At 41.2% G+C, this 131,492-nt stretch overlaps 6 protein-coding genes across 18 annotated transcripts in view; 3 read left to right on the top strand and 3 right to left on the bottom strand.

Moving 5' to 3' along the window:
• The first annotated feature begins 5,331 nt into the window (after nt 1-5,331).
• LOC110471058 (C-C chemokine receptor type 1-like) lies at nt 5,332-9,146 on the top strand. Its single transcript, XM_021531288.4, has 2 exons — nt 5,332-5,472; nt 6,111-9,146. The coding sequence occupies exon 2, from the start codon at nt 6,122-6,124 to the stop codon at nt 7,190-7,192; it is 1,071 nt and encodes a 356-aa protein (XP_021386963.3). The 5' UTR covers nt 5,332-5,472; nt 6,111-6,121; the 3' UTR covers nt 7,193-9,146.
• A 5,790-nt stretch (nt 9,147-14,936) lies between these two features.
• LOC110471057 (C-C chemokine receptor type 5-like) lies at nt 14,937-22,762 on the top strand. The gene is made up of 3 exons (XM_021531286.3): nt 14,937-15,127; nt 15,520-15,618; nt 19,156-22,762. Exon 3 carries the CDS (start codon nt 19,167-19,169, stop codon nt 20,235-20,237), a length of 1,071 nt encoding a protein of 356 aa, XP_021386961.2. The 5' UTR covers nt 14,937-15,127; nt 15,520-15,618; nt 19,156-19,166; the 3' UTR covers nt 20,238-22,762.
• A 1,639-nt stretch (nt 22,763-24,401) lies between these two features.
• TOPBP1 (DNA topoisomerase II binding protein 1) lies at nt 24,402-47,663 on the top strand. Of its 2 annotated transcripts, XM_085573248.1 has the most exons (28): nt 24,402-24,450; nt 24,776-24,863; nt 25,399-25,533; nt 26,069-26,212; nt 26,720-26,901; nt 27,024-27,217; nt 28,014-28,193; nt 29,126-29,295; nt 29,827-29,990; nt 30,901-31,148; nt 31,437-31,756; nt 32,522-32,694; nt 33,721-33,932; nt 34,492-34,781; nt 36,148-36,321; nt 37,233-37,342; nt 38,393-38,516; nt 38,894-39,046; nt 39,536-39,644; nt 40,247-40,439; nt 41,224-41,450; nt 42,494-42,657; nt 43,607-43,721; nt 44,232-44,395; nt 45,289-45,429; nt 46,357-46,446; nt 46,888-47,049; nt 47,390-47,663. In XM_085573248.1, the coding sequence occupies exons 2-28, from the start codon at nt 24,783-24,785 to the stop codon at nt 47,531-47,533; spliced, it is 4,563 nt and encodes a 1,520-aa protein (XP_085429374.1). In that variant the 5' UTR covers nt 24,402-24,450; nt 24,776-24,782; the 3' UTR covers nt 47,534-47,663. The 2 variants fall into 2 exon arrangements, with proteins under 2 accessions (XP_085429374.1, XP_085429375.1); XM_085573249.1 differs by lacking the exons at nt 24,402-24,450; nt 46,357-46,446; nt 46,888-47,049; nt 47,390-47,663 and having other exon boundaries at nt 24,466-24,863; nt 44,232-44,399; nt 45,293-45,424.
• Nucleotides 47,664-49,618: 1,955 nt separating this feature from the next.
• CDV3 (CDV3 homolog) lies at nt 49,619-66,525 on the bottom strand. Of its 3 annotated transcripts, none has more exons than XM_021531255.3 (5): nt 66,080-66,491; nt 63,668-63,747; nt 61,308-61,450; nt 60,101-60,263; nt 49,619-52,322 (listed from the first exon to the last, which is right to left on the bottom strand). In XM_021531255.3, exons 1-5 carry the CDS (start codon nt 66,311-66,313, stop codon nt 52,298-52,300), a joined length of 645 nt encoding a protein of 214 aa, XP_021386930.2. In that variant the 5' UTR covers nt 66,314-66,491; the 3' UTR covers nt 49,619-52,297. The 3 variants fall into 3 exon arrangements, with proteins under 3 accessions (XP_021386930.2, XP_021386929.2, XP_021386931.2); XM_021531254.3 differs by lacking the exon at nt 49,619-52,322 and adding an exon at nt 53,447-59,067 and having other exon boundaries at nt 66,080-66,525; XM_021531256.3 differs by lacking the exon at nt 49,619-52,322 and adding an exon at nt 53,447-58,634.
• Nucleotides 66,526-73,991: 7,466 nt separating this feature from the next.
• On the bottom strand, nt 73,992-94,503 carry BFSP2 (beaded filament structural protein 2). 4 transcript variants are annotated; one of them, XM_021531285.4, is made up of 7 exons: nt 93,991-94,503; nt 86,604-86,686; nt 84,598-84,754; nt 80,965-81,126; nt 75,706-75,837; nt 75,023-75,243; nt 73,992-74,230 (listed from the first exon to the last, which is right to left on the bottom strand). In XM_021531285.4, exons 1-7 carry the CDS (start codon nt 94,444-94,446, stop codon nt 74,227-74,229), a joined length of 1,215 nt encoding a protein of 404 aa, XP_021386960.3. In that variant the 5' UTR covers nt 94,447-94,503; the 3' UTR covers nt 73,992-74,226. The 4 variants fall into 4 exon arrangements, with proteins under 4 accessions (XP_021386960.3, XP_085429394.1, XP_077642971.1 ...); XM_085573268.1 differs by having other exon boundaries at nt 73,992-75,243; XM_077786845.2 differs by lacking the exon at nt 80,965-81,126.
• Nucleotides 94,504-97,517: 3,014 nt separating this feature from the next.
• TMEM108 (transmembrane protein 108) overlaps nt 97,518-131,492 on the bottom strand; it is a 162,709-nt gene continuing 128,734 nt past the window's right edge. For 5 of the 7 annotated variants that reach the window (XM_021531249.3, XM_021531248.4, XM_085573271.1 and 2 more), the window contains 3 exons: nt 107,723-108,835; nt 99,271-99,425; nt 97,518-97,861 (listed from right to left, as the gene is read on the bottom strand). In XM_021531249.3, coding sequence (XP_021386924.3) covers nt 97,739-97,861; nt 99,271-99,425; nt 107,723-108,835 — 1,391 coding nt within the window. In that variant the 3' untranslated portion in view covers nt 97,518-97,738. Of the gene's footprint in view, nt 97,862-99,270; nt 99,426-107,722; nt 108,836-114,812; nt 127,681-131,492 lie in introns of those variants that run through there. The other 2 variants (XM_021531252.3, XM_085573272.1) reach the window with 2 other exon arrangements.

Raw genomic sequence — 131,492 nt, 5'->3', positions numbered from 1 at the left:
TCAAGGGGATGTTGGGACTGGGTCCTCTTTTTAATGTGATGTCTCTGAGTCACCACATTAGAAAATCTTTGCTCCATACCTCAGCTACATCTCAATGAGATATCACTTTTACACACAGATTGCAATTTTTGTTAATGAAGTTTTACATGAATAAAAATCATCAGTACTTCACTGGAATTTTTCTACTCACACACAAGAAAAGGTGAGCTCCTCTGCTTGGATAAATGAGATTTGCCACTTGTATGTTAGCAAAAAAGCTACAATAGTCTACAAATTCCTTTTCATTTTTTTTTACATTCCTGGGAGAATCGCAGTGTCATTTGCCTGCAACAGCAGACAGCAACAGAAAAGGGGGCTTGAATCTCCCAGGGTAGAGACCCTTGGAGCAATAACAGGACATCATATCATCCTGTGGCATATGGTGGCAACCTCCATTCCAAGCTATTAACTTTCCATTTTGTACTTGACTCATCCTCAGAACGGTTGTGACTACAACTGCTGCTTGAACTACTCTGAATGCAATGTTTTATCAGATACTGAAAAAAAAAACCCAAACCAAATCAAAGCAAAAAACCCTTAACAGATGTACTAGCCCAGAAGTTAACTTACACAAGAGCCCATGTGTACATGTACTCATGATTTGGAGGAAGATACTTAACACATATCTCCAATTTCTCTTTCTCACAATGCTAATTTTCAGTGCTTATGATATTCCTTTACTTTGCTTAGGTAAGGACACATCCTACTTCTTTTGTCTTGAGGCCCATAAACTGACTCTATTTAACTGCAGAAAAGCTCAGAATTTTTGCCAGACTTTCTTTCTGGTTTTGTTGGGGAATGTAAACAATCAGGGCTCACAGAGAATTAAGCCTGCTCTTTTCAGCCCCAAATATATTTTACTTTCAAAGTTTTGCAGAGTTGAAAAAAAACCATAATTTAGGAGGCAAGTAATTCTGAATATTTCTAATGCTCAACTGTTAGAAAAGAGGAAGAGGTTTCCCAGGCAAGGTTTAATTTTGGAAGGGGCTCTTTACCCAGTCAAATCCTAGAAAGAAATCCTGTGGTCACTACCACATGAAAAGTTGTGTTTGAGGGAAACTATTAGTTCAGAGTCTTACACAGAGTATTTAGTTTACACTTCCATCCTTTCCTTCATCTTTCCTGGTAACTCAGGAAAAGTTCTTCCTTTTATGCTTTCTCTCCAATCAAGTGCAGGTGTTTGTGCACAGATTTCTCTGCAGTTTTGCTTCTCCTTGAAAGTCAAAGGCAGAGTTAAAGAGGTAGAGCTGTTAGTGGAAAACACTGGGTACCTCTCTTGCAGAGCCTGCTATCAGAATATGTGGTATTCTTTTTTTTGTTATTTAAGTTTCAGTATTACTCAGTGCTATGTTGCACTTCTTTCTCTTCATAGAGTATCCCAGATGCTGCTGACACATACTTTTATGCTGACTACAAATCATTAAGCAATTTTTTTTCTGTGTGCCAAATACTGGCATTTGTGAAAGAAGGACAGTGAGGGTGGGGGCAGTAGCGCTGTGTTACCCATTCATACATATTAAAAGAAAAATCTTGTCTTAAATTGAAAAAAGGTGAAGGGAACTTTGGGAAGGTCATTCAGTTTTGAGATAAGTAACACCATGCATGCACAGATGCTCTTGTGACTTGTAGTTATTACAAGTTCTGGTTTCTGAGGGGAAATTTTGTCCAAACCCCTCCACAGCAGACTCATTGGGCTGTGACAAATGTCATCACTAAATAAGTCACTGCAGCAACTCAGGAGCTGCTTTGCTTGAATGACATGACAATATCATGTCTGATAGTCCTACCAGCACCTAGAAATCTTCTAGCTTAAAGTGACACTGTAGATAGCAGCAAATGCTCAAGAGCTAGTGAGGCTTCTCTCAAAGCAGCCAAAATACAGAAATCTGGGAAGGCATGTTTGAGGGCTATACCCTCATTACAAGAATCTCTGATGATACCACAAGCACAGCTTTGTTAAAATTTAGAGAAATGAAATTACATTTATTTGGTTTCACAAAGTTACAAGTATTCAGCAGACCAAATTTTCCCCCATCTAAGACGTAACTCAATGTTCTTTGCAAGAAATTTTTTCCAGGGTCCTGGTATTTGGCCCATTGCTTGGCCAAATCTCTCTGAATCTGGCTTCTTTGGCAACTCAGAACTAACCAGTCCTCCAAGGGGAAACAACAGTAACCTCTTATTGGACTGTTCATGTATTTAGATACTCTTACATTGTTAAACACAGGATAAATTAGTAAGTTCTCCTCTTACATGTCTACCTTAGGCTTGACATGTTGCCTACTTTTGCAAAGATCATTCAGAATTTCTGTTAGAACCCAAAACTACATACAGAAACAGTGGGATTGTGGTTAGCACAGTGGGCACTGTGGTTAGGACAGTGGGCACTGATGGCCATATGCAGTACAGAAAATGAAAATAATTAAGATTTTCTGAATATTCATGTATAATTTTGGACAAAAAAAAGGGAAGCAATATACCAAATAATTAAATACAAGCTCTCAAATCAGAGTTGCTCCAATTATGTTTAAACAGCACAAAAGCAGAGATAAACCTGGAGATCTCTTTGCTGTAACACACTTATTTCTGAAGGTTCACACCTAGATAATTCAAGAGCCAAAACCAGACATCGTGTCCAGGGCTACAACTTCTGGAGAAGATGCTCCTTTCTACACAAAAATGAATATGGGAAATATGGTTAGAGATAAATATAAAAAAGCTAAAATCAAGTGCAACCAGTAAAAATTCCAGTAGAATTTTTTATTCAAGTCAGTTTTCTAGAGTTCCTTGTGATTAACACTGCCTGTGTGCAAAGGAGAAGCATTTTTTTAAAAACCCTCTCAGAAAATATTTTTAATATTTCTTTTGAAAAGGAGGACCATGCCAATACTGTGAGATTTCCCACCAGATCAGAGCCAGTAAACAAAACAACCACAGCACATGTCTTTCTAGCCAGGTCCAGCGTAAATTGTACAGGGCAAGAGCTAAATTGTGGTGGTGAATTGAAGGTGAACTGGGTCTGACTGGGATGGACTGACTTTTCTTCCCAGCAGCCCTTATGGCGATGTCTTTTAGGTTTGTGAGCACAGCTGAGACAGATGGCCCAAACTGATCAAAAGGATATTCTGTGCCATATAACATCACACTCAGGAATAAAACTAGGGACAGAGGGAAGTTTTTCCAGAGTAGGCATTGCTTGAGGACTGCATCTGTCTGCTTGCTGAACATGGCAAGCATTTGTCCTTGTATTACCTCTTGTGGGTTTTTTGAGTTTCATTCTCTTTTTCAGCTGTCTTTTTCTCAGCCTGCAAGTTTTTCTTTCTTCAGCACTTCTGATTCTCTCCCTGATCCTGCTGTGTGGAAGTGAGTGGGTTGACCAGATGGGGCCTTAGCTACTAGCTGGGGTCAGCCCTTCACAGGACACAAGGCTTGGATGGAAAAGGAGACAAATCTGTAGGGAACCAGTTATCTTAAGTTTTGTTACTCCCACACTTTTCTGCCAGTGTTACAACTCAAAATAAGTTCCATATTTTGAAAAAAAAAAAAGTTATTTTCTTTTTATACAAAGATTCTACAAGGCTAAGTGGACTAAGGCAGGTTTAGATTAAATATTAGGAAATATTTCTTCACTGAAAGGGATATCAGGCCCTGGAACAGGCTGCCTAGGGAAATGTCTGGGTCACCATCCCTGGAGGAATTTAAAAGATGTGTAGGTGTGATGCTTAGGGACATGATTTAGGGACATGATTTAATACTTAACACTATTAAATTAATGGTTGGACTCAATGATCCTGGAGGGCTTTTCTAATCTAAATGATTCTACAATTCTACAGTACTATGATTCTATATCTAAGTGTATGTATATGTATATTTACTTGTGCATATATACACACAAAAAATTGTTTTACTACCATGTAACCCACAAATTTTGTTATATGTATTATACACATATCCATCAAGATAAAAATCCAAATCAAAACTATGTCCTCTGGATCCTGAATGCTCTGTAATTACATATCAGGAAAACAGTCTTCTCTCAAACAGCTGAATAAGCTGACATGAGCTTAAGACCCTTAACAAATTTCATCAGCTACAGCTCAGAATAGCCCAACACGTAATTAAATTTACTATCTACTAAAAAGCAGAGCAGGGCCTGTCTCTCAGTCACTCCAACTATGGGCTGAGTTTCTTCAGTGACATTTAGACTCGTACAGCTCAAGTACAGGCAGAATGAAATAGTGGTGGTTTTGAGACTGTGGTCTCTGCAAAAGATGCCTGCAATCACACAGGGCAGAGCACACCACTGAAAAAAGTGCATTCAGGAAAGGAGAGAGCACTGGTGCACCACATGGGCATTCAAATATCACACAGCAGCCTGGGCCAGATGCACTGCCTGAACTCCTCTGCATCAGGAGAGCTCTGTTGCCTTTGTCTAAGCAGGCATGACATTTCCAGGAACAGCCTTATTTCAAAACTAACCCCATGCCATGGGCAGCCACCTGCCTGCCATGAAGTGTCTGATAAAAGCAGTCATGATGGCACAGGAAGACAGAGCAGCCTTTTAAGCAGACAGCGAGTAGCTCTCCCTACGTGGCCACCAAAGGCATCGATTGCATTTCTTCCCTAAGCGACCAGGGAGCACTTTTGGTCCCTCTGACACTTCACAAAATCCTCTGCCCAGCTTCTCATGGGACACACAGGAACTCATCTGTGTACTCTGGGGGTTTGTGAGAAGACAGTTGTCCTGAGCTTTTCAGAGATCAGCTTAAACAAATCTAAGCTTCTGCATCTGGCTCACAGTTCTACCAGGCACATGGGAAAAGGGGAGTATTTGGAAGCCAGAGGGGCTGACACCCAGTCCTGTTCTTGCAGGGGAAGTTCAGTCCCTCCAACAGTCCCTAAACCAAAACAGAAGGGACAGAGAGTTTGCACAACCCTTGCACTTCCTCATGGTTGCCTTACTGGAAACACTGACTGGCAAAGGGTGAAGTAGAATATCACATGAAGAACTCTAGTGCACACTCAGCTACAGCCATATCAGTGCCTTTTGCCTTTGTGCTCCCTCCAAGACACTATCAATCTGAACTTTGCAGCTCCTGAATAAAGGCTGTAAACAACTACTGAAACAAGGAATCAAAACTCCTTACATCCCTAAACATAAGTGGAGAGGCCTTTCAGCTAACACGAAGATGCCACAACAGAAACAGGTATTAGAGGCCACTCCAATAGCAACTCTTTTTCATAATTTGCTAAGGTCTTTGTCTGTCTGTTCTCTCTACAGGACCATGCAGCAATTTCATTCCAGAGCAATCTGAAACCAGCACACTTTCAGTGCCTACACCTGCCCTAGACTCTGAAAAGCCCCAGCATTTGGCATTTTAACCCTGACCAACACTGCTGACTTTCCACTCTTCAACACCCACAATAGCACAGGTGGGTATATTTAGTACTGTCCTAATTCCCATAGAAATTAAGCTTCCCAGAATGTCACTTGAAGTAACCTGAAGAAGTGCTTGAAGTCAGCTGTTTTTCACACATTTCACAGTGCCTTTACAGACACCATTTACACCGGACCAGTGCCTGGTCCTCTGTGGGCAAGGGCTACAAGATGGACCAGCACGATGAGCAGGTGGCCCAATCCCAAGGAGAAGCAAGACCATGCTCTGCATGCCAGACACTGTGGTTTCCTGAAGCTGCCTTCCTGGCTTTCTACGCTTCTCTGGAAAGCCACTGATGAGCATAAGAGCCCCAAACTGCCCACAACTCATTAAATTCATCTGTCCTTCCCCCTGGGTTAGGCAACTGACAGGCTCTACTGAGGAGGAAGAATGCACATGGCAATGTACATGTGGGAAATGACACACTTCCAACATGCACCAGTGTGACTCCCCAGATGGACAGATGGGTTTCCTGGTAGCTCTGCAATTTCATTCTCTTTCATACCTTGACATTGCAATGCTTGTGTGCTCATCAGCAAAACTCATTTCAGATGAGGACATCAGCATGTTTCATTCCCTTCACTGAAAATCTTGGAGATTCCTCTAGTTCAATGTTTTTTTATTCCCTTCCAGACCAATACACCATGGGAAATGAAACAACAGACTACACCAACCAACCAGTGACAACAGAATTTGATTATGGCGATTCGACACCATGCATGGGAAGAGAGGAAAAGCACTTTGCAGCAAATTTTTTGCCACCTCTTTATTCTTTAGTGGTGATATTTGGCCTGACAGGCAACATGCTTGTTGTCCTTATCCTGGTAAAATACAAGAGGCTGAAGAGCATGACTGACATCTACCTGCTCAACTTGGCAATTTCTGATCTGCTGTTTGTATTTTCTCTCCCCTTTTGGGCTTATTATGCAGTCCATGACTGGATTTTTGGGGAGGCACTCTGTCGAATTCTGTCAGGTGTCTACTTCCTTGGCTTCTACAGTGGCATCTTTTTCATAATCCTGCTGACCCTGGACAGGTACCTGGCCATAGTGCATGCGGTGTTTGCTTTGAAAGCCAGGACAGTCACCTACGGTGTCCTCACCAGTGTTGTCACTTGGGCTCTTGCTGTTCTCATTTCTGTTCCTGGGGTAGTATTTCACAAAACTCAGAAGGAAAGTTCAGGCTATACTTGCAGTACTCATTATCCAAGTGATTCCACAATAAATTGGAAGTACTCTTTTATTTTAAAGATGAACATTCTGGGACTTATTGTTCCAATGCTCATTATGATTTTCAGTTACTCACAAATTCTAAAAATATTATTGAGATCTAAGAATGAAAAAAAACAGAAGGCAGTCAGACTTATTTTTGTAATCATGATTTTTTACTTCATCTTCTGGACACCATTCCATATTTCTTCTTTTTTGCATACATTTCAAGATTCATTTTTCATCACGGATTGTGAACTTAAAGGTCAACTGGAGAAGGCAATCCAAGTGACAGAAACAATCTCAATGATCCATTGTTGTATCAACCCTGTGATTTATGTATTTGTTGGAGAAAAATTCAGGGCATATCTTCGCAGCTTTTTCCGAAAGCATGTCGCACCTCACCTTTGCAAAAAATGTCCAAGTCTGTATCATGAAAAGTTGGAAAGAGCCAGTTCCACATTCACACAATCCACTGCAGAGCATGATATCTCTACTGGACTGTAAAAATACATCAGAACATTAGTTAGCAAATTTTGCATTGCTTGCTTTGCTTTATGGAGTGCTTGACATTATTTAAGATCCTTATGTCAACCACTACGGAAAACTGTATGACCCCCTATTCTTGTGGTCAACTGCTCCCTGGGATTACAGCATTTTCCATTGCTAAACTAAGAGAATCAATGAGCTCTCCAAGAAACATTAACTGTATATCAGGGTCACATCAAGATTTAAACAGGGTCCAGACAAATATGATTGTGCATTTTTACAAAAATCTGTCCACTGAGATTTACTGAGGGAGGAAAACAATATTGAAAAGTCTAATGCAGTCAATTTTAAATAAAATCCTTTAGCAGCTGTAACTAAGTTATAGCATTTTTATTTCTGCTTTTTAATTTTATGCCTGCCATATCACCATTTAGTTGCTGACTTTTTTCAAAGTGTGGTTTTAATCAGCAACATTGTGATTTTTGTGGTTGTAATTCTTCAAGCAACTGCACACACCAAGTTTACTGACTTCACAACAAGACAAAAACTCCTAAAAAGTGTGAGCTTGTTTCTGACAAGTCACATCCCTCCAAGAAAACAAACAAACAAACAAACAAACAAAAAAACCAAAAAAACAAAAACCAAAAAACCCTTAACCAATAAAGGCCCTTCAGCAAAGATCTGCAAGACCAGAATGAAAATTACCGTGGTATGTGCCATGCAAGTTTCTGTATGAGCAAAATATCAGGACTCTCTGAAGGATGTAAACACAGTACTGAAATCAGGACTCTCCAGTTCTGGACAGGTAAATCATGAGCAGAAGAAGAGTTTACACAGCAACATGTGACACTGGTGTGCCAGGTTAGGCTCCTGCACGGGAAAAAACATGCTCTTCACACACACAGAAAGTCTGACTTTTGGGATACACTTCTTGGAAAACAATGGCCTTGGAACTGCAAAATCAGCCAATTCCAGACAAGGATACCTTCCTGCCTTCCCAAGAGAGGAGTGCCTCTATCCCACTGTTGCCTCAATGAGAACTGCATGCTGATTGAAAACTCGAGACCATTGGACTACTGGTGTATGATGGCCATATAGTTATTCCACTATTGAGAGTTTCCCTGTAAAAGAAAGGAATTTCAGGGACATGGGGTTAGCAAAGGAGAGGAAGAAGGAGCATAGCAGACAATTTCCTACTACAGACTGTAAAGAAGTGCGGGTGAGCTCTCCTTATGCAAGCAAGCTGCCTTTCCGCATTTTCCCCATTTCCTGGGGCCCTGGAGTGAAAGGGCACTGCTCATGCATGCAAGGACTTGATCACAGAAATCTGGAGGGGCAGGTTCAACTAACCTCCAGCAAGGACACCAGAGGGAATTCCACTTAAGGTCAGGCATGTGATACAGATGCCTGAATTAACAGCAAATCTCTTCAAGGTCCCTCAGTGGTCACTAGAATAAGTGCCTGAGCCAGAAGCAGTCATGGGATTTAGTCTCAGAGCAAGATTAACTGGCTAGCTGTGGAGGGAAACCCAAAAATGTCAGCCTCTTAATTTATGTATCAGATGCCTTAATCTAGATGGCATATTATAAAATATTCTTCTTCCTCTTGCCTTAAAATGCCTGGGCACTACTTCTGTTTGTTATCTCTTACCCCATCAGCTATTGTAACATTGTGAGGTTAATAGCCACAGATAGACTACACAAAAGACCAAAAACTATCCTCACAGTAAACTTTCTGGCTTAAAAAGAATAGTTTTCCTTTCTTTTCTACTTTCTTTACTGAAATAATGTGAAAGCATCTTTATGATTTTCAAGCAAAAATTAGTTCAGTGCAATACAAATCCTGCTGTAATGGTAATATTTCTATTGCCGTGTTTAACTGTAAATCTTTATTTTGTTGTAATTAAATTTCTTCCTTTTTTCATGTTAATATAGTGAAATTAATAAAATCAGCATCTGGAAATCTGTGTATACCCTGTAGCCCATGTTCTTTTCTGAAAGCAAAAAGGCATTGGCTCTGTTCTCAGAGTGGAGATGGGAAAAATACAAATGGGCACTTGCAATACAACACTTCAAACTAAGGGAACACAGAATTTTTGGCCCAGTCTGGAAGCTTCTGCAGCTGGCACAGCTTTTATCCATCAGCAAACTTGAGAAGAGTGACCTACAATAGCTTTGGAAAAAGTCTGGGGCCACAGATTTTAAATGAGTGAGATTTGGAGAAATATGGTTGCGTATATTATAAATAGGGAAAGAGTGGGAATAAAAAAGGGCAATAAAAGATGTCACTATATTAATATTGGGATAAACCCAGGATTCTCTGTAGACTCTCTGCAGCAAATTTTAGATCTCTTTGCACCATATAAAGTCCTCTCAGACAAGCAGTGTGCCCATTTTCCCAAGTTTTATGTGTAAGGAACTTAAGCCCTCAAATTCAATATGGAAATATGCTTCTGCTTCACCCTGCCATTCTCCCTGCTTCATTGTGCTGTTCCTTTTTTTCAGCCTATGATCCACACCTCCTTCTCTTCCTCTACTTATCCATCCACCATGGGCTAAGGTAAATTCTATAACCACATCTGATTTTTTTTCTTTTTTTGGTCTGATTTCAATCTTCTATTTTCTGCTGCAGGAACACAAATAAACTAAACTCAAACATTAAGCTATTGTTATGTGCCCATGCAAGATAATTCTTGATTCTGCATTGCAGCTTTGCACTGCGACATATACCTGCATCATAAGAAAGACTTACAGTTATGAAGCTCCAAAATAAACATCTCTCCTTCCAGTGAAAATTACAGCAAGGATAAATACAAAGAATATAAGGACAAAATTTACATGGCATCTTGCTGCAGTTAATTAGAAACAAAGAAAGTGCCAGCCAGGAGAATAACTTGACACTGACCAGGTTAAACAGCAAAACAGGCATATACCGCTCATTTTGAAATTTAATTTTGCTGCTGTTTTCAACTGCGGATGCCTACTGACTAGGAAGTATTTAGTGTGATCACTGGGGCCTCAGAACCATTACTCCATAATAAAGTAATAAAAAATTTTAAGATAACAGAGGAAAAAGACCAAACTGGAAAATTCTGGTACATTTAACATATCTAGGGCAACCAGGCCAGAACAAAGGGGTACAGGCATTGTTTTGTGCTCATACTCTGGTGACACTTGCCTACTAGGAGCTGTACTTTATTCAAAAAATTGAACAGAAGGACTTTTAAGAAAAGGTTGTCAAAGTTTGTGTCACTGCCAAGATCTTTTGTACATCTGATGACAACGAGAGCAATTTTGGTTTGAATGTTTGAAGTCTGGAATGACTGATGCTGGGAAGGTGGGACTCCAACACTGAAACAGAGGAGGGCAGCATTTTTAGAAACACAGGCCAATATGCAAAACTGCACAAACCTCCTAGTGACACTCAGCTCTCCAGAACTATCTACAGGGTTGTGCCAGTAGGATGCTACCCATACAACTTGGCCTATCCTGATACAAAACTTTTTGAATGGAATGCAAACCAAATTGATGGAAGTAAAAGAGCCATCTGGACATACCTTGCAGGAACACTAATATAAGGTATGGACAATTACAGACTATATCTAACCTTTGACTCTCAAAAGGACTTACTGGTTTCTAGGGGCTGGTGTCCTCAGTATGGATTCTTTCACCTGATGTGCAAGAAGCTGATTCACACATGCAGTTGAGCTATTTTTTCTTTCTTTTACATCTGGGCAGAGATGGGTGCTAGGTCATAAATCTGCAAAGCTAGCACACCTCCAAAATGCCAGATGCCCATTCTTACATGCTTTGAACAATAAAAGATTGGCATTTCCCACATATGTACCAACCTAAAGCTGAAGTCCTTGGCTTTGCATTTTATGATCTCCATTTAAGGGAGTGCACACTTCCTTTACCCTGCATGCTCTTTGAAGAAGGTGGTTTTGTGAGTAAAAGCCTATAGGCAAGTATTTAACTCTGTTAATGACTAAACAAACTTCTTTGGCTTTATCAATAGTTTCATTTTCTTTGTAGCTTAAATTATAGTGTCCTTCTGTTCTTACTTCTCGGGTTATAGATTTTGGTTCTTGCATGTTTGGTTTTTCCTTCATTTTTCCTAAGTTCTTTTATTTATCCTGTACTATACTTCAGTGAATTTTAACTCTTTCAAGCTACTTTATTGCCTTACTGGCATACACTTTGTCATCAAACAGACTCTGTTCACCCTTTGTGTAACCTAGTTTTCACTGGGAAGAAATTTGGTTTGTGATTTCCCCAGTCTACTTTATAAAAGGTCCAGTAGTTACAGGTACACAGGAGGAGCATATCCAATGCACAGGCAAGATAGCCTTAAAACATCAAACTCTAGACTTAGAATTTACATACTATAAATGTACCCCAAAAAACCCAAAGTGTGTGAATTAAAGGTGTATGTAAAAATGAGATTTTGAGAGAACAAATTTTGTGAAATGCATAACTGTGGCCCAACAGTAAAAGCTATTGAATAATGACAACCCTTTATCTACAAATTGGGAGAGCATACACCAGAAACCTGGATAAAAATGAAAAAGGAAGCAATGTTCTCTTCCTTGCTACATAAGGAAACATAGTTCAGTAAGAGAAGCTTGGAGAAAGCCAAAACAAAAAATCATACTATGACAAAGAGATAGGATGTGCTGCAATGTATAATGACATGTGGCATTTACACGGAAGAAACAAACAGCCTAAGAATAATAGGTGAGAAAGCCCCCAACCTTTGATGCTATTGACAATAAAAAACAATGTGAAGGAATGTTCATTGGCTTTAGAAATGCTTGTGTCTTCCAGAATTTGGTTTTGTAACCCATCTTCTTTTACACCTATGTGTGAAAATTTTGGTTTTTTCACTAGTCTCTACGATAGAAATCTGAGGGTGTGGTACATTGTGCCTGCTCTCCCAAAAAGAATACACCTCACAGATGTTAAGATTGGGTGTGATTGCGATGGTGGCTCAAATTATGAGTCACCAGAACCTGAGAGCCTGAAAGAAGGCTGATAAGAAAAAATAGCCTAAGCAATAAAGTAGTTTGAGCTGGATGTCTTTATTCAGCCTCTTCAAGACAAAGACACTTGTTACTGATGAAATAAAATACATGCTAATACTAACTTAATTTGGACGCAGATGTTGTGAATAGAGCAAGTAACAAGATTAATCTAGTTCATGTTCACTTGTCTTCATTTGACTTCTTCTCCAGATGAAAAGGATTAATCATTGCTGTAGTGATAGAATTTTAATAAGACTATTCGCTCTATCACACTATGGATACCTAAGAAAGGTGTTTGTCATTCTGTCCCAGGATTCCATCTTCCCCCCAGTCTTTCTTCTCCAGGTGGTGCAAATTTGCAATAACTTGAATGGAAACCATAAGTTGAATTTTCAAGTCTCTGTACTCATAATTAGATTTGATGACACTTGTGTATCACAGTGGTACGTGAATTTTTTGGTATGTGTCCTAGCAACCAGTTTGGTACCGGTGTAAAACTCACATAAATGACAGCCTCTCCTCTGGGAGTGCCATACCACTCAGACACCAGACACTTCAGTGTGATGGGCTGATTGCTGTAAAGATTAATCATCTAATCAAACTTTGGATAGGAGAGATTGACAAATGCAGCTTGGCTTGACAGTGTACATGGCTGCAGACTTGCCGAGTACATCAACTTGAGCACCAGAGATGGGGAATGTAGCTCAATTCCATTCCAGGAATATCTTTATGGAGGGAAGGAGCATCACACCACTAAACATAGGACTCAGTAATGAATGAAAACCACGACAGGTAAAATTCAAAGCCATATCAACCCACTGAATCATTACTTTTGTTATTGAACAATAGCTTCATTTTCTTGGTAAAATGATAAGGTTCATCTTAGGTAAAGAGTCTTAAAATCCACTGGCATTCATGACAAGCAGCAATGCACTTATTCAAAGAAATGCTTGGCAAGGGATTGAGAAAAGCTGAGAAAAATCTGACTTGCAATGATGGATGTGTTGCTTGCATCTGTGTTCACAAGCACAAGATGGAGGCAGCAAGGAAGAGGAGGTGAGACAGCATTAAGATGGTCAGTCCCAGATTAGTGTGTTGAAATTTCAGACTGGATGGGAGACCAATTTCTGCAGGAAAGTTCTTGTCCTAACAGCATTGATGAACAGCACCCAATGCCCCACAAACAGCACAAGGGGATTGGGCTTTTCTAGTGTCATGCGAGACCTGACCAAATCTGGCCTCCAAAGCAGCTCTGCTCATCTGCAGCTGGGGTAGAGCTAATTGTAGATATCCTGCAGGTGCTGACAATAAAGTCACACAACCCAGTACTTGGGCTGCCAAGTTCCACAGCTATTCATGCTCTCTCTGGGGAGTCTCTCATCCAGCTGTAAGATGCAGCTGGTGAGTAGACCAAGTGCATTCCCCTTATTCAGTTGTTAAAACCGTGAGTGGCAGAGGCCCTCTGTTGGTGTGCAATACTCTTCATCAGTAAATAACTTGCCACACTGTGCTTGCTGACCAGACTGAGCTATGGGAACTAAAAGCTATAATGAACAAAATCAAACACATTAATAAAGCCAATGAATATGTGGGAACAAGGGACTGTTTTTGAAGACCAGCCTACCACAGGTCTTAGTTTTAAGTAGTAGTGGTAGTTATTGTTATTGTTAGTCAAAATGTTGTGGGCAAGTTTTGCAGGAGCATATTTCAGAATTAAAAAGCTTGATGAAAAAGAGGCAAGTCCAGCAACATGTTTGAGACTGTTTACCCTGTTCCTGTAGTGTGAAATTATGAAAGGGTTTAGAGTCTCCAGGGGGACAGGTAACATGTAACATACAGCAATCAATGCAGTCTCCATGAAGAGATACTTAAAATATCTATTAATTTTAGTATGGATTATTTAGAAATTACATATTGAAAAAGTAATTTGACAGGATACCTTGTTTCAGAATGATAAAAATTCAGTATGAAAGCAGAATTCATTATCCAGGAAAATTAGGCAGTAATTAGGGACTTGTTTTAAGTGTAGTGAAAATAGAATTAGAAGCAGCTATTTCCACTGACTGTGTAGGGGGTCTAATATAATCAGTCCACCAAGCATCGTGGGATGAACATGACCTTAAGAATACCCTTCGGGGGCCATTAATTTTGATCCTGAGCCTCCCATCTTTAAAGAGCTCATTGAAACAGCTGATTAGGAAAGGAAGAGAAAAAACCATTTGTACTATGGAATAAAAATTAGTCCCTCATGCAAAGAACATTGACAAGGAAAAGAGAGTGAGCTTTTCACTCTTTACTGTCTCCCCACAGATCTGAGGGATAACTCAGCGGTTGTGATTCCCTTGACTTCCGTTTAGGAATGGCAGCATCCAAAGAAAGACATCATTGTGCTTTTGTTTTAAAATCTTTCAAGGATACCAAGGAGTGAATGCAGAAAAGGCATCCCTTCGGTGCCTTCACTGATGGGATGAGATCCTTCAGAACCCTGCCAAGAGATGTCAAGTTGAGGCAGGGAGTGGTAGTTCACCAGGTATCTTCTCAGGGGTTCTCTCTAAGGGGTTCTCTGTCATTTGTTAAGGCACCATTCCCTATCTTACTTTCTGTATTTTTCCTAACTCCTTTGTAATTTCTTTGATGTCTAGGAAGGATCTAGAAATCTGCTCACAGTGCAGCTTCAGTTTAAAACTAAGAAGAATCAGCTATGAGAAAGGAAATTGATAAGAGATCAGATTTTATCAGGGTTTTCTAAAGCTTAATTCCAAAACATAAGTAACAGTGCTCTTTTAAAAGATCAGACTCACTACACAGTCTTATAACAGGGATTAAAATAAAAAACACAGTCCAGAAGACAAGGTGAAAGAAAAATAGGATTGATCAACTATCCTGAAATATAAGGACTGCAACTCAGAGCAAGACAACAGAAAGTGCAGGTAATTCTGAACAGAAGCATAAACTTTATTCAAAGGCTCTGCATGTTTTTAAAGGACAGAAAAACATAAAAGAAATTTAATGACTTAAAAATGTAAAGGGATGAACCACATGTAAATTGTTCTTTATTCAAATGGGTTAGCTAAAAGAAAGAGATAAAATAATTATATGAACCTTTTTTCTAAAACTATAGTGGTGGGTTGTGAAACTTCAACTCCTAGGAGGATCCTCTAGAATTTCAACATATCTGCACGTCTCAAGAGTTAGAGAAATAACATCTGATGACCCATTTTTGGAAAAAAGAGAACCAGAGAACTGCTCCTTCATTTTTTTTTAATGAAAATAGTTTTTTTTTGCTTGAAGTTTTCAAACTAATACATCCTTCTTCACACAGGAAGACGTGTTTTTGACCTTCTTTTTGTGACAGACAAGTCATTTTAGCATTACTCATGTTGTAATAATATAAGGCATCACCTCCATCATAAGATACATGGTAAGTCATCTTTCCACTTTTATTTTCTTTTACATTTAGTAGTTACATAGGTAGTATGATGTCTGAATTGAAACATACTAATGTAATCCTGACAGTGTACTCATCTTTAAAAATTATGCTGGCAAAATGCATAATATATGTTAAATGGAATACAGTAGTTTTAAAGGACAAAATCACTAGAAGACTTGAGCAGAGCATCCAGGCAGAGAAAGAAACAAATCTCTAGTGATTGATCTGAGTAAGAAACATAATGGAGTATGCTTCCCTGATTTTGTCTCTGAAAATGATGTGCAATGATGGAAATGTGGATTTTAAAACTCTTCCTTCAAAACAGTTGCTTGAATGTTCAGTTATTTAAGAGTACTTATGCTTTTCATAGGATGACTACAGAAAAACTAGCACTGTATTTTAGACACTGCCTGATTGGATCCTGTTTACGCGTAGCATAACTTAGCACTTTACCTCCATGTGCCACAACTTTATAATTATTACTATTTTATGGGACTATGCAAATGAACTGAAACTCACTTTAATGAAATCTTTGTCTCTTAAAACACCAAAAGGTGTGACCTGAAACTCAGCATGAAACAGGGACACAGGTTTACTCATCTTTTCTATGATGAGCCTTTCTTTTAAAAAATGCATGACTGCTAGTTTCAAGGAGATCAACAGAATTTGTATAACAGATTGCAGGTTTCTGGAAATATGAACTGTACTCAAAATTATATAGAACTTTTTTTAAAAATGTAGTTTCTTCAGAGATCTTTGTTTACTGCTTTTCAGGTTTTCTTAAATTATCAGAAAACATAAGCCCAGTCAGTCCTTCTAGTTAGGTGAACAACCTACTCTAGTTAGGTAAACAACCTACTCTAGTTAGGTGAACTGATTAACCCAGTGAAATATTCCAGCCAGTCTCCAACTGTGTCTCCTAAAACATCAAGATTATAGGATAAAGCACAAATGTACTTATAGTTATTTTTTCTGGTTTCCAAACTATTAGCAAAGGCTGGGCTAGAGGAATGGGGCTTGGTTAGCAGAAGCGACTGCTCAAAGGGGGAGCCGTAACTTAAGCATGCAAAAAGGGTTGTAAGGAAGAAGATAATGCAGGGAAGGTGTGGTAGTCATTCCAGGAAGGTAGAGGAAAAAGAGAGAAAGCATTGAGATAGCAGTTAATGGCAAGAAAGGTCTGCCAAAAAAGAATTATCACAGTAATATCAAGGCAGCATTTTGCTATGAATCCTATCAATTACCTACTCATAAAATCCCACTCTGAGTTTATTACTTAGTTGTTTTTCATACCCATATTTTTGCATGACTATCCCACAGGTGCCAAATAAGCAAAACTGGGAGTGCGGGGTCTGGCACTCATCCCATAGTCCCAGCATATAGCCTGGCTGACTGACATGTTGTAAATAAGGATACTCAGCTATGTGCAGGGATGTACTGTCAGGGCATGCAACATGGATCTAGCAAGTCTAGCTGAAGGAAATCTTAAATATTTACTTGGGTAATGCTCAAGTCTCATCATCTTTTGACATAAAGAATTTAATATTTTAGGCCAAACTCACTTTTTAAAAAAGTCTTGCTGAAAGAACTTTAGAAATCTAAACCCTTAGCTACTTTAAAATCAAGTTTATTTACTGAAAACAGAGAGAGCTACAGACACTTCCTTTACCAACAAAACCACAACTGCTGCATTTTAATAACTACATAGTTAGTATGACTATGGAAAAAAACCTGTTTCACAGAGATTGCCAGAGTTTCCTAAAAGACAGCCTATGAAGAGGTTGACAGCACTTATTTGTCATCAAGAAATTGTATCTGTGCAAAGCTGAGACCCAAACAACTACAATTTGTTAATGTTCTCTTACTCCTCATTCTCCAAAAAGAAAACTTTACACTGTATGCAACATACCAAAGTAACGTCTGAACAGAGATGTTATTCTTAGGAGCAGAGCTGGTAGTCAGACTCAAAATCTAGAGGAAAGAGCAAAAGCAGCAAAAGAAGCATTTATTTTTGTACAAGGTGCAGATTGTGCTCCAACAAAACTTCCTCTTTTGGAGCAGATGCATATCTGCACTGTGCAGCATAAGAATCTCCATCCGGAGCTGGCAGCAGAACCTAATTTTTAAGGTCACAGAACTAGCAAATAGCCCCTTCCCTACGACTTCAGCTTAGGTTTAGCTAAGTCAATGACTTTGACACAGATTAAGGACACTGACATTTTGAGCAATCTGTCTTTACAGCAGAAAAGAGTCCTTTCTCCTGAGAGGTTTTATTTGCAGGCACAAAGAGATGCTTTGGGGATTTCACAAACTCTAAGTCAGAGTGGGTCACTATGAGCTTGAACCAAAAAGCAGAGCAGGGGCCTGTCTCTCAGTCACTCCAACTATGGGCTGAGTTTCTTCAGTGACATTTAGACTCGTACAGCTCAAGTACAGGCAGAATGAAATAGTGGTGGTTTTGAGACTGCGGTCTCTGCAAAAGATGCCTGCAATCACACAGGGCAGAGCACACCACTGAAAAAAGTGCATTCAGGAAAGGAGAGAGCACTGGGGCACCACATGGGCATTCAAATATCACACAGCAGCCTGGGCCAGACGCACTGCCTGAACTCCTCTGCATCAGGAGAGCTCTGTTGCCTTTGTCTAAGCAGGCACGGCCTTTCCAGGAACAGCCTTATTTCAAAACTAACCCCATGCCATGGGCAGCCACCTGCCTGCCATGAAGTGTCTGATAAAAGCAGTCATGATGGCACAGGAAGACAGAGCAGCCTTTTAAGCAGACAGCGAGTAGCTCTCCCTGCGTGGCCACCAAAGGCATCGATTGCATTTCTTCCCTAAGCGACCAGGGAGCACTTTTGGTCCCTCTGACACTTCACAAAATCCTCTGCCCAGCTTCTCATGGGACACACAGGAACTCGTCTGTGTACTCTGGGGGTCTGTGAGAAGACAGTTGTCCTGAGCTTTTCAGAGATCAATTTAAACAAATCTAAGCTTCTGCATCTGGCTCACAGTCCTATCAGGGACTTGGGAAAAGGGGAGCATTTGGAGACTGTAGGGATTGACATCACAGTCACAGCCTTTCTCTGCTCTCAGTGTGTAGCAGAACTTGCCTGATGGCTTCCACAGCTCTGCTGCACAATCACCTCCCAGGTCCTGACTCTTAGCAAGGGAAGGCCAGTCCCTCACAGACTGCCTAAATCAAAAATAGCCATGGCTCAGATTCAATCCACCATTCCTCTGTTTCTGGTTTAGGCAGGCAGCTGACGTTTGTTACTGAGGAGGAAAAATGCACATGACAATGTTCATGTGGGAAATGACACACGGCACACTTCCAACATGAAGCAGTGTCACTGCACAACTGTATGGATGAGTTTTTCCTGGGAGCTCTGCAATTTCATTCTCTTGACATTGTAATGCTTGTGTGCTCATCAGCAAAACTCATTTCAGATGAGGACATCAGCATGTTTCATTCCCTTCACTGAAAATCTTGGAGATTCCTCTAGTTTAATAGCTTTTTTTTCTCCTTTCCAGACCAATACACCATGGGAAATGAAACAACAGACTACACCGACTGGCCACTGACAACAGAATTTGACTACAGTGATTCGACGCCTTGCCCTGCAACTGAGGAAAAGCACTTTGCAGCAAATTTTTTGCCACCTCTTTATTCTTTAGTGGTGATATTTGGCCTGACAGGCAACATGCTTGTTGTCCTTATCCTGGTAAAATACAAGAGGCTGAAGAGCATGACTGACATCTACCTGCTCAACTTGGCAATTTCTGATCTGCTGTTTGTATTTTCTCTCCCCTTTTGGGCTTATTATGCAGTCCATGACTGGATTTTTGGGGAGGCACTCTGTCGAATTCTGTCAGGTGTCTATCTCCTTGGCTTCTACAGTGGCATCTTTTTCATAATCCTGCTGACCCTGGACAGGTACCTGGCCATAGTGCATGCGGTGTTTGCTTTGAAAGCCAGGACAGTCACCTATGGTGTCCTCACCAGTGTTGTCACTTGGGCTCTTGCTGTTCTTATTTCTGTTCCTGGGGTAGTATTTCACAAAACTCAGAAGGAAAGTTCAGGCTATTCTTGCAGTGCTCATTATCCATCAGAGCAGAGAAATACATGGAAGCAATTCCTCACCTTAAATATGAACATCCTGGGACTTCTTATTCCAATGTTAATCATGATCTGCAGCTACACACAAATTATAAAGACGTTGCTGCAATGTAGGAATGAGAAGAAACATAAAGCAGTCAGGCTTATTTTCATCATCATGATTATCTACTTTTTTTTCTGGGCACCATACAACATTTGCATTCTCTTGCGTGATTTTCAAGGTGCATTTTCCATCTCTACTTGTGAAGGAAATGGTCAACTGCATAAAGCGATACAAGTGACAGAAACAATCTCAATGATCCATTGTTGTATCAACCCTGTAATTTATGCCTTCGCTGGAGAAAAATTTAGGAAATATCTTCGCAGCTTTTTCCGAAAGCAGATTGCAGCCCACTTGTCTAAATGCTGTCCTGTTCTCTATGCTGACACAGCTGAACGAGCAAGCTCCACCTACACCCAATCTACTGGAGAACAAGAAGTTTCTGCTGCATTATAAGTTGTGTAAAGTAAAAAAATTGGATTGACTCTTGTGAGATCAACTCTTTGATGAAAGCCTGCTGAATCTCTTTTGGATATTGTCTCTAAGGCAGCTGAAAAAAAAAATCACAGAACACATACTTACCAAAGTTTGCATTTACTCACAGACTTGGGTATTTTAAAATACATGAAAAGAAGGTAGAAAATTACCTGACTGGGGTCCTGAGCTAGCAGGCTAACAGATTTTTTGAAGTGAACTAGAGGTTTTAAAGTTACACTGGTTACTTAGAAACATCTCTTGACTTTGTACATTACACAAGATACCTCACTCATTTAAACTTAGTCTCAGACATATTTTTTACTGGTCTGGTTGTGTATCTCTATAAATAATGCTAAGTTACTAAGGTCCATCATACAGCATGAAATGGAAAATTTTATATACTTAGAATGGACTCTGATATTTTATGGTATATTTTCTTTTGTGTATGGTTGAGTCCTAACCACTTAGATCTTTCTCACAATAGTTCTAAATGCTAGGGGCTAATACCTAGTGATTTTTGAGTTTGATACATCTGAAGAGTCTCTTTTACTCATCTGCTTTTTTATATGCTTCTCATGCTAAAAAGATAATATTACTGAGCTATCATTTAAAAACTAATGTCCTATAGCTGATCAGAAAATAAGTGTGGTAACAGTATTTTAAAAATAAAGTATTTCACATGGAGCTTTAACCAGGTTGGATCAAATGTGAAGAATGACTCAAGACTGTTTTAGTTCTTTAGTGCAGTGATTTTGCTTGCCTTTTTTGTAATCTGCACAAGAGAAAGACTTTAAAAAAAAAATGAATGCAGGCATAATGGCTATCAAACCACAGCAGTGGTGAAACAGATGTGAAAATTATTTCTGAACTGGATTGACACAGATGTTTTTAGAGACAAGTGTATGTTATAAACATTTAAGTTAACAAAACATCTGAATAAGTAAAAATACTCCCTGTTCTACAGAGTCAATGGCACAGACCATTTATCTTTTGTTTTAGAAACTGGTATCATTTGGGGGGCTATGACAATGGGGGTTTTTTTGCCATTTAGGAGTCTTACAGAGAGCAAAATTCCATAATTAGTAAGACTGGTGGTTAAATATGGCTGATTCTCCATAAAGCTCAGAACCTGTAAAACATCGGAACACATAGAAAACACAAAATAAATACTGGGCCACTCAGGTGCTTAAGAATGTACCACAAGCAGAGTATTAATTAATTTGGACAAATTTTTACTTCTAACAGTTATTATATTTCCCCTAAGACATATGGTATTGTACAGCTTTGGAGACAGCAAATTAAAAGTGACTATTTTGTTTGCTGTTACTATCCAGAAGGGGAATTTCTGTTTCCCAGCTTCTCTAGACAGCCTTTTAAATAATATTTTCAAAGAAGCAAATGTTTCAAGAAGTCTCAAAGAAATTTTACAGTGGAAAGTGCTTGTGAAAGCAGGAAGTAAAATAGGGAAATCTTTACTTATCAAACCACTTGTTCTGTGTTATTTATTTTGTCATATTAAGCACCACTTTGGAACTACATCCACATGGAAAGTGTAACAGAAGAATACCACTCCTCATTTTCAGCTGCATACTCTTCTTTAAGGCTCTGTGCATCAATTACTTTCTGGACGTTGTACATGCTTTTAAAATGTGTAAATATATCAGTGTAATGACAAATACACACCTTCTAGTCAGGCTTTTTTGGGTTTTTTACTTACAGAATACATTTATAGAAAAATTTTATATTTTATTCTGCTCTTGATAAGAACTTTCGCTTGGTCTTGAAAACACTTTGCAGTTAGGAAACTACTTTCTCTGGAGGGCTTTGATGCCAGACACAGTAATGCCTCTTTGTCAACCTTTCAGGAGCAAAGCACAACAACCAAGCGTGCATGGGCACACTGATAAGCTTTCTGAGAGGCATGTAAAAACTGCCCTGATTCTCCTACAACATGGACTTCTAATCATGGATTTTTCTAAGCAACAAGCAGCTTCTGGAGGAAAGAGGTGGAACTGAGGTTGATGGCCCAGTGGTTTGGCAGCTTATCAAGAGTTTCCATCACTTCACTGGAAAGGGATCACACTTCAGCACATGAAAACAAGTAATATTTCAGTGACGGCAATGAACCGTGATCCACATTCAAGCAGAAAATTGAAAACTCAGTATTTGGTTGCACTGCTGGTACATTCAGTTAAGGACTCTGCCAACAACTGTAACAATAGTTTGTATTATACTATCCATTAAAGTTGGTTAACATTTTGTTAGACTTCTTGATCTTTTCCCACCTCCATCCCCTTATTTTTTACAACAGCCCAGAAGAATGAAAAAGGAAAATAAATTCCTCTTCGTAACACTGAAAGAACAGGCAGGACAAAATTGGGGTTTTACAAGTGGACCAAGAACCAGCATAATCAAATAACACAGCATCATCAAGATAAATCCAGTGCTCTTAACTACTTGTCACTCATAATTTAATAATAAATACGCTATTTTGGTTGTCATGACATTTGATTTTGTTTACATTTACCAATGGGAAAAGCAGTATCTCAGGCCATTCATACTGATCCTAGATGATTTATATTAGTGGTTTTAAAAATAAATAAGCGTATAAAGGAATTCCAGTGTATTTAGTGACCTAAGTATTAGGTCATCTAGATAAAATCTAACAATTGCAGCGGACTTGTGCACAGTTCTTCAGTTCTTAAGATCACAGTGCCACCATGTGGTCTCACTGTAAAGTTTGATGCCAGCAAACATGCACTACTCCAGGCAGGCTTTTGGTGCTTTTCTCGTTCAAAACATATTCTAGGATGAATTTCTTCACACAAAGGGTGATTAGGCATTGGAATGGGCTTTCCAATGGGTGGTGTCACTGTCTTTGGAGGTGTTTAAGGAGAGACTGTATGTAGCTCTCGGTGTGGTACCACATCTGCCATCTGGTTGACAGGATGGTGTTGGGTCATGGAATGGACGCGATGATCTCAGAGGTCTTTTCTAACCTAATTAATAGTGTGATCTCTTTCCCTAAGAAAATCTCCTAATGGAATGACTCCCCCACTAAAGGCATTATCAGTATTATGCAAACACTGTGGTCACTAAGAGTGGAATGAAGATCCATCGGATGTGTAGGCAGGGTCCCCCTGTCATCATGTAGGCAGATGCCAAGAGTGTGGTTTGGGATTCCAGAATTTGCTCTGGAAAGAGAGCATTTGATGTTCTTGCCCACAGCTTGGACGCTGCAACCTACAAGAATGAAAGTGAAGTGCAAGGTCCTACACCTGGGTCAGGGCAATGCCAGACACAGCTCCAGGTTGGGTGTAGAAGCGATGGAATGCAGCCCTGTGGAGAACAACCTGGGGGTGATGGTTGATGAAAAATGCAACTCACGCCACTCTTCTCCGGCCACAATTACCATTTCCCAACTATTTTTTGGTTTTCCCTCTTCTTAAATATATTACCACAGAGACGTTATCGCCATTTCTAATTGGCCCAATCCACCTTTGGATCGTCCAGGGCTTGGCTCTGCTGGACATGGAGGAAGCTTCCAGAGGCTGCTCAAAGCAGCCACCCCGGCTACCCTGGTTTTTAACCAGGCTGTGCAAACCCAATGCAGAGCATCTGAAGGGGGCCTGCAGGGAAGCCAGAGGGGGACTCACAGTCAGGAACTGCCCTGATAGGAATAAGGAGTAATGTATATATAGGGCAAAAATTGAATAATATGGGGCACAAATTGAAAGAAGGGACAGACATTTAGGTCAGATATCAGGAAGAATTTTTTTCCTGTGACAGTGGTGAGGAGCGGGTTGCCCAAGAAGGTTGTAGATGCCCCATCCCTGGTAGTGGTCAATGCCAGGATAGGGTATAGCGTATTCAGCGGGGGCCATGCAGGGGAGGCTGGGGCCAGACGCTCGCTCAGCACCCTCCCAAGGCGTTATCCCTCGGTGATTCCCTAAGTTCCGCTCCCGTCTCCCCCAGCGGCCCCGCGCGCCCTCAGCGAGCCGCCCGCCCCGCCCGCTCCCCACGCGCGCGCCCAGCGCCCCCTGCGGGCGGAGCGCGGGCACGCCCCGCGCACATCCGCCCAGGCCCCGCCCCCTCTGCCCGCCCCGGCAGCGGTAGCGAATCAAAAACCCCGGCCCCAGCCCGGCCCCGCCCCGCGCCTGCGCAGTGCCGGCAGCGCCGCTTTCCCGCGCGGGTGAGGGGCCGGGCCGGGTCCGTCGGGGCTGGGAGCGCCGCGCACCGGGAGCCCCGCGCACCCGCTGCCCGGCAGGGACCCGTCCGTGCGGGCCTTGGCCCTGTGGGGAACGGGCCTCCCGGTGGGGAACGGGCCTCCCGGTGGGGAGGGGGCTTCTCGGTTGGGGTCGGCCAGTCCCCGCCCCTCCGGGCGCATTTGAAGCCGGTGCCGCCGAGGCCGGGCGGCGTGTGCTGGGCCCCTGGCCCGGCGCGGACAGCGCCAGGGGCGAGAGGGCTTCCGGGCTGCGGCGGGAATGTCAGCGCGCTCACTGGGTTTTGCTTCGTAGTTGAAGGATGAGAAGTAGTAAGGACCCGTTTTTTGTCAAGTTCATAAAGTCTGCCAGGAGCTCGGAGTATTTTTCTAAAGCTCTTGAGGTAAGTGGGTTTGGTGACCTGGGTGAACTTGGTGAACTGGAGTGTGATTTCTGTGTCGGAGTTCGGCTGTATATGCCATACAATAAACTAACTTACGTCTGTACTCCTGGAAATAAATCTCTTTCTATAGCAGGGGTGTTAGTGTGTAGTAAAGCTTGGTGAACAAGAACAGTTTTGTTGGAGAGCCTCATGAAGTAGCTTCAGTTTCAAAACCTGGTGACATATAGGGAAGGGACATGTAAGGCCTGGATGGTGGTCGCTCATCTGAGCACTCTGCATTGTTTTACACCTTAGGAGGTTAGTGGGAGCCAAAGGCACCATATGGCAGGATCAGGTCCTGAAGGCTTCTTTGCGAAATATTTAAGTTAGAATATTGTGAAGAGGTGTTTTAGCCCTTCTGCCAATACCTGTTTGCATAGTAGCTTTGTTGTGAGCTGTTGCAAAGACGTGCACTTGTGTAGTTTGCACAGGATTGCTTCTTTATTAATTATTTGCTAATTAAATAAATGTTGTTGTACACATCATTTACCTGCAGGCTATAAAAGAATTCCAGTCAGAAGAACATCTCCAGATCCTTGAAGAAGAAACAGTACTCAATATAAAAGAAAATGATAAGTCACTTTACATTTGTGATCCTTTCAGTGGCATGGGTTTCAGTCATCTCAAAAAGGTATGGCATCCAGCAACTTACTTTGAGCTCTGTTCTTTCCTTTTTAGAAGCACTCATGTCCATATTTATATCCCATGTTCTCTTCTGCACTGAGTGTAGCAGTGTATGATTATTATTATTATTTATTATTAATCATTATGCAAAGCATAATGATTATTTTTAAACATTTGGAAAAGTAAATGGCATGTTCTCTGCTGGAGTCCCTGAGCTCCTGATAAAGTTGATTTGGTTTCATCTGCAAGGTATTGTCTAATGGACACAGGCTAGCTGGAGTCCTTTGGCCTTAGCCATAGCATCAGCTGTTTTTACTGAGTCAGAAAATCTACAAGGATTGTACAGAAAAACCAGAACTGAAAGTAAAACCAGAACTGAAAGTAAAACCAGAACTGTCAACTACCTGGAGGTTGTAGAGAAGAAGGCGGAGGACAGACCAAGAGCCCTGCCTTCTTCAGAATTCAGGGACAAGAGAAGCCTTCCTGATGCAAATGAACACCCTGCTTATTTTCTTTGTGCTTTCCCTGTTATTTTATTGCAGCTTGGCTGTAGAATTGTTGGACCACAGGTAGTTCTGTACTGCATGCAGTCGCAGCGCTGTGTCCCAAGAGCTGAGTATCCCGTGTACAACATGACCATGGCTGATGTCACAGTGTCCTGTACCAGCATGGAGAAGGACGTGAGGGTAAGGCCTTCCCAAGGATGGATTGTTTAGCTGGTTATCATTGATACTTGCTTTGCATTGTTCATGAGTAAGGCAGCAGTCAGAGCATATATGTCTCATTGTGCCTGTGTCTAGATCCATTAAGTCTTCTGTACCTTGTGGACTATGTGTGGTATATTAATGTATTAATACACCTCAAATATGATTATATATGTTTACTTTATATTTATTCTGATATTTTTTTCTAGTACTTCCTGAAATGGTAACCATCTGCAAAGTTTTGCTCATAGACCACAATTGTCATGTTTTTATTTAGGGTACATATTTAGGGTATATATTATGTTCATCATAAGTGCAAATAAAATGGAAATTACAGTTTCCTTTTTATGGCTTCCATATATATCTAGTTGGTATTTTTAGGGGAAATCGTGGACAATTGAAATCCATGTTTTTGGTGCGAAGTGAACATGACTGCCACATAGGTTCTTTTTTCTCCTGACTATTTTCTCTATTTTTTTCCCCATCCAGGAAGAAGTTCATAAATATGTGCAAATGATGGGTGGATGTGTATACAGAGATCTCAACGTGTCAGTAACTCATCTTATAGCTGGAGAAGTTGGCAGCAAGAAATACTTGGTAGCTGCTTCCCTGAAGAAACCTATTTTGCTTCCCTCTTGGGTTAAGACATTGTGGGATAAATCTCAGCAAGGGTATGAAAAAAACAAAACTGATTTTGTTTTGGATAACGGTAATTCTTATGTACAGACTTAATTTCTTTTTCATAGTTGATTTTACTTGCAAAATGACTGTTTTCTCTCATTCATTCCTGTAGCATGGTGAGGTACACTGATGTTAACATGGAAGACTACGTCTGTCCTGTGTTCCTTGGCTGCACAATTTGTGTCACTGGCTTAAGCAGCTCCGACAGGAAAGAAGTGCAGCGCCTCACTACTGAGCATGGTGGGCAGTACACGGGCCAGCTGAAGATGAATGAATGCACTCACCTCATAGTTCAAGAGCCAAAAGGTAAAACTGACAGAATTAATGCTGTTTTCACGTCTGGAGTTGAAGTAGTGTGAAGGTGTGTAAGCACAGGAGCTTGAACTGCCTCTGTGTCTGCTTCAGTGTTGCTCTTACTGCTTCTCTGTTGATGGAAAGAGTAACACAGGGCACCTTTGTTTTGGTGTAAAGTCATGAGAAAGAACAAAAGAGGAAAAAAAGCCAGATAGATAGATGGCATTCAAAGAAAGGAAAAGGGAGAATCCTAGAGGGGATAAAGAAAATAATTTTTTTGGGGAGAGCAGGATAGGACTTAATTTGTACTGTGATTGAAATTGGATTGTGGCCTGATGTTTTTTAACTGATTATTCTTTGTGCCTTCCAAATTCCCTACTAAGGTAAAATGAAAGCTCCTTTTCCTCTCTCTTGGGAAGATTGAAAGGGTTTTAGTTTTATTGTGAGAAGAAAGGAAGGGTTTGGGTTTTTTTTCCCTTGATTTCCCTCTCTTTGCCTACAGTGAAATATGCTGGGACTTTTTTTCCCCTTTTTTTGTGTGTGCTTGAAAGCTTTAAAGCTTTTTTTCCTTTTTTGTTTCTTTAATGCCTTGTCATACCATAGGTTAGCCATCCATGAGATTTTTCTTCTCTAACTTTAATTACAGCATAATTTGCTTATCAACTGTTTAGTATAACACCATTTGTCCATTAAAATCAGTTATTTGAATTTCTACATTTTCTTAATGTGCAACCATCTTTCAGTAATCACTGTTTGATGCTTTAATCTTTGTGACTATGTTTTAAAAAATTTTGTTTTCATCTGGAAGGTCAGAAGTATGAATGTGCCAAAAAGTGGAATGTGCACTGTGTGTCTATGCAGTGGTTTTCTGACAGCATCAAGAAGGGCTTCTGTCAGGATGAGACAATGTATAAAATAGAGGCTGGATCAAAACTGAGTAATGCACCCAGCACATCAACACCTACAAATGACACCAGCAAGCCTCCCAGTACGTAAGATATTTTAAAACGTGTTTCAATAATGTAGGAAATATTTGTGTTAAAGAGGAAGGACTATTTTGAGATGAGTAAGTTGCTTGCTTTTTTATATAAATAGTGATTTGATAGTTTGGGTTCTAGATTCAGCTTAAGCTTAAAACGTAACAGATAGCTTTTATGCATGTTGAATATTCCAACATGTGTCTAGACTTAAAATGTGTGGATGATTGTTAAAAAAGTAAACTTTAATTAGGTGTACGATTGTCTGCTTGGGAACCAGTGGTGTAGTGTATATCTGTAAGTCCTACAAAAGCATAATTGTTCATACATTTAAGTTTAAAACAAGTGTTTATAATGAGTTTAATCTTACAACAGTCTTTGTGGGGTGGGAAATAAGTTTTTATTAATCTTTTTCTATTTAATTTTTATTTATACACTTGCTTTTATTTATTCCATGCTAATAACAGAGAACAGTTAAAAATACTTGGGTATTCTGTAAGTGCACATGGTAGCCTAAAAGATACAGCCAACTTTAATGTGCATTGACCTGATGCTGACTCCTCTTAAACTGGAGTTGATTTCTCTACAATAAATAGTCCTGTTTAATTTTAAAAGTATTTCTACTAGATGTCCACAAAACTGGAATAACAGCTTTCAAAACAAGTCTCACTGGCTGCTGTGTCATAGGTGTCATCACCTAGGAGATAAATAGAAGATGTATTAGCACGTTATCTAGTAAGATGATGCTCAATCTGTGTGTAAAGAAACCCCTTGGTTTAGTAAAGGTTTCACTTACGTAGTATTTTTAGTTCTTCAAACTTAACATTTCCTTGTAGCATTACAAAATTGTAAGTGGCAAGTTTGTATTTTCTTTAGTGAAGCAGTGGAGAGAGCTGAGCAAAATCTAATGCCTCCTTTTTCATTTTTTTTATTTTATTTAAAGATCATGCCTTTTCGGATGTCAGCCACATTTCCAATATCAATTTGAGTGGTGTTAATGAAACTGCATGTAGTTCATCTATGAGCAGCAGACTGGAACCTGTTTCTGATGAGCTGGAAAACTTGGACATAAGTTCTTTTCAAGCCGCTGAAGATTTGTTAGATGGGTGTCGAGTATGTTTAACAGTGTATACTTTGAAATGTTCAGTTTTTACAATGCAAAAGGATCTATGTTGAAGCACTGGCACTATTTCCATGGTCAGCAACAAATACCAGATTTATTTTCTGTCCATGTGCTTGTTTGTGTGTGTGCTTGCATATCTGTGTGAGTATAATTATATTAAAATGTAGTAGAAGTATGAAGTTTATATTCATAGGCATTTGTATTTAAACATTAGAGTGAACAGGTTCTAGAATTAGTGTGTGTGTGTTTATTTGGTCTTTTTTTTTTTTTTTTTTTTCTTATGCAATTCCAGGGATTCATTTAATTAGTAAACATTGAAACTTTGTTAGATTAATTTGCAAAGCTAAATTAATCTTTATAAATGCTTCACTTTTTTTTTTGCTGCTTCTCAGAAGCTGCAGCACTACTTTGTGTTCTGCAGCAGTTGAAACGAATTATACCAAAACAAACATTCTACCTTTTTTTTTTTTTTTTTTTTTTACATTTTTAAGTCTTTATTTGTTGCTGTGTTCTCTTTGTAGATCTATCTCTGTGGCTTCAGTGGCAGAAAGCTGGACAAGATGAGAAGGCTTATTAATTGCGGTGGTGGCGTTCGATTTAATCAACTTAATGAAGATGTTACTCATGTCATTGTGGGGGAAAGTAATGATGAGCTGAAACACTTTTTGGACAAGACAGCTCACAGGTTGTGATAACTGTGTTGCTTAAGGTCTAGTTACACCTCGTTTTCTTTCTCTCACCAATTCTGAGGTCCCCAGCACAGGAAATGCATCAGAATGATGGAGTGAGTTCAGAGGAGGGCCACCAAGATATGGTGGGAGGGATGGAGCACCTCTCCTGCCAAAACAGGCTGAGAGGATTAGTTTGAGAAGGATTTGGGGTGACCTAATTGTGGCCTTCCAGTACCTGAAGGGAGCCTACAAGGGAAGTGGAGAGGAACTTTTGGCAAGGACATGCAGAGACAGGACAGGGAGGAGTAGCCTTAAACTGGAAGAGGGGAGGTTTAGTTTAGATATTAGAAAGAAATTCTTTACTGTGAGGGTGATGGCTTCTCTGGTTGCTCAGAGGAGCTGTGTTGCCCCATCCCTTTAAGTGGCCAAGGCCAGGTTGGAGCAACCTAGTCTAGTTGGAGCAACCTAGTCTAATGTGCTCATGGCAGGGGGGTTGGAACTTGATGATCTTTAAGTTTCCTTCTAAACCATTGTATGATTCTTTGGAATTACATATTGATTTCAAAATATTAAGTACTTCTTGATTTAAATGAAAAGACTTACAGCTAGTAGTAATAAGTATGTCCACATATGCTTTTCAGTACTATATCTTTGAGTAGCCGTGGGGGACCTCAAAGAGAAGAAAAGCAAGTGTTCTTATTGGTGAAAAGAGGTGTTAATGTGCATTTATTAGTGCATTGAGGAGGAAGAACTTGGCAATACAGCGGCAGATACCATTTATGTTGTAGAAAATAATTATGAAATCTGTTCTCAGACTAAAAGAATTAAGGGATTAGAGTTACAGGCTTTGTATGTGTGTGTATATACTGTGGTTTTTGGTCTAAAACCTGCTGTGACTTGTTTATACAACATTTTATTTTATAGGCCTCATATAGTGACAGCAAAGTGGTTGCTGGAATCATTTGGTAAAGGTTGTCTATGTCCAGTGGAACACTATATCCCTCTAAACTACCAATTGCTGGAGAATCCAATTTTAGAACAACCTGGAATGAAGTCAATTTTTCCCAAAAAAACTAGTCTCTTGAAGAAAGATGCTGTGAACATTATAAAGCACCAGCAAACTGCTGAAGATGACTTCCTTTCTCAATATGTAAATAACTATTCTACACTAGGTATGTACTAGGCTCAGCATACTGTAGAAGGTTTAACTGCTCATAATTAGCATTTGAGCTTGCAGAATTTCCTTATTAAATATTCATTCATATCTAGTAAGTTAACTTCTACTTTGTGTTTCAAAATTCAAATTTAAATAGGTCTATATAGAACAGTTTTAAACTAAAGCCTGTCTGAAAACAGCATGATCCTATAATTTCATCATTAAACTGTTTTGGGTTGTCTTTGATGTTCTTGTCAAACAATTATTATACTTGGTTCTATTTTATTTTTCTTTAACCTTTCAGATGACATTGAAAAAATAACATCCAAAACCTTCAGTGATGTTACTAACTCGACTGCCCAAGGAGAGAATCAGCCTTCTGTCTGTAATGGGTCTTTGGCAGAGTCTTCTGCATTGGCTGAAGGAGGCTTATTTTTCAGGAAGAGATTTCTTCTTCTGGGTTTTGGTGAGGAGGATGAGTCCTGCATTGCAGATATTATAAAGGAGAATGCTGGGGAAGTTCTGCCACTGCAAAGCAGAACCATTGCAGACTATGCTGTGGTGCCTATATTAGGGTGCACCGTGAAGGCAACTGTTGGTGACGTCGTCACAAATACATGGCTGGTAAGGGATTTACTTTCTCAATCAATTCCCAAATAAACAGGTATTTGTATTAGAAATTCGTCTTGTCAGAATGGAGTTATTAATGGCTTAAATAAGAAGAAGATATTAGCCTAATTTCATTTAAGTGTGCTAAACAAAAGCCCTCATTAAAGCCTCTGCATCTCTAGGGGGTCTTACCTGTTTAACTTCATTTTCTACAAGCCCGTTAAATAGGACTGCATTGTTGTGACCCAAGCTTACATGAGGTCTGACAGCATGAACTGTAGAAGGAGCTAGTTGACTAATAATGATTTGATATTTTTGTTTGCTTCATGCTTTTTATGGCTTCTGTTTTTAATTTGTGTCACAAGAGCAAGTCTTTATAGCTTAAAAGTCAAAGAATGTTAACCATATTTGGCAAGAGCAGGCCCATGATATAGAATACCTGCTGTTAGTAACTTTCAGTAGTAGGTAACTTCCTGTGAAGTAAATCTATACAGACCCCTCTGATCATGTACTGAACTGGAAACCTCCAGTTTTATGGGAACCTACAGGGTTGGAACTTTAGTAACTGAAAAGTTCTGAATAATGCTTTAGTATGTCAACCTTGACAAAATAGACATGGTCTAAAAAAGGAGTTTGATCCAATGGGAAATACTTTGTCTCAGGTGTGATAATGGAAGGACAATTGCTCATTGTTGAGTCTGTTGTAGAGTTGCTGAAATCTTGTTGGCTTTGTTACTATTTGGCTTGATTGACATTTTTTTGTCTTTTGCCTTCTTGAAGATAACATGTGTGGAACAGCAGGCTCTTTTAGACATCCGATCCAATCCACTTTTCACACCAGTCGTGGTAATGGAAGGAGCTACCCCTCTGGAAGATTGTGTACTTTCTTTTAGCCAGTTCACAGGTGCAGAGAGAGACTCTCTTGTTTATCTGGCAGAACTGCTGGGAGCCAGGTACTTCTCCTGTCATGGTTTCTCCTTGTTCTTCAAGAGCCAATGTGCTGCTGTTAGCATTTAATTTCTTCTGTACAAATATTGGAGTTAAAGATCTTTTGAGTTCCATTCATTTACAAAATCTGGTGCTGAAGCAATGAAACATCATTACATAGGTCTTGAATTCTGCTCTCTTTTAAGGAAATAATGCTCAGTACGCACAGAGTCTAATTTCTACTAGAATATGCTCATTTTCTTTTTTCTCAGTAACTGAGTCTCAGCAACTTTTTATTCTGTTCTTGAACCAATCATTGAAAGTCAAGTTTTCAGATGTGGCTTTCCAAGTTACTTTTTGGTTGTCTAGGAAAGGACCACTTCAGTACCATCTGACTCAACCTCATAAGCATGGTGAACCCCATTCAGTATCCCAGCTCCTAAGGAATGGGGCCCTATTTGCTTACAGTTCACCAAAATCTTTGAAAAATTTTAAGAAAAACATGTTTAGTCATGACATAGTAAAATAGTGTAGCTTAGAGTAAGTATCATTTGATCTCGTTTGTAGCCTGTTTGAACTAAATTCTTCGCTGATGAGTTCTCATCTTTTTGCAAGATTGTGTCCTTGATAATAAGAGAAAAACTGTAATATAAGGAAAACTGCTGTTCATTTGGAAGTGGTGCTTGTTGGCTCTGGAAGGGAAGCAAGCCTGTGCCATTCATCTTGCTGAAGAATGTTAGGCCTAGCGTATGATTTGAAAATGGGATGTTGCTGGAGGATTGCTGGAGTGTGAGAAATACTGTTTTCAATGCTGGTAGAAGCAAAACATTACTGTGTATCATTTTCTGGTTGTTGTTTTGGGGTTTTTTTTTTGGGGGGGGGTATTTTTTTTTTTTATTTTGTGCAGGTTAGGCTGTAAAGTACAAAATGAGTTGCCTTAAATATCTATTTCTATTGTTTCTTTTTCTGTTGTGAGACTACAATTTACAATAAGTGTGCCCTAGGCTAATGTTGTTTATGACTAAATGAATGTTTTATCAACCTAATTGTAGAGTCCAAGAATTCTTTGTGCGGAAAGCCAGTGTGAAAAAAGGAATGTTTGCCAGCACCCATCTTGTGGTGAGAGACCCGAACGGCTCCAAGTATGAAGCTGCGAAGAAGTGGAATTTGCCAGCAGTCACTGTAACTTGGCTTTTGCAGTCTGCAAGGACAGGAAAGCGGGCAGATGAAAGCAAGTTCTTGGTTGAGAATGCAGAGGCTGAAGGTTGGTTCTTAGCAAGTTAGGGGATATCATTGTGTCATTGTACTGTTTGTTTACAATAAAGAAGGCAGGTGTGATAAAATTTTCTTTCCTAATACCTTCCCAGTATTAGAGCTAAAGGATATTTTTCCAAATATAAAGATAGAATTGTAGATTGCTTTGAGTTTGAAGGGACCTTGAAGATCACATAGTTACAACCCCTTGCCAGGGACAGGGACTCTTTCCATTAGACCAGGTTGTACATACAGCCATGCTGTTGAAGTTGTGATTACAGAAATGATATTGTGCATTTGCTGCAAATCTGGTGGAGGCAGTGGACTCTTGTGGTTATCAGTCAGCTGGGATTGAAGCTCACTGTCTCAGCTTTGTCCTTTTTGGCATGTGTGCTGTTCTGTAGCTTGCATGGGAATTGATGAGAGATTGATCTTAGGACTTCAGACTTGTTAGCCTGCAATGATTTGATGCCCCTCTCTTCAGTTCTTCATGGTTGCTGTTTAAATAAGAGTGTGTGGAGTCTTGTGTTCAAATGGAAAACCAATTTACTTGTTTGTTTCTTTTAAAGATATGGAGAGTTTCGTTACTCAGCTTAGCAAGACACCAGCAACTGTTAAATGTCCTGATTTGGAACACCCTATTCATCTTCTTGAAGCTGGAAAAAAAGGGCCTGTGACCCCCCTTGATATCAACAGGTTTCAGAGTAAAGCTTTCCAAGCTGTAATCTCTCATCATACTGGGAAGACAACTCCTCTTGCACAAGGGGGGCCACTTCTAAAAGAACCATCTTTAAATCTTGACACACCATCGAAGTTTCTTTCTGAAGACAAGTTCTTCAAGCCTTCTTTTGATGTAAAGGTGATTTTTGCAAACTTTTTAGTCTGTGTGGCCAGTACTGTTTGATGTGCATAAACTTTAAACAGCACAGAGACTTGTGCTTTTACCCATTTTTATGCTGTTCACATACAGACTTTCCTGTTTGAACAAAGCCAGGAAAACTGGCTTATTTATATAGTTTAGTTAATGGCCTGTGGACTCAATTTTTTGAATAGTAAGTGTTGTTATGTCCTTAGCAAATCTCCTTTGTGCTTATTGCACCATATGCTTGTGTGTCCTGCACCTCAGACAGTATCCAGTCTGTGTTCTTTGCATCCAGAGACTGATAAACGTGACAAGGCACCTTGGAATTGCTCCATGTATTTGTAAACAAGTGTTTGCATTTTCTGATGAAATACTGCTTTGATGGCATGTTTTAAAGTAATTGCTTTAGAGCAATTACAAATCTATTATTAAAAGCTGAAAGATGCTTGGGATTTTTCATTGTCTTATTCTGAAGGCCACATTAGGCTAGAAAATGCAGCCAAAAAAAATCCCTGACACTTAGGGAGTATCTTCAGTGGAAGAGCTCCTGAATGACTCAGGTATGCTTTGGAAGGCTTCAGATTTGTTTTTAAATTTCAAGGCCTTAACTTAAAGATCAATGCATTGAATTCCTGCAGAGTTGTTAGGTTTCTTGGGGGGCTGTTTGTGGGTTGTCTGTTGTGGCAGGGTTTTCTGTATTTTTTTTTATCCCTCTGCTCACAATAGGACAAAACATGTTGCAAACATAGAAAAATCTGGTGTTCTTTTTAGCTAGTTCTGCTTCATGGAGTGAAGGCTCTGATAATTTTATTCTAGACCAAACTTTCTCTTTTTATATAAAAAAGGACAGTGTGAAATGGTATTTTGAAGGTGCAGATAGACTCACATACTCGTATGCAACTCTTGTGAGGCAAGGTGTGAGTACATTAAAGTAGTTGGTTGAGGTTAGGAGTACCTGGGTTGGTCACTGGCTTTTCCATTTAGGGCAGTTCTCAGTGATGAACTCACTGTTCATCAGAACTCTCTGTGTTCTCTGTGAACAGAGAGATTAATAAACTGTTGTCTTCTTATTTTGCTTCTGCAGACCCTAAGATTGGGTTTGCCTTGTACAGCTTTTGTGCAGTGGTTCTACAGTTGCACTTGGTAGCTGTAGTTTGCTGTCCTGGTTTAGGAATACAAAGTCCTACTGTATTTGTAAAACTTGCACCTGAGTGAGAATTTTTTAAGGTGTTCATTAAAGTCTGTCAGTCAGTTGGTTTTATTTTTGTTTTTTTTTTTTTTTTGTTTTTTTTTTTTTGTTTTTGTGGTTTTTTTTTTGTTTTGTTTTGTTTTTTGTTTTTTTTTTTTTTTTTTTTTTTTGTAGGATGCTCTGGAAGCTCTGCAAACTCCTAGAGGTCCTGAACAAAGAACCAGGAAACTGAGCACACCTCTCTCTGAAGTCATTGGCAGAAACTTGAAACTGGCACTGGCAAGCAGCACAACTCATGCAGCAGCTCTTACTGCCAGCCCTCAGTTGGCTGCTGCACAGCCAGAAGTGGTAGGAAATTTGGAGGTTTAGTTGTTGGAGCATACGTTTAACTAAGAAAAAGCTTTTTCTTTTGTGATTTAAGTTACAAAGGGATTTATAAATTGTTATTTGTTATCTTTTTGAATATAGTTTCATAGGATTATGTGTTCTTCAGTGACAGTTAAAGGAATGTAAGATAGGGGAATTTCCTTATGAAAGACAAAGAATTTAAAATTTTCTACTATCTGCACTACTGTCTTGAATATTAAGCAGTTGCTAAGTAACATGGCATATAACTATGTACCGATTTAGACTCTGTAGTATTGAAATGATACCATAATTAAGAAATTCTCCGGTTCCACCTGAACAGGGTTAGATATTTTGTCTTGGACTAAAGTTCAGAGTTCTTTATTAATGCATGTGTCTTCTTTTCCTGCTTTTCTCTGTGCTTAATAGAAGAAAAGTGAGAGAAAACAAAAAGGTGTAGGAGGAAAGGGAGGATTTATGTATTGCTTGCCATGTTAGTGCACTGCTTACTTTTGGAGGGGCAAGAAAGCTAATGACCAAAGGGAAGGCTGCTACTTCTTGTTTTGTAGCGCCTTAGTCTTACTTCTCTCACTCCTCTACAATGAAATACTTCAGTAGCATCAGGTTTCATGATTTCTTAATTTCAGTGTTCAGCCTGCGATGAAAGGAGTAGAGTATGTTCTAGGGAGGCTGGCTGAATCTTTGTCTTGGCATTCCTACTGCATTGTATGTTACTAGTGCTGGGTTTTGAACATGGGTAGGGGAGCACAAAAATAGAGAAAGTGTGTTTATCTTACCTTTGTTGTCACTGTATATTTTAATACATGCTTCACTAAATATGAAAGTACTTTAGTTATTGATACAGAAGCCTTCTAATCATGACTCTTGTGCTTTTATCCCTGTTGCTTGACCAGGAAGAAGACCCCAAGCCTCTAGCTGATGCTGTTATATACGTTAGTAAAAAACTTAGTAAGAGGCAAAGGGAGCTGAATGCAGTAGCAGCCTCTCTTGGAGCAGACTACAGGTATCAGCCAATACAGTGGCTTCTGAGCTTTTGCACTGATGTGAATTCTAACAACTTTGAATCTTTGCATCCAGTTATGCCTTTTGCTACAGCTTAACGTTAGATTTCACCATCCTAAACAACCTTACAAGTCATCCACTTGTAGTGTGAAATAAGGCCATTTTTCCCTGCCCCATCTGCAGTCCCTGTGTTCTTTGTAAATTCATCTCAGAAAGACTGTCCAGAAGTCTTCTTGAATTGCAGATTTTGTTTTCTTCTTTGGTTTGAAGAAATTTATCTTTTGGTTAGTTTAACATTTGCTTTGTATTTTACATTTTGAATCTAATGTGAATTTGTTTGTTTCTCCCTGTCTCAAAACAAATTATTTTCTAGACTGTAAGCATGGCTAAGTCAGTGTTGTTGGACAAGCTTAGCAAAAATAGGTTATCCTGAAAAGAAACTACAAACTAACATTTTTAATTTAAGACAGAATTCTACTTCCACTAAATCTGATTTACATGTTTTGCTACTGACTTTTATAAAAGTGTTTTTATTCATGGTGTGAAGGAGGTTACCCTTACGTTTGGTAGTACCTTAGAAATGCTGAAGATACTTGGATTAGCTATAAAGTACTTGTTTTTATCAGTTGAAAAAGTAACAGTCTTCATATTTGTTTATTTTGAGCTTCAAGAATCAGTATTTCACTTGCAGTTCAATATTTGGACAACAAAAGAAGAAGCTCTGGTCCTGGGTCACGCATTCTTTTCAGAAACTGTTTTAAAATCCTATTTAAAAACAAAGCAAAACATAAAGCAAAAGCCCTATTTTCCATATGTTTATTCTATTTAGTTTTATTTCCTTCAGGGGTGCTCTCAAAACACGTTGACATTGTGCTATCATGAAATTGAATGCTGTCTTTTCTGTCAAAGAAAGTGGGTTCATTGTTTATTGTGGCATAACAAAATAGGCAAAACTACTTTAACTTGAACAAGAGGAAAATTTTTGAGTTGGATTTATGATACTTTTTGATAGAAGTTCTATCTTCAAGTTGTATTTTGTTCTCTTTTCCAGATGGTGCTTTGATGAAACAGTAACACACTTCATCTATAAGGGAGGACAGAACGATAACAATAAGGAGTATAAATCTGTTAAAGAACGGGGTATACATATTGTTTCAGAACATTGGCTTTTAGAGGTATGAAGCTTGTTTTGTTCCCTATTTAAAAGTAAAGGGAAATGAAGGCTTAAAACCAGTTATATGGCAGTAGGTTTTCTGTATGCATTTATACTGAACATGTATAAGGACTGATGTTTTGCACCCTGCTTTTAATTAAAGAGTGATCTCTCTTTTCACTGATGTACATTTACATTGTTCTCTATAAGGAAAAGATAAATTCTCTTCTGCTGAACACTTCTGCTACATTTTTCCCAGAATAGCAACCATGTTTTTCCCCTTGTGTGAAGTACTTCTTTTGACAGTGTTTTTATTGTACTTCTCTTATGCTTAGGTGTGAAGTTTCTTCTATCTCAAACAGTTCCTCATCTTTCTCTTAATAACTGATGTTATTGCAGAGTGCCCGAGAATGTAAACGGCTTCCTGAATCTCTCTTTCCTCACACTTACAATCCCAAAATGAGCCTGGACATCAGTGCAGCTCAAGACATCAGGCTCTCCTCCTCCTTCAGTAAACCTCTTTCAACTGGAAAACCAGCAGAGGAAAATGAGGTATGATATGTGATAGGAATTCATGGTTCCATGAAGTGATTTGAATTCAGTTAATAGTTATATTAACATAGTAATAAAAACATTGATACTAATTCAGCAATGTCCTCTATCAGGTTTAGCTAGTCATTAATAGTAGCTATTGCAGATGTTCTGTAAGGTTTTTCTGCATTTGTAATATTCTTCTAGGGTGGTGGAGGAAAACACAGGCATTTCAGCATTTCCAAATTTGAATAGATAGATATCTTTTCTTTTAGGTAATGAGATCCAAGGTGTGAACTAGCTTTAGCAGATGTTAGCACTGCAGAGTAGGAGTTGTCACCCATGCTACTGTTCACTGTTCTACTGTCATTGCAGTAGCAGAAAGGTTAGATTTACTCTAAGGCAAGATTAATGATCTTCAGAATTTATACAAGTGTCAGACATGGTTAAAAAGAAAAAAAAAAGGAAAAAAAGGTATTTGAGAAATCTACTTTTCTTCATTGGCTTTAGATTATTCCAGTGGATGAAGATGATGCTGAAGATGATGCAACCACTGACCAAATAAAGGAAACAGTCACTGTAGGGGAAGAACAAATTGTGGCAAGTGAATCCAAAGGAGGTAAATGTAAATCGCCGTTTTCAGAATATTTATGGACTGCCAAACTATCAATATGAGCCTTTGCAGTTCTGGGTGCTGAATGCTAAGATCTGGAAACTTTAGGTAGCATATTAATATACTGGTCAAGTACAGCTAGCTTTTATTGCTGCTGGATGCCAGCAAAGGGTTTTCCTCTCTCTTTTAAAGATCTTGACAGCCCACAAGAAAACCATGACCAGTCATTGGAAGATACTTAATTGCCAATTCTTTGTTTTTAAAACACTGAAGTTCATCCTTAATGTAACAGACTTTTGTTTTGGAGTATATATTATGTAATTAAATGTGTTATTGTGGATCTAAATTAGATTGTGTGAGAAGATTCAGAAGTGAACCAAATGGGGATCTCTCCTTGTGTCTGAGAATAGGTGACTTAGGGCATATGTAGTTTTCCTCGATATTCTTGCCCAAGTACTTTTCCTCTTTTTAATATATAGTCTTTGTCCTGGTGGAGGAGGGAGGTTGACTGAAATTTCAGTTTTCATTGAAATAGTGAGCAGTTGTTTACTTTTCACCCGTTTCAGTATAAGAGTTGTGATATTATGAGTTTTGTTTCTTCTCTGAAGTTTTAACGCAAGCACTAGAAATGAGGGAGAACTTCCAAAGGCAGCTGCAGGAGCTCATGTCTGCCACATCACTAGTGAAACCACAAGGGCAAAGAGGATCCCTTTCAAGGAGCAGCTTTGATGGCTCTCCAGCCACTCCTGATAGCGCACGGTCTGTGCGAAATGGCCGCAGTAGGGTCTTGGAAGCTCTAAGGTATGGATTTGTATTTAAATGAATCTTATTTTGTCCTTGCACGTATTTAGACATTCATTGAAATTTGAGTATGTCTCCAAGGTTTTCAGATGTATTGTCTGTTTCTACTGATGTGCTGGAGTTGCTTCTCCTGCAATTCAGAATCTTTAACTGGATGTGCTAGGTAAAGTCAGAATAGTATCTTAATCCATAGTGGGTGTCTTTTGTTTTTTATAGAAACCAGAATAGTATGATTGCTTTTAATGTTCAGGTTTTGAACTGGTTTATTTTCTTTCTCTTCAGATTCCTTAGTGTTCTTACAGGTTTTGAAGAAAGTGTGCATAAATGCTTACAACATAGGGCATAAAGAAATAGTAGGCATTGCTGCAAAGCACCTCTGTGAATGTTTTTTTTCTTTTTGAACTCCATCAACACTGATGTGCAGTAAGACAGTAATGGAACCCTTGCAAAATTATTCATTTAGTTTGGTGCCTATTTGCAAAGAAATAGGCTTTAAAAATATTGAGTAAGGTACACTGATTTTACAATAACTTGCTAATATGCACATAATAAAAAAATATCTACTGGTATTTTGGGTGCACATTTTCAGCCATGCTGACACTTAGATTCATAAAGCCAGGGTGTTAGAATAGCTTCTATACTGAAACTTTCCCCTTTCCCAGCCATAATTGCTAATAATGAGGTCACTTGGGTGCTGCAGTTGATGTGATCATTAACACATTGCCTCCTAGAATGGAAGTCTTCTGTAAAATGAGTGTGTAAGGTGTCTTGGTTTTTCCCTTAGGCAGTCCCGCCAGACACTGGCAGATATAAATACAGAGCAATCCCAGAGTGAGCAGATCATTTGGGATGATCCTACTGCGAGGGAAGAGAGAGCAAGACTTGTCAGCAACCTTCAGTGGCCTAATAGTCCTTCTCAGTGCCTTGAGCAAGGTCAGAGTAACACCAATAAGAACATGGATGAGTCTGCCCTCAAAGGATCTGTACCTGATGCAAAGATGGCTGGTATAGGTAAAATCACAAATGCAATATCCTTGTTCTGCGCAACAGCATCCATTTGGTCTTTGGGACTTCTAAAATACAGTAGTATTTCAGTTCTGCCTACAGAAAAAGAGAGGATGGTTGGCATTTCTCAAAAGGCCAGAAATACAGTTTCACATCTTTGAGTTCCATTATGTGTTGCTTTTTTTTAAAGAGAAGCTTTCCTGTTCATTTGTGGTCAAACGCCAAGGCAGTGCTTGTCTAAAAATAGGCTGCAGTGGCTCCAAAAAAAGCCAACTTGAAAGACTTCATAAAATTTTCCAAATTGTTTTGGTTTCTTTGTTTTTTTGAACTACAGCTGGTTTCCAGGTAACCTCTCAGGTAAGTATAGTTGAATTCTAATGGGAATACCATGAGCAAAATGTTTTGCATTGTAGTGGAAATATTTATAAGTGAAAAATTGGGGTACAAGATTAACTCACAGACCCAAAAAACAAAGACGTGTCAAGTTGCTGATGGACATGCTTGGGTTAGGATTTGGTAAAGATACTTTATGTTCCCTGTTCTTGAAGTCTGAAGTCTGTTGTTAGGACTTTTCTTCCAAAACCAGATGATTTTTCATCTGTTTTGCTTTCTTTCTGTTCTGAGATAGCAGAATCCTTTATTTCTCTCTCCCTGCTGTCACCAACTCCTTCCCTCCGTCTACTTGCAGAGTTTCTGTGGCAGCAGTCTTCCTGAAAACTGACCTTGTCTTAGAGGAGGTTGAAGAAAATTACATAATCCCATTCAGCTGGTTTTTGTTTCAACCAAATCAGTGCAGTTTAGCCAAAGAAATCAGATCATTTGAGTTCTTCAGGTGTTTTTTTAAAAGCAGAGCATTCAGGGACATGATTGCAATATTGCTGTTGGTGGGTTGTAGTATAAAGATTAACATCTTTATGAAAGGCAGGTGAAATATAACTGTACATGTTGTGTACAGCAATTGTGGGGAGTTATTTTTATTTTATCTTTTACTTTATAGGTAATTATATTCTGCCAAAGGCAAGTCATGCAACACTACTTTACTTTCACAGCTGTTGCTGAGGCTGATCATGGAGATGTGACTGACAATCTGAAGAATCCCATATATAGAGATCCCAAAACACCCTTAAAGGACAACTTGATACCTACTCCACAGGCCCCCAGCATTGCATTCCCCCTGGCTAACCCTCCTGTGGCACCAGAGCCCAAAGAAAAGGTTTGTCAAATGGGGAAAATATTTATGATGATCAGTATTTTGTGAGATGCAGTTATACTTTAAAGAAATTTTGGACTTGATGATAAATATAAAATGTGCAGATCTGGATTGAAAATCTTGAGGTGGATTACTTTTGTGCAGTTCTATTCTCTTTTTTTCTGTTATTTTCAATACTCCCCCTTCCTTTGAAATTTTAAACAAATAATGCTTGCTCAAAAAAATAAACCTTGTTTGTTTTAGACAAATGAAGGTTTTTGTCCCATTAGTTGGTGCTGGAATGCTAAGGCAGGCTTTGGAGTGAAGAATTACTATGTGTACTACTTGGAACTCCTCCAGCCGTGTTAGGATGACAGAAAAAAATTTAGGCTTTTGTTTCTTTGGTGGTATCTGGAATTTTATGTTTAGGTACAAATAGGAAATTATTTTTCTGCCAAAACCTGGTTTAAAATTCTGTTTCATATTGAACTTGGAAAGGGAAAGGAAAATGAGTTTGTAGTCTCACCTGCAGTGTGTCACTTGGTGCTCAAAGTTTCAACAGCTCTGTGTCTTCAGAGCCTTAATGTGTCATGTTAGTGGAAAGGCCCTCAAAGAATATAGTATTCTGACTTGAGAGAAAGTGAGTGAATGAGGCAGTGTGATAGATCAGTGCTGATTTCTTCATGTGTTCAACCTGGCATTCCATGGATGTGAATGAAAGATTACTTGTTAGGACAGATAAGTTCAGCTGTGCCCTGAAGAAAGGGGGAACCAAGAGGAAGTTCAAGCAGGAGCCGAAGGATAGTATGTTAAGATCCAAGCTTTTTGTCAAGTGACTGACAGGTTTGATTCTCCTTTTCCCAGATAAAAGGAAACTTAATATATAAACAACCCAGAATATTTGGCAGAGAAATAGTCAGCTGTCAACCTAATAGTTCTGCCTTATTTTCAAAATCTGTTACTGTATTTTTAGGTTGTTACTGAAGATGAGAAAGCTGATGAAGAAATAGAAAAACTTCCTAAATTTCAGCTGTCTTCTCTTAACCCTCAAGAAAGATTTGATTACTGCCATCTGATTGAGAAATTAGGTACTGGATATTTGTGAAATGCAAAGAATACTATGTGTCTACTCAGCTGTGGCTTGTTGGGGAGAAGAAACTGCTTCTGTTAGTGACTCATCAGATTTGAGGTCTCAAATTTATGGCTTTCTGTGCTTGTGAGCAGTTCTTTAAATATAGTGTTACTATTGTGAGAGCAATCAGCTTTGCCATAAAACAGCAATGGTTTTGTCTTCTGCTAGATTTCTTTTAGCTCTCTTTACAACAGCCTCATTCTCTACTGTTGGGAGTGCCCAGGATGGGCTCTCTTCTGGTGTCTCTCATTCCTGTCTGTGTTGTGACGTTTTACAGAGCCACTCTTTCCTAGCTGCTTTTCCCTCCCTAGCAGCTTCTGCCCATGTCATTTCAATGATAATACTCTCCATGGAAATTTGAGCTGATTTTTTGTCCAAATTCAAATAATTCTCACTTTGAGTTGATCCTTTCTGCGTGCAGCATGACACTTGGGTAACTTGAATCCAATTAATTCCTCAATTCAAGGTGGAATAGTACTTGAGAAACAGTACTTTGATCCGAGTTGCACACACATTGTTGTGGGACATCCTCTTCGGAATGAGAAATTCCTGGCTTCGATGGCAGCTGGAAAGTGGGTGCTTCATCGTTCCTACCTGGAGGCGTGTAGAGGAGCTGGCTGCTTTGTTCAGGCATGTCACCCTAGCACTATGGCATGAGTGTGTTTGACTTTTTTGCATTTTTGTTTTGCACTACTAGGGAAAGGCAACTTCACAAAACCCTGCTAGTTTAGGGTGCCCAAGCCATGGGAGTTCTAGAGAATCCAAAATCTGAGAGGTTTTTGGCCAGCTTTGTCTGAAAACTAGCCCTGCACCAAACTCCTGATAAGATAAATGAAATACCTGTGCTTTTTATATTTGTTTCTTAAAATTGAGTCTTTTAATACCTTTTGGTAAATTCTTACTGTTATCAGCTAAATTTACATGGCTCTTGTTAAACCAGGAATAAAATCTTGATTCTTTCAATAAATTAGCATATATTGTTTTTAAATTATTTGGTTTTATAACCATGTATGTAAATATTTTTGAGCTCTACCTCTTCTGATGCCTTCCTAATTGTTAATTTTCCACTTCTCCTGGCTCAGACAGTTCTTTTACATTGACCAGGCTAACTTTGAAGTAATGCCTGTAGACTGCTTCATATCCTTATATGCATTAAAACTAACTTTAATTGTTTTGGAAGACACTGCAGAAATATAATCAGTGGTATCCAGTGTAGTGAGATGCTTTGTCCTGATGTTGAATTCTATTGTACATGTAACTGCAAGAGGAATCGGGTTGTGTGCAAGATTTGATGTCACAGAAAACATGAGTTAGTCTAGATAAATGTGCAATTAGAGCTGTAGCTCTAATTTTACACAGAACTATCTTGGCTAGATAAAATCCATATATATATATATCTAGAGTGAGATGGGATTTGTTTCAGGTGTTTTTATTTTCTCTTTGGTGTGAGTTTTTAAAAATCTATTTTTCTGCTGATAAAGTTGGCAGGACTGGTTTGTAATTCAAGGTTATGATTGTTTCAGGAAGAAGACTATGAGTGGGGCAGTAACTCCATACTTAATGTTCTGTCTGGAATCAATGTAAACCAGAAGAAACTAGCACTGGCAGCCATGAGGTGGAGGAAAAAAATTCATAAAGGGAAGCAAGAAACCGGTGTTGTTGAGGTATATAGACACTCCTGTAATGTAAGCTGTACAGTGTGGATGGACAGGACAGGGATTGTCAGCAAGAAATTAAAAATTTCACTGTCAGGGGAAGGTAACTTGTCTTGTTATCAAGAACAGAATGTCTTGGCTTGATATATTCTAGATATTCTAGTTAAGTAATTTTGTTTAAAAAAAAAAAAATTCTGTGATGGTATATTAAAAGTCTTAGTCTCTTCTGAACCAGTGTTCATGTTTTGCAAGGCTGCAGTGTGGCTAGTTATGTAAATGTCCCTCAACCAGGAAGATGATGTTTATTCTTCAGAGCTCTGACTGGAGAACTAACCAAACTCAGCTCTGTTAGGAAACCAAAACTGGTTATTGGTTTCATAGTCTTTCAGTGAGATTTTTGGAAGAGAGACTTGAACTCCCCAAAGACTTTCAACTCCTCTCATATCAGGCACTGCAGTTGAGGATTCATTGAAAGATGATGTTTCAGTTATGTCAGGAAAAATCTGGTGTGTGTTTTACAGTAACCTTTTTAAAAGGAATGCTTGTAACAAATCCCCCACACCCTTTGCCTATGTGGAAACCACACTGAGTATTTCTAGGAGGCAACCAGTTTGCCCTCTATGCTGTTACTGTAACCAAGCGCATCCTGGGGGAACAGGGGAAGATGTTTCCAAGTTACTGGGCGTTTTTTAACATAAATTTTTCACTGTGTCTGGTGTTTTGGAAAGCACACTCTCTGCAAGAGTCTTTCCTTAGAGGGGGCTGGTAGCTGTATGTTTGTGGATTTTTTTTTCTGGCATTCATACTTAAAGGAAAAACTAGGTATTGCAAGTCTTCGTCTGATGGATATTCTCAAAAGGGATAAATTATAGACCCATTACATCTTTGCACTTTTTCAGTACCAGCATACTTTTGACTGAACTGTCATTTATCTAGGGAGCTTTCAGTGGTTGGAAAGTGATTGTGAATGTTGATCAAACCAAGGAAGCAGGTTTCAGGCGCCTTCTTCAGTCAGGAGGAGCAAAAGTATGTATTGTTTGAAAAAAAATACATATATGCTTGTTTAATTACTTTTTTCTTTCTGCTTAACTCTGTGCTGGGCATTTTTCATGTGAGTAAAAGGTTTTAATGAACAAAATTGCTTACACAGGGTAGCTGAGACATGGTCAAAGGGTGGGAGGAAAAAGCTTTGTCATCTTCACTTTGCAAGTGGTTAGGCAGAGCAGCTTGTCTGACTTAGACAAGTCAGTACTGCTGGTGGGAATTGAGGATAGAATTTCTGTGCCCTGCTCTGATGGGAAGAATCACCCTTTTGGACAGGTATGTGATGGTACAGAGTGCAGCTGTAAATAGTATTTGATTTCCCACTGGTTTCTGTTAGTTTGATGAGTGAAATTAAAGGTCATGAACTGTTTGTCTTGGGGAAGAAACACAACTAAACTTTTGTGGGTTGTGTTTTGTTTGTAGGTGTTCTCTGGCCATTCTGCATCTCTGTTTAAAGAAGCAACTCACCTCTTTGCCGACTTCAGTAAGCTGAAGCCAGATGACTCCAGGGTGAATGTGGCAGAGGCAGCAGCCCAGGGAGTGAACTGCCTCAAACCCGAGTACATTGCTGACTACCTCATCCAGGTGGGCACAGCCCGGGCTCCCCACCTGCCACACTGCCCCAGCCCCCTGCAGGGGCTGGCTGCTCTACCAGTCACGGGCCTCCTTTGCCAGGAATTGTGGCCACAAGGTGCCTGTGCTGAGGGCTTTGGTCTGTGACCTCAAATTTATGCTCTAACATGACTTGTTCTGGTGCTGGCAGTGGGATCTCTTGCAGGGTAGGGAGCTGCTTGCAAAGCGTATTTAAAATGTAGGTGTATAATGTTTGTTGTTTCAGTTTTAGACAACTAATGAGCTGTTTCTTTTATCTCAGAAGCTGCTCTTCTTCAGCTGACCCATTCCTTTTTTTCTTTCTATACTGAAGGATCCACCTCCCCCTATGGAGTCTTACTGCCTGCCAGAAGCTGAGTCTTACCTTCAGAATAACTCAGATCTTGGAATTGGATCATCCCAGAAAAGAAAAGCGCTGGGAGAAATGAGCAGAGTCAAGCGATCCAGAATACACTAAGCATATTCTCTGTTTTTAATTTGTACATTTTTAAATTCATATTTATATTTTTCCATTCTTGCCCAAAAAATTAAAAGCTTTGAATTTCACTTCTAACTTGTCCTGAGATTAAAATAAATTTGCAGTAATACTTATAGGAAAGATTGCTTTGGCTACCAGTAGCATCTAAAAATACGGCAAAAATTCATCCAAAACATACTTTAACATATCCAAACTATCCCATCACTGGACTAGTGGTTTTGTCTGTGTAGACACAGTTGTATAATAATAGTTTAGAAATCATTTGTAAAATGCTTATCACATCTTTTATCTGTGTGTTGTGGGGAAAATACCACTTGGTGAGAATTCCATTGCATTTCCCATGTAGTAATAGACTTAGATTTTTACATTATTTTTTCATCTTCTGGTATTTTCTATTGGAAGGGAAGAGAGAAACCGGACAAAAAGAACTGGCTTGTAAATTTTTGTACTAATAGAGGGTGTAAGAAATTATTTCTTACAGCAAGTACTGTTGCTGCCATTCTGAATGCTAATGGATCTGTTCAGCAACTGTAGAAACAATTCTGTTACCCAAGAGGTGAAGTTCATCTTGACCATGTTCCCTATTTCATTCTGTGACAGAATCCAGAGTCAGACAAAGACTTCAGTTTCTGGCAGCTGGAAATATTCTTAGTCAGACAACCATAATACTTGACTAAGTCTTTGACCTTTTCAGTAACAGTGGGTCTAGGTCTTCATTTATGGAACTTAATGTATGTGAGTGCACTGTGTTAAGTCTGGGCAAAAGTGCTCTCGTGGAACCTGAAGAGTTGTATTTAAGCAGCTGGAATTACTACAGCCAGTTTGAACAGAAAAGCACAGCATCCAGTTGCACAGGACCAGTGGAGTTGTCTGGAAGAATACACGTAACACTGAAGTCTATTTAATTTACTTGATTTTTGTTTTGAAGGCTAAAGTGTATTATGTTTATTTTCTAGCTGCTGAATACTGTTTTCTAGAAAGGGTTTGCGTCAGTATTTGTTGCAGATCCAAGACCGAGCCACAAGCATTTAAGCCCTGTGCAGCCTGGAGACTCACTCTGGGCTGGGCAGAACAAACCTTTTGCTGCATGGGGAAGGGACAAGGCACCTGAGCCGTGAAGTCTCCAGGTGAGAGGATAGGAAAGTAGCTTGTCTTCATGTGCAAGGCTGTACTTTGTGCTTCTGATTTCCTGCTTTAGTGCAGCACATCTTTTGTCAGTGAGCCCTGCAACCTGCAAGCAGGATGACCTGAAGGAATTGTCAAAGGACTGAGAATGAATGCGAAGAATTTGATTCTTTTAAAGTGAAATCTGTGTCCCTATCACTGGAGTCTTGGCTATGACAAGACTGCTATGTTGAGCTGCAGTAACTACAGTCTTATCACCTGCTTTTGGGGTTTTTTTTAATAACAGCTTGATGCTTTTTGGTATATGTGGACATCAAACATCTCCAATGTGTTGAAGTCCACATACTGAAAATAATGCCGCTGTTACTACTGTTACTACCTTATATCACATTTTGAATTAACTTTAACTTTGAATTAACTGTGTATTTCACTGTTCTACCTCTGAAGTGCTGCTTTGCGTTGCAGGCATTTGAAATAGGTGTGAGTATTACCAGGCAAGAGCTAAGGTTCCTGTGACTTTTTCTTCTCTGTCCCCAGAAGCTGCTGTGGAAGGGTAGTGTTGGTATTCTCACTTTATAGATAAAAACCTTTACCCACTTAAGCTTTAAAAGTGGTCTTGGAGCCACACAGTTCCTGCAGCTGCTTTGAATCCTGGGGCAGGGCAGAAGGGAGAGCAGCTAAAATCAGGCACATAGTGAAACCAGTAACCTGGGATCTGAGTACTACATGTTCTCCAGTGCTCTCTGTCCTTGTGGACACTGGTCCAAAGCCAGGGCTGAGGCAGGACAGTGAGGGAGGGCTGGGGGAAGAGAAGCAGAAAGCGGCTGTTCCAGCCAGAGCCAGCTCCTCTTCTGCACTGGGCCTCGAACATCCAGCGCACCGCTGTCTGTATGCCACACACAGGGGAACACAACACAAGACAGACCTGGGAGATGGAAATTCAGTTGGTGCTGTTAAGATAAATTTATTTTCTTCAGCTTTCTTCACAGGAAACATGAAAGTGCTTTACAGAATTTGAATATCATTACCATGGGACAAAAGGACAACAGGTGTGTGCACTGCACAGTTAGAAGTTGTCATATGCAGAAGTCATGATAGGTAAACCAGGGTAAAAAAATCTACTGACAAAAATATATATCACTCAGGTTTTAAACTTAAGTTATGACTGTTAACACAATTATATAAATATACAGGCACCATTAGGTTCCTGTGTTAACTGTGGGGGCCACACAGGGATTCTCAGAAACAGATCATATTGAACTCTGCTGAAACAGTTTCTGCTGTGCTTCATAGGCTCCTAGCCAAACAATTTTCCCAGACAGACAGTATAATTCTTTTTTCTCACTACACTGAGCCCACAGTTACCATAATTTCTTCATATTAAGTCTGGTGCTGAGGCATTCTGGTACGCTGTTGCAAACAAATGTAGTTTTTTTTTTCTTTTGACTTAGAGATCCTCTTACAAATTTTCCCTCAGTAATTTCTTAATGAAAAAAAAAAATTTAAAATGCTTTAGGCATTTTAATTTTTTTAATACCTGCTGTTCAGGTAAGACAGTTTTGTTTAAGCTAGAGCATTACCAGTCATGCAACCCTACTCCTTTCCATAGCTGAGCTGTGTTGTACTGTGAACAGTGCTACTGCCTCTCTTGCTGTACTCCATGGGAATTCAGATCCTGCATAGCCTTTGAGGCTCTCTGGGTTTCAGCTCTTCAAGGAGACTGCATTTACTTGCTAGGCAGTTTTGCAATGTTTGTGATACTTCAGCCCTGACAAAAACAATGCAGCATGATCAAGACTCAGGAGTTCTTGCCTGCTGCTTTCTAAATAAGAGAATAATTCAGGCACCTGACTAAGAAATCCTTGGCATGATAATGATGTAGATGAACAGAAGGAGGGAATACTCTAGGGCAAAGAGAGGCCAAATTGAGATTTTTGCTGAGTTTTGAGTTCCAGGAAAATCACTGAACAGAGCCCATTACCTAGAAAACACCATCATGCCAGTTTCCAAAGCTACTTTGCCCTTTTCCCAATTCCTAGAGTAGAGACACAGTGCACGGTCAAAGAACTTGTCAGTCCTGAAGGTTACTGGGCAGTTAGTAAGTAACAGTGCTGAGCTACAGTGGCAAGACAGGGCTTTGGTGAGTACCAGCAGAGGTGAGACTTCGAGGCATGGGAGAAGCTATGAAGTATTACATTCTAACTACCCTCAGATTCATTTGCTCTGTTTTCCCTGCCACATCCTCAAAAAGTAAAAAACTCTCAACTTCCCTTGGCCAATTTCATCAACTCCCAGCAGCCACTACTTTTTTGACAGAGTACTGCTGTAATAGAACACCTAACAGATACAGATATTTGGATGCAGAATCCAAGGTACATTGTTCTCAACCCAGTATAGCATTAGTACTGGAAGGCAGCTGCTCTCCAGGATGTGGTACTCTGAGGTAATGCAATTCTCAAGGGCCAGGCTGTACATCCTACCAGGCTTGAGTCTGCCCTTATGATCCATCTTTAGTATCTGTAAACATGACTGGGAAATGCAGTCAGTGCTTAAAGAAAACATCATTTACAGCTCCATGCTCTTTAAAGCACAAGATGATGAGCATGAAGAGATGAAACAAACCACAAAGACTAAATCTGCCCTCCAGTGTTGCTTCATCTCAAATACTGTAATGCAGTTTCAATATCCAGTTAAATACTATCCCAAGTATGTTAGATTGAGCATGGCTGAGCTCATGTGGTTGCTGGCCAGAGACTAAACAATAGTAATGCATCTGCTTCATCTCTGGCACAAAGAGAATTACACAGAAGTTTAAAACAAGTTTCTATGGGGCTTGTTCACTGGAACTTGATTGTGGTTGTCACACCTAGATGTCAAATGATCCCAAATCTTTGGTCTCAAATCAAATGTTAATGAAATTGACCTTGTGTGACAGAAATAAATCTATTGAAACCAGTGAAGTTAAACTCTGGGAGTCCACGTGCGTATTTTGCCCTTTTATCAATAAATTTGTTCTGTTGTATCAGCCATTTTTTATGGTTTGAATCCCTTTGCTATAAAGTACATACTCTGAAAGATATACAGAATAGGTGGTTTGTTTTAATTAAAAAAATAAGCTTATGACAATATTTTAACTAACAGTTTTCTGTAGGCAAGTTACTTGAAATAAAGCAGACAGATGTAATGGGATGACTTCATTGCTCTCAGCTAGAATGGAAAATCAGTACAGAAGATAGGAGACATGAAAAGGAATAGAAAACATCAGATTGAGCAAAAATTAGTAAGAGCTTGCCATGCTACTCACTGACCAGAAGAGTGGATTATATACATGAAATTGAAGACTTCAGTACATCAAATGGCAAAAGCCAATCCCCATGGAAGTTACTGGGTGATGGTGATTGCTAAGATATTCTAAATGACTAAATTTGGCAAATCGGGGGAGTGAGTTGTCAACAGGAAAAACCAAGGCAATAAATACTGGAAAAGTTTTAAACCACTCATACATGCTCTGGTAGAAGTTGTGACATGAATCTGAATTAGTTGTGATCTTTCAAGGGGACGATCTAGGCATCACCAGGGGCAGCTTGATGAAGACATCTGCTCACTGTGTAGTTGCAGTCAAGAAAGCGAATAAGATGTTAGGCTGTATTAAAGACAGAACAATACAGAAAAATATTACAGCATCTATTTCTCTTAGAGGTGATAATGAATATTTGCTGTTTCTTCAGCACCTTAAAAAAAGTGACATATTAGAAAAATGAGGCAGGAAACTGGTAAGAGAATGGTAGAAGCAGCTCCTTGGAGCTGGAAGGACAGTAAAACTAAGGTAGTTTATTTGTTAGGGGGATAGATGACAAACATCTTAAAAGCAATTCTCCTTCCCACCATGTAAGATACATACTTCAAAGTCATTTTAAGCCACCTACCAATAAATATATGGACCTTAACTTCACTCGTTACCATCATCATAAATATTCCAAAAAGCCCTATGTTATTCTGCAGTGCTTATTATTCAGCTAGTTCAACACCTTCTCTGAAGCAACCACCACATTTTAGCAGTGTTGAAGTTTAACAGTAATAATTTCTGACAGAGAACTGTCACAGCTGAAGCACATTAACGACTGTCTTAGAGATGCTTCAATGATAAAAATGTCAATAAGAGCAGGTAACTGCTGGGCCTCATTTCTGTCCAGGACCTACAAGAGCTCTCATTTGTCTGCATGCAGGCCACCATAGTGTTGTTCTCTGATTCTATTTGAAGCCCCTTTGTAAAAGCTGAGCAACGAACCTTGAAATCACCAGCAAAAGCAGACAAAGGCATATTTGTAAGTTACTACTTCATGTTACTTCAGCTGCAGCTAACTGATAAATCAGGAGACAGTAAGTAGGATAATCACTCTGCTGTATCTGTATTCCTTCTTCTTACCTATTCTGCTCTCACACCTAAGTTTTTGATAACTTCTTCCCTTTGTTTATTTCATAAAACCCCCTCCATGGCCAACTATTTCCATTTTGTTCACTCCCCTCTCTACAATTTGCCTTAATACCAGATTTTACAAGTTTTGAAGATTATTCTCTCTCCCTATTTCCTTTGTATCTGCATGCCATTTCAACTTCAGTAAGGGAAAGAATGAAGAGCAAGAAAAAGTGTTTACACATGGAGAAGAAATACACATTCCTATGACAAAATACCCCTTTAGCATCAGGAGTGAACATTTCTGGTTCACATGATTTGAACAAACTTTAAAACAGCCACATTATAAGAAATGGCTATCAACTGTGAGCAGGATTTTATTTCAGTCATGGGGTTTACAAAACAAAGCAATATTGATTCTTATATGTTCCACATAAAAACAAAGAGCCTTATAGTAATATGCCATTTGGGTTGCACAGATAATTGAATAGAGGAAATACCAGTTGAGTGCTCAGCCTGAACTTTTTCCTTACTCATACATACTAAAATAAGTCAAATTACATAATACTTAAATAGGATGTATATTACATTCCATAGAAATAAGCCTTTGCCAAAGTAGTATTAAAATACTATAATAAAAGCTAATATAAAGATCTTTTAATAGTCCTCTGTTGAACCTTCCATCAGCCCCAGCCCTTGACAAAGAACAGCTTTGGCCTCACAACATCCCTGTGAGGTAGGTTGTTGGTTATTTTGGTACAGCTGGGGAAACTGAGGCAAAGTGAAACTAAATTACTTGAACATAGCAGCTCAGTAGAAAACTTAGGCCAAATCCCACTCTCTTGGTCCCATGTTTCCCATGCTCTTGGTACAAAATGGGCTTGGCTTCTTTTCAGTGCACAGTTGTTTTAGATGATACTTTCCAATCCAATATTCCAGACACGCTACTTCTTCTGGTGACTCATTAATACTGTGATATGTTTTTAGTATTTGTATTCTGGCTAAGCAGAACTTCATTTCATTAACCTTGCTGCATCCACACACACTCTTAAGCAACTGAAGATAAACCCACAATGTATGTACCATTTAGAAATTACTTCGTTAAAAAAATTCTTCATAGCTATTTGAAACATCTCAGCCTTTAAGCATGCAGAAGTGAAAAATAATTTTCTTAAATACACAATTTAATTCCTAAGAGGATTGTTGAGCCATCTTGAAATTTGTCCTCAGTTCTCTCTTTAGGCAACAGGTCAGCCTCATACCAATGTAAAATCCTACCTTCTCTCTAAACACGTTCTCCCAATTCATTTAAAGGAGGAAATAAAATGAGCTGCTTTCTCTAAGTACTGAACTTTAAACAGTTTTGCTGATTTAAAGTCAGATTAATCTGTCACATTGCAGATGAATCTGCAAGCAGTGCTTACCCACACAGCACTTGTACTATCCAACATCTGACACTCCACTCCCTGCCTCAGGCTATGCACTTAAAGGTATAATTTAGAAAAGACCCTCCTAATCCCTCTCTTCTTACAGCACCTATGTTTTATTTGTATAATTTCCACTCTCCCTAATTTATTTATTTATTAATCTTCCTTCCTGCTCTATTTCACTTAGAACATGGCAGACCTAAAAGTGATGCTTGAGACTCCAAACTTCAGACAGACTCCTTTGTTCTGTTTTCTGCTGTAATTTCTACCTCTATCTGCTAGAGCTTGCAGGCTCTCCTATTAACCTCAATACAGACCAGCTGTCTTTTTAACATTTTCTGGAGTTTATCTGTAACTATATGTCAGATTCCATCCCCTCTGTACATACCTAATTCATATACCTGAAGTTTAAGTACACATATTATTTTCTTCTACTGCCACATAAAAGCCCCTATTTATCATGAAGAACAAGTTGTAACATTAAAAGCTGAAAACAGTGAGAGAGAATTTGGGAACTAAGTTACAGTTCAGCAACAAAACCTGGATCGTGGCTGTTCATAAAGATAATATAGTACTCAAGATGGTTTGGTATAATTTAGCTTCTTGCATCAATAAGGTATAAATTTCTGATCATGTCAATATTGGAGAGAATAATACTTCTACTTTGTAAGTAAGCAACCTTATTTAAGCACACAAAGCCCTATTAATCCCTGCTCCATTTTAGTTAGGGTATTTGAAAGAAAACCACAAGCAAGTTTAAAACTGCTCAAACAGGTAGAAATTAGAAAGGCAAAAGCTACAACTATTGCAAAAGCTCAGATAAGCAAACTCCAAAGATGTGCAGCCCAATCAAATTTATATTGTGTTTACTTGACCTGAACAGCACAGGGGTCTCGGCCATGGTGTGGTCAAAGTTTCCAAGAGCTGACACATGCAGTCAAATACCAAAAGCCCTATTCCCTGTGGCGTCAGGCCTCTAGCACAATTGCTACAATTAAAAATTCATCGTGGACATGACTGGTAAAGCTAGCCACAAATACAAAACTGAAGTAATAGGAGGCAGTCACTTTTAATTGTAAATTCCTCTTCATTTGTGAATAAGATTGAACATGACACCCCTAAAGAGGGAGAGAAGGGCAGGGGCAAAACTAATCCTCTCCTATATTTATCATCAGCTCAAGTACATGCAGATTCCATATACCTGAAGTGGGCATTTGGGAAGTCCAACTTCATTAAAATTACCTGTTTTATAGCATTTTAACATCCTTAAATACAGACTGTATCGCTGAGAAACACAAACTTCTTTTCCCAGTAAGCACTGGACATTTCCATGTTTTACCAGCAAGCTGGTAATTTTATGGCTATGTTTTATTTTAAGCCAGAGAAAGTAAAACAGAACCTTTAAATCGGGAATTAACAAGTAACCCACCATAAAAGCATGTCATATGCCAGGGAGTCCCTGAAGCGGCACACAACTCCATTGGACTGGTATCTAGAATCTCATTTCTACAACTGACAACCCTTCATTTATTGAATAAGCCTTCGAACAAGCATTTTGAAGGAATGAAAAGGACATTCTTAGCATGCCTCGAATTAAAGCAACAACAAACCAGGATAAAGTTGGACTTCAAGAGTCTCCAATGCATATCCAGCTTCTGCAGAGCACTGACTCGAAATTTCAGGCATGCAGAGCAATTACAAGGAAGAAACTGACAACTGGCATTTTGATAGCTGCTGGCAGCTAAACTTAACATGAGAAACACTTATTTTAAAACAGTTCAACGTTCTGTACTACAGAAATCTGCTGCATTTCCGATTTTTTTTCCTCACACCTCCAGAAAGAAAGTGGAATGATATGCTTGAGAGAAGCCCCCAAAGGAACACCTTTAGTTATCAGTACCTGATGGGCTCCAGCAATAGCAGCTATGCAGAGGTTAATTTTTTTTCCCCATTTTTTTAATTCAGCAGAGGTACTTTTAAGTGAAAAGCAAATCAAAGCTTTATTTATACTCAGCTCACAACCTCAAACCAGTCCTCTGTGGTGGGAGCAAGAAGACACTGTGCCAAGTAGCAAGCTAAACTTCTATGCATAAATAGAAGTTTTATTGATAAGCACTGCTATAAGTTCTGAAACAGAGACCACCTGATAGTAAGGACAACTGCCCACTCCAATGCCTATCCCTGAAGAGATCCAAATGCTTTTTCCTCTGTTATTGCAGTCATGAGCTCAAACTAAAACGTAAAGACTCACTAGACTCCAGAATCCATGTATATTTCCATTTTATTTGATTTGAAACTTTTACAGGGTTTTCTTGAACTGCCAGGATTCATGACCAAAAACCTCAAATATGTGTGGTACAATGGACAGTCTCATCTACCCTTCACACAGGAGACTAGAACTCTATTCATGTGCATTAGTGATTGCAATCTCTTCAGAGCATCAGGAGAAGCATAAGACTTCACATCTTTCTACCCCATCAAGTGACATGTCCATTTACCATGAATTCCACAGAAATTGTGACAACACTTCTGCTGGCAACAATGGATTTTCAAGGAAGATACATGGCTCAGAGTCCAAGGTATTGGTATCAGTCTTTCAGTGGGGTTTTGTTTCCAAATGAAGTCTCCAACTTTAGGAATAGTCTCTTGAGCCCTCTCTTTAATAGCAGCTTCTAGCAGAATTTTTATGGACAGTTAATTCTGCAAGGGCAAGGCCAGTTTTAGTCTGTGCTCAAAAGAACCAGGTGAAACCCCAGCCCCACTGAAGTCAACAGTAAAATCTGCATTGACCTCAGAGAAGTAAATTTAAAGCAAGTCAGCAGTTAGTCAAAGGGAACCCAACTGGGTGATTCCTGAACTATCCTTATCTTCTGCACATACACAGTACTCTGACACACACAAGCAAGCTTTGTTTTGTTCCCTTGTTTTTCTTGCCATTGGCAACTCTTATGGATGTTGGGTCTATTTTTTGGCATTTACTCTGAGAAACCTCAACACTGGAGCACACCACTATTGTACTTCATTTTGCTTCTGATGTAAAAATTCAGAGAAGAGAAAAGCAGTTACAGCAGAACACTTCTGGTACTTGACAGATTTGGTTCACTGAAACAGTTACAGGTAATGTCCTATATTCCTAGTGTACCAGTGCCATTTTGCCTACTTCCACTAAATTAAGTAACTTTAAGAAGTCACTGCCTTCCATCATTACCAAACTTTCTGATTGTGAATAAACACCGTTTATGAGTTATACCTGGAGGACTGCTGCCTCAGACAGCTGCATGCTTCACGGAAGTAACTAAAGCTGATAAGCTGGATTTGTTTGGCTATCTCTCTGTATATAAAGTTATTCTGTTTATCAAGTAAGCATCACTCCTCAATAAACAAATACATTTTTTTGATAAAAAACAGTTTTTATCTAGTATCATTACTGCTACATGTCTCCTTATTAAAGGAAAAATTCTGAAGACTGTAGTTGGAGTCTGGATACCTCTGTGTCAAATCAAAATGCTAAGTCTTAGTGCTTTAGGGGGAGAAAGACAAACTTCATGACAAAACCAAAAAAAAAACCTATTTCACTACATTTTACCATTATTTGAATATACTGTACATTGATATCAGAAACAAGGCAGGCATTTCTTTTGTGGATAATAGAAAAAAAATACTTAGACAACTTAGAAAATGGCTAATGCAAACAAACCATTCAAACCCATAATTCCTCAAATCTGATACTGAATGAGTTTTAATTTGTTTTGCAGTTACTTCCGTACAGCACTCTAGAAAGGTAAACAAACTACAGCTCTGTTGTACTTGGATAGTATGAGTGGTATGGGACGCTCCAGCAGTCTCTAGTAGGCTATGGCTACACATGACAGGATTCCTCAGAAGGGGAACAAACAGGTTTGTCATTAAGGTCACTTAAATCTTTGTCATAGCAAATTGGAACCAAATGGCTGACTTCTGCAGGATTTCTGACAGGAATCCAGTAGAGCTGGTTTCAAGTTTCAGATGGCCACTAAAACAGCTGTAACCTTCTCTTCCAGAAGTTGTGATCCACATGGTGTCCACAATGAGTGCATCAAGTCTGAGGTAGTCAACCTTTACGAAGGCTCAGTATCTGAACATAAAAAGATTTTGAAATGACCACTGGCTGTAGGTATCTTTCTGAGCAATTAAAGCACACTGATGACTCTTGTTCAATCATTTACATTAATTTGCCCCATATCCAATGGAGAAGTTGCAACATATTATGCTTCCATAGTGCAGGAGAACCAATCACTTATGTCAAAGCAGTCTGCACTTGCTGCAGTAGATCCAGCAGAAATAAGGTGGCACGTTCATCATAGCTGTTAGCTGTAGTTTAGTTACCTTAGTAGAAGGGTTACCAAAAAAGCATTCCTTAATTGTAAATGTGTGTGCAGCTCTACTGATCCCCAAGCACAGCATACTGGTTGTCTAGCTGAAGTTTAAGTGCCTGGTTTTTTGAGACCTCATCCCTACCTCTAGTTTTGTATTTTACTACTTCAAAGCTCTTCTCCATTTCTTTATCCCTATGGGAAAATAAATGTAATCAGTAAATATTACTAACTTGTGAACTGTGAATTTCTTGTCCATTTCCACCCCATCCCAACAACATTACAAACACAGAACAAACACTAACATCTAGAGTTTAACAGTACACCTAAATATTCCCGTTTAAAACCTTATCTCCAAAATAAGCTCATCACCCAGTACAGTTTACATTAACAGTCTCAAAGTAAATTTAAGTGCATTTATGAAAAATAGGTTCTAGAAAGCAGATGTAATTTTCTAGAATGCTCATTCAGAATTTCATCTTGGCTCAATTTGCACCATTCAAATCACAAAGCATTAATAACAGCATGTCTCCTTTGCTACACCAAAAAATACCCAGAAGAAACAAAGCTTCTCCTAAGCTGTATTAAACAGTAACATAGCAAGCAGGAGGGAAAAAAAAAAACCACAATAACAAAAAATCATCCCCTAAGTGAATTAGGTACTGGCCTAGCCATGTCTTCTACTGGGAATAAGGTTATAGAAAGATCAGGATTCAAAGATAGGGTGAGACCGAAATCTTCAGGACCACGTAATACAAAACACTTCAGCAAAACTGGGGGAGTACATCTCTAAATCTGAGCTGTAAATCACAGCTCAAACAGCAAGTGTATTGATCTGCAGTTATATTAGACTCCTCCAGTTAAACCAGCTCCACATCTCTAACAAGACTGCAAGCTCAGGACTTCCTACATCTGTCTGCTGAAGAAGTAACACAGAGCCTCACCATGGCTAGTCTAGTGTCTGAGGAAAGCAGATGCTGTCAACAGCAAAAATATTTGGCAAAATCCTTCAGCTGTCAAAGAACACAACTGGCAGTCTTGTTTGGCTATTTCATTGGGCTACATCCTATGAAAGTTATTTCACAGGAACAGAGTTGGACAATACATTTATCACCCCTTAGTTATTTATTTCATCTCATGGAAAGATTCAGGCTTAAGCACTAGGACAAAATAAAAACTTAGAGAAGTCAGTTAGAAATCTCTTGGGGGATCAGTGGAATGCACTTACTTTCGACTGTCTAGGAGCTTGGCAGTGGACTGCAGTGAGGGGAACTGCGTGTCACTGTAGATCTCTGGTGGTCCTTGCTGTGCTCTCCGTGGCCGCCCACCTTCCCTGGCACCTGGCGGCCGGTACACGCCACCAGTCTGCACTGGTTCTGGAGTTTCCGTAACTAGGAAAAACAACAAGATTCACACACAAGAACGAGGCTGCATTCATAGCTGAAAAGACTCCAAAACAACCAACACACAAACAGAACTCCACAAAGAAGAAATGACAAGAATATTACAAGTATGTTTTTCCATCTTTTAAGTTTTGGAAGCAAGTTTTAGACAAAGCAGGAAATCAGGTGCCACCTAACTTAACCTACACTCAGTCAAATTGAAATGTGGCTCCAGTGTGTTGTCTCACAAAGCTTAGGGAATCTGAACTACTAACAAGGACTTCACGTTTCTCATTTGTAATTTATTAGCAACAATTTAAACACATTTAAAACAGATCTAAACGCATAATTATATAGATGCAAAATCTTATTTAAAACACCTCTCCAGATGCAGAGGGGACTGCCCGAGTAGTTTGCACTTAAGGTAAAAAATCTTAGATGAAATAACACTAATTAGATTTACCTCCTTTACAAACAAGAAAGAACATAGGCTATTTTTCAATTAATTTCTCAGTGGAAAAGAATATTCTGAACTCGGAGGATGACTAAGTAGTTTATCTCCACTGATGTTAATGAACTGTACTTAAAAAAAACCCAATCCTATCCTGTTAAAATAATCAATTTTGCAATGTCATGTTCTCAACATTTTAAAAACTGGTTTGAAAAGTGTGCTACTAATGGCCACAATAGATCAGATACTGGCTGAACATCCACTAAGTGTTAAAGCAGCATTTTTAGATCAGCAGAAATGCTTCCAGCAGGTATTTTACAGACTGCAAAACAGAGGGATCTCCTGCAATGACAGACTGCTTCCCCCTGCTTTGATTTTGGGAATAAAAAAACCTTAAAGTATCTGACAGATACTTTAAATTCAATTCTGTTCCTCAGATCCCTTGACACAGAGATTTCCTTGATGGCTAGCATGCCAAAAGAGCCATTAGTTCATTAAAAGGTGCCTGAACAGGAGCTGTTCCTTGAGCTTCACCCACTGAGCAGCTTCATTCAACATGATGTACTTCTGATTGGAAAAGAACAAGTCCGAGTTTAATTTACCAATTGGTTCAACAACAGGGGCTGGTGCAGGAGCTGACTTGTTCCAAGGACCAGATGATCTGTCTACACCACCACTACCACCAGTCTCTTCCCAACTGTCACCAGGTTCTTCTCTTTTTTCACTGTCATCATCTTCTTTTTCACTGTAAGAGAAAAATAATCAGTAGCACCTTACAAACAGAGGCTTAAGATTTGCCAGAGATTACACAATCCCCTAAGACAAGATTCCATGGCTGCCATGCTGAAGATAATAAATTAAACTAGACTGCATTAGTCCTGTAATCACTGTACTAGCAATTCCATCTGAACAATTTCTGGCATGCTGCTACATAACTTGGCAACTGAAAAGGAAAAAAGCTCCTAAAAGGATAATAATTTTAAAAATTCAACTTGAACAAAGTGATCAAAGAAATTGGCATCTTATTTTGAGCACAAAGGGGTTTTTTTTACTAACACAGTCATGCATTTGGAAGAGATGACAAGATAAAGCAGGAAAGGTCTACAAGTCCAGCTTCCATAAAATGCTTTAGTCAAGAGGAAGAAAGTGGAGTAGTGCTGAAAGAATTCAAGTCCTGAACTCACTTTTCCTATAATCACAAGCCCCTAAAAAACACCCTTATATGAATGGGTAATATACAACCTACAAAGAAACTCGTATTTCTTTTGTTAAAGCAGGCAACAAAAAAAAAAAAAAAAAAAAAAAAGGGAAAAAAAAGAGCACAAGACAAAAAAATGTAATTTTTTAAAACACAGACTCAATGCAAAAGCTCGGCTGTATTTTATTTAGACTATTTTATTTTGCATAGATGTAGTCAGACACACAAAATAATTTGTTGGCCAAAGCTACTACAGAAAGCTGTGTAGTAAAGTAGGATAGATGTGGAGGGTACAACCGTTGAAAAGAATCAAGACACAGATCTCAACAGCAGCAGCGTGTGAATTCAGAAGTTTATAATACACCAAATCCTACTAACCATGATCTGTGTAAGCTTTCTGTGTAAGTAATGGTCAGAGAACAGAAAAAAGTGCCTGTAAATGGCCTTTCACAGTTCATCCAAACATAGTAACAAGCATAGTTGCAAGGTGGCCCAAGGGCCTAAACACCTTATTTTAAATAATAGTCAGAAGCATTGTCTACAGACTTAACAACAACAGTGCAAGCACAGGGAGCATCCCACCCCCACCAGACATTCTTTGTATCTTTGTTTCATCAAAGAGACCTCCAGAGATGGATAATTTATAATCTCTAGTGAGTTTTTCTTCCATTTACTTACTTCTCCACTCTTCCCTTGAATCCACTAATTGAATGGTTACAAAATGGCAAAAACTTCCACATGCCTGAAAATCTGCCACAGTATGAAAAATATTTGGAATGCTGGCCCTTTGTCTGGAAAACCAAAGTAGAGGCTTTTCAGTCAAATAGCACCAGCAGTCAGACACGCTGCAGCTCACTGGTTGTCTAATCAGACATGTGATTATCTGCTGTGACACTTCAATGCCATGGACAGCTTGTGGAGCAAATTCATGCAAATGGCCCAAATGATTAGTTAACTGAAAGGAGTGGGGAAAATGCTATGATCCAAAAGAGTAAATAATTCCAGAAATGTCAGACTTGCTCAAACAGAAGAAAGCATCTATTGCACAGGTTACAGGTAGCCTGATTTTAAGATGACATTATTTGGAACATCAATACCTGGACAACAAGGATTATCTGACATTCTCAGTATACAACTGAGGTCATAAAATGCCTTTTTTCTGACCTGATGAAGTTTTTTTTTTTTTTTTTTTTTTTAACCAGGACAGACATAAATAGACTTACTTTGCACCAAACAATAGGAAAAGTCTAATGAAAAAAAACCAAAGAATCGTGGATTAGATTAATAAACACAATACTGTGGCATCTTATAATGAGACACCACTTTTAACAACTGTATTTTTGAGTTTTTGAAATAAAAGTGCAATGTTCGGGAATTTGCTTCCAAACTGAAGATATTGAGTAGACTGAGTCAAATACCCTTATAGTGGTCAAACGATTCAGTGGGAATCACCATCCTGTACTACTCTGAGAAACTCCTACTTGACTATCTTTATGGAGCAGAATGTTAAGCATTTTTAATAAAAAATCCTGAGTCCCAAACAAAACAGATCTAAAGTATGCACAGATATTTAGAAAATAAAGAGAACATTGGCAGAGACTAGTCAAAGTTTAATTACCCAGTAGCAAACTTGTGTACTATCAGAAACATATCAAACCTCTCTTTAACTGGACTCCATAGAAGCAGCTCTGAAAAAAACACCCATGCTTTTTAGACATTGGTTAAGGATTAGACTAAAGAAAAAAAAAGAAGAAAAAGCAGTACCTTATTTGCATGGACTGAACTCTAAGACCACTATAATCAATTTCTTCCTTTTGTTCAAACTCCTTCCAATCATCTTCTTCCTGTAGGAGGAGAAAAATATAAGTTATCACTTTCTCTGTAACCAAAGTAGAAAAGAAGAATATAACTAAAACAAAACCTAAGGGTGAAGGTACAGTTCCAGGAGAAACCAATCTGTGTGCCCCACTGACAAGAGGGGAAAGAACTGCACACCTTCATCCCCTAAATTACTGTGTTACTTGGGTTGCATCTGAGAGCTGACTTTAACTCACAAGAACAGCTAAGAAATGTCCCAGCGAAAAGTCAATCAAGTGAAAGAAAACCACATCACCTCAGCAAAAGCACACCAGGAAGTCAAGGAACAACAAAGTATGGAACAGAACCGTGCAGTCATGACAGGGCAACACAAGAGCACGACCTCTCCCTTTCACTAACAGCAGGCTTTTGCAACAGCTTGAATGCACATAAAGCTTTAAATACACTTTTCTATCACCTATTTCATGAGCCAAACAAAAAAGAACCCTTGGAATTCCTTAACAGATTTATGACAAAGATTAGTAATAGTACATTTGACTTTTTCACATTCACAGCCTTGTTTCCCAAGCAGTGTTTTCTTAACAGTAGAAAGGTCAGCTTCAAAACCACAGCAATCTTAGTACACAAAATATGTGTATCTTTCAAGAGAACCACTTGAGGGTTTTAAAATGGGAGTTTGTTTGGGGAAAGAGGGACTCACCTAAGTGGAGACAATTTTATCCTACTGTGTCATCAGGAGAGTCTGAGATTATTAAGGCAGACCAGAAATGGACCAGAACAGATGAGCAGTCCTCCCATGTTCTCAGTCCCAGCTTTAAGACACACACATCCTAATTAGTAGTTTACCTAATTCTTACACTCTTTGTGAAATGCAGTTATATTACTCCAAATAGGAAGACCTTGTGAGCAAAGTCTGCCAAAGGTAGTCCCCTTTCCACTGAACAGCTAAGAAAAAAGCTGCTTTTAGAGCCCTGTGGTGGGCTCTCCTTCACAGTCAGTCTCCATCAGAGAAACTTTGACCTGCTTTAGAGTAACAGCAGAAGTAGGAAGTGAGCTCATGTTAACTGCAATGTCTGCTGAAGATTCAGTCTTCTAGAAGAGGAGCAGTCTACAGCTCTAAAATCTTTTAGTTTTCTTACATCCCCATCTCCGTGGAAACACTGGTTTCCAAGCTAACATACCTTTCACATTTAATGACTTTTGTTTCTAATCCAAGTACTAGCTTCAGCCAAAGCCAAATATTTTGCAAGCGAGCAGACGAGAAGCTGAAAGATTAGCACTGACCTTCATCTACTTAGAAAGCTACTGCATGTGTCAAGCTCTCCACGTTAAACAATAGAAAAGAGGAGAGTACTTCTTAAAATTAATTTTAAAATATACAGCATTAGAGCTCTTGTATCAATCTAGCCCAACAAGACAATATCTTTAAATCACTGATCCTCTATGTAAGCATGAAGGAAACAAGGTATCTAATGTTCAAAAACCCTTTCACAAGACATCTTTTTATACTCTGAGAGTATAATGTCATAGAGGTAAAGATTTGATTGGTAGCAGTAAGACAGGGAACGTGCTGAGGCCTCCAAAGGAAAACAATACCAAAAGGCAAAAAATAGCAAACCAGAAATAGAGATAAAAGGCACATGTGATTTTTTTTTAGGTCCTATCTGTCCGGTTTACAGCAGATAAAGGTATCACAAAGGTAATGCAAGTGCGCACAATGTAAAACCATCAGGAGATAGTAGAGTATTTGGTAAAATATACAGCATTAGAGCTCTCATAACTACTTCTGTTTAAATTTTATTACTTCAGTGCTGATATTGTGGACAGAAAGAACAAGGGCAGAGGAAGAAACAGAGAGCTACTAACTCTTAAGCTTCTCCTGCATTCTCATGGTTACATTACAAAAAAAACCAAAAAAACAAACCATTAAAAAAAACCCCAAACCCCCGAAAAAACGTATTGGCAGCAAAACCTCGCCTGGCAACGAGGCACAGAGCTCAGCGGACTCTGGGGGAATCTTATCGCCAAGGTCTACATGCCACGCTGCACAGCCCCAGGTGGCACCTGACGCAAACCTCCGGTTCCGGCCGCAGCACCCAGAAAGCTGGGCGGGAGTGCCGCGCTGAGCCGCAGCTGCAGAACGGGAAGGGGCCCAGCTTTCTCGCCTCCCCCAGGGCAAGGACAGGCGGCGCAGGCTGCCCCCAGCCCGCCGGCAGCAGCAGAAGCGGCGGCAGCGCCCGCCCGGCGGCCCCGGGGCGGGGCCGGGAGCGCCGCCAGCCCCGCGCGGCCCCGGGCGCCGCATGGCCGGCGGGGGCGGCGCCCCCTGCCGGCAGGAACCCGCGGCCTCCCCGCCCGCACCTTGCTCGCCGCCTTGGCCGAGGAGCCGCCGGCGGCGCTGGAGGCGGCGGCGGCGGCCCCGGAGCCGCCGCCCTCAGTCGGTCGCGGGGTCCCCGCGGCCGCGCCCGCCGCGTTGGAGCCGGCGTTGGAAGCGCTGGAGGCGGCGGCGGCACTTCGGCTGCTCTTCTCCTTCCGCTTCTTCTTGTCCCGCTTGGCGAAGAAGTCGTCCAAGCTCCGCTCCTCGGTCTCCGCCATGGCGGCGGCCGGTGGGGGGAAAGGAGGGCGGCGGCGGCCCGGGCCAAGAGGTGAGGGGCGCGGCCCTCCCGCTGCTCGGCGAGCGCGGCCACCCGGCTGCGGCGGCGGCTGCTGCCCAGGCCCGCCCGGCGGCCGGCGCACCCCACGCCTGACGCGGCCCGCAGGGAGCGGAGGGGCTGAGGGGAGACGGGGCGGGGCCGCGGCCCTGACCACGCACGCGCTGCCACGCCGCGGCCAATGAGCGCCGCCGGCCGTTCGGGGGCGTTTCCAGAGAGGGGCGAAACGCGCCGACGTCGAGGCGCGTGAGCACGCGCGCGGCGGGCGCGGTGGGGGGGGGGGGCGGTGGCGAAGCGGCCGCGGATTGGCCCAGCCGGGCGGGATGGCGCGTGCGCGCTCGGGGCCCGGGCTCGCGCCGGCCCTTCGCGCCCTTCCGCGTCCGGGCAGGGCCGGGGCCGCGCGGGCGGGGGCTCGCGGGGCGGGAGGGGCGGTCCTGCCCCTCGGCTCGGCCCCCGTGAGGGCGCGGCTGCGGTGCCGTGTCCAGTGCGGGGCTCGTCAGGGCGAGCTGCTGGACGGGGTGCAGTGGAGGGCTGCTAAGATGATGCGGGTGTCATAAATGAAAGTTTGTCCAGGCAAATTAAAATGAAAAATAAAATATTTCTTTTGCAATCAAATTCTATCTAGCCAGCCACAAGGAAAGAACAGTGCCGAGACCGGGATCGGCGCTGTAACAGAGAAGACGGCCTCAGCAGAGGTTCCCTCTATGCCCCACACCATCCTCCTGGTACCAGCGGTTTTTGTAGGGAAAATTCCTCCCGAGGACAGGGTTTTGGCAACCAGTCCTTTTCTTCCCATTCAGAGTCCCAGACGTTGATGAAATGTCTTTTCTTGGCGTTGGGATGGAACAATCCAGTGTCCGGTGTCGATGAATCTCCTGATGTAGTTACGGGGATCCAGCATTGATACATATTGGTCTGGAGAATTTTCATGGTATTAGTCTCGGGTCGTTGATGCAATGATCAGCGCCTGGGCTTCCCTTTTGGCTTCGAGATCCAGCCCATCTCCAGACGAGCCACATACATTTGCTTGCAAACGAGGTTTCAACGTAGACTGAGTTTTACCTATGTGGGGACTGGAGCATCTCTCTTATGAGGGCAAGAGGGACTGCAGGAGCTGGGTTTGTTCACTCTAAACACACAGAGAGAATGTCTTACAAATTTACATAAATGTCTCCAAGGCAGGTGACAAGAGAGTTCCAGGCTCTTTTTCACAGTGCCCAGTAAAAGGACAAGGAACAATGGTCATAAGCTAAATCATGAGAAATTTCACCTTAGCATGAAGAAGAACTTCTTTATATTGGGGATAGCAGAGCACTGGAAGAGGCTGCCTAGGGAGGGTGTGGAGTCTCCCTGGAGACATTCAAACTCCTCCTGGATGCCTTCCTATGTAATCTCCTCTAGGTCATCCTGCCATGGCAACAGAATGGACTGGATGATCTCCAGAGATCCCTTCCAACACTAACAATTCTGTGAGACCAGGAGTAGCTCCTATGGAAGCCCTTGGATGCTTCCCACATTGGGTGCAGGCCCTTTCTGTCACGACCCCTTCCAAGGAGGCTGAGAGACCTGCTGGAGCAGCCCCAGCAGTCCTCAGCTGGTGCCTCAGGCTCAGGGCATTGCTTGGCCAGCCCATTTTCCCCCAGCCCTTGAGGAAAGGTGACATTCATTCCCAGTGTGGACTGTGGGGACAGAGGCACTGCCTCCCACACCCCAGCAGGGCTTTGTGGATTTACACTGTCATTGCACAGGATGCAAGGAAGTCATTTAACTTTCAACTTGGGTCTGTGTGGTTAAGTGAGTAAGTCTTGAAACACCGCTCTGTCTAGGATGTCTGGATGTGTTGGCCTGAGCTTCCTAGCTGCTTTTCTGACTGGCATTGAAGCTTAGGGAATATATGCTGGAAAACAAACTTCACAGTTGGTGTCTGCATCTTGTTACATCTCACTTTGGATACTGTAGTGACCTTTAACTCTGGAAAAAAATATGTGTGTTTAAAATGTTCACTGTGGCTTCAAATCACGTCAAAAGCTTTGAGGCAGGACATTTGGAAAAACATCCTCAATCTGTCATGACTCATAAATAATTACATGAAACACTGTTTCCGATTCCTTTCATCAGCCATCTAAATGAGATAGAAGTTCCTACTGGTAAAGTGTGAGCCCAAATGAGAATTACCCATCAAATATGTATTGATTTGTGTTACAATTGTATAAAAGTAGGCATGTTTGTATTCTGGAGCTATTTAGTATAATTTTCTGCATGTTGTATTTTCACTTTAAATAATTATGTATGTGTGTATTAGCATATAAATTAAAAGTTTTTCCACTCTTTGGAGGTTGACAGTCTCAACTTATGTCCATGACAATGCTGTTAATTACTGTTTTCCATCTGTATTTCTCAGGTTGTTTGAAAGAATAGGCAAGGTGCCATTGACATTGCAGAAAGAGGTTAAATACACGATGTCTTCATGAAATGTTTTGTAGCTGTGAGTTACCAAGTCACTGTAGTGAATCATTCTGCCTTTTGGAAATGTGTTACAATCCTCTTTTTATGTGTCACCCCATATCCTCCTTGTATTTTTACTACCTGTGTGCTTAGAGGATTTGAGCCTGCATAGAGCAGGCCCTAGAGAGCTAAAAGTTGCAAGCATAACAATTCATTTGGTTGAATTGGAAGAATGTCACGTGATCAGTGACACTTTCCATTTGTGATAGGAGTCATTACTGAAGTAGGGAGCAAATTTGGTAGTAACATCTCATTTTTCTGTGCCTCCTGGGTACTCTCTTCCTGCTGTCCCCTTTAGTGAGTAGAAGGTCATGTGGAAGGTGTGACAGGGAAAAATGGCTGGGTGTGGAAGAGTGTTTGGCATTCCTGTTGTCAAAGTGCACATTCCCTTGTGTTCGTGCTCCTTTATTTCCTGGGAAGCCAACATACCTCCAGCACTGCCCCATGCTGGGACTTGCAGGCTCAGCACTGCGGATACCATTCAGCTAAGCAGACAGTTTGTGTCCCTCAGCTTTTGTGGTAGATAACATAATAGTGTACTAAGCACAGTGCTGTGCCTGATTCTAAGCCAATCATTTCTTGAAGTTCAGTAACTGGTAAAATATTTTCATTGTATTATGACGGATAGTCCCATTATCAGGGTGGAGAATGTAAACCCGACGCCTTTTTGCAGCTTTTAGCATCTGCGTCACTTTTCTCTTGCAAATACAGTACTGTAAGGCTGGAATGCCCAGCTCTGGATTAGAAACTTAATACCTGTCAGGAGCAGTGCACCAAGAAACATTTCAGCTGTTAAATCTGGAACAGACTCAGCAGAAATAATGGAAAATAGCAGCAACATCTTATGCCTCGGAAGGCTTAGATCCCGATTTAAAGACATATCTCAGTGCCTTAAAGGAAGCATTAGTTATGCAATTATGCTTGTATTTACCTCCCACCTCTAGTTTTATTTTTATTTAAAGTTGTGAAAATGTGCTGATGCATGACATTTGTATTTCTATGCAAATGCATTGCATCAGCTTTTACCATTACAATTTTTATTGTGTACAAAAGTTAGATGCAGGGAAAAGGTCATTTTTTGTGGTTTTCTTTTCCTTTCTCAAATTCAATATTCCTCAGTACTTGCACAGAGAACACTTGGCTGAAGAATGGCTCGCAGGCACAGACTGGCAGAAGTGATGTTTGTAATGCAAGGAATGAATCCAGAGCAGCACACTGCTGTGCCGGGAGCATGAGCTCAGCACACGGCTCCCTGCTGCGCTGTACATCACTGACCTGTATGACCTGCCTTTGGCAAGACACAGCGCTCTGAATGCCTCTGCTCAGGTACATATTTACCCCCAGAACTCCAAGGACTTTTTCTCTCCTCCCTGTGAAATGGTGCTTGCCCGCCTCTTCTCCATTCCTTAGCTATAGCAAGTCCTGCCAGGATGCTGCTCCCTGTGCATTTTGGTGCATTTTATAAAGCCTGAGGCATGAAGCACTACTGCATGTAGGGGAAGTGATGCAGCAGCCACTGTTCACTTGGAGGAGCTGAAGGAAGGAAAGTTGGAGTGAGCTGTGGGTGATGCAAGAGTTAGGATCAAAATTCCATTTCCATTTCCCAGTGTTTCATCTTCCTTAGTACCCAATTATCTCCATTCTGTGACAAGAAGGTGACAGCACTGTGAACTGCTTTGACTTTTTCAGAGCACAAACAGAAGAAAGTTCAGTAACTCCTGGTCTGATGCCTGCTTAGGGAAATTGGAGAAGGCAACCTTAGGTGCAGAGCAGCTTGCAGAAGGGTTCTGGTAGAGTCCTTGTCACGTCATGAGCCCACTTCTCTTTAGGAGCTTAACCTTCCTTTAAGCTCAGAGTTAGCTGTAGCTTCAGACCTCTACAACCAGAAGGAAGGAGTTTTATCATGCTCATTTCTCCACCACTGATTGTCATATGAATGCAGGCACTGGTGCCAGCAGTGCATGGTGGTTTGTTAAACTGTTAAATTTTAGACTATGCCAGAGTGAAAGTGACCTTAAAAATAATCTTTTAATCACAGAATCAGTATAATAGTTCTTATACTAAATATAAACAGTAGAATGATAGCTAGAATACCAGTTTTTAGCTGGTGTGCTATGTTGCTGCTCAGTGTGAAACCTTAAATGAGGCAAGGGCTCACATAGAGCTGGCACCCTCTCCTTCCTCCAGAGATGCAGCAGTGTGGGTTCAGGCTGTGGTGCAGAAAAAGCTTTGCCTGGCTGGGAGAAGTATATAGTACACATCTGGTTTGATAGCACAGTTCATCTGACCTAGTGAGTAGCTATCACCAAGGGGGTGGCTGTGCTTTATAGTCTAGACTAGTTCCTCTCCCCCTTCCATCCCTGTGCTGTCATTGGTACATGTCTGTCCCTTCAGTGGCTGGATTCAGGGAACCAAGTGGCAGGAAAGTTTTCCAGCATTTTGCAGGGCTAATTTTCTGCTGATTTTGAATCTTAAGCTGTCTCCTGAGACATCAGACAGATGTTGGTGCTAACACGAGACAGTGCAGTGGGAATGCATAGAACATGAAGGGGAGCAGAGATGTCTAACAGCAACTGGCTGTTAGATTTTATTATCTGTGCTCTCTGATTGCATGCTGAGTGTTCATAACAGCAAATGCCACAAATTCCTTCACAGGAATATAGGTGTGAGAGATACTGCAGTGAGAGATAATAAAATCTATTTTCTGATGCTGATTTTCTGAGGAAAACCAGTTGGAAATGAAAACCAGTTGGAAACATGTTTATGTGTATTTAATAAAGCAACTACCAGACCAGAGGATAAATATAAAGCTAAATCAGTTTATGAACTTTAGTGCTTACGAATAGTTGTGAAAGCCTTTAGTCTCTCATATTCTCAATATCACATCTTGCACAGTGAAGACTGTCAGTGCTTAGAGAGCATTCAAACAGCCTGGAAGGGCTGCATAGCCAGCTAGGCACTCACAGGAGTCTGTGTAAAAGTGCAGAGAGCTTGCTTCAACAAGACCTTTAGCACTTAATATGAAAGCACTTTGATTTAGAAGGGCCAGATGTGCTACATTTGACTTTTGATGGACTATTCACAAAAATAATCTTTTCTGTGGTTCTTGGTCTGTGCTAGGAATAGAGAGAAAAGCTGCTGGAAATTCATTATTTATGCTTAGATGCTTCCTCCTTTTCCAGACACTTCTCCATGCTGAAATACCTTGATGATTTAGAAAGCACTTATTACCATTCCAATGAATAAACATCTTAGTATTAATCTAATTTATTTTTTTATGGAGAATAATGGATCATGGCATATAAAAAACTTTAAAAAAATCTTTATTTCACATCTGAATATAACTGTAGACTCAGAATTTCATCACGTTTATCTCTATGAGTGACATTTATAAAGAATAGTTTCACAGTGGGAAAGTCAGTTGCTTTTCATGCCTGAAAAGCATCACTAGAAGATGGCAAATGGATCTGAATCGAGATTGCATATTGTTATGTTTTTAAAATTCCCTCTTCACTTTCAAATCAGAGGGAGATTGTTCTCTTGTGTGTCAGGAATGAATGGGAGGTTATGTTTTGTTAATGCCAGAAACTGACCATTCCTAGACACCAACCAGTTAACCCCAACCCAAGGGTGTGTGCCATCTAATTTCTTGTATCACTGTTGTGTGTATTTTCTCTCATCATCACTGTCCTTGATGGAGTATCAGCTTGGTAACTTCTGTCTGCATCAATGCATAAAAAGGTATTATTGCTGCTCTGAGGAGCCTACATTATATGAGGAAATAAACCCAGAATCTGCCATCGTCTGCCTTTATATTTATTTTGGTTGTTGTTGGATAATCTTTTAATCCAGTAATTTTTTATCAAAATCTTGCAGGTGGTATATGCCAGATGGACTTTCTGCAGAGATTAAATGAAAGATCTTTTATCAGGCAGCTGCATCAGGAAGGATTTTTCCTGTGTGTGGGAATGTACAAGTAAAGGCATGACAACACTTGTGTCCCTATTCCTGTAATTCACTGGTGGATCAAGTTTAGTGGATTTAGAGAGTATTTGATTTTCAGTCATTACAATCTAAGTAGCTTTTTTAGCTAATGTTTCAATTGAAAATTGAAATATCTAAAGTCTTCCTCTCATATGTGCTGTATGCCACTGTGTTCTCTAATATATGCCATTTCTCAGTAGTCTTTGAGTCCATTCAATGAACTGTGTTGTCATCTAGTGTAACTGTTGGTCTTGTGAAGTCCCAATCCAACAAACACATGTATGGTTAACTTCATCGCTGTGTGGAAACCTATGAAGGAAAGCCAACCACCTGCCTAAAATTTTGAGTGATAGGAGCTAAGGTTCATTATGTTTCTCTCAAAATGCAAGCTCCATCTTGGCATTTTATGTAACCATACTGCACATGCAATACAATGAGGTTATCGATGTTTAAAATATTCAAGAAAGTCAAAAGTGAAAGATAGAGAAATCTTTTCCCTCATGATGCCATCAAAATACAGGCAGCGACCTAAGGTTAGCCATCAGGTTGATGCTATGTGGATTCCTGTTCAAAGGAAGTGTGGCTGACCTGGCTTGGAGGGAAGTGATATTAAGAAACAGCAACCATATAAAAACAAATATAAAAATAGATCAATATATCAAAAAGTGTCAAATTTTCACAAACTGATACCCTGGCTTGGACTTTCACTATACAGTAAAAGGATGTAACCTTCATGCAGGTAGAACTGCTGTTGCTCCTGCACCTTCATCTTTTCCAGAAGCTTAGTCTAGACTTAAAAATGTGTTTGTAAGGTACTGTTAGGATGCTTAGATTAATGATTCTGCTGGTTTACATATTACAAAATTATTCACGTTGAGTTAACAGTGCACTTAAACTCCTTTGGCATTATTTGAATTAGATTTCACGCTACTGAGCTGATGGTCTTGTGACACAACAGAGCACTCATCATCTCCATCTGGGTGCTGTGTGGAAGGGTAGCTCAGTCTTGATATATTTGTACTGTGAAAAGAAAGAGTTTACTTGGTGGGAAGTGGAGAGTTGATATTCTTAATCCAAACCCCTCCAGCTATCGCAAAAAAATACTGGAAGGAAATAAAAAATGAAACAAAAGCTTGATATTCTTTATTTTTATTATAATTTTAACACCATGAGTAAATTGAAATCTGTAAGCAAAGCAATTATATGAAGAGGGTCTAATAAAGTTGTTCAAGCTACAACCTACTTTGATTGTTGAATCAAACTGAATAAAGCAGGCTGCTTTGATGGGTTTTTAGCTTCCACGAACATAATTGGCAGTGACATCTTTTGCTTTAATGGCAATGATCTTCTGTGGGCTAGGAGTAATAATCAGCTGAAAGTCAAAATAAAAAAAAAAAGATAAAATTTTACTAGAAATAGGAAAATTGCTGAACTAAGTCCTATCCTCGGTGAAATCTGGTGAAATCTCACCAGCTTCAGCAAGATTTGTTTACTTTAAAATTCTCCCTGTCCTGAGCAGAAGAGCAAGTCAAAATCTGTGGATCAGATTCTCAGAGGTTCCCATGGCTAGGAGGGATTAAGGATTTTAGGAAAGCCCAACCAAGCAACCCAACCACTGTAAAGGTGTTTACAGGTTATTCCCAGAGGAAAAATCTTAAGAGTCAGAACCACATTTCTTCACAAAAGGTACAGTCAGCGGTCCAGATTCTGTCCTTGGACTTCAGGGCAAAGTTACAAGCGTAGAAAGTGAGTTTTCCCAAGATCTCAGCTATAATACTCAGACTGTATTGAGGGAGGAAGAGGGATGGCATAATGTATTCAAATCAAGAAAAAACAACACATCTACTTTGCAGCCACTAATGTAGCCCCTTGTAGTAGTTTTTTAATATCACATCTCAAACCTCCAGAGAAGTGAAACTCATGGCATGTTCCCAAACCATGTCCTTCTGTAGTAGTGGTGGAAAGTACCCAAGTACCCATTTCCAATACATTATGAGTCTCTGTTTGATGGGATTTGGTGTGTTCTCCCCCTTTGGCAGCTTCTCCAAACCTCATGATCTGCCAGCCAGCCTTATGAAACATGAGAAGCACCCCAGTCCTGCTTCCAGCATCCTCACAAGCCCTTCCCAGGGAGCATGTTCTCCACCCTTTTAAGGACAAGTACCTGCTTTGCTCTCCATCCAGGAGGCAGTGATATGCAGCAATGTCTTTCTCCAGCTGCTGTTTGCTAGTCAGCAGATTTTCACGATCCCTCTGCTGCTGCTCGGTTTCTACTTTGATTTCTCCCATCTCTGCCTCCAGCTTGGAAATGACAGAGCCTAGGTTCTGCAGTTCGATGTCGTGCCAGTGCTTGGCATCATATAAAGAGTTCTCCAGACCCCTCTTCTGCAAGGGCAGGACAGCAGACAATAAATCAGTCAATTTCCATGTGCTTCATAGTGATTTTTATTCAGGTTTGGCCAATATCTCTATTGACTATATGTATATTTTGAGAAATCCTTTCTTTTACCTTGATATTAGGTATTATCATTACAAAAGTTGAATATCTGCACTTTTACAAGGTGCAGATATTCCTCACATTGTCTATACTACACTACCAAGCAATCTTGGTGAGACTGAGTACAAATACACTGAAGATGGAAATTTGGAGCCTGGTTGTCAAATGTGGTACACTTAGAACACTATTTCAATCAAGAGGAGTCCAGAAATGTCTGGTACCTCTAGAAACAGTATCTGGTGGAAAATGGGATTCATTCTTAAATCTGCATCCCAAACCAGGAATGTTCCCCTCAGAAGATGCATTGAGTTCGCAGAGAATACACCCACTGAAAACCCAGCTTTCCTTACCAAGGTTCTCAAAGATTCAGTTTCTGCTTGCAAGCTCTGTATTTTGCAGGCAATTTCATGGAACTCGGTTCTGAGGCCCTCCACCAGCTCTTCCTCCTGGGTTCGCACGGCAGCCATCGTCTCAGCCTGTTGCTGGTGAAAGAAGGCGACTGTCATCACAACCTACGCAAGTTATGGTCTAGCTTCCTTACAGACCAAACTGACAGTAATATCTTCACAGTCTGTGGCAATTCTGACTATAAGTTTGATTCCTGTGCATTAAATCCCTTGGTTGAATAATTCTGGATACTTCTTAGTGTCAAAATTATCATATTTTCTAGGCATTTACTGTAAAATGGCTTATGCATATGAGCATATTTATGTTATCTGTGTCAACAACAGCTGTTCAGAATTCATACTTGTATGTTTAAGATTATCTCTAAAGAGAAAACATTGCTGTAATTGTTCATTTTATAACCATACTATAAGATTTCTTAAAAAGTTGTGTGTCTTCAGAACTACTCACCCCTTAATTTTGCACATAAGATTCTATGAGTCAGAGAGCAAATCATATCACAGGGATCAAAAAAAAATTCCTGTTAATTAAGTCCTAAGTTAATTATGCTATTTCCTGCTCTTATGGCTTGGGGGATTTTATATGTGTTTATTCAGGTTCCTTGAAAATAGGTGAAGGAAAAAATACCTTAGTAAAAATAGAATTTCTGTACTTTTTAATAAGGGCTGAGATCAATGTTTTTCAGCCCAGAGCTGGGCTCTCTAGAAAATACAGTGCTTCAGTCAAAACCTACATTTCTTGTGGCTGATGCTAAAATTAAACTATGCAAAATACTTCCATCCCACTCTGAAACTTCATCTTGACCCTGCTCTGATTTTCTTTTCTTTTTAAAAGTAAGATTGAATTTTAAAAAATCTAGGACCATCCACCCAAAATAGGTAGGTTTTTTTTTGTTGTTTTTTTTTTTGTATTACCATGTGAAGCCCAGACCTTGCACATTGTGAATGAAATAGCCTCAGAGGAAAAAGGTCATTTAAGACCAGTTAAGACTGGTCATTTAAGACCAGTTAAGTCTCAAACAGAAATTTAGATTTAAGAACCTGTGTTGCAGAGGGCTGAATTTCAATCCAAGCACCAAACCTGTCCTTTCCAGCAAATTGCAAAGAGCCTTTGTTTTCTGGAAATGCTTTGTTTGGGCTTGTGCTTCAGAGAGACATAATTCTACCTGACTATTCCTGGTAAACCAGTGATCAAGGACCTGCCACTCTTCAGTGAATTGTGTCTCCTAAATTGTGCTGAGAGAGTAGTCTGCACCTTCTTGGGCTATGAGGACTGCAAATGACTCTTTTTAAAGAGATACACAGGGAAGAGAAGGTGCCTTTGCATCCCTATTTACAGCCTACATTCATTACCTGAAGCCTGGCTTTTGCATTTACCCTGCTGGTGGCCCAAATGCTACCGATAAGTCCAGCTTGCCGTCCCCACAAGTGGCATTGAAACCCTTCCAGGAACTGTGAACCTGCCCGTAGAGTTGTGAACAAGAGAACAGGCAGATGGAGTAGATGGAGATGGCTGCATCAGATCCTAAACATTGAGGAGGACACACTGAATGTGCTCTAAAACTTTTGGGACATGAGAGGTTTCCCCACCCTCCTTACAAGGTTATCAGCCCCAAGTGTCCATGTGTGGGGTGCTGATGGGCATGACACTTGGCCTCAGCTTTGGGGTTCCATTTGTGGAGAAGTGCAGAAGTAGTCTGCGTATCCTCTTCACTAGGTAATTCATGTTTTCTGGGGACCTTTCCTGTTCCTGAGATGCTCTATATGGGGATGGCTATACATATGGTGACCACAAAAAATTGGATTAATGGAGGGAGAGGATTAAATCATATTCCTAAGTCTTTATCATGTCAGTGCTTGAGTTTCCTAGGAATCTGTGGATTTTGAACATCTGTACAGCTCCGAGTCAAGCATTGTGCATGAGTGCAGAATTCCTTATTGGTCTGCTTTTCATGGAATCCAGATAATGAAAAAATGGTTAGGAATGGAACACCAACACCCAGAGTTGACCAGTGTGGTATCTAAATAAAGTTACTTTGAAAAGCTCTTGAGTATTGTTGGAAAGTTTTAGCAAAGTAGCAAAAAAGGGATAAACAACTGGCATAATTCACAAAATTTTTCAGAACTTTTTATGTGGTCAACTAAGAAAGCTGCGTGTTTGTATGCTCAGGGCAGAACTTCTTCATGGATCAACAGCTGTTCAAGAGACAGAACATGAAGATGAAAATGGAGGTCTAGTTCCAGTAAGACAGAAGCTTAACAGCTTGATGCCTCAAGGTCTACTGCATTGGGAATAAAGCATGAATTAGAAGGATTTATGGATGACAGATTAGCAATGAGCAGGGGTGGATGTTTGGAATCAAACTACATGAATGAACAGCACATCAGTAAGTAAAGTATCTTGCCAGGAAAAAAAAAAAAAATTAAATAGCATGCATATTTTGCAAGGGTTTGAATTACTTGTGTCAATTTGGGGAAAGATTTTGACCACTACAGACAAAAATGTGCATAGGTGAAACCAATGGACTTGAGTTTTGAGGTTACTCATCTAAAAAAGGCTCATGTGAAACCCCATTAGGTATGAATGTAAATTGGTGTGTTTTGGTGCCTAAATATCCTTGAAAAATTGAGCCAATACTGCTCAAATGCAGTAACAAGGCAAAGCAAATGAGGTAAGGTAATTAGTCAGAAAATAGCAAAAATACTAAAGTAGTGCCATCAAGTCTAACTCAGTGCTAGGATATAATTTGAAACACCTTGGTCTGAGCTGGTCACAGGTACACCAGAGAGTAGGTGCAGAAAAAGGAAATTAAAATATTAGGGGCCAAGGAAAACCTCACAGAGAGACACTGAAAAAATTGGTAATGAAAAGCCAAGGAGTGCAGGGAACTGCCCTCCCTCCTGTGATGTCACAAAAGAGCAAGAGGAAGTTTTTCACTGTGTGGATAACCAAATGATACAACTTAACCACAAAAGATGATTTAAAACCACAAGCTTAGCTGGTAAAGCTGAACTCTTGTCATCTGTATACATAGTAGTAATCTGATCTGTTGCTGTAGGAGGTAAGGGACACAAAACTGAATTGTCTGGGTTTAATTTGTGAAAAAAGTCCCTGAAGTGTCTTACCAGAACCTGTGCAGAACCAGAACTGATTGCTCCAGAAATCTGTGATATTCTGTTTCTTTGTTCCATTAAAAAAACCAACCAAAACAGGAACAACTGAAAGTAGTAAGATGGCTGAGTATCGGTGGGCTGCGTATCAAAGACATGATAGAACAGTGTACTAGGAGCTGTCAAGTTTCTCCCAAAATGGTATCTCTGAGCAGCTAAAAGACCAGATATTGAAGGTATGAAAGAAATAGGAAGAAAGAAATTGTAAGGGTGTTTTTGCACAGGAGGAAAAGAATGAGGAACAAGCAGGACAGGGGAGTGGGAACACTGAAGAATTTGGTGCCATCAGAGTCATGCTAATTTTGGAGAAACCTGGCAGTGGGCCAGGAATTGATTTTTCTGGGGAAAGCTCAAGAAGCTACTGAGGATGCCCTAGCTTTTCAGGGCTACATGTGCTTTCCATGGAGGCACTCTCCAGGCTCATGTAGTTTATTAATGTGTCACTTACTTCCTTTGGACTATATGAGCTCAAAATCAGGCTCCACAGACTAACTTTACGAAGAAAAACTTTATGAAAACTTAATATGTCTGGAATTTTCATAGACTTGATGGGACCTCTGGAATAACCCCTTCTGCTTGGCTTCTTGTATGTTTCCTAGCACTTTTGGTATCACTGTTGTCACAGGATTTTTCTTCTTTATTTTGAAAATTAACTCAGAGCTTGCACATGTGTTTACATATGAAATATGTGAACATATGTTGCATATGAAATATGCAAACATATTTCTTGGTTTTGTTGTTTTTTCTTACTGTATGCCTTCAATACCCCCTACACCTCTCATGGCAGCTCTTTTCCTAGAAACAGGGGGGATATATTTATATGGTTTTGCTAAGTATTTCAACAGCACTGCTGCACTTATGATTTCACAGTATTACAGAATATGCTGATTTGGAAGGAGCCCACAAGGATCATTGCATCCAACTCTTGGCTCTGCACAGGATCATACCCAAGAGTCACACCATGTGCCTGAGAGTGTTGTCCAAATGCTCCTTGAACTCTGTCAGGCTGGTGCTGTGACCACTTCCCTGGGGAGCCTGTTCCAGTGCCCTACCACCCTCTGGGTGAGGAACCTTTCCTGATATCCAGCTCAAACCTCCCCTGACACAACTTCAGGCCATTCCCTTTAGCCCTGTCACTGGTCAACACAGAGAAGAGATCAGTGCCTGCCCCTCCTTTTCCCCTCACGAGGAAGTTGCAGTGTGCAGTGAGGTCTCCCCTCAATCTCCTCTTCTCCAGACTGAACAAACCAAGTGACCTCAGCCGCTCCTCACCAGGGTTCCCCTCAAGACCCTTCATCATCTTCATTGCTCTCCTGATTTACTCTGTCATGCTCTGCTGTAAGAGCCAGCTCAGAATGAGATGGCTTCTAACATACAGGATTATTCACTGAACTTAATGCTTCAGCTGCGCCAAAATACTTGCTTTGGAAAATGAGTATCCTTCATGACAGAGAAAAAGCTGTATTAAAAGGCTGTCTCAGCCTCAGCCTCAGGAGAAGAGAACCCATATTTAAAGGGAATGGCTATTCTCAACACTTTTAATTTCTAAGTTAATATCTAGTTTTCCCACTGCTGCCAAAGGAAACAATATTGGGGAGAAACCAAAGAGTCTGTAGTGTAGAGGGCAATGTGTTTTGCTCTTATTTATAGACCCCTGTAAATTATTAAGTGGAGGAACAGCCCTAGTAAGAAGGGTAATAATAGTGGCTTATCCTATACAGAAGGTATCAACTGATTAAGTTTGTTTTCCTTAGCCAACATTGCAGAGCCCTTGGAAAGCTCCCACAGATACCAGCGATATGAGCAGGGCCATTTCCGCCAGTGCTTAACTCTGTGCATCCCAAGAAAGCTTTAGAAGTGCATTCTCCTTTGGACTTGGACCAAAATACTTTAATATCTTTTAATATCTTCTGTTTAAAAACTAAACAAAACAGAACAAAAAACACCCAACCCTCAAAGATGTTGCAGAATATTTGAAAGATTTTGTGTTTTCTTGGTATTTTGTGATGTTGGAGTGGGTTACAGAGTGCTGACCTTGGTACGGAGCAGGGCACCAGTCTCAGCACGATTCTTTTCAATGTCTCTCTCCCAGTGGATTCTGATTTTTTCCAGAATGTCATCCAGGCCACTTCCCAGGGGAACATCAAGTTCTTCCAGCTGAGATCCAGCAAGCTGCTTGTATAATACCTTCACATCCTTGAACAAAAATAACAAACATAAAGAAAGTGAACTGGACAATTGAATGGTATCTTTAGAGAAGCTCAATGAAGAGCTCTTTTGGTGCCACAAACAGAGAGTAATTAAATTAAATCCCAAAAGGTGTCTCTACATTAATGATTTAGTGCATGGAAGGGTTTCTTTTTCAGATGTGGATTTGCCTTGCTTCTGCATGGGGTCTCTTCCTGCAGATCTAGAGTACTGGAAGAGTTTTCCCCTTGGTGGAAGGAGACTGAAGCCCTGCACCAAGGCAGTGCCTGGAGCAGCCCTCTCAACAGTGGCAAGTTTCTCCAGCAGCCAGTGCTTGACACGTGCACGCTGCACAACGGGGACCTGAAATCACTACAAACATTGCCAGTAAAGCTGCAATGTGGACTTTGGGCCAAGGAACTAACAGCTTACAGGATATTAGAAACTCTTCCCTTGCTGCTGCACCATGCAGAAGCATGGGCCTTCCAGCAACTACTGGAAGCTACAAGATATGCAAAGCAGTAGGGGCTCTACAGCCTCGAAGCTTGTGTGGGACAAGTGTGTTTTATGCATGTGCATGTTAGATGAAGTGGATTCTCCTTTGTGGCAGCATTCTGTTCCTTCTTTAAATTTAAGTGCTCCAAAAACATGTAACCAGTAGAGAATTAGCAGGTTTAGAATTGCACACTTAAAGGTAGTTGTACATTTTGTTCAGGAATGCAAGAATTAATGAGATTTTCACATGTATCTTAACTGTCTGGCATTGCAATCCTTTTGTATCAGCCTGTTGATCTGTGTTATTGGCACACACACAAAAAAAAGGTAGTGTAAAATCATCTGTGAGTTATTTTTTTAAGCAATGACCCCTGACAGTGACAATACTGGAAAAAATAGATGGGAATTATGTGAATTATGAACCTGAAAGAATGCAAACCTCAAAATGTGCCCACTCCAAATTCACAAAACCGTTGAAAGGACCTGGCATGGATTTGCTAGTGGAAGCATGAATGGAAAGAAAGGTTTGTTAGTTCAGGAAAGTTCTTGGGACTGTATTTTGTCGGAGTTCAGCAATAGTTGCTTCTAGCCTTTATTCTGTGACTGGTCTTAAGCAGCTTCCCCTGGTCCTGATGCCATGGGAAACCCAGGCCTGTGCTGAAGGGGTTCTGCAAATACTCAGGTACTCCCAAAAGGTAAAGAAAAAAGCATCTTTCCACTCTGAAAGGCCTCCTTACTGGCTACATGAGGATCAAGATGGAATAAGGTGGTGTTCTTACTATGCGATAGACAGAGAACAGCATCAGCACCAGTTTTTCTGGTTTCACAGCAGTCATTGCATTACTTGGAGGTTTAAACAGGATCTTGTTTATTTCTATCATTTTTCTCTTTACCCTTTTATTTAAAGCAACTTCAATCTTCTCCTGCCATGCACTGGTGATGAAGCCACTGGTTATTTTCTGCAAAATCCCAGCCTTGGAATTAGACTGATGCAGGCAGGGAGCTGGTGTTGCATGCAACCTTATCTTGGCAAGCCAGTGTTGCAGAAATCTTGTGGTTGGAGGAACAACTGGTAAGAAATATAAGGTAGGATAGTACCTTGCTTTTGTGAGCCATCACAATTCAAGCTCTATCTTACTTTTGAGGCACCAGCACAGTTGTTTGCTCTCCCTTATGAGGGATTAGCAACAGCTCCACATTCAAGTCCTCATGAATAAGGATGCTGATTTGTGTTCAATCCTGAAATCCCTGCTGAAGGAAGTAAACCACCTTCATGCAAATAGAATAGTGTTGGTGAATGCAGTGAGTAAGTGGAAAAGTATTGCAAAATTGGATAGTGTGGGCTTCTCTTCTGGCTGCCTGTCTGTGGTGGTGCATCCTCCCCACCCACAGGGGCCTCCCTGTGGGTTCAGGAATTCTTTATAGACCTCACCCTTAATCAGTCAATGGTTCCTGGGCAATTAAGCTTGCCTTGAATTTATCAGAAACACTGTCTGTTCCTAGGAGCTTCTGGTGCCTAACAAAGGAAGGGGAAGAGACAGTCAGCTATCCTAGCATAACCTTGGAATATTAGTTGCCCAAATCATAGATTGAGTGGAACAATATTTTTGTTACCAGACTTCTGAGGATATCTCCGGTAATTACCATTTTGGATTGCAGCCAGGATGGAGATTGAGAGATGACTGGAGCCAATCATCTCAGGACTCTATAAACAGTTGTCCTGAGTGAGGACCTTGAGATCTGGACTGCAGAGGGTGTGAGCAGCAATCTCCCTCTGACTGGGACACCTCTCAGAGCTAACAAGCTCTCAAGTTTGCAATACTCAATACTTGTTGCCAAACGCTGATTGTGGGGCTTGGGATATCCCCACTACTCCTCAAGGCTCAGCCCTCACCTGCTGAGAGATGCAGAAGCATCTGACTTGAATATTGCACTGAACTTGAGGGAAATTTTTAACAGGCACTTTTTTACCAACTCCCTCATGTCAGTTTGTGTGCTAAATACCCTATAGCAAGTATAGTATGAATAGTGCCATCCCAGATCTACAGTTAAGTTACTGCTGTGCTTACAGGAAACCCTATTGGATCATTTTGTAAATGTTAAATTAGTCAGTGATCAGGTGCTGACAAATCCTATAGCTATGAACTGTTGATCAACTCTGAGGTAAAGTTTGGGCTCAGCTGCACCTAATCTCCATCAGAAGTTTAGAAAACAAGGAGGTCTGCTCTGAACCTCTTGACTCAAGGGGAAGGCCTCCCCTAACCCTTTTGAGCTTTAGCACCCTCTGCATCCCCAATTTCCATGTAAATTATTTTAGATTCATTCTAATCCAATTTTCCTTTGTGAACCTCATTATATAGTAAGTCATAAAATGAACCTTGCCATCAAAGTTAAATTGCACTTTCACATCTCATACTAAACCTGCTTTTGCCAGCACCTTTGATGATGATTCTTTAGAGCCACTCCTTCTTGCCACTCTCCCTGTGACTTGCTTCAGTGTTGTGCTTCTCAAGAGAGACTCAGTTTTGGGAACCAAGCGCCTTGCTAAGACAAACAGGGTATTTCCATAAGAACCTGGTTAATGCTCAATATTAGTAGTGCAGCAGGACCAGAACTGGTGCCCTGCACATGCACTTTCTCCTTCCATCAGATCTCACTGTTGAGATGTCCACATGCATGACTGTGCAGCCCCTTGACCATCATGTGGTGTCTGACAAGAAATGAAGGGATGGTGTCTATTCCATGTCACATTTATCAAACACGAAAGGGCTAACACCTACATGTAGGTAATTTGATAATGTCTCAGGGATTAGTCCTGTGAGTTAAAAGAGAAGGAGGAAATAGGAGTACATCTCAGGAAAATTCCAACCTCCTACCCAGACATGGCAGGTGGAGTTTTTAATATTTGCTTTGCACTCGATATATGATACCAACCAGATGAAACAGGCTCACATTGGCTTTGCAGTGTCCTGAGTCTGCACTTACTTCTTCATGATTCTTTGACAGCAAAGTTAGTTCTTCCTTCATGCTTTCTATCTGACTCTCCAGATCCATTTTAGTTAAATTAGCATCATCAATCACTTTATAAAGGGAATTAATTTCATCTTCCACTGCCTTTCTGAATGGCTGCTCATTTTCATATCTGCAGAAAAAAAAAAAAAGGCCAAACTTCAACACAGCACAGCTCAGCAAGTAAAACCTTTTTTTTTCTGAATGATGCTATTTCTGCTAATTGGCAAATGTGTCCCAGAGGCACAGAAACACAGACAGTATACTTTGCTCTCACCTTGTCTACTTGAAGTTGACTGCCTGAAGTGCCCTGTCATTAATTCAGAGTGTAAGAAAACAGGCCAAGTTAGCAGTATGTGCTATGGTGGTTATCAACCTGATAGGATTCCAGAAAAAGCATGGAGAGGCTCATAGTTTCTTCCTAAATCTGATATTTATATACAGTATCACCATGGGTGGCTTTTTCTCAGTTGTCTTGGCTGTAAAATGAGAATACCTACTCACTTGTCTACATAAAAACCTTTTAGAGCAATTGTAAAGAAAAAACATCAAGCATTACTTAAGGGCATGGGAAGTCTGGCCTATGTTCCAGAGTCCTGGCCCATCCCTAAGACCAAATCCCAGTAGTATCAAAATAAAGAGGAAATTTCTGTGGTTGGTTTGTCAGCTGGAAGTGCTGTTGGAACAAACGCCTCATTTCCAAACCATGGCTGCAATGGTAGGGAGATTTTGGCAATCAATTTCTATTCCAGAGCACTGCTTGATGCATTGCTCTTGTTTGTAAATTTTTGGTTTGGGCTTTCCATTGAAAATGTGCATTGCATTGTGAATCTCCTTGGATGGGAGACATGTGTGACAAATCTGTCCAACCTGGGGACCTGGAGGGGCTGGCAGATTCATTGGGAACCTGCTTCATAGGCACTTTGCTCCTTTATAGCCACCTTCATTGCTGGGAGTTTAAAGCTTGGGAGAGTGGCAGTTGATCCCAGGAGCTTTCACTATGCAGTACATTAGTCAACATTGTTTTTGTTATGTAGAATTCATGTCCAAGTCAGCTGACACTTCTAAAAAGTATTTTTTGAAAACTACACAAAATATGAATGTAACTTGCTGGACGTAAAGCCAAGTGAGTATCTCAGAGTTGTACCTTTCTGAAATAAAAGGCAAACTTAAGAATGATTAACACATTTTGGTTTTATGATTAAATAAAATAATGCTAGAGAGATAGAAAAATAATTTTAAGGGATGATAAAAAACCATAGGAGGTAAAAATCAATTAATTTGAAGTATGGTTTTTGTGTCAGAGCTTGCAAAAAGCTATTTGTAAATGAATGAGACAATTATGAGTATAAAAAGCTAGAAAGATCACAACACCAGAGTAAAATCTAAAGAGCTCAATGCACTCATACACATGACTATCAGGCTTTTAAAACAGAAAGGCAATAAAAAAAGTAGTTTGCCAGTGTTTAAAATCTTCTTTTATTTCCTATTCTTCTCAGTAAAGGGAAATCAGCACAGCCCATTTCTGTTTTCTTGTCTAACATTTCCACCCTGATGTCTGTAGTGGTGCAGTTTTCACTTTGTGGCTGTAGCAGAATGATTGTTACTTCCAAAAATCACTTAGTTTTGGCACTGAAGTACTGAAAATTACAACTACAAAGCACATGGAATTTCACCTTTATAAAATGCCAACTCAATTTTGAATGAATACCGGCCTCTCAGTGAGAGACCAATGTCTGTGTTAAGACTAGCTTAGGTCATTTTGCTTGTGCTTGTGCACATTTTTGTTACTATGAATCTTCAAAATCTTCCAAAATAATGTTAGCACCATCATTATTTTTCTGCCAAATCAGGGTTGAATATGAATATGCTACTTAAAAAACAAGCCCATTCTACTCCCTAGCATTACACCCTTACAAATTAAGTGTTCACAATGGCAAAGTTTAAAGAAAGTGTCCAGCTGTGTGTCACCACAGGACTACCTGTCTTTAAAATCTTCAGCACAGGCTTGAATATTCTCGGTGTGCAGCATAAGACGAGCATTTTCAAGGACTGCTTCACCCACCTAGAAGAAAAATACAACAGAGCTCAAGCAATGAACAGCTTCAGCACATGTATCTTAAGCTTTGATTTTGAAAATAATCCTTCATCCTAGGACTGTTCAAGTGACTCCTTCCACATAACTTAATCAATTATTTTTGTATATATAAGTTCACAAATTCTCAGCAAATAGGCGGTAATTTGTCATCAAACTGCTCATTCCTCCTAAGCCCTCATCTTCTTGTAGCAACACATTTATTCTGATCATCAGCTCTTTGCAAGGGGAAAAATTCATTGCTGTGCTCAAGGTATTTTCATCATTTAAGTCCCACTTATACCTTCTAGATACAATTTAAGCAGCACTTATGCAGTTCCTATTCTACTTCCCATATTAGCAGTCCTCTTCAGGGTCGTCCTCCTCAGGGAGCCACGGAATACTTGTTGCTCCTGCCGCCTGCGAGCCCTCCTCAGCTCCCAGAGCGTCGTTTTCCTTCTCCTATGGGATCCTCTAGGCTCTTGCGATAGATATGACACCTGAGAAGCCTTCAAAGATTATTACACTGATTGGAAAGATTGTGCAAATCAGACTGTGGTATCATTGCTACGGCTCTGGGGTGTATCTCTAATGTCCGAGAGGTACTTGAGAGGTAAGTAAACCTGAAAGGCTTGTGACTTGGCAGCTTGTTGTGATTCAGGAAGGTTATATAAAATGATAAAAAGGAAAAAAACACCGCTTCCTGCTCTGGAGTCACACGTGAACTGAGTTATGGAGGTGACCATGCAGAATTCAGTACCAGGCTTAGAGTGATCACCTCTGCAAGTAAGTGTCTGGGAGCTCCAGTTACCCCATGATCCATGCTGTCACTCTGGAAAAGCCGAACTGAACATTTCTTTGGTCTTTCTCAAGAGACACCCATGAAGGTTTGCAGTGAAAACTAAATGACCTCATAAATAAGATCAGATTTTTAAGCTGGCCAGGAGAGTTCTTTAAGCAGAAAAAAATATTTCCTTAAATAATTAAGTCTATAACTAAAATTGCAAGTCACCCAAAGCATTCTGCTCCTCCAAGGTGAAACACACCATGCAATGTGGAAACATCAAGGATGCACCCAGACAAGTGAATCTCAACTGGATCTCAAGTGGTGTTGCCCTATGTTCCCACCTGCCCTGAGACTGCTTGGTGATGGGCTGGAGGTGGGCATGCAAGGCTGAAGCATTTCTGGCTGGTAATTAACATTTACCCTCATGGAGAGTGTCTTACTGCTCCAAATGTCTTACAAATGTTTGGACCAACAAGTATGTAATACTTGAAGGCACTTGATAAGGAGAAATGTGGAGAAATAACCTGTTCTTCACTATCCATTATGTCCATAATGGATCAGGAAGTTAAAAGCACTCTACATCTTTTCAATCTGATTAGGAACAAGAGTTAAAAAAGTGGTTTTCTTCATTCTCACCTACTGTTAGGGAAAAACAGGGCATGTGGCTGGGAGTGGAGCTTATTTCACACCATTGCATAGGAAACCTATTTTTCTTCAATAACTGCGGGATTTTTTGGCCAATTCCAAACAATATGATAGAGGGATAGGCCATCTCAGAGACATCCAGTTCTAACACATTTCATGAAAATAGCATCTGGACAGAGGAGAAAGGTTCTTTAAATACTGTCACTCACGGGGGGCAGTATTTACATGCCTCAATTTTGGCATGGGAAAGTTGGGGAGTACAGCAAAAGTGCAGGACTCAGAGATGTCACAAAAGCCACAGGTGTGGGCAAAGAGATGGTCACTCACCACCCTCCAGCCAGCCCTGTTGTGCAGCACACAAGTACAGAAGAATTCTCTGTGCTCATTTGCGCACAGAACTGGCTGCTATTCATTGTTCAACCCCTTAGTTCCTTTCCCCCAGTTTTTTTTGCCAACCCACTTTGCCAGCACTATCCTAACTCCCCAAACCCTGGGTTGTCCATCTGTGGCATTTCAGAGCAGCTGAGCAGAGCTGGGGCTTTTGGGGACATGCTTCTCCTCTGTCCTCAGATTCTCTTGCAGCAGGATGCCTGAGTTTCTCCTGAAGAATGGGAAATTGGCATTTAATCAGCACAGAAGTAGAGGGACCTCTTTGACACAAGCTCTGGAATCTTGGTTCCCTCTGATTTGCATGAGCTGTGGAAGCCCTTTGCTAAGCTCCAGAAGAAGAGATCTAAGTCTTCCATCCAGGGGCTCTTTTGTTTGATTTAACTCCCCTATTAATCAACAGCTGGATGCAAACACACAGCATTAGTGAGATAGATTTGTACCCACCTTGCTGACATGTGTACTGAAACACATGATGCAGCAGTTTAGGAAACACTCCCTTCTTTGTGTCCATAGGGAATGAAAGGCCTTGCAATGCTGCAAGCACTTAGATATTGCCTCCTCTGCTTGTAAAGCAGAAGGCAGAGCTGTTCTGCCTCGCAGAGTTTCTGGGAGGCTTAAATCACTGATGCTCATGTGACATTCAAAGAGCCAAAATTGGGAAAGTTAAAAAACTGAAAATATTATTGCTAACAATAGCTCCTTTCAGTCACACACTGTCTTTCAACACTCTGTTCTGTGATGCACATACACCTTTTGATCACGATTTTTTTCAGCTCTTGAATTAACAGTGAATATTCATGGTATTAAACATCTTAACCACAAACCAGGACCAATTTTCTTTGATTTCATTGTGATTTTGTGAACATGAAAATGCAATGCTATTTTTTTTGAAGAAAAGTCTCATAAAAATCTGCATCAACATGCTGGCCCATTTGCTGTGTTACAGCTGGCATCAAGGATAAAACAGCTGCTTCAACAGAGTGATCAGATGCCAGACTGAAGTGATAGAGACACTTATAGAGAGAATTTACTCCTTATCCCTGGTGACTAGCAACTTCTGATTTTTAACAGAGATTTGGCCAAGTTTGGCATGGCAAGATTTACTATGCCTTTCAAATTCTTAGCTGTGCTTTGTCTGTAGCTTTGTATATTTTTGCTATTCTTACAAAAGTCTAAATCCTATCTGATTGCTACTAAATTCATGGTCTCATGTGTGGCCTGTGATAATGAAGCTCATGGTTCAATTATTCATGTAGTGGAAACTTCTCTGGCTTTTAAGTTCACTTCGGTAAAGCAAACACCTCCATAGGGAAAGATCAGAAGATGTCGATCTAGTCTTTCCTTCCACACACACAAGGAAATAGTTGATACTAGACCATTGCCTCCAACAGGTTTTAATTCACAACTAAAATCAGGCTAAAAGCCTGCAGCCCACTGCCAAGCAATAAACTCTTAATGGTCTTGGTCATGCTTTCCATGGTGAACCCTTTCTCAGAGCCTGAAGGAGGAAACCTCAAAGGCAGCAAACAAGCCATTTGTTGCATGGCCTTAGGAAAGGTAATACCTGGAGAGAGGATTAGATTGATGGCTCCTTTCCTGATTCCTGTTGCATTCAGGGAAATTCAACTTCATGTACATATCAAATATTTTATAAGTACACAGGACTGCATCAAAGAATGCCTGGTTCTCAAAGCAGGAGATACCTCTTCAAGAAATGATCTGTAAAACTGTAATGTTGCACAAGTACAAGGAGAAAACCTCACACTGCCTTACAGCTGCCTGTGAAGGCAGCCCAAATTTATGCTATTGGAGGTGGCTGAGAGAACATGATTAAAATTAATTCACTGCCATCCTCTGTAGGGCAGTTGACCAAGCTTTGTGCCATTTTGTGGGAGTTTGTTGTACCCTTAGATGACTAGCAGAGTGCTATTTCACCCATTTACAGACACTGATCATGCACTGTATTGTGCTAGAGTGTATCACAAGTAACACTCAGAGGCTCTTCTGACCCTGCAGCAAATACATTAGTGCATGTGAGTCCAAATGTGGCAATTCCTCAGCTGTTAGACCTGCATATTCTCCAGCCTTAATAATCACACTGATTAAATGCTGCTAGAAAGGCCAAGTGCAAATAAAAGTAGCTCCATAGGAAAACTCTGGAGGTCTTTCAAATGCTCCCAACCACACACAGGATGTCATGATCAGTCACAGCAGTGACAAAATTGGTCCAGGATGTTGATTCCTTCTTTTGCTTGTGTGTTTACTCCTGTGATCTGAACTGCACTATGTGTCATCTCATAGACAAAATAAATCTCTGTGTCTCCCATCAGCTGTAATTGAGCAGTCATGGAGGCTGATCTACCCTCTTTTCTCTGTAAACTCACTCAGATTGTTTCAAGCATCCACTTCTGCCAGGTGCTGCCCTGTTCCCTGGGAAGGAATTGCCATTGTAAAGAGTCTCCTATTCTGCAGAAGAGACACATTTGATTAGAGAGAGAATTTTACACAAGAAGACCAGGATGAAGCCTGGAGAAGAGTATGCACAGGGTAAAGTTTGTATTTCTGTCATGAATCTATAATTCTGTCATATTAATTCCTCTTGGCAGGGATTTCTCATTTCCCTCTTTTTCTGCAAATATCTTCTCACTTTGTGCCTGTCCCAATTAGTGTGTGTCCACCTGCTCTGCTAAAAGCCAGCTGCCCAAGCAGATAATTAACCCTGTGAGCTGGAGAGTGGCTTTCCATCATTCAGCTCCCACTAGTGATCCCCTGCTGCAGCCATAGCTCTGACAATTGCAAAGAAACACAAGTGGTTTTTCTTGAGGGATCCTGCACTCACACACACCCTCTGAGTCATTTGCTGACACCTTTTTTCCCTTAGCTCTGTGTTTAGGAGATATGCTGGCACCGAGCTGGTTTTGCTGGCAATGCAACTACCCAAAATTTGGGATGCTGGAGCACATTCCAGGAAGGGCAGGAGGGAAATAGGACTTCAGGTCTGCTGGTGTCTCTCCTGTGCCACTGCAGAGATGGGCCTGTCACATTTGTGATTTTGAGACCAGGAGAGTCCTTTGTGGCCATGTCCTTGTCTTCTCATTAGCAGGGAAAGAGGAAAGGGCTCCTGCTTAGACCTCCTCCCAATTGTGTAATTTTCTTTGCTGTTTCTTGTTAAAAAACTGTTCCTATCATGAGTGCTTGGGCTAATACAGGTGCCTGCTTGAGTGTTTTTTTCCCCCAAAACTTTCATAGCCGCTTCATGCAAATGGCACTGAGGGGTTTTATGACTGCTGGGCATTTCTCCCCACTGAACCCATGGGCCTGGCATCCAAATGAGTGCTCAGATTTTACAAGAAGCTTAAAATGAGGTATGCCACTTTTAAAGAAATCAAGGTAGATGTGTACATCTGCAGAAAATCTGAATATATTTACAAAAAAATACATTTAGCAATGTATCTGCCAGGTTTCTCTCATTTCTGCTACACCTTGCTGCTGAATGCCTTTTCCTTTTCTGTTTGGGATGTGTTGTGGCAAAAGGGTTCGGATTTCATGTGATTTCCGCTGTTTCTGCCACAACTGATTTTGACATTATTTTAATATATGTGGTGGTTTCAATGTTGATGCTGGCAAAATTTTACCAATTAGCTCCAAGACGAATGAGCTAATTGGTGTTTGGGCTGGATAGGGTCCTACTTTCATTTCTGGTTAAATGCTTAATAAAAAAAGCAAAGAAATCTATTAATCAGAATTGAACATAACAGCTTGGATCACATCCGTGAAAGACAAAACCCACTAAGTGATGCCTCTTTTATTGATTTAATTGAAGCAATTCAGAAGATTTCATGTGTTCTCTGATGTGTTTTGATAGTTAAATAGATATGGATGATGCTAATCTTTTTCTCTTCTTTTCTATGCAACTCACAAATGCTATTACTACATGGCTTTATTTTTCTGATTTTCATATGGGAAGAGCCTGATATTCAGGCTAGATTTCATTATGAGATGCTCTTATGTATTTATAAAAAAGAGGTAGAGGCAAGGATGACCACAAAGGAAGGTTGAAAGGAAAGAAATTTGGATGAAAAATTAATACATTTGCAGGTTCATCTGCACTGCAATGCTGGAGGTTTATGTAATGAAAAATCAAACAGTCCTTCCTAAATGGTCCTTTCCTATGGTCCCACATTTTTGGGCTTAACCATAAATCCTGGTAGGATTTACAGATGAGGTCTACAGCTACAAAATGCGACACTGGTCTGGAGAACATGGGATGGCAGCTGCAAAGGATTAACTCCCTGTCACCTATCAAAGTCCCCATCTTCCCCAGGGAGGGAATAGGTTCAAGGAGATGGCTTTTTGTACCCCAGATTCAGAGCACCCCTTTACTTCAGCAGCTGCTCCCTTCAGGAGGCAATAATGTCATTTACCAATAGCAACTTTAAAAGCTGGTGCTTAAGTGGGTGTTTCTGCTGACACGATCTTTGTACAACAGCTTATGCCAACACATTCAGGGTTCAAGCAATGTTTGTGGTGTTCTGGGAGAACACCTGCCCTAAAAATGCAAAGTAAAACTGGCTAGCCCAAGTTTAAACACACAATTGTCCCAGGCAACTTAAAGTTGGCTTTCAGGCTTTATGAAGACCCAGTGATGCCATTTTCTGTGCCTACACAAGCGCTGCTGGGAGAGGTGTGTGAGATGCCAGATTCCAGGTCTGTGGAATCCTGTCTGCTCCCACTGGATGGGAGTTGGGAAGCCAGGCTTGTGTGGTGCACCAAGACCTCAGCAGACAGAGCCTTGTGTTTGCTGCAAGCAGGACATCAGCCTGTGAGGCCTTACTGACAGCAAAATTAAATTTTTCTTGTCCATGAGGTCAATACAGACACTATTTCACTATAAAGATTTGTGCTGTATGGAGAAGGTGGGAGTGAGGGATGGTGGGGGTGATGGCAAAGGAAAGGAAGGGAGTCACTCATTTGTAGCAATGTAATTGCTATTTTTAAATAAATAGAGCTTTTGAAAATGTTATTAAGCCAACAAGGGAATGAAGTAAAAATCTGAATTGCTGATTAAAAAACAAAACCCCTCAACGTGCTTGTAATATCATGTTGAGAGATAACCTAATTCAGTCCTAGTAGGTTTCTTTCAATAATTTTGATACTCAGTGTAATAATCACAGACATAAAATTAAAAAAAAAAAAAAAAAAAAAGGAAAAAACCACCACCCGTTCTAATCAGCCCAGACTTTGGCGCCTTGGGGTGTATTTCAATCGCTCCCATGCACATGACGCCTGAGGCAATTCTCCCGCTTAATAGGCATAATAATGCTAATTATCATGAAGATAGATTTTAAACGCTCTGTCTAGGCTCCTCGCCTCGGAATCAGACGGCATTCATGGGCAGCCTGGTCCCTGGCCGCCCGGAGCTGCTGATGACTCCCTCCCGCCCCGCCGGCTGCCGGCGGCGCTCCGCGCTCACCTGGTGGTAAATCGCCTCCCAGTTCTCCCGCAGCGCTCCCCAGCTGCCCACGCTGGCCGCCTTCTTGTCCAGGTAGACTCTGATGTGCTCCTCCAGCTCCTGGTTGACCTGCTCGAGGGCTCGCACCTTCTCGATGTACTCCACCAAGCAGCCATTCAAGCTTTCGTAGGAGAGACCCCTGCCCTTATCCAGCCCCGGGGCCAGGGGCACGGCGGCGGCGGAGCTGCGGAGACCCTGGAGGAAGACGCTGCTGATGCCCAGGGCCCTACGGGACACTCGGGTGCCCAGGCTGCTCACGCCGCCGGTGGGAACGGTGCCCACGTAGACGCCGGGGGGTCTGGACAGGCTCCCTCCGCCTCCGACGCTCACCCGGCGGCCGGGCGGCCCCGAGCTCTCCGCCGTGGAGCTGGAGGGCTGCTGCCCCAGGAAGGAGGACCGGCGCCTCGGCAAGGGCATGCTGTCGCTCCAGCCTGCCGAGCACCGCCGCTCAGCCCGGCCGCCTGGCCCCGCACTGGCGGCAGCGATGTGCCGAGCCCAGCAGGTTGGGGCTCGCCCGGGATTTCGGCTTTGTGCGGCGGCTTTCTGGAAGGGGGGCTTTGTGCCGCCTGGGAGCACCCGTCCCATTGTCCGGACGGCTGCTGGGTCAGCAATCCCATTTCAGGCGAAATCTCCCTGCTGCTGCTGCTGCAAACGTGGCAGATGAAAAGCACAATGGTGTTTACGGGGACAGCGGGACGGGGATTCAGTACAATGCACGTGTTAAAATACCAGCAGTGTTTTCTACGCTGACACCCGGGCGATTTCCTTCCCTTATAACACAGGTATCCAGTTATACACTACAAACGCGTCTGCTTCTCACGCCAGTGCTTGCTCCAGACATAGTCTACATCAGCAAGATGTTTCCTAATTTAGCACAACCCAAACCTCCGTGGAGTCAACTGGGCCACAGCTGAGCAGAGCCGAGCCAGCCTTTTGCCACTGTAGAACCTTGAATGTTCCCTTGTGTCTGCTGCAGCTTCTGGGTTTCTCTGCAATTTGGCTTCACCACCCACCCAAGGGATATTGACACAATCTCAGCAGATTTTATAGGGACAAGCACCCTCATGTCCGCCCCTTCTCAGTCAGTTTAACTTCACATAATCAATTGCACTTTATGTGCTCAGCAAGGACATGTTTCCCTTCTTGGCCTGTGTAACGTGGTGACAAAGTGAGGCAACTGTGAATTAAAAGAAAAGGGCAAAACAATCCTAGAGACTTATTGCAAGGAAAGAGGGATATTTCCCTTACTCTTCTTTTTATGTCACTATTCTTTAGCTACTAGTGATCAGGTGGTTTTATAGGTAATAATAAGTAACAAGTAGGATGTGCTCCTGGTACAGCGCAATCCTTCACAACACAATGTTAGGTCTGGCTTTTTCTACGTACACACAGGGATACTTCACATCCAGGATGCTGTTCCAGTGCAGGATCACCATGTGTGCATCTTTGTAGGCACGATTGTAATGTGCTGATGTTGGGCATTGCCCTAATGCAGTGTACGTTTGTGCAGGGGCAGTGGTGAGTCTTTGGCGAGACAGGATACAATCAGAAATCCCTGTCTTCCACTGGTGCCTAATCCTGGCTCACTGGGTTGATAGCTGAGTTTATTTTGCTTGTTTTTTTAAGTTGGAGAATTGAAAGGCTGCTTAAAGTCAGGTCACCATTTCCAGGTTGTGTGAAGACTGGGAACAGCATCTCTCAGCTTTGCAAATACTTTTGGCTAGTTTAGGTATTCTGCCTTTAGATTACCAAGCAAACTTTTCTGGTTAAATGGGAAGCATCCTCCAATATTTCTTACACAGTATTTTCAGTGTAGTTGCTCTGTGTCAAATTAGAAAATCTCCCTTGCAAAAGTAATACCATGTACAGAAAACAAATGTAATAATGTGGACTCTTTTTTCAAAGAAATTAATTTAGTTTTTTGTAACCTTGTTCTCTCTGTCCACTTCCCTCTTTAAATAAAAACAAAGATCCTTGTGGGATTGCTTTTGCTCTTGGCAACACTCTCCTATCAAACAGTGGTTTCTAGGAGGTTATTTAGTAATTGATCATGAGGATCACAGGTATCATATTGCATAGCACTTATCCCATGGTGAAAAGATACATTCCCAAAGTGCCCATCCATGTTCATACACAGTCCTGTCATCCTGCCTGCCCCATGACCTCATGAGAAAGGCCTGCATTACTCTCTGATGCTGAGCAGAGAAACAAATACACAGGAGAGTCCCTGTAACATTTCAATCTTCCAGTTTCCAGAAGCCTGTGGTCCACATTCAGGTTTGTGCCTTGGCACAGCAGAAGTGCATGTGTGGGATGGGGAGAGGGGAGGAGCAACGAGGCCTCTGTGGCCCCCTGAGCCAAGTCTGGGTCTGATTCCAACCATCATTTAGTAAAGTTGTCATGTTGCTTGACAGTCACTGGGACCCTGGCGGCAAGTGGGAACAGCTGGACCAGATGTGCCACTGCTGTAAGTCTCTTTTCTAGTAGCAGCTGTGCCTCACCTTGAGCAAGGCATATGGTTAATGATGCTACACTAACCCTGTCCTGCTCCAGCTTCCCTTTCATGCAGCCAAGCGTTAAACCTGAGCATCCAGTGGCAAGGAGCAGCCAGCTGGAGCAGGGGCTAAAGTGCCCCTCACTGTCAGCCTGCTCCTGATGAAGTGAGGAGTGAAGGCAGAAAATTGTCTAGCAGAACTGGTGGCCAGAGGTGGGGAGAAGGAGGACGAGACCTCAAAGGACAGGAGTAATTTCACTTGCTGAATGAAAAAGGCATTTTGAGAAGCAAAACTGAGAATTGGTCCCACAGTAACAGTTCTGGATTACTCAAAGAGAGAGCATCGATTTGGGCCAAGTCATTCCATGTTCTATCTTATTCTTGCCTTGCAGCAACCTATTTTTAATCCATCATTTAAGCTTTGTTCACCCTTACTATTCCCCTAACGCTATTAGAGTCTGCAATCTAGCTCTTAACAGGGTAGGAAAGAATTGCCATTTTGCTCCAAAATGCTGTGTTTTCCTTCATAAGGGGGGAAAGAAAGTCCCAGAGAAGAGAAGAGGGTATGAGGAAACTTGATTCAGTGGCAACAGCAGTCTAAACACACAAAATAAATAAAACAATGGAGAAGTGGAAATGTGGTCAAAGCCACAGCATTCAATTGGTGGTAGTCCCTAGTCACCAGATTGCAAGATTTTTGATAAATTGAAAGGAATTTTCTGTTCTTTTGAAGGGAGCACTCTACATGCCTTCTTTTGAGGCTGTTTGATGATCAGGAAATAATTCTAGGCTTATTGGGCTGAAGTGTAGCAGCTGTGAGTCCAATGTGTAGTGTGGTTAACATATTTACACAGGAAAAAAGGGCCATTCTTGTTGTTGCTCGTATAAAAGAGTTTTGGAGCTCAGACTGGAAGTGGGACAGTAAGGGGCTCACCCCAGCTGGTGCTCAGGCAGTACTGGAGTCACAGAAAGGATTCAGTCCACTTGACAAATGTTTTGCTTAGAAATACCTTTATTTTATAAAGCCACAGTTTGTTCTGTAAAGTTTTACCACACTTATAAAAAAGGGGCTGACAATTCTGAGGGACAAAAGAAAAGCTGAAAACATTTCTTGTAGTTCAGGGTTACACAAAGGTTATATTTATAATATATATATATTTATTTATAATTTGGAGACAGTAGAGATGAAACTGCAGTACGGGGGCAGGTGGGGGGTCATATTTCAGAGACTTGCTCGTGTCCCACAAACAGCGTTTCCTGACAGAAGGGGTTCACCAGGACCATCCCACTGTCACGGTAGTCACCGTTGGCCGGGGAGCGCGGCTCAGACAGGTGGTCCTGAAGGAAAAAGAAAGAAGCAGATTGAGCATTTCACACCCTTCAACCTCCAGGAGCACACAGGGCATTCCTCTCGATCCCCCAAAGGTGCCTGAATGTTGTGGTCTGTGACTCTGGAGAGCCGGGTTTGGTGAGCTGGTTTTTCCCTTTGTCAGGCAGGAGGAGCTGTGAGTGAAAAGTTCCTCTGAGGTTCTGCTAATTCTTTGTGAGCCTGGGGACCCAGAAGTCAACTGCACCAAACTTCCAATCCCTTTGGAGCTTTCACATTTCTTGGTTTGTTGCTTTTTTGGTTTGGTTTTTTTTTTTTTTTTCACTTTGTTGACTCATTGCACGTGTTTCCTATCTCTCAGCAGGGCTTGACTCCTCAAAGATGCATTTGCAACTTCTTTTTACAGTTAGAAAGCCACACATAAGGGTCCACCTGAGTATGCTCCAGTTCAGTCATATTCTGATGAGGTTTAAATGAGTCACCTTTTGAAGACTATCCTGTATGTGAATAGGCCTGACATTTGATTCTGGGCAAGCTAGACCAGGTCCTGCCTTAGTTTGAGCAACGTGATTGCCAGCAAAGTGGGGTTAATGAAGTGACTGTGACTGTCTAATCACATCTTAGAGGTTCCTTTCTAAACTTTTTTTTTTTTTAATTTAGTCATATGAGCTAGTCAGATAGCTGATCTGAAAATCATTTTATCATAAACTCAGACTCTCCACTGTTTCTAGCTTTTAATTATCTTTGAATGAAACTGAATTATTCTCTGTCTCTGAAGCCAAGGAATAGATTTCTATCAGTAGGATCACCTGCTCATGTGTGAATAATCCCACCAAACCAGTCAGATCTCTTAAATAAAGGCTGATGAGTGTACACCACACCACCACACTCCCTCACATACTGATGTTCTGATTACTTTTGTATTGGGAACACTCATTCCCTGAACTGGTATTTGAGAAGTTGCAGGCAGCTCCTGAGACATAAATGTACAAAATTTCTTTGTTTTATTAACTTCCAGCAGCCTCCTATTTTTATGCTGTGTGGCACATGCACAGTAGACTGATTGTCAGTAATGAGCCAGCCTAAAGAGCTCTCCTTAAGACATCATGGCATGGCTTGACATTGGCTATAGGCTCACAAGGAAGAGAAGCCCAGGAATAAATTCACCTCTTGGTGGTTAACGCCCGTCACCACGCAGCAATGCAGAACACATCTGCAGTGGCTGGGAATAGGATGGCAATCCAGCTTTGCTGAGATGTTTATCCCATCCAATACATGTGTAGGAGTGAGTCCTTCCCTAAAAGCTGTACCCCTGAACATCTGTGGGGATTTCAAGGCTTTATTAATATGACTTCCTCTCCCCTCCTCCCAGCATGGCATCAGTTACATTTTCCAGACACCAGTTCTGCAAGCGAGGTACCTCTGAAGTCTCCAGTGACTGGATCTCTCTTGGTAGCTCTACAGCATGCCTGTTGAAGTAGTCCATGGTAATAGCATTATTCCAATAGCTCAGATTGTTCTCTGGGTTAGATGTCTTCTTCTTCCTTCTCATGCAGCAGACTGTCAGCAGAACTGCTGTCAATAGAAACATGTCAAAAGTCTGGTTATTTCCTTTCAAAAAGAACTCATCAGTACCATGGATTTGTGCTTTTTGTTACTTATGGAGAGGGCTGGTGACCTGCATTCATATACTTCATTCTCAGTCAGTCCCATCTCTCTGCTAACAAACCCTACACAATTATGTCAGAATCTGGGCCAAGCAGATGAGGCTTTGGGCTTGGCAGAATATACAGTTTTTACTTTCTTTTTGATGTGAGTGTATAATCTTCAAGATGTGGCTGCCTGATTAATGAAAAGCTTTTTTGTTGCAACTGATGGCAATTTAATACCTAAGCAGGGATTGCCAGACCCTCTAGAAGAGAGGGCATTCCTCAGGGACTAAGATGCTTCTGTGGGGACCTTTGGTGTATCTGGTGTGTTCAGAGGCTGCAGTGTTGAGCACATTAGCAAGTGGGCAGTGAGAGATACCTGTTCTATTTCAGATAGAAAAGTCATAAATGCCACAGTTGTGTGGCTTCAATACCAAAAGCTTCTGTCCTGAAGTGCCACTGATCCCTGCCTCTGTTGTCTGCCATTTGTAACTTGGATTTTGTTTTGTGACCATGTTCCAATGCATCAGCAAACAGCCAGAAGAACAGATGGATTCCTGAGTAGGATGAAAGAGGGGTAGGGTGGTGTGGAGATACCCTGTGGCATGAGTCTCACACACCTTACACTTCCAGGATAGTGTTAATGCCAGAGCTGGGGTTTTTCTGCCTGTCTCCATCAGCCATGGGATGTGGAATCTACTGATAAGGGTAACCTGTTCCCCAACACTTGTCTGGGCATTGGGTAATGTCTGAGAGTGGGTTTTTTCTCTCTCACCTGTGGAGCACACTTAAGCTTTTACAATCTGAAATATCTGAACTTAAAGCAGAGCAGTTAGGCAAGGCAAAGTGACTAGCAAGTGAAACTCCTGATGTTCAGGAGTCTGTCTGGTCCCAGGGTCACAAGAATCCCCGGGCCCCAGAAATGCAGTTGAACACAAAGCTGTCTGAGTGTTATTTTCTGGACTTGCTTTTAGTTTATTCATCTCTGTTGGCATTCAGATGGGTAATCTTGGGAACTTTACAAGAGACAGGCAAAGCCACAGCAGCAGAATTACTGCTCCCACTGCACCTTGCTCAGGCACAAGCTGGGGCTTCTGCAAGGGTTTGCTCAGAGCTGTAATGTGTGAGCTCTGTCTGCTCCCCTTACACCTGTGGAATTCATTGACCAGTTGTGTTTATAATCTACCTGATTTATACGGACAGGTAGCTGCATATGTACTTGTACCTGTGAAATAGGAAATACCTGCTGTAAATTCCCTATATCATTTTTAAATCCCTCATGGTAGAAGAGAAGAGAAGAGAAAATATTCATGAAGCAGAAAAATATATTATTTCCTCAGCTACAGGTAAAATTATGTATTAGAATGATAACTCAGAGGAAAGAAAATATTGCAGAGAGATCACTGCTGCTATGTATGTTTTGACAAACATGTATGTTTTGACAAACATTGCAGCTATCCATGTGCCATGGATCTAATTCCTTATCCCATCTACCACATGAAATTAGCAACACAGAAGTGCAAGTCTAGAGCTCTACTAAAAAAAAACCAAAACAAAAAAAACCAAACAAAAAAAAAAAAGAAAAAAAGAAAAAAACCCCCACAATGTTTTTCAGTTCAGGCAGTTCTGTCACTAACAACTTAATTTTCTCATAGCCCAATAGTCTGAATCCTGCTGCTGCACTTCATGGCCCCTCAGAACTGTTCTCCCTGCCTGGGGAAATGCCTCTCCTCCTGAAGGGCTGCACCTTTTTTCCCTGCTTTGGCTGCTGCCTTCTCCATGTCCCAGCCCAGCCTGCAAGATTGGGAAGATTAGAAAGTGATGCAGGACTTGCATTTAGTCCTCACCACTGCTGGTGAGACCCAACAGTCCTGGAGCTTTTCAGTACTCCAGCAAAATGAGATCCATCCCTAAGGCACAGAATATTTCTGAAGGTGCCTGAGGATGTGAGAGCCCCAGTAAAGTCAACTCTATGCAAATATTTTTTCGAAAGCCTGAGGTTTTACAGCTTATAAAATATTGTGGCTGCTGACAGAGAAGTATCAAATTTGGGGTTTAACTTCTTCCATCAGGAAATGGCCTTGCCACATGTAGGTACATACAGCAATAATTCTCCCTCTCTTAATTACACTCTTGGCCTCCAACTATTGTGCACACACAAGAAAATGGATGGAAGAGCATGGAAAATGTGTTCCTGAGCTTCCACAAATATGTATTTCAGCAGAAGGATGTCTACCTAAGCTGCCCCAATTCAAAGCAGAGGAGATCTTATTTAAGAGGGTGGCTGAGGACAGAAGGGCTGGAATGGTGCTATTTCCTCTTCATCTTATATTAACTGCCCTTTTCACAGAATCATAGAATCATTTCGGTTGGAAAAGACCTTTAGGAATGTTGAGTCCAACCATTAACTTAACACTGCCATTAACTTAACACACCACTAAACAAAGGCACTAAGTGACACATCTACCACATAACATACCATATTTGGGGCATATTTTAGTGAAATTAAAGTAGCCAGCTTAGGACATCCCATTTCCAGAATACTAGGACCAGGGTACAGCTTTTATATTCCTAGATATACTTTTGTTCCCATAACTAGAATTACATGTATATCAGAAAAACTTTTCCAGACAGACAACTCTGATGGCCAGGGAGGCCATATTAGGTGAATGAAATACACAGAGGGCTGAGATGGTTTGGAAGGCACAAATGGCAGTAATGACAACAGAGCTGAAGAGAGAACTAGTAGCTGCAACACCCTGCTTATCTATCCTGTATTATGTGGTTAACTGTTCCCTGGTTTTCAAGCAATCCTCTGGTTGCTTTCTGTGAGTCAGAAAATCTCAACTAACTTTCCTTTGTCTGCTCAATGTTCAAGTCAACAGCGAGTGCCATGAGAAGGACATGTCAGTGTTGTCCCTTTGTCAGCCTGCCTTGTACAGAGACTGTGACACATGTTAGGAAATATCAGGTGTCTCTGGAAGTTCAGAAATTCTGGATGCATCTCTAACCCATGTCTTTTCATATGTTAAGGGGCTGAGCTGCTGGTGAGCTCCAGCTCTGACACCGGACATTTTTTGGCCATAGGGCAAGTTACATCTGCATTATCTATCCCCACACCTATGAAACAGGACATAAAACATCCCACAAAGGGGGGAAACAAGATTCTCACAGATTTATGAGTTCTAGGCTGGTGGGAACATGTCCATCACCTACTGTCACCCACCTAGCACCTGCACACCAGGAGACTTTAACCCGTCACATTTACCATGATCTGTACTTAAGATACAGCACATCTCATAGGAAAATACTCAGCTTTACTTAAGGATACAGAGTGACCAGATATGAATCCCATTCCCACAGATTTTGTTGCGATGTTTAATTTCTGTTGTGGGGACATGCTTACATTATTCTTGTGTAAATACTTTCACCTTCAACCATAATTTCCTCCATGTTCTTTTGCCTTTTTTATTAAAAACTTCCACCATGCTGTCAGAAATCTCTCCTATATATGTAGGCTTCAGCCTCTTTTTGTGCTACATCATGGCACAAATGGAATTATGCCGCATTTCCCCACTCCTAAGTAATTCCATGTCTCTTTTCTAATATTCTAGTGGTTTATTTAAAAAAAAATATATAACCCACTATGATTGTATACCACATTCAACCCAGCTTCATTAATGCCGTGTAATGAGATTGTACCAATTCCCTACAGTTTTCTGAGTATTTCCCTTCAACTCACTAAAATATGTTACCAATCTCACACTGCATGCTCCTTTCCCCCACTTTTGAAACAGTATTAACAGATCTGAAATTGTAAGCACTTAGAAGTCATGCAATATTCAGGGTGAAAGATCTTCATTTACTACTCCCTACACCTGCAGATCAACATAAATATAAGTTTCAACATCAACATAAACTAAGTTTAAAGAAACTTTCCCTCAATGACCAAAAGTGCTTTTTCCATATTTCTTTTTATTTCCCTGGTTTCCTATATGTAGTAGCACATACTTAGCTGTGATAAAGGTATCAGGATGGATTTGGTTATTGACTACAGTCACTTACATCTGGAGACAGGAGACAGAAGCCTGAGTTCACACCTGGGGATTAGGCTCAGGGCTTGGGATCTCTCTTGCTTCAGACTGGAAAGCAAGCATAGGTTTTGTGATGGAGAAGGTGAGTGAGGTAATTTTGGAAAGCGTTCCAGTGCATGAAATGTGAGCTAAGTGAGGTTAGGCCCAAGGCAATTCTTTACATATTCTCTGAGTTTTGCTGATGCCTGTGTTGAGAGGCTCAGTCTTTCTCTCATGTTCTCCTGTGTCAGCAGAACTGACTGGATAAATCGACTTCTGTGCATCTGATTTGCAAGTTCCTGTTCTTCCACATTTTATTGTGTCATTCTGGAGTTACAGTGACGCAAGGACCAGGAGCCCAAGGACTGGAACAGTGGGTTTTAAAATGAGCTCATATTGTTCTTGTTCTGCATTGCAGACAGAGGCACCTACATATGTACAACAGCACGTGCACAAAAATGTTCAAGGCTGCCTGAAGGACACTGCAAACCCAGCTCAAACTGTGACATCAAGAAAATAATGACATCACTGTTATATATGATTTTGCTATTCTGGGAAGGGAATGATACAGAATCCTTAATTTTTGCAGCCCTCCCATGGCATTAGCAACATTACTCTCATTATTTATTTAATGAAACTTAGCTGCCAAAAGGTGAAATGATTTCCCTAGGTTCATGCAGCAGACATAGCTTGTGCATTTCTACTCAAAGCATTACTCTTCTGGCTAGCAGTGTCGGGGGCTAGCAGTGGGATTCAGAAATTTGACAGGTATTGTAAGGGTGGGAGGCTAAATCCCAGCTCTTATTTAAGCAGGGGAGTTCTTAAGGCACAGATCATCAGGCTTGTGTTACAGCCCCTGAGCTGTGCCACCAGCAAGGCTGGTGGGACCTGCCAGTCCTCAGTGGGGTCAGAAGTCAGGGCACAGTGATGCTGAACAAACACTCTGCTTCATCCTGCTCTTTGATGCAAATACCCACGGCAGGGGTGGGCCAACAAAGAAACCCCAGCAGGGTCTGTACTCTGTGAGGAGGAGTGCAGCATCCCAAGCACTTCTTCCAGTGGTGCTGAGGAGCCAAAAGCTCCTGTGATTGCTCTCTAGAAAGTCACTTCCCCTGCTATAGAAGCTGAAATGCCCACAGGTTTTCATGTAACAGTTGCCTATCACTAGAAGGTGTGACAACAAGCAGCATGTAGGGATCAGAGAGGGACAGAGACATCTTTGCAGTATCGTGATATGTTTTCCCTTCCAAGGATTTTTGAGGAGCACAAGCTGTGCCCGGAAGTCCTCCAAAGAAAACTTTTCCAGCCTCCTTGTAACTCCTCACACAGAGGAGAAATTATATAGAAAGACAAAGGGCTCCTGGCAGAGGAGAGATGGTCTGGACACTGCACAGCTCTTCAAAGGCTCTGGGAAAACAGCCCGGAGGTCAGCGAGCTGCCTCGGCTCAGGGGCACCCCTCATTAGCAGGGCAAGGCAGCTGAGTTAATTGGATTTCTGCAGCTCTGCAGCCTCATGCACAGGCTCTGGGCTGCCTCTCCTCACCTCTTTCCATGTCTTTCCAGGGTGTGTGGCTAACTTCTTCCCTGCCTTGAGGCTATCACTCTGCCGAAAAGTGCCAGCCTGAGCGCAGAGCCACCAGCCCCCAGCTGTAACCTCCCGTGCCAGGGGTCCGCAGTGACTTTTCCTGTGGCTTGATCCCTCCTCAGGCAGCTCAGACATTTAAGAGCACGGGATTATGTCTCTAAAGCCTTCCAGCATCCCAAGGCAGGAGCGCGACAATATTTTTTCCCTCAACCCGTGCCCACAACAACTGTGAGAGCCTCTCTTGGAAAACTTCTTCCCTGTTTGAAGATGAAATGAACCCGAAATGTCAGTTCTTGATCCTTGTCCCGGCGCCAGCCCGCCCTGGGGCAGAGGAGAGGAGCGTGCCGCGCTCAGCGCTGGTGCCGGGAGGTGGCGGCAGTCGCCTCCGCGCAGCCCCTCCGGAGCGGCCCTCGGGCAGCGGAACCCCGCACTAAATCAGCTTCCGAGGCACTAAAGCCAGATCGCCCCCCAAAAACACCATTGAAATGCCTGCCCGCCGTTCATTTCCACTCTGAAATACATCCGAGGATTCCCGGATTTTAAAGGGAGAGTCTCGATGAAGGCCATCCTCAGGAATCTTGTCTTGAAAGCAGGACTTAAATACCTGAATCGTTTAAACACTGGATTAGAGCTAATATAGATAACTTTCAAAATAGCATTTGGCTTTTTAAAAAAAGGTGTAGCTTATGGACACAAGAACCAGAACAGGCAGTCGCATGAACACATGGTACAAATGAAAAGAGGAAAAGTGCTAACACCTCTAATGAACAGTGGGTTAGCACTCCTGCTGTCAGACTTCTCATATTATTATTACTATTGTTATTGTTACTGTTATTATTGTTCACCTCATCTATGGCACTCTGCGTGCACAGACCAGTTTACCCACTGGCTGTACCTCCCGTGCTTGTGTTGTATGGTTTTACACTTCTTACTTTGTATTTAGATACTTTCTATCCATCTCAGCTGTCTTTTTGGATATTGGCCCAAAACGTAATTCTTGGAAGAATTTATTTGATCTTGTAGTTCTACTGATGGTCACACAAGGCATAGTTCATCAAATCATCAAATATTGCTGCTTCTGACCACATGCTTGCTAAGTCCCACTTTCTCCTCTACATCTTGCACAGAAATGCACATGCAAATTCTGCTTTGGTTTCTCTTTGATTGCCCATTTTTTAGCCTTAAGCTTTGTTCTCACTTGTGGTTTTAACCATATTGGCAATAGCAGAATTGATAGTCCCGGAGGTGTGAATCTAACAAATATGCTGACCCAACCCAATAATTTGCAGCTGCTGAAAGGATTAGTATGGTCCTCTCTCCAGGTCTGCATTCCTGCAGCCTCATCCTTTCTGGGTCTCATGCTCATCTGACTCTGTGGAGAGCTGATTCAGCTCTCTGGGTGGACAGAAAGTACCAAAGAGTAAAGTGAATAATTTTTGGCTACTTTAACAATCTGAAAGTGTCTCAAGGAGGTGAAAAGTCAGGCCCAGGCAGAAGGAGAGGGGCAGGATTAGGTTCCTGCACATGAGAAAGAGCAGGAAAGACCAGCACTGTCCTTTTTGGCTGGAGTAAGCTGGGTGTGAGACTGTATCATGTAGCTCATCTAGCCTTGTCCTCAGTGCAGCTCATAGCCATAAATAACAGCATTAATACTCAGTATTGTTAGCTGCTACCCCTTTATGTTTCCTCAGGCAGCAAAGGCTGGGAAATATTGGGTTTTGTTTCACTCCAGACTGCTCAGAATAATCCCACCCCATGATAGTGAGACCCCAGAGAATATGTTGTCCCATCAAGCTGATAAAACCAAACTAGGCGCTGGACATCCTGGGAAGCATTCACAAGCTTGCTTATAATTTCCCATGTGTTTTTTGTAATTGAGTCAAACAACAAGACCCTGAGCCAGCTCTGGAAACCCAGCCTGCCCTGGTCCTGCAGGTGGCTGACTCAAGGTGTCTGAAGCCCAAGGTTTGTTTCTCTTCCCTTGGCAACTGTAAATTGGAATTATAATGGAGGAAACCAGCACTTTGGTCATCAGATTTTTAAATTGGATAGTTCACGCACTACCTGCAATGAAATATTTTATTGCACTGGAAAACTGGTGTTTCCTGAATTATTAGTCATTACAGATGTTATTAATCCTTTGGGTTAGCAATGGGCTTTTAAAATCTAATTTCAGGGCAGCAAATACTAGTTCCTACATAAAAAAAAAAAAAAAAAATCACTGTTTGAAAATATCACTGTCTTTGTTCAAGTTTTTGATCACTGTCTTAAACACTTTGGAGTAAAGCTGCTTCACATTCTGGAGTCGTTCAGGGTAGTGTTACACCCGCAAATGGAGAGTTACCCCATAAGATTTTTAATAGCAATAGAGCAAGTGTGCTTTGACTGTAACATTTTAGTCCTGCATTTAGAAGTTAAACACTTTGGTCAGTAGATGTGATGCCTGTGCATCTCATCCATCCCAAGCTGACCTGCCTCTGTTAGGTCTCCAGCTAGCCCTTGAAGTGTGGGCAAAATCTGAATATTAAGGAAAGAGAAAGCAAAATAAAGTGGCAATTAACTTACAACATGAGGATATAGGGACGCTGATAGCCAGAATGATCCAGGCAATGTCCATCTTGCTGAGACAGATGGTTGCTCTGTGCTGGGGTTTGTCCCCCTCGGTGACATGGGAGATGTTTCCTTGCACACCTGGTTTCCAGGTCCCAGCAGGAACCAGTCTGTTCAGGAAGTTCCCAGTGGCAGTGGAGCCAGCTGTGGAGGTGGAGCTGGACAACCTGGTGGCAGGCACTGAGGAGAGGGCACTGCCCGGCGATGTGGCATTGGTCACCGTGCCGTGCTGCATCGGAGTGAATCCCTCAGGTTCTCCCGCTGCCGGGGACGAGATGCTGACGTCAAAACTGGTCTGAACTGAGTGACCAGCTGCTGCTGTAGCAGATCCAGAGCCAGCAAACAGAGGGACATTTGTACTGAGATTCAAGGTTACCCAAGAGTTGTTTTTGCTCAGCATATCCCACATGCCATAGCGGGTTGGTTTAAAAGGCACCGACACTGCTTCAGGATCAGTTGATGGTCCAGCAGTTGTGGTGGCAAAATCTGCCTCCTGCACTGCTACCTCGGTCCCATCCCCTCGCTCTGCTTCCCTAAGGCTTCCCGAGGTGTTGCGGTGGGGAGAAGGGTCTGAGTGTGTAGTTCTTGCCAGCCCCATTCCATTTGGATCGCTGGATGCTGTGGTCTGGGACTGAAATGGGTGGTCTGTGAAAGGGCTCCTCAGGGTAGGGAAGGGAGAGTGCAGGGTCGTCTTTAGGTAAGGCTCTGTTGACTCTGAGAAGTTGCCTTTGAAAACCTGGAATATTTTCCCCTTGGGGCGAGACCGTCCTGAGTACAAAGCACTCTGGTTGTACAAATGATAAGTTTCCTTCTCGCTGATGCGAGGGCCACTCTCTTGCTCTTGCCCGATGGAAGGGGCTTTCTCCACCAGGCTGATGGGGTGGGACATGGCTTTAGCAGACGTGGGAAGGGGCTCTGCCGTGTGGTGGTCTTTGTGGTGAGGTGTTGTTCCCATGGCTGTGATAGTTGTAGCGTTCATCGGGAAGCCCTGAGAGGAGGAGACAGTGGGAGACAGTACCTGAACAGAAAACACCAGCTCTTCTGTCAGTGCCAAGATCAGTAAAACACCTGAGGAAAAAGCACAAAAAGAGGATTAGATACTGGGGAGGAAGTGGTGGATGGGGACATCATGGCTTGTGTATCTGGCAGGAAGAAATACCTCCCATGTTCTGCAGAAGGACAGAAGAGTTAACATCCAACTTTGTCTACTTCTCTGCAAAAGTAGAAAGAGAAAGACAAATCTGCAGGGGCTGTGGTGACCTTATGGCCATGAGAGCGATGAGCAAGATTACAGGGAATTTCTGTGGCAAAGAAAGAGTAGTATTGACCTTGCAGTATTGACTCGTGAAACTTTAAAATGCCATAGGCAAGTGATTTCCCTGGAGAAGCTAAAAAGCATCCTGCATTTCAGGGGCAGAAACAACAGACGTCCTCATTTTCATCATGGCCAGGAGGTGTCCAAATGAATGTCCATATCATTATGGGAAACCTTACTCTGCTCGCTCCTTTGGATGCAAAATCCTAAATTTGGCTGCCTCCAGTCTTGGCTGCCATTAAGCAATCTGTTTTTTGAAAGAGCAGCTGCTTAGGCCTTGCTGAAAATTAGGTCAAGAAGGGATGTCTGATGAGAAGGCTACTTGGGTTATACATGCTGTGCTTTACTTAGCAACTTTGGAAAATCTAGTCACTCCAAATGTCAAAAATTAACATGAAAACACAGCTATTCCAGCCATTTTAAAAAACATTGTGATCATTATGATCTAACACAACTGCCCTTTGCACCCATAACCAAAGTTTGGTTGTAACCTGTTCTGTGCTGTTCTGTTCTGTGTGCTGTGGGGTTGAATTGTGTGAATTTTGCCTCCCACCTCCCTCAGCGCTGCAGATGATTTCACGAGGTGCCAGATCCACACTGCTGGGAACATCAATTCTTTCATTTATTCCTAGTTCAGATAATGGAGGTGGGCAGCTGCAGTAGCATAAGCCTCCCCGGGATGCAGGGCTAATACGCCGTGAGTTAGTGTGACCTGCAGGGACCACATCAATCACATGTCACCATTTCCATATATTGAAGCTGTCGAGTGTAATGTGGATCTCTGCCTACCAGGAAGCACATGGAATAAATCCATTTTGCACAGTCCACTGAGCATCATCAGATGGCACCATTAGCACTGTGCTAGTGTGAATTTCAACCAGCAGCGTCGAGGTGAAAAATGTTGTCATGGTCTTAACAAATCAGGAAGATGAGTTCGTCAAAACTGCAGGACTCCAAACTGGGTGATGGTCAACTTCCAGCCAGGACTGTGGAGTGCCTTCCTGCCCACTGCTCTACCCTTCCTACCTGGCCAGCTTTCCCCATGAGTGTTGTAATGCCATTTAGTTCTACACTCTTTGGGAATGTCTCTTAAGGGACAAAGAAAGACAGGGACTTGGGAAAATGAAATAAGATATCTGATTAGGTGTCTGCTAGTCCTGATTCTGTTTCATGTTGGGCAAATGCAAATACGATGAAATGAGTTTATTCTGAATCCTGAGTATTGTTCACACCCATTCATGATCATTGCAATACATGTGGCAGAAACTCAGCAAAAGAGCAGTATCTGTTCCTCTTACCCAGTTAAATGTTCTACTGTGATCACTACCCATCATTTCTGAACCAGACAAGCGTGGAGCTCTGCAACCAAAAAATTCAGCTCATCTTGCCCCCAGCAGCCTCCTGTTACTTGAAGAGTATCCAGAAGATGTAAATACTGACTAAATTACATGGTGAGAGCCAATTACAAGTAATGCACTTTCCACTGCCTGATGCTAAAATTAGCTCTCATTTCTTTCTTTTATTTCTGGAATAAATATCTCTGCCAAATAAACCATCATCTGGGATACTGCTTCCCAGTTCGTAGCCAGCCATAGACAATATGCTTTTAGCAGAATACCTATTCAAATTAAAACTCATGAATTCTCTACACTGAGATGCAACCAGGAGAGCAGATTGGGCTGTACCCATGGAGCATCACTCTTGGAAATAAAAGGCAGGAGTTGTCCTCACATATTTGGCAGCACTTATTCTGAGGTCAAGGTCAAAGCAGATATTCTAGTGTCCATATGGCTAATATTTCTTGCCAAGAGAAGTTGCTGCCACAGAACAAATTCAAAGAGGAAAGGATGACGATTTATTTTGGATTTGGTGTGTGGAGATAATGGTCCAGGAAACTTTGGGCCTGCTGTTCTGAGGTAAAGTGCTTTGGCAGATATTATGAGATACTAGATTATAATGATTGTACTGCCTATTAAAATTTTTGGATGTTCTTTGTGTAACTACCTCTCTCACACCTCACACACACAAAAGACCCATCACTATTGGATTAATGTTTTTCTCCAGGATATTCCTGAAAGAATAAAGAAGTTGTCAGCTTTTCTGCATATCATACCCTGGGGCTAGAAACCCTGATCTTTTGCTGAAAACCCACCTAATATCCATCTCCACTTCTTGAAATACTGATAAATCTGAGGCTTGCCCCTATAAACATTTATAGTCTCTCCAGGGCAGTCTGTTGTGGTGGCAGGTCACCACACATCAGGCGTGGGAAACCAAATGCATTTATCTTGTACCTTTAGGTGGATAGTAAAGTACGAATAAATATTTATAGGAAATACTACATCAGAAGTAATTTATCTGACAATAAACAATAACTCCCGTGACATTTGGCTATCTCAGGTTGTGGCAGTCAGGTTTTGCTCATCTGCTACTCTTGCTTCAAAAGCCTCTGCAGAGCCACTGTGGCCCTATAAGCTACAGTTTTTTAGGACATTTTTTCTGCTGGTTGGATGGCTCACAGAAATTCCTTCAGTAACCACCAGAGCTAATCTTTTCCCCTAACTACTGGAAAAAATATTCAGCTTAGCAGATAATTGTAAAAATAGCCAGTGCTGTATATTTAGAGAGGAACAGCTGATGATAAGGACGTCACAGTGGGTTTTGTTGGCCCTTTTAAGTAGAATTAATTTGCTGGAAAGTAAAAGTAAAGCTGGAATTGGTATTTTTAGATGCTCTGCATCATCACCCAAGCATACTCTGTCTGGATTTGCAGTGACTTGATTGCTCAGAGCTCCCACTTACATTTCTATCATTGAGGATAGGCAAAGTCTTACGAAGTGGGGCTCTTACTGAATTCCCTGACACTGGACTGCCCTTATCAACAACTTTGGCTTAAGCCTGGGAAAATTACCTTCTAAATTTCTGTAATCAGGCACAGGAGGTATTTGTCCCAGAAATGGACTTATCCAGCACCCGTGACGTTCTTTCCTTTCCCCTGCTCTGTCTGTGCTTCACAAATGCACCTGTACTAAGTGAAGGACCATGGTGGGTACACTGCCAGTTGTTCTCTGGTGCCTCAGTTTATCTTCAATTCTACTGCCATTGAAAGAAAGCCTTCCGGTTGCTATCAAGTCCTCCTTGCCAAACTTTGATATTCCAGGTAAGATAGCAAATGTTCTTGTTTAGTTCAAAGTGAAGCCCTGCAGTCTTTGCCTTAATTTTTGGTTGCCTAAGGCTCTTAGAGCTGATTTTACTTAGAGCATGAGCCCTTTGGAGTAAGAACTGGCAGTCCTTATGATCTGCTGGCACAACAGTAATGCAGACTGATGCAAGCACATTATAGCAAACAATAATATTTTCAAAGGTCAGCTCACACCATTAAGTTTTTTCATAAGGGGCCATTTCTAAGGTACAGGAGCTCAGGGTCAGAACAGATCAAACTGGTTTGTGTTTTAAATGCTATGTGTCAAATTCATGCTTTTAGAACCTAATTTTATGGCTACATTAAATCCATTCAACCCTAATAAGAAGGCTGATAGACCTGACATCTCTGTGGTGTGAACTGTGGTCTTGCATAGTGCACAGTGCACCAGGAAGGGCATATTAGGTACAAAATGAATTAACTCAAGGATGAAACACAGCAGAGTGACAGCAGAATGTAGATAGAGGGTGTGGATGTGCATTTAGCCATAAAAACTTCTTCCTGACAACAGGGTGCAATGGTTCAAATCTCAACAGGACCTCCCTGCAGTGCTTATTCCCACTCACATGAGGAGCCTGGAAACGGTGTGTATAGTTGTGTATTTGAAGGAAATGAAGTTCCTTTACAGCAGTGTTTTAAAAGACTGTGGTTTATGTCTTCAATGAGTCTCAGAAAAGTCTGGGGTTAGGAGTACTTCACTTTCCTAGACTATGAAATCCTCAGGTTCTATCTACCACTTGGAAACTTCCTTGTGACCCTTTTATTTGCACACAAGTGACATAACTGTGTCCCTCCTTATCAGAAAAAATAAGCAATTCAGGCCTCAGCAGCTTATTTGTTTTATCTCTGGACTTCGGGAGGCTCCATAAGGAGCCAGTGTCCTGGCACAGGACAGCATTAGAGGATTTTTTCACTCAGGAGTTAATACTGCCTGGTGCTGCACGGGACACTTGATGGGCACTTCGAGAACAGCCTTTCTGCATGACATGGCAGAGCAGGCATGTGGCTGTCGAGTCAGCTCATGCGTTCAGCCTCCCTGGGGCACCCCCTTTAAACAACACAAACTTACGTAACTCCTGTTCTAAAGCCCATGGAAAGGTTCCCAATGACTTTAGTGAGTTTTGGATCAAGTCCTAATTGCCAGAGATACAGTGGAAACTGTTGAGCTGCACATTTATGTTTTCTACAGCAAAAGAAAGTGCACAACAAGCTCAGTCTGTTGTTTGACCCTTTCTGGCCTCTGCTACCTCGGACCTTGCAGCAAGATAAACAGAGCCAGCCTGAGCAGTACTTGGCAAACATTTTTGCTCTAGGAAGTCAGGGAGAGCTTTTTGTGCAGAGACCTACTGCTGGACTCATTATTTCAGACTGCCGTGGGCAAGGAAAGCAACGGGAGCTGTCCTACAAAGGACCCATTATCAACAGACCCAGGGCTTGGGTGCACATGGCCACAGTGAGGGATGCTGAAGCCGCTCCGTGCTCCTGTATTGACTTAGTAATAGCGAGACAAGATCGTGCAAAACCTCTTCAAACAACAACAACAAAAGCTTTTTTGCAACAAAAGCTTTCTTTTTCTCAACACTAATAACTTCTCACGTGTCTCTCAACAAACCTAAAATATTGCAGGGAGCAAAATGAATCTTTAATAGGTGGAAACTGTGTACAAAGTGTATATTATTACTTCTGTTACGGTCATTTCTTTGTGGTCTGTCTAAGCAATACAATTTTCACCCACAATAAAGCAGCCTTTGTACAAACAAAGAGTTAAGCAAATTTAAACTCCTTGATTGGTTGCAGAACTGAGGGGGAAAAAAGGTAGACTACTCTGCATAAAAAAATTATCTTCTCTGAAAGTCTATTTGTTATGCCAGAAGTCCCAGATATTAACTTACAAGTTATTGTCTGTTTTCCTTGGTATTAGACAAGTGATCAACCTGAAATTCAGCACACAAGCATTTGGTAAAATGCAGGGAATGAGACACAGAGTAACAGCTCTATTTACAGTAACATTAAACAGCATCAGCAGAAGCTCTGGAAATCACATGTACAAACAGAAATTAAGCAGCTCTTGCTGACACTCCCTGTGCAACAACAGTAACAGCACTTACGGTTTTCATGTGGCAAGAAGTCATGGTCCTTTAAAGATACAAAAGCATTGCAGACTACTATTACTGCTTTAAAATGCACTTACACCACAGGTTTTGAGAGAGTGAGCCTGTGAAACAAAATTAATTTCTGGCCCTCCAGAGAGTTAAACAATAGGTGATACAAAAAGAACAGTGTTGAGTAGTCACAGAGCAAACAGTTCCCTATTCGTTCTCACACTGCACTAGAGATACTACAGATACTACAGGGATAGGTGCTTTAGAAATAATTTAGATCCCCTACTCAGCTAAATACATACAGACATTGGAGCTGTTCAAGCTTGTGAAAAGGCTACTGACAATCAGGGCAACAGTAATTACTGAGAGGAGGGTAATAAAATTAAAGAACCTGTCTCTAGTTGCTCATTCAAGGTAAGCACTTACCTGAAAATATCATTTGGACTTGTCAGCAGACATCCTCACCTGCTCACATCACAAGGATTTGGAAGCTTCATCTCTCAGTGGAAAAAGGAAAAATACATCTCTCTAATGAGGCAGTTGCATGCAGGAGTTGCTGTTTTTGTTGGAAGTGGTTTGAAGGAATGAGGACAGAGAAAGCCCAGGCAGGCGTGTCTTGCAGGGCTGTGCAGCGAGAGGGCTCACTCCTTTATGGAGTACCTTTGCAACTGCAAGGCAGATTATTTACTGAGCCAGTCCCCCTCTCTGCCAGCAGATCGAAGGGCTGCTTGGTATTCCAGCTTGGTTTCCCATCAAGTCCAGATACAGTTTGTCTGACACGAGTCTATTCAGATGCCAGAGGATTGCTGGCAGTCCTCGTTTTCCGGGAACAAAACAGCAACAAGCACCCCAGCTGCATGCCCTTGTCAGGCTGTTCAGTCCCTATTTCAAGGCAGAGTGCCCTCCCTCCAGAGCACTGCTTAGCTTTTTGTGTGTGGATTTTACAGATCTACCTCCTGCTTCTGCACCTCCAGCAGACTTTCTATTTATTCAATTATCTCTAATGATATTCATATTTCTGTCAGAGGAAAATACAGGGAATGAAATCGTGATCACCCTCTCTCCTTCTCCTTCCCTGGCATCAAAATGCTCACTCTGTATTTTATTTCTTCACTCCTCAGTGGTGAATGGGCAATTTCAACTTGTAACCATAAAGAAGTTCACAGATCCTGTGATTACTGAAGTCATAATCCTGCCTCTCTTTTTCAATTTATTATTTTTTTATTTTATAAATTTGTTTAGTTTCTCTCTGTCTCTTTGGCACAGCCGGTTGTCTGGAAGAACACACTGCCTGAAGAGCGCAAAAATGTGTCCTGGGCAGCAAAATACCTATCCCTCAAAAGGCACAGGAAAATGTAAAGAGAGCAACAAGTTGGGGGCTTCTTGAGGGTTTTTGACTCAGAGTTCCTGCTACACCCAAGGGTGCTGCAACAGCCCAAGCAGTTTGTTACATGGGCTCCTCACAAAATATATTCCTAATACTTTTCTAGAGAGAAAAGGCAGTTCTTTCTTCTTTCTTACCATACCAGGTGAGAACATCCTAATTTTTTCCAGGCCTTGGAAATAAGTATGTTTCCACCAGACTTCTTTTTTGATGCTGTGGCCAAACGTGTAAGAAGTGATGTGGTAACAATAGGTTTGAGATCCGGCAGCATTAACAGCTATGGGGACTCTGACAGAGATGCCAGTGCTAATTTTTGAGGACAAAAGTCCCTATCAGGAGAGTAGGCAGGTGCATAACAAGCATATTTCACCCACAGTTACACGAACTTTGTCTTCACAGGTTTGCTAATTTCATGAAGGATGTGGAAAAACAGAGTATGAATAATAATCTTAGGTCTGCTTTGCATTTCTGTGCTTTTGTGATGATGCTCCTTTTCTCCCTGCCATTTGCAGTTCACTTTTTTCCCTTACTGTTTCCAGTCTGAAGGTTTTTCTAAATAAAGGTATTTAGTGCATTATAAAAAAGAAAAAAGGTCCTTAAAAATATCAGCTTGTTTAGCAGTTTCTAGAACTCAGGGCTGATTAAGAGCTTGCTGCTGAAACAATGATTTAGCACGAAGCTGCAGCTGGCGTAACAAGAGAACCATGCCACGTATTTTAACCTTTACTGGGGGATTTGCCACATCTGTAAGTAGTAATTCACCACAGATTTCTTCCCTGTGTGCTGTCATGGATGGAAACATATGGTCCAAAACTGCAAAGACTGTCATCTGGAATTTCAGATGAAAACTCTTCGTAAGGACAGAGGCGCTGTGCATTCCCTTGTCCAAAAACACATGGAACAAACCAAAAATATTTTTAAAAGCACATGAGCATTCCTTGGTCTCACAGCTCCCCCCTCACACAAAGCTTGTCCAGCCCCAGCTTTGCAAATGCACATCCCTTCCTCTCCAGCCTTGACTTGGCAGCAGTTTTTGTTGGCAGGATGCTGTTGCCAAGGGAGACAGAAAGGATGTGCAGCTGGCTTTTCTTTCACCTGCACTTAGTGCTGCTGATCCTATTTATGTTACTGCAGAACCTTTGGCTTCTAAGAGACCTACCATCAATGTCACCGGACCTTTTGACAAAGACATTTGACAATGACACAAATAGCTGTGGACTCTGATGAAAAGCTTAAAATAGGACCTTGGCAAAGTGGGGACATAGTTGGTGTCAGTGATACTAACTCAAGTCAGGGTGTCCATTTCCCAAGAAAAGAAAGGGGAAAGGAGGATTCAAAGCCATCCTAAAAAGATTTCCAAACACTCCCCAAACAGTGAGTAACTTCACATATGTAAAAGTTACGTGCTTGGTTGAAGGTAGCTGTGGGTCTTGGCAGGCAATTCACTCCATCCAGAGGCTGACTAGTACCTCAGAGAGGCGCCTCTCCTACATTAGAAAAAAGAGGTCACATTAAGGATGATGAGTTCAACTTGATGTCCATTCTTCAGGTGATGAAAACTAAGTGAGAGGAATCTCACCTCATATCCCTCTATCTATTTAGATTGCACCATCATATATCAAACCATGAAGGGATAAATAGGAGTGATGTTTGAAAAGGTGACATACAGTTCCCATATTGTTATACTTTCCAGGAGATGAAATCACACTGCTTTAGACATTCAGAACCAGATTTTACAGAACACCAAGTGAACAACAAGCTCTATAGAGCAACACTACATTGGCATAAAGAGTGGACTAGAACAAGGCCTGACAGTTTTTCCATGGTGATGCATTAGGAAGCATTTTTCTTTCACATATTAGAGGGTAAGTGGGCAAACACTAATTCAGCTGAAACTGGAGCAGCTGCCTCTCAAAGAAACAGCACACTGTGGATCAGCTGCTCCTGGCCCCTGCAAGGCAAGATGTCTGGTGCCTGCTGAACTGGAAAGTGGTAGGCAGCATGAGGAAGTAGAAGCCACTTCTTCATGCATAAACCTTTTTCCAAAACCACACAGCTCTTGTGCCTGCTACACTCCTTTCAAAACCCTTCTACTTGCTGTTGGAGGCAACCAAGTCCAAGTCATTTGATTCTAGTACCAGATGATATGTCTTTTCCAAACCTAATTTCTTCAGGACTAAACCTCCAGCTCTAAGTAATTTACACTGACTTACCTATCAATCAAGGATGCTTATTCTGGACTCAGGATACTCTTTCATTACAGCACAGTCATTTCAACTTGTCTTTTCTAAGGAAACATTTAAAGGAACAGACCCTATCTATCCTCTATCCACCCTATGTTTATCTTTCCCACTAACTCCTGATCGTGATTTCAAATATTGTAACACACTGTATGACAATTGGTGAGGCAGACCAGAACACCCCTCTGCTTCAACAGTGCAGACCTTCTTCTCCTCTACTTGCAAAAGCTTAAATTCTCCAGCCGCAGGTACAGAAACACTGATATTGCAGCCAGGAGGAATACTCAGTAATGCACAGGCTGACTAACTTCTATAAACCCTGAAGGTATTTCTGTCATTTCATCTGCTCACTGAAAGTAATTTGGATGATTTATTACTTATGCTCCCCTTCAAACACATTATTACTTCCAAGTGCCTGGTTATCCTTGTGCTTGATCTCCAATGAGAGCTGGTAAATGAGGAGCATGCACTGATTTGCTATATGAGCAGGTAAGACACAATTAGAAAGTAATTACTGTATTTACCTGCAGAAAAGCTTTATTCTAATTTTTTGATCATTCCCAGTTAAAGAGATACTGCCTCAGAATGAGTAAATGGGCAGGGGACAGGGGAGGAATTGTACAATTATTCATAGTCCCAGGTTATTATCTGGGCAAGTGAAAAGCAAATCAGGTCAGGATCAAGGAAGTCAGCATTTCTGGTATGAGGAACTGGGGATTGGTTTGGAGATACAAAGGGTCAGATGTAAATGGAAATTATTCCCAAGATGGACTTGGGATATAATAGGGGAATGAAAGTTGCCATGTCCAGATTTTCTCCTGTGAGAATAGCACAAGGATGTAAGGTTGCACATAAATCAGACAGAAAGGCTGTAACGTGCTGTTTTTATGATCTAATTTTATTATCTGCTGGATTATACAGGCTAGCAAGGCCTCTGGAGTGGATGTAAAGTTGCTAGGGAAAGAAGTGAGCTCTTACTTTTCAGTTCTATTCGTCCTTCCTACAGACTAGAGACAGCTTTCCTTTGGCTTCTGGGACAAAAATTTGTTTTGCCTCTTTGCAGTCTTGAATTGAACCTGGCTTCAGCTAAGGCTTATTTCAGAGTAATCTGATGTTCATCATGGTCCATCCACACTGAGCCACACGGACGATCTGTGAGCCACTCTCCAAGGTGCTCTGCTTTGTGCAGCAAAGCCCCTGCACAGAGGTGCATGCCTGGAACTCCAGAATGTCAGGGGTGTATGTTACATTAGGACATACAAAGATAAAAGGGGAAGATCAAATTCCCTTCTTGAAAATATCAGCTGCTGGCTGCAGAGATGAAGAATGGGGTTTTTGCTCCATTAGGTGAACTGCAAGACTGCACAGGTATTGAGATATGGATTTTTTTGCCATGCTTTGGAGCTGGGTATTGGTCTGGAAGGAATGATGGTTCAAGTTGGTGTAGTAAATCATATGTACTTATAAGTAAGGTCACAGCAGGAACTGGATATAATTTCTGCTAATGAGAGCAGAATTCCACTGCTTGCATTTCACTCAGTATTATTGCTTCTGAATTCAAGAGGTGGAGATATGCAATATCATACATGAGGATCAGAAGGGTGAGATGACACAATGACAGAAAATATTTGATTAGTCAGGGGATGAGTAATGTAAATGGAAATATATGTGAAGTTAGGAAGAGGCTTTCACGTTATAAAAATCTGCTCTATCAACCCTGAAGTTCATTCACTTCTGTAATTCGTATTTGCAATTCAGCATGAATGCAGTTACACAAGAAAGTAAAATGTTTCACTTTTCTGTGTGGATGGCATCTTTTTACATTTGCATTAAAAAGAAATAAAAGATCCACCACCAACTATGTGTGTGCTGCTTTGGAATGCAGTTTTGAACATGTGTTGGTCTTGTCTTTTCACAGAAGTATATTGCATGTCTGAAGCATCATTTACCTTTAACGTTTTAAGTGTTCATAGTGGACTAAAGTCATCCTGCCTTACAGATGGCTGGCACTTGACACCGTCAACATAGAATAACTGTTTGCAATTACAGCAATAATAATGTGCAGGCACCTACTGCATTATTATTCACATAGTACTTTACAGGTAAGATATTATATTTGTCTCTCCTTTCTGGTTAAACCTGCCTCTATTTACATTCAGGAAAGAATTTACTTTAGCCATTTCTGAAATGTCATCACCTCCACACTTAATTTTATTTTGGAAGGAAATTGGACTGACAACCCTAACAACTTCTGATTATTCACAGAACAGCCCTTGTGAAGAGATTAAGTGTACCAGCTTTTCCGTGTTGCCCTGTCAGCACACAGCCCTTGGGGATCTTCTCTTGATGTGAAAGTTAGCTCAGCCCCAATGCTCATTCATCCTTGACTTCTGTTTTGTTAATACCAGTTATGTTGTTGGTGATACGACGTGGACATCTTATCTCTCTCCTTCCCCTTCCAGAAACTACACTCATTTAATTTCAGTCAGGCTATAACAGAGTTCCCAAAGCACAGTGCTTATTTTTCAGCTACTGCTGATGTGAGCTGGCATCAGAAGGCAAAATAAAGGGCAGCTGCTCTCCTATCTCTCCCCTACACCATCTCCCCTTCAAGAGCACGGTGGCTGTGCAAAGCTGTGCAGCAACCTTGGGTGGCTACCGAGAGCACCGAGTGCTCAGACACCTCTGCCTTTACAGTCCATGGGTGTCCACGCTGAGATAGCACTGCAGGAGCCAAGTCCTAGGTGCTTGTCCTGATGCTTTGCAGGGAGATGTGCCTCTGCCCCGTGACCCAGCTGCTCTGCTCTTGAAGGCTATTGATTTTTTTTCTGGTGGGAATGAAAAAATGCCAGCCACACAGGGACATTCGATTTCTGGTAGTGACAGTGCCTAACTCAGTGGTAGCACCTGGCTTCACTGCACTTCCCTTAATATATGTGACTGCTTGGGCCTCAGAGAGGGCTTGAGATTTGCTGGTGCATTGGCAACAAACTTCCAACACAGCTGTGAGTTGTTTCCTTAGAAACAGTGCAAGTGCAAACATACCCAGAGGTGTGTTTGGAAAGACAAATTAATCTCTGAAATAGATAATAACATGTTTTTACTGCCTACACTTCTCTTTTCCAGGCTTTCCTTGGTCTGGACTTAATTTATTAATATGCAAAACATAATCTTGAAACTAGGACACAGTGGAGCTGTTGACAAACAAAGAACTTTCTGTTCAAGCACTTTGAATGAACTACAATTAAACATCACTCTGAGTCCTCACCAGACAGATGCTTGAAGAGCTGTGTGGCACTCAGATGTTGCATTTCCATGAAATGCAATGATAATACTGACAGAAGTGTCTTGTCACAGTTTTGCCTTATTACATTTTCCCCCTCGCTCTCTTTTTAAGCATTCTCAGCTGTCATTGTACCCGAATAGCAAAATCACTCCCACAGTAAAGTGCAGTATCAGGATGCAATTCTGTTTGAAGACAGAGCACTAAGTGTGGCACATCAGTGTTAAAGCTGAGGAGAGCATTAGTGCTTGCATTAGCATTAACTACGGTGGCTAAGAGAATGTACTGCCAATAGCCTTAGCCAAGGTCAGGACACCAAGAGGAAGGAATGTCAAGAAGCATTATACAAAGGACATAATTTTAAGTGCAGAGGTTCAGCCCTGTTCAGTATGGGTTCAAAGGACTGGATGGAAATATAAATAACAGAAGGCTTGCTTGAGGTACCCAATTCCAGGATCATAGAGAGCAGTGTCAGGAAAAGTCCCCTGGGACTGATGGTGGCTTCTACTGCAGCAGTGTAAATCCAGGACAACTCCTGGGCAATTAGGAAGATTATTCAACATATAAATGACTCTCAGAGGAGAACAGAGGAAACAGTAAATGGACCTGAAGAAGTAAAATACAGCTGGGAGTTGAGGACCAGTGACCGAATTAGGAGTAAGAAATAATAGGAAGATAAAGGACAATTAAGAATTTCAAGTAGTAGTCAAAGGAGTGGAAAGGCTTGTCTTTTGTTCTCTTCAAAACTGGGTGCTGGGTGGACCATCTGAAGCTATTGTGATAGCTTAGCACATCCTTGGATTGGTGCTTGGGTGCTTAATTTTCTCCTTTACCTTGTTTGTTGGAAATCAGTGTTTCAGTCAAATAGGAGATTTAAATAAGATGTGTAAAACAGCTGCTCAGCCCAAGATTACTCACAAACAGTAATTTGTATATAGTGGCTAAAAACAAATGATCTGGCATGAACCAAGGTCAGTGGCTGAAATCCCTAAGATAACCAGAAACCTGCCTAAGGTTGTATCTTCATGCAATCAGAATCTGACTTCTTGATTTGAGCACTGCCTCAGAAAGGCACAGGAGCCAGAGCTGCTTCCATCTGATGTCAATGGCATCAGCCAGATGCCAGAAGCATCACGCATGATCACACTTTGCTGAACTGGGACTGGGGTGGGAGCAGGCAGATAAAGCAGGGGGAGCAGCAAAATTGACACATACCTCTGCTCTTACAGGCCTAAAGAAGAGGCTTTGGGGAGATGTACAGAATACAGCTCTTTATGGAGACACATTACTCTCCCATCCCTCTGTGCTTCTTTATTGTATATTTATTCAAAAGTGTCCCTGCTGGGAGCTTCTCCTGCATGCTCACTCACTGTCAATTACATTGCCAGAAACACAGCAGCACCTACAGCAATGTTTCTATTGCATTACAACTATTTCCTGAAGATGACCTTGGGTCCAAGATATTTATCAGATGTGTAATAAAACCAAAAGAGGAAAAAATGACACAGCAACAATTTTCAATGATTTGTTTGTGAAGGTGGTGTGATTTGAACTTGCAAATTACAGGCAAGCACTTTGTACTTGCTATGGTAATAGAAAGCATCTCTTACTCAGAGCTCCATGTCGACTTCTGCCTCTAAATTAATGCTTCCAATTAGTCTTGTGTTATTGTGCATCCATCATAGAACATTCACTGTTTGGGCTTTGAACAGTACAAATCCATATACTGGTAATTATGAAAAAATACATTTTGTAAGACACAAATGTTCCATATTTATCAGCAGCACCTTGGGCACTTTACAGGCTTTTTTTCTGACATATTTTTAATTTCTACAGTCAGATTCATCTTTGGGTTTAGTTACTAATTGAAGCTCAAAGGCTTTATAACTCTTTGTACTGGGTTCAGGCTTGGCTAACTCCATTTTTCAGCATGTCCCTTGAAAAATCATCAAGCTACCATGCATGTGTCCAAGGCACTAAATGATCTTCCAAGCTACGTGGCACATACCATGCAGGAGGAAAAAAAAATCCAGACTTATTCCCTGAAATTACATCATATTACCTAATTTATCCAGTGCTGTTTCCAAACATTCTCTCTTTTCCTATGCAAAATTTTTGGCATGTGTTAAAAATGTATGTGGAATAGTTTAGGAAGGATTCAAAGGAGGGTAAAAGGGAAGAATGTATCTAAGGCACAGACCAAAATTATGGTTCCCTTATAAGCCTCTGGTTTCAAGAGACATATAACTGTCACAATAATTATTTAACAGGGCTAAAACATTTCAGGTTTGGAGTCAGTCCAGAGGCGATATTTCCAGAAGAGAGGAAAAGAAGGAGCAATGCAAGACCCATTTCTGAACTGACACAGAGGCAGTGCTGTCTCTGCTCACTCACTGGGATCTTGGAGCAGTTGGACACAAACACCCTTTCACCTCTGGAGCAGCTGCTCTTGGCAGAGCATGATTAAAAGTGGACTATGATGACAATTGTTACAAGCTACTGTAAAAATTATCCCTGAAAACAAAAGAGATAATTTTTTTTTATATATATATATGGTGTTAATGAAAAGCAAAATATCTGACATCAAGCTTTTATCTGAGTGGGAGATTTTAGCTGATTCTTTACTGCTCTGTCACCTATACAGCATCTCTGGAGACACAGGAGGAGCACAGCCTCCCTCAACAAAGCCCTTCTGATATAAGAGGACTGTCTACTTAGCACTGATTTATCTGAACAGCTCTGTGGTGCTGCCTATGATGGACCTTGATGTGAGTGTAGGACAGGGATGGGGAGGCTGGGGAGAGGATGCAGCTGGAGAGCTCTGCCACATCTTTTCTGGAATGGCAGCAAAAGCCATGTGCCCAAGGGCAGGCTGAGTCACTTTGCAGAGAGCTGCTGTGCTTCACTGCTGCTTGAAAGGAAAACATTTTAAATCTTGCACCCTTTGTGGCTCCCAAACAACTGTCTGGTGAGAAAGGGAGGGCATCACAAGCTCTGGTGCCAGCTGCACATTGCATCAGGGCTTTCCTGCTTGCTGCCATGCAGCCCATATGGGACAGAGTCACAGGGAAACTTCGCAGGGATGAAACCAGAAGGTTGCACCAGGAATTATTCATTAGAGTCCTTTAAGTTTTAGTGAAGATTCAGATCTTTCTCTATAGCAGGCTGAAACTTGTGATTCCATGAATGCTATTTAACTCTATTAATTATTCACAAGAGGTGGAGCTAAAGAGCCAGCGGAACACAGTTCTCTGTCCTCCTGGATGGATGAATGGATGGATGGAAGTGGTTCATTTGCATCAGGACCTCTGGGATGAGCAGGTCCCCTGACCCTTCATTTTCAGTGTCTGACCCAGTCAACACACATATCAACTGTCTTGCAGGCTCTGTAGAGCATCAGACCTGACCCTGAGCTCGTGTGGGTCATCTGGCCCTACTGAAACACAAAGGGCAATGCCAAGCTGGAGCCATCCAGGGGCTGGCTCTGCAGCTGGACAGCTGCAAGGCCAAGAGCACTCTGTCATTACCACACCCTGAGAGCCAGCAGTGCAGACTGGCCCCTCCAGAGCTCCAGTCTTATCTTGGTGGCACAGTTCTAACAGGACTATGTCAGTGCATGCTTCTCCCTACACCTCCCTCCTGAGACAGTGCTGCCACTAGCCTCAAACAAATGAGCTGATTGCAAGGGGGAAGAAAGGAAAGGGAGGACACAAGCGGATGGCAGAAAGGGAATAATATTTTTAGATCATAGGACAAAGTAACCAATTGTAATCTGTGTTTAAAAAAAAAAAAGAAAAGACTCACCCATTCATTCATTCATTCGTTCACAGGCATGAATATGATCAAACTCACCCTGCAGACACTAGGAGTTGCTGGTGGCAGCTATGGAAATCCATTCCTAACAGTTACCTCGTGGGATGTATTTACATGTCTTTTCATGATGTCTGTATGATTATGCTGAAGAGTTTTCTCTGCCCCTCCTGTGCACCCACAGGTACAGGCATGTTATAGCAGCAGGTGTGAGGGAATAAGTCTGGGCATGACAGTGTTAGTTATAATTAACACACACATTTATATTTCATGTCTATATTTTGTTCATGTTTTTATCAATAAACAAATTGGGAAAAAATGCAATCCATTGTAGTTTAGTGTGGAAGAGGTTTTCAGTGACTTCTGTGAGCCAGAGAGAAGTTTGATAAGAGGATCCATGTTTACTCCTGAAAGAATTTTCTACCAAGGTCGTTAACATAGAAACCAAGAAAGAAAGAAGGATAAATAAGAGAAACCTGCAGCTGCCTATTCCAAAGAACACTTTGTTTACCTTTAGTGACCAATGAGTAAACTTCTGAGTTTTGTAAGAATGTATAAAAACCATGCATACTATAATAGAAACTGGTTTGAAGCCTTCTGAAAATGGAGTGTGTTGTATTGTCTCTGTCTCAACTCTGACAGTTTAGGTCTTACCTCCTTTTACAGTACACATATGAAGGTCTTTTATTTGTTGGAAGTTAGAAAAAGCTACTGACACAGGGTGCCCAAGGAAGGCAGTACTGTGAATCAGATGGAGCATTCTGAGGTGGGTCTGAAGTGTCCACACAGCATCATCTCCAATAAGAAGAGGAGATAAAAATCCAGGCATGTGTGTCTCCTTGTCAGTCTCTATTATAGTCCCTGAGAAAAATTACTCATTTAGAGGCATTATCTCTACATCTTCAAAATCTTCAGCCATGTACACATGGCATGCAGCCTGTGAATATAAAATCAATTTAAAAGGATGCCTCCGAATGCAAAGTGATGACACAACATTTGCTTAACATTTGCTTAACCCCAAATATATGTCATGACAACTGACACCCAGTTGAGGTGTAAGAATGGAGTGTCTGCTGAGGGACATCTCTGTCACACTAAGCAGAGATTTCTGTCATAAGATGTCAGAGGATGGCTGGGTCATTTGTGGAGGTGTCTTTAGACACTGGTTTAGGAGTAGGAAGATTTGATTTCATAACAGCTGTTCGTTTGCAGTTTGCCTGATACAGCAGGTGACAATTCAATAAAGGCAGAAAAAATCCACTTTCTGTAAATATGTTATGGGTTTAAGGGGTTTTAATATGTCTGGTTTCTTGAATGATTTGCAGTCTATAGTGGTTTTCCTTAGGTCAAGAAGCTTATTTGAAGATGAAGGGGGCAGATCTGGTGGAATTTTATGTGGAATTTCACACAGGTTCTCAGCTTGACAGAAACAACAAAATTCACCCAATGAAAAACCCAAGTCAAAGGCTGATTCAAACTTACTCAATGGATTTATGTGAACAATGCTTCAATATTTTGATGAGATGTTACCCATACCCGTGTTCTGGGTTTGCAAAAATGGAGTTTGTCTCTCTCTACTGCCACCAACATGTGGAGTCAAAGCCCCAAAATGACACTTGATTTCCAGCATTAACTCTTTACTACTCCCTGGAAGATATTAGAGAAACCTCTGAAGATAGCAGCCTTAGAGAATTGCTCTAAGGAAGAAAAGGAAGAAGGAAGAGCACAGGAGATACCCCAAGACAGGGAGTAGGGAGAAAGACAGAGGAAGGAAAAAAGGGAACAGAATAAAGAAAGAGTGGAAGATGGCATATTTTCTTGACAAGCAATACTGGATGTAAGAGCTATGTTCAGAATACATAATGTTATCTGAAAAAGCTAATTGCTTGTATATGTCAAAATCCTCTTTCTGATCATTACACAAACCACCTATTGACATGGCTGAGATATTTACTCCTTGCTGAATGAACATTACTTATACATTGGCCCAGAGTTTGGCATCAGAGCTGGAACTGGGCTTTTCATGCAGAATAAATCTGACATTCCTCCCTTCAACCACTGTTTGACATTCTAGGAAAAATTAAATTCTTCATCAATATGTACAAACTGTGCCAGGATGAGCTGTGCCCTCAGACTGGCATTTCAGAAGGGCTGTGCTGCAGTACTTCAAAGCAAAATTTGGCCTTCAATTCTAATTGCTCCCAACTCTAGTAATATTGAATTGATTTTCTTCAGACATGAACTGTTTTCTCCTTCATCACCGAGGTCTATAAAACAAGCTGGGTTCAAATTTCCTAGCATCAGCTCTTCTTGAGTTATGAGGTCAGAGAAGCTGCAACTGGAACAATTAGGAATAGCTGGTTTCTCTTCAGGCCCACATATCGTAAAAACAGCCAGGCTGCTTTTGCTGAGCGTTCTCAAAATATTCCCCTTTAGACTGAGCCAACCCTGAAAGGTACATTGCTACCCTTCAAGGAACTTTCTTGAGAAAATTAGGAACAAGTGAAAACTGGGGAAGAGTCTGGAAAAAGAAATGTATAGGAAGCAGTAACAGTGGTTTTGTTTCCACAGAAGTAGTAAACAATTCCCACAGCTCCATCATACCTTAGCTTTGGAAGAGCCTACATGCTCCTGAGTGGGACTGTGGCTTTCTTCTTTCCTAGAAGAGACATTTTTGCTCTTAGAATTACATAACTGTAGGTTGTTTAGGGAACTTTAATCTGTTCCTTATGTGTCACAGATAGGAAGCCTGCCATGATGACGATAGGGAACGTGTGTAAGACTTCCCTCAGACCCTTGCTCAACACCTGCTTTGGCAACCCCCTCTTTCAAACTGAGCCTTGAAGCCCATACCACAGCCAGAACTACGCTCACAAAGCCTGCCCAGGGGCTTTAGCATAAAACACGTTGGTTGGATGAGAAGCCTGCTCCATGTTAGGCATTGCAGGGACATTGTAATCCTCTGGTCATTCTCCCAGGAACATTTGTACCCGCGTTTGCTTCCTGCAGCTTTGATAGGATCAAATGAGATTTATAAAAGTCCAAGCCACTGGAAGCAAACCCCACAGCTCCAAATGCTGTTGGAAGGTTCAAGGAGGAATTTGAGTTGGGTGTTTACAAACCAACTTGTTTTGTTGCATGTGAGATAACAAAAAAAAAAAAAAAAAAAAAAAAGCTTGTTTCCCTCTAGTCTCTTTTTAGCTAAAAAATTCTTTGCACTTGAAAACCTTCTGACCAGCATAACTGCATGCACATCCTTAGCCAAAGGCAGTGGTTATGAAACACCAAGCAAGTGCCCTGTTTCACATGTCATTCCCTGGGACAGGGAATCTCTAGTACAGCATGAAGATGCTGTGGACATCACGCGGGGCCACCATGTGAAAACGTTATTACTCAGTTGTCACGCTGTCAAAAGCTGCAACCACTCACTGCTCTAGTGAGCCATGAATGACTTGTTTTGCTCCTTCTCAAGCTCTCCTGACAAATACAGAAATACTGAGACACAAATGCCCATATCTTGATCGCCAGAAGGAAGGGTCACTGAGATGCTGAAATACATTTTTTATGATGATGAAGGGCAAGTGCTGTGGGCAAAAGCCAGCTATTTCTCGAGGATGCAGGTACCTGCTCTGCCATTTTTGCTTCATGCTTCTAAGACAAAAAGCCTGTGCAGTCCACCTGTGCCACCAGGCTTCCCATCAGTTCAATCTCACCCTGGTGCTCTGACAATGATCAGGGCAAAACAAGACACGAAGATCTGCCCATCCATGAGGCACCTGCAATGCACTGAAATCACAGGGGTTACAGAAACAGTGCTGAGGACCACCTGGACCCATTATCTTCTGGCTGTTTTGAGAAAACAAGTGTAATAGTGCAGCTGTTCTTCTTTAGAAAAAGGTTACTGCGTTTGCATGTTTATGGAGATTTGCTCCCTAAGGTGCATCACACAACTCCCATTTAGCTAAAGTGGGGGACATGGGAATGCTGAAAGGTGGAGAGACAAATTAATAGGAGGTTTGCCACTCAGCCTGTTTCAGTGAGAATACAGCATTCCTATTCAAAAATAATAGGATAGTAGCAGTTACAAACCATCTGCAATTCAGCATTGAAGAAAACAGTAAAAATTTGAATAGAAAAACATTTCAGACCCTGAAAATAATGGTACATTGCAATAGTATCAATGATTTTGTTGTACTGTATATGAAACAAGTTACATTGGTGGTCAGGTGAGCCAGTGCTTCTCCCTGCCTTTCCAAAGGGCAGGTGATTTAGCACAGGCTCCGCTGCCTGGGATGTGCATGTGGAGTAGCTGTGTTCTGGCCAGAACTAATCCTGGAGTGTGCTTTTGCTGTCCATACTGCAAAAGTAAGAGCACAGGGCTGATGTCTGCACCATAAGGAGCACTGATGCATCATTCAGGGTTAATGAATTTTATGGATCCACTTCCTGAACATGTAGTTAATGAGTCCAGAAACTATAAGCACCAAGCCTCAAACATGCCCTGTTGCACTGATAGACAGGCGACTGTGAGGAGCCAGGCTTGGACATGTGGATGTTTCTGATTTACTTCAAAAGGAACCTCAAGGCTGCATGCAAAGAACATCAGGGAACACATGGAAGGTTACCCAAGTCTTGACATTAGTCATGCTGCCCTGCACATCCCTGCCTTTCCAGAAGTTGCCAAAGGAACCTTCTTATGAAGCTGCAGAAGGGCTGTCTGCAGCTCCTGGGAGTGCAAGGACAGAGTCTGTTGTGCCCCCATGGTGTCCTGTCGTCTTCCCACTCAAAGTGGGGCAGGACACAGCTAATCCAGCCTGTTTATGCCTCATTATGGCCCTGCCATCAATAGAGCAGGAGCTTAAATAAAGGGTCTTATTATGGCGTGTTGCAACCAAGTGGCTTTGTAAGAATATAATAACAGATCTATTTGTCTGCCTATCTATCTATCATCTATCTATCTATCTATCTATCTATCTATCTATCTATCTATCTATAACATAGTCTAGATAAAAATATATATATATATATACACACCACTCTAAGATATTACGTTGTTACAGTAGTTCAAAACATTTGATGCCAAATTTCACTGTTGCTTTGCATAGCCAGACATCCTCCAGTTGCTCCAAAATATTTTGATTTAAACAATTTTGTGGAGAGAGAAGTTTTCAGGCAGCATCTTTCAGGAGCTTCTTTTCACATACAGGCACAACCAAAGGGGAGCTCACAGTGGCATGGCAAAACAACTTCCCTGAGGCTTCTGCTCCATTTCTGTCCTCTAAAGGGTTGGAGCCCCTGCTGACAAGCTTGCTACTGAGTCATAGCTGGGATGGAAATTAAATAGCTAGAACATTTGCCTGTATGTACAGAGGGGGCAGATAGGAATGGAGGGGGAAGCTTTTGATATATAGCAATTGTGTAGAGCAGTAAATATTAGCATTCATTTTGCTCATCACAACTGCCCATTCATTACGGTTTTCCACATACCAAATCCATAAGTCTATATGTGCTGAGCCAGTGGCATGCCATAGCAAGCAGCAGATAATGTATGATGTATTACCTCCCTTATAATGGGTTGGTTATTTCAGCCTTGATGTGATGAAATAAATGACAGCAATTTTGCTAATACATGTGTTTTCAGCTCTCCCCCTCCTTTCGAACAGGGCAAAAAGGTGTCCTTTAACATTTAGAGACATGGAAGAACACAATATGTATGATGGTAAGTGACTATAATGTAGTATGCCATAAACTCTAAGCACCATCTGGTTCAAAAAGAAGCTGATATGAGGCATAAAAAAGGAATTTTGCATGCAACAGAGGTAATAAATTTGGTGTTTGCTGGAGGATTTAGACCCAACTGGAAATAAATCCATTGCAAATATTTTGAAGTATTGTATAGATAAATTAGGAAAAGATTCTGCCACTGAGCTGAAAGTTCTTCTGGTTCATCTGGTGACATTAGAGCTTTGCTGGTCAAATGCTGATCATATCAATCCATATTCTGTTTCAGACTGATGGTGGAAAATGTATGGCATGAGCAATGCATTGCATGAACAATGTTTCTACATTCTCCATTAAAATACCAAATCCAATAGCACAGGATTGCTGGTTCATGTCATCCTTGCCATAAATAAGAAATTGGATGGGGGCATCATGGTCCTCTTCCTTCCCTATGTTCTGCCTGCCCATGTTCTGCTTGTTTATGAGGCCAAGCTGTGCCCAAGAAATTGGAAAAAGCAGCCAGAAGCAAGTTTCCATGAGCCTAAGCCCCTACCAGCACATAGCAACTGAAAAGCCTTGTCCCAGGGAGCTCATAGCAATTCCACCAATTCAGCCTGCACAAACCCAGAAGAAGCAGGTGCAGCTGGAGACTCCAGAGTACAGTTCAG

The sequence above is a fragment of the Lonchura striata genome, chromosome 2, assembly GCF_050655825.1.
Source record: "Lonchura striata isolate lonStrDom1 chromosome 2, ASM5065582v1, whole genome shotgun sequence".
NCBI lineage: Eukaryota > Metazoa > Chordata > Aves > Passeriformes > Estrildidae > Lonchura > Lonchura striata.
Note: the sequence above shows the minus strand (reverse complement) of the source record. Positions and strands in the feature narration are given on the sequence as shown.

Excerpts from the sequence above, each read along its gene's own strand:
- LOC110471058 (XM_021531288.4), top strand. The coding sequence starts at position 6,122 with ATGGGAAATGAAACAACAGACTACACCAACCAACCAGTGACAACAGAA.
- LOC110471057 (XM_021531286.3), top strand. The coding sequence starts at position 19,167 with ATGGGAAATGAAACAACAGACTACACCGACTGGCCACTGACAACAGAA.
- TOPBP1 (XM_085573248.1), top strand. The coding sequence starts at position 24,783 with ATGAGAAGTAGTAAGGACCCGTTTTTTGTCAAGTTCATAAAGTCTGCC. Across the intron at positions 29,296-29,826 it reads ATTTGTTAGATGGGTGTCGA|ATCTATCTCTGTGGCTTCAG; the intron begins GTATGTTTAACA and ends TTCTCTTTGTAG. Across the intron at positions 39,047-39,535 it reads AACCAGCAGAGGAAAATGAG|ATTATTCCAGTGGATGAAGA; the intron begins GTATGATATGTG and ends CATTGGCTTTAG.
- CDV3 (XM_021531254.3), bottom strand. The coding sequence starts at position 66,313 with ATGGCGGAGACCGAGGAGCGGAGCTTGGACGACTTCTTCGCCAAGCGG. Across the intron at positions 63,748-66,079 it reads CGGCCAAGGCGGCGAGCAAG|GAAGAAGATGATTGGAAGGA; the intron begins GTGCGGGCGGGG and ends CTCCTCCTACAG. Across the intron at positions 59,068-60,100 it reads AAGCTCCTAGACAGTCGAAA|GGATAAAGAAATGGAGAAGA; the intron begins GTAAGTGCATTC and ends ATTTTCCCATAG.
- BFSP2 (XM_085573268.1), bottom strand. The coding sequence starts at position 94,446 with ATGCCCTTGCCGAGGCGCCGGTCCTCCTTCCTGGGGCAGCAGCCCTCC. Across the intron at positions 84,755-86,603 it reads GCTGAAGATTTTAAAGACAG|ATATGAAAATGAGCAGCCAT; the intron begins GTAGTCCTGTGG and ends TTTTTTCTGCAG. Across the intron at positions 75,244-75,705 it reads CTGAATCTTTGAGAACCTTG|AAGAGGGGTCTGGAGAACTC; the intron begins GTAAGGAAAGCT and ends CTGCCCTTGCAG.